This window comes from Narcine bancroftii, chromosome 3 (assembly GCF_036971445.1).
Source record: "Narcine bancroftii isolate sNarBan1 chromosome 3, sNarBan1.hap1, whole genome shotgun sequence".
NCBI lineage: Eukaryota > Metazoa > Chordata > Chondrichthyes > Torpediniformes > Narcinidae > Narcine > Narcine bancroftii.
The window spans coordinates 218,466,102-218,610,280 of NC_091471.1; the positions used below are offsets into that span (position 1 = coordinate 218,466,102).

Sequence of the window (144,179 nt, forward strand, 5' to 3'; positions counted from 1 at the left end):
CACCGAATTTCATGACTTGAACATGACAATAAATTCTGATTCTGATCTCCTGCGGTGACAGGGGTAGGTCCTAAGGGGAGGAGTGGACAAGGGAGTCATAGAGGGAGCGGTCCCTGCGGAAGGTGGTGAGGCAAGGAGAGGGGAATATGTGCCTAGTGGTGGGATCATGAAGGCTAGGTAGTATGGTGCGAAGACAGAATGAAGCCCTTCCCACACTATGGGCAGACAAACAGTCTGAATCTGCTGTGAATCTGCCGGTGGGTAGTCAAGTTTGTTCACTCACTGAAGCTCTTGCTGCACTCGGTGCAGGTGAATGGCCTCTTGCCTGTTGTCTCCTCAACTTGCTGCACTCACTGAACCTCACACCTCATTCAAAGCAGGCAAATGACCTCTCCCCCTTGTCCATCCATCGGTGAAGGTCTTCTCACACTCAGGGCAGGCGAACGGTTTTATTACACTGTGGCCCCGCTGGTGAGTCAGCTGGTTGGAGGTCTGGGAGAAGACTTTGCTGCTCTCGGGGCAGGTCAAGGGCCTCTTACTGGTGTAGACCTGCTGGTGTTTCATTAATTCATTTGACCTTTTAAAGTTCTTCCCGCAGTCAGAGCACTGAAATGGATTCATCACTGTGGGGATGAGAGGGTGACACTAGAGGATGATAAATCAATGCAGTCCTGCCCTGGGGCACACAGCGCAGGCTCAGCCCAATGGGAGGCAGTGGGTTAAACCAAAACAAAGGCTGGGATTAGGGTTGGGACCCTGGGAGAAGCGTCCTCTAGCCGGGCATTGTAAGCCTCTGGAAACACTGGAGTCCTCCATTCTGGGACGCAGTGCTGCGCTCTGCTCCTAGCGCTCGGCATCTGGTGCTGAAACACCTCAGTCCCCAACAAGTGCCTGACCTGAGATGCATGCCCCCAGAAGATCATAAGTGGGTTAGGCCATTCGGTCCATCAAACTCATCCTGCCATTCTATCATGGATGATTGACTATCCTTTTCAACCCCATTCTCCTGCTTTCTCCCCCCCAACCCTTGATTCCCTTCCTACTACCACCTTAAATATCCCCAGTGAATCAGCCTCCACAAAGAATTCCACAAATTCACCACTCTCTGTGTAAAGAAATCCCTCCTCTCAGTTCTAAAGGAATGTTTTGTATTCTGAGCTTGTGCCCTCTTGTCGCAGACTCCCCCACCAGAGGAAACATCCTCTCCATGTCCACTATATCCAGGCCTTTCAGTATTCCATGGGTTACAACAGCTGTTTTCACACCACAGGCGAGCGGTGACCTTACTTTGTTCCGGAGAAGTTCCCAGGAATTCAGGACCTCCCAGGCCTTTGGCTCTGTGGCCCAAATTCCTGCGAATTCACCCTCCCCACCAAGTCAGGGGGAGTCCTGCCCCAACCGATGATGCGTTACGCACTGCAGGAAGTCATACCAGAAGCCTGATCCCACTGCAAGGCTGGCCGAAATTATGTAACGACAGTGGCCCTGCAACTCTGTTCTGCTATAATGAGGCAGTCAAGTACCATGAGAATAATTTTGAATGGAGTATTGCAAGCTCTGGAGAAACAAGAATGCTTATTTGCTGAGCAAACATTGAAGGAGGAGGATAGGAAAGGCAAGTTGGCACGACGCAAACATTATGCATTTTTTTGAATGTCAATTTCAGACTGGAAGATTGAAATAACACAGGGGCAAATTCTCTGGGAAAACTGAGTCAAAATATGATAATGTGCAGTGGAATGCACATTTCAGAATGTTTAAGAGCACCTTCACCTTTAAATGTGAGTTACTGGAGCCAGAATTAAGGTGCCAGATAACAAAATTCAGAAGGCCTTTGGAACCTCGGGTCCAGCTGGCCATTGCCTTGTGGTGGTATGCAACTTCATGTGAACCTCAGTCCATCAGTGTTCATTTTGGTGTGGGTATATCCACTGTCTAGATGGTGGTAGCGCAGGTGACACACGCTTTGAAGGCGACCATCATGAAACGCTTCATCCTGCTGCCAAGTGGTGTGAGCCTGCAGGAGACAATGAATGATTTTGCAGAGGATGAATATCCAATGTATGCTAGTGCTATTGATAGGACACATATTCCCATAATTGCCCCACATAATGAAAAATCATACTATTACAACCACAAGGGATGGCATTCCATTATTTTTCAAGCTGTTGTTGACCATGAGTGCCAGTAAAGAGAATCTTCACCTTCATTAAATTAGTCTGTTTGCTCAAATGTGTGACCTCTGCATGACATTCAAGGCACTGTTCTGTTTTGCTTGCAGCTTCACAGATGTGTATGTCGGCTGGCCTAGCCTCGGGTTTTAGCCAACTTTCCCCTCTACAGGAAGGCTGAGGATGCCAGAGGGTTTCTGTTTCCACCAGATGTAAGTAGATGGAAGTCACGGGACGGGAAGTGCATGTGGTTTCAACATATGCAGTCCGTCAATTTGCGACGTGTTCAGGGAGTGGTCACATATGTGTGCAGGTATGGACCAACAGGTGAGTTGGATGAGATACTCATCCTTCCACTGTGGTCTGATTACAGGTATCCATGTGTGTTAATGACATGTAAATATCAGCACAGCTGTTGGGGGAGCCTGCCTACCCCACTCAGGAAATGACTGATGAAGGGGTTCACACATCATCAAACTCTCAATCTGCAGAAGCGCAAATTCAACATGCGTCAGAACTTGGTGCGAGTAGTGGTGGAAAATGCCTTTAGATGATCAAAGGCTGAAGGAGACGTTTGAGCAAAAGATTGGACATAAATACCACCTTTGTGACTGATGTTGTTATTGCCTGTTGTATCCTGCATAAGATATGTAAGACTAACAAGGAACACTAGCTGCCACAGTGGAGCATTACTGTGGAGCAGGTTTTCCTTCAGCCAGAGACAAATCCTTCTCGCTGCTATCCGTCATGCTATCATGTCCACAATGTAAACCTTAGGCAATCAAGATGGGTTTATAGGTGAACTCTATTGCAAATGGGAAATGTTCAAAAGGTACATCTTCTGACATGAAAAGGGCATTTTGCATTGTTACAAGATCAAACCAGCAACCACAAAGAAGGCATATCACACAGGGGTAAAGATGAACAATTACTTTATTAACAAAAATTCACCTTCAAACTTTAATTCAAAAATCCCCCCTTTTATAACAATGCCCACTGGTTAATATACAAATTTCTATAACAGTGTAAAACTAATAAATTCCCCAGCCTAAATATAATATATATAATTAAAGTCTAAGTTATATTTCCAACCAGCCCACAGAAAAACTTAGACACAAAACACACAAAATTTTGATTTCAACCGAAGCAAAGATCATAAACAAAATTCAGTTTGTTTGGGAAACTGAAGCCAAAAGATCTTTGAGAGAGAGCACAAAATTTGAAGTTGTCTTGTGTTGCTTGCAGAGAGAGGAACCACTGACTTGGTCCGGATCCTTCTGGCTGCCTTCGGAATGTTCATCCTTTTTGAAATCCCAATATTCTAAACTATCCACCAGACCATGACTCATGCTCTGGGCCTCCTTCCACTCCACAGCACCCCCAAGTGGTGGTTTATCATCCAAGTCCAGAAATTTGTAGATAATTTTTCTGTACATGCTCAGTCCGTCTCCCACTCTCTCAGCAGTCCACCTTCACCTTGGCTCTCTAAGACAAACTGTCACTTTTTAACATAAAACCACACAATACATAGGCCAATACACAACACAGAACTCTGGAACCACATCCTTGTGCAAGGTACAAGTTAACCAGCAAAAATTTTAGAATCTAAAGTGGCATCACAGCTATTATTTAATTGGGGACCCACTGGGCATAATAGGAGGGGTGGATGGGGCCCATCAAATGCCATTGTCACGCTTTTAAGGTGACACTGAAAATCAAGCCCCAACAGTAGCACAGAGCTGCAACATTACCATTGTCTAAAGTTGTCATATTCAGAAACCTAAAACGTCCGCTGTAAATGACTTGGATGCCAGAGAGACCTTCTGCTTTGCCAGTAGTACTGTGAGGGAGAGCTCCGCATTGTGTCCAGATGTATACAACTCTCCGTGCTCCCACTATAGAACAGGCAACTTTTCATGAGGCCATTTACCTTGATGTCCATCATTGACCTGGTGAGTTGGTGCAGACTGTCATAGTTTGGGAGATGGAGGCTAGGATCAGGTAGCTGCAGTAGAAGGTAGCCGAGTCCAAGATGACGTGGTGTTGCCAGATCTGGAAGATGGCAAACTCCACGGCCTGCACGTGGCATAGCTGGATCTTGAAGATGGTCCAAGATGGCAGCCCCCACAGTTCACACATGGCATTGCTGGCCCCGGGTGCTGGCGGCATTGCAGAAGACGGCCCCTATGATCGACATACGGCACTGCTAGGAAGGGGCTTGGACTTACACATTTTGGCATAGTGGCCCTTCTTTCTGCAGCTGGAGCAGATTGAATCCTTCACTGGGCTTTCCCAGGCAGCAGAGGTAGCACTTTGAAGGTTCCTGGAGCACAACAGCTGTGATCGGGTTGTTACCAAAGTGCGTCGGGAGGCTTTCGTGAGGAACTGATGTTGTAGTCTAATCTTTAGCTGGTGGGGGGTGGGGGGGGGAAGGAGAGATGGCCATGTTGTCAGTCGAGTAGGCCTCCATGTTCTGGAGAGCCACCTCCAGCATACCTGCCAGCTTGACTGCTCTCCACAGACTGAGCTCCCCTTGCTCCAAAAGTCTCTGTCGTATGTAATTCGACCTAATCCCCAGGATGTAAGCATCCTGGATACGGTCCTCTGTATACTCCATAGCAAACATGGCTTTGCATTCACAGGTCCTACCGAGTGCTCGCAGGGCTGGAGATATTTGGTGTTTGACTCACTGGGTTGTTGCTTTCTGGTCACTAGAAGGTGTCTGGCGTAGACAACATTGATTTTATGCAGGTATTGCCCTTTGAGGAGGTCCATGGCCTCCTGGTACATTGTGGCGTCGCTGATCATGGAGTACACCAGAGTGCCAACCCCAGAGTGCAGTACTTGTAGCTTGTTAGATTCTGATCTCACAATAGTAGAGGAGGCCTGCAGAAATGCCTCAAAGCAGCTCAGCCAGAGTTTGAAGCTGGTAGATACCTTAGGCGATTGAGGGTCTATTTTCAGCTTTTCTGGTTTGAGATCCGCTCCATTGTAGAAAACAAAGTGAATTAAATTGATGCACCATCAATTATTTGGGAGACTATTGTGGAGAAAGCAATAACCTTTAATTCACTTGAGAATATAGCATATCCCTACTGTTTGGTTGTCCTGCACTGAGTTACAGGAGGCTGTGGAACAGCCACCTTTATACAGGAGCTTGGGGGAGGGGCCACCGGTACAACCAGCCAATGGGGATGCTTGACCAGATAATTATACATAACAGTAGAGATGGGCAATCAAATGACTCCACGAGGCAGTAGATCAGAGTCAAAAGGCTTTTAATAGCTTAGATGTTAGCTGGGGCTCAGAGAGCATCTGTCCAGGATCTGAGCAGGAAGTGATCTGGGGTCAAGGTCTTGGGTCGGTAACTTTATTAACGAATCTCCTGGGAGGGTTCAGAGGGAAGGAAGGGGCAGTTCAGGCCAGTATTTACAGTTACTACAGTGGTATAATACCTCATCCCACCACATTCACCCCTTTTAAATGAAAGTCCCACGGGTGAACGTGGGTTCTACTTTTATTTATAATTGTTCTGAGAATCACACCAAAGTCCATGAACAATTAAAAAATTCAGCCTCTCAGATGGCTTTCTGCTCCTGGTGGAGTGCCGCAAGGCTTGTTGGCCTGCCGGAAGTCTGTTCACCTGTTGAGTGTCCCACCTTGGAGCATCTGGTGGCACTGTGGATGTTGCCGATGGAGCCACTGGTGCTGGTCCTGGTTGTTGCAGTCATGGTGCTAGTACAGGGAATAATATAGGTGATAGTTCATCGTCCATATCATTCAGGTCTGCTCTCTTACATCCATATGCAACTCTTTTATCAGGGAGGCAAATGCACTGATGTTTGACCCCAACGCACCATGCTGATCGGTGAGAAGACCTCTGAAATCTTCCACTCTCCTGGAAACGCAGCCCCATTTAAAATCCCCAGCTGACCCTTTCCTGGGAAATTTTTTAGCAAATCTCCATTTTACACTGCAGTGTGAAAATGCGTAATGAGAACCCCCCTCCACAAACCCTCACTGAGCCCGGATCCTGCCTACCTGCCCCTCAAGGAGCTTGGACCCCACCTGCTCCTCGCTGAGCCTAGTCCTTGCTCACCCTTTGCCAAGATTGGACTGCCTGCCTGCCCCTCGCCGAGCACGGATCCCCCTGACCCTCACCAAGCCTGGACCCTGCCCACCCCTCACTGAACCTGGACCTTGCCCGCCTGCCCCTCCCCGAAACTAGAACCTGCCCACCCCTCACCAAGCTCGGACCCTGCCCGCTCTCACTGAGTGAAGCTTCACTGCTCACCTCTGTAGTTTTTCTTTTAAACCCCTCAATGTGAACTCTGACCGTCTATTTTCCCCATTTCTGCTCAGTTTTATCCCACACTCCTGTTTCCCTTCTTTATTTATCCTCCTCACCTTTTGCTGCTTCATTCCCCCTTGTTCCTGGTCCCCCTCCCCCTTCACTCCTTTGTTCCCCCTTCTCCCCTGTCCCCCTCACCTTTCACTGCTTTATTCTCCCTTGTTCCTGGTTCACTATGGTGGCACTACAACTCCTAGAAGGCATCGAACTGGCCATGTGACCTCAATGTGTGATGATGTCAGCACCCGTCAAGCTCGTGATTCTGGCTTTTTAAAGGTTGCGTGGATGATGAAGAGAAAATCCATTTGATTCACTCTAGAGACACCTTGCATGGTTATTTCTTCATGTCTGCATGATTATTTCTTCATGTCCACTGCGATTCCAATGGCTACAATTAGTGACCCTGACATGGACAAACATGGACTCTGCAGCCGTCGCTGTGAATCTGCCACCTTTCTGGACAGCTGAGCCTGAACTGTGGTTCCAACAGGCTGAAGCTCAATTTCACTTTCACAAAGTCAAATTGGGCATCACTCCTTGTTACCATCTTGTCAGTGCCCTGGACCAAGCCGTCGCTAAGAGGGTCGGCGACTTCCTACAGGATCCTTCACGTACCAGCAAGTATGACACTTTAAAAACACTTTTATTATGTGTATATGGTATGTGGCATAGGAAAAGGGCAGCCAAACTACTAAACCTCAATGGGTTTGAAGACTGTGCCCCTTCGGAACGAATGGATGAAATGCTGTTCCTGGCATCTGACAAAAGGCCCAAAATGTTTATAGCGAATGCCAGATGATATTAGGCTCTTGTGATCCAAGTGTTCATTTTAAGACCCAAGGGCAAACATTCTATGGCTGGCTAAAAAGATCAGCAAGGAAAGACAAGTCTGCACAACCAACCCCTGCGATATTGACCCTCTGTCTCATTCTAGTGCTCTTAGCACATCACTCCCTAACAAGCACGCAACACCCCAAGACAAGCAAGCAGCCTGTGGACACCTTCTCTTGGTGTTATTATCACAGGTGATTGGGAGTAAATGCCCACAAGTGCCTTCCACCCTGCCCATTTGTGGGCAGGGTGACCCTGGCCAACTGTCAGTAAGGGCTTTGGCAGTTGCCGAGAAACCTGCAAACCAAGTTGTCCCAGCAAAATTTCTGGTGAACACAGGTTCAGAAGTTAGTGTATTTCCACCCACCGGTTTTGACACACGCCATCCTACCCCGGACCTGAAACTATGAGCAGTTAACAGTTCCAACATTCCAACCTTTGGCACCAGGAAGATGAATGTTAGGTTTGAGAATCATCTCTACACTTGGCCATTTATTATGGCAGCAGTATCCCAACCTTTGCTTGGTGCAGATTTCCTTTGGGTTCATTCATTCTCATCAACTTAAAAGGACTTTGGTTAATAGATGGAATACTTTTCAGACTATTCCTCTGGTAGATGCCTATACCACTGCTCTGCGCCTCCAAACACTAAGTAAACCAGAAGATGAATTCTCCAAGCTATTGGAAGATTTCCCTGAAATTACTACTCTACAATTTTCTGTCTCCACTGCAAAGCACGGTGCTACTCATCACATTTGTACTAAGGGTCCTCCTATCCATGCTAAAATGCATGGCTTGCCTCCAGAGAAGCTATATTTAGCTAAGAAAGAGTTTGACAAGATGGAGGAACTAGGTATAACTTGTAGGTCCAACAGTCCCTGGGCAACCCCATTACATATGGTCCAGAAACACAATGGAGGTTGGTGACCATGTCAAGATTACCGGCAGCTTAATGACGCCACCGATATCTCATATTCAGGATTTCTCGGCTAATTTGCATGGAGTGAAGATCTTCTCCAAAATAGACCTGGTGTGTGGCTATCACCAAGTACCAGTAGAGCCAGAGGACATGCCAAAGCAGTAATATTTACCCCGTTTGGGTCGTTCAAATTTTTACAAATGCCATTCAGGTTAATGAATGCCGCTCACTCATTTCGACGGGTGATGGATGCTTTAAGGCGTGCTATGAAAAATGTCTTCATTTTCCTCAAGAACATTTTAGTGGCCAGTGGGACTAAGAAATAACATTTGGAACATCTTCGTACACTTTTTATTCATCTTCAAAAGTTTGGACTGACCATCAATGTGGATAAATGTGTTTGTGGACAAGAAATTATTGATTTCTTGGAGTATAGGAAGGGATGACTCCACTGTCATCCAAAGTTCAGATCATTGCCAAGTACTCAAGACCTGCTACAGTTTAAAACCTGTAGGAATTCTTGGGAATGGTAAATTTTTACCATTGTTTTCTTTTGGAAGCAGCTCATATCATGAAGCCTCTTTTCAATTTACCGTCTGGAACTGCCAGAACCATCCATTGGACTGAAGAGGGAAACAATACCTTCTTGAAGAAAACAAAATGCTGACTCATGTCACTGTGCTCAGCTACCCAGTTTTAAATGCAGACACTGCCCTTTCTACAGACACTTTCAGTATGGCCGTAGGAGGTGCACTTCATCAATACGTCAATGGGCAATGGAAACAGTTTGCATTCTTCAAATACCATCTTCGTGAAGCAGAGAAGAACACAGAGCTTTTGATAAGGAGCTTTTGGCCATTTACTTGTCTATTCGACACTTCTGTTATTTTTTTGGAGGGTAGAGATTTTACTATGTACACTAACCACAAGCCTTTAACATTTGCGTTTTCCAAGGTCACAGAGCCCTGGTCAGTGCAACATGAATTCTCCACAAAAATACTACATATTTCCGGAAAAGGCAATGTAGTAGTTGATGCACTGTCCCACTCTGCTCCAGTCAAGGTTTCGTCTGTAGATCAGGGTATTGACTACAAAGCTTTGGCCATGGCCCAAGAACATGACCATGAGACGAATATTTATTGGACTGCCATCACGGACCTGCTTGAAAGATGTCCAGATGGAGTTAATGGCAAACTACTCCTCTGTGGTATATCAACAGGACACCCTCACCCAGTAGTTCCGGCATCATTGAAACATTGAGTATTTGACTCTGTGCATGTTCTCTCAGATCCATCAATTATATCAACTGTTCATATGGTTTTGGACAGGTTTGTGTAGCAGAAAGCAAAATGTCAGTGGCATACTAAGGCACCGCTGTAGTCCTTCCCAGCAGTTACTTGGCATTTTGCTCATGTCCACATGGACATTGTTGGTCCACTTCTTGTTTTAAGAGGATACTGTTATCATTTTACAGTAATAGACAAGTTTACTCAGTGGCCCAAGGCCATGTCTATCTTAGATGCTACTATAGACACTTGTGCTTGGGTCTTCCTCAGTTCCTAGGCGTCTCGTTTTGGTTTACCGGTGTACGTTATTTCAGATAGAGGACCACAATTTACTTCCTCGCTGTGGACGGCTTTGTCTCACTTACTCAGTACAACAATTCATACCCAGGCCAATGGAATGGTGAAAAGATTTCATTGACATCTCAAGTCAGCCTTGATGGCTCAGTTAGAGGCCTGAACTGGGCTGATGAGCTGCCCTGGTTATAACTGGGCATTAGAACAACTCCAAAGGAGGATCTCCAAGCTTCAACTGTGGAGTTCGTGTATGGCGCACCACTGGTGGTTCCAGAGGAGTTCATCCCCTACCATTCCAACTCCAGCGATCATCCTAAAAATCTGTTGAGCAGGCTAAGGGAGACCATATGAAACTCGGCCCCCATACCACCATCGTCACATGGAGAACACTCTTCTTTTGTACCTGAAGATCTCAAGACCTGTAAATATGTCTTCGTCTGAAGGGGAACACTAGATCAACCTTTACAGACTCCCTATGAAGGACCTTATAAGATACTTACTGTGGCATGAACATATGCTTTTATTAGCTTAAAACAAAGGGTAGGGTCTTACAATAGTCTTCAGTAGGATTTAAGTGGGAAACCTGGGTTATATATGGGTGGATGGGGGTGAAGCCTGGGGAGGAGCCAGCCATCAACACATCCCATCACCAGTGAATCTCATTTCACTGCATTCACCCCTTTCTGCAGAATTAGGGCCTGTGGATGAAGACAGAGAACACAGATGACTCCGTTAAAAAAAAATCAAATCAGAATATATTCAATTATTTACAGATTTAAACCATCCGGGAGTCTGGAAATCATGGAGTGCCTCAGCACTGGTGGGCCTTAGGTTCTTTTTTTTTTTTTAATTTTTTTATTTTTCACACCATAAATCACATTAGCCATGATATACACTATTTCTTTTTCACACATATACAGTGACTTTTTCTCCCCCCCACCTTTCCTCCCAAACCACCCCCCCACCCCCCCCTCATCCATTTTAGGTATACAATCTAGGTTGCATTAAGCCAGTCAGACAATGTTGTCATTCAACAAAATTACACCAGAAATTCTACTGAGTCCATTCTTTTCTTTCCTTCTCCTTCAATCAACTTAGGTAATGTTTGTCCCCGGTAGGTTTTCGCTATTGTATTTAATGTAAGGCTCCTATACTTGTTCGAATATTTCAATATTATTTCTTAACCAATATGTTATTTTTTCAAATGGAATACATTTATTCATTTAAATTTGGTAGTTTCTTCCTTTTAATTTGGTTATGTACTCCATTAATATTTAAAGACATATAGTTCAGCGTAGCCCTTTTATATTTTGTTTATCTTCTCTTTCCGTTTTTCCATCATTACCTTTCCTCCTTTTCCATTTCTGTTTTCTTATTTTCAACTCTTTATAAGACAACATTCCTACAACATCCAACATTTTCCTTATTCTCCTATTTCGATCTTATTTATCCCCAATCTCCCCTTCACCTCCTGAGTTGTCCTTTATCCCTTGTCGGACAACCACATCTCCCCTCTCCATTTGGATTTGCGAATCCACTCGCAAGCGTCAACTGATTTTGCAGTGACCGCTATTTCCCCCCACCCCGCCTCCCCCAGAAAAGATTTCACTTTTCATATGTCACAAAGGTCACTCTTTTAATTCCCTCCTTATTCTCTCTATTCCATTACCTTCCCTTATTAATTCTTGTCTATACTATCTATATTTTCCTCTAAGTACAGATACATTCATGTATGCTCATTGTCTCTATTCACTCTTATACCTCTTTACCCGCATACATATCAATCGTGATCATTTTAACTCTCATTACCCGTCTTCCTCCCTCAGTCTATTTTTGTAATTGTTCTGCAAATTTTCGTGCTTCTTCTGGATCCGAGAATAGTCTGTTTTGTTGTCCTGGAATAAATATTTTCAATACCGCTGGATGCTTTAGTATAAATTTATACCCTTTCTTCCATAAAATCGCCTTTGCTGTATTGAACTCTTTTCTCTTCTTTAGGAGTTCAAAACTTATATCTGGATAAATGAAGATTTTTTGCCCTTTATACTCCAGTGGTTTGTTGCCCTCTCTTACTTTTTCCATTGTCTTCTCCAGTACCTTTTCTCTTGTAGTATATCTTAGGAATTTTACTACAATAGATCTTGGTTTTTGTTGTGGTTGTGGTTTAGAGGCCAATACTCTATGTGCCCTTTCTATTTCCAATTCTTGCTGTAGTTCTGGACATCCTAGGGTCTTAGGGATCCACTCTTTTATAAACTCCCTCATATTCTTGCCTTCTTCATCTTCCTTAAGGCCCACTATCTTTATGTTATTTCTTCTGTTATGGTTTTCCATTGTATCTATTTTTTGAGCTAGTAGTTCTTGTGTCTCTTTAGTTTTTTTATTAGATTTCTCCAATTTCTTTTTTAAGTCTTCTACCTCCATTCTGCTGCTACTGCCCGCTCTTCCATCTTGTCCATTTTTTTTCCCATTTCTGTTAAGGTCATCTCCATTTTATTTATTTTCTCTTCTGTGTTGTTTATTCTTTTTCTTAAATCCTTAAATTCCTGTGTTTGCCATTCTTTAAATGACTCCATGTATCCTTTAATAAGAGCAAGTATATCCTTTACCTTGCCTTTCTTTTCTTCTTCTATTTCACCATACTCTTCCTCTTCTTCTTCCTCTGGGTTGGCAATCTGTTGTTTCTTTGGTGCCCTTTCCTCCTCTTCTTTCTTGTTTCTATTGTCTTCTGTGGTCTCTTCTTGATGCAGGTGTTCTGCAGCTGTCGTTGCCGGCTGTGGAGATCGACTCCCCAGCTGGTCCCCCCTCCCGTCGGTGTGTTTTTTTTCATGCGCGGTTGCGCACTTTTACTCGGCTCTGCGAGCCATTTTTGTAGTCCATTATTTACCGACCTGAGGGAGTGGGTTTCTCTCTCCGCAGCGGGCCTCTTCGGACAGGTAAGGCCTTCACCTTTTTCCTCCTTTGTCTTCTCTTCCTCTCTTCTTACCGTTGCTTTCGATTTTTCTTTTTTTGTCGCCATCTTCTTTCCACCTTTATACTCACTTTTCTGTAACTTTTATTTCTGTGCCTTTGTGTTTTCTCTTGTTTTTCCCGACTTTTCTGGAGAGGGCTGGAGTTCACCGTCCAGCCACTACTCCATCACGTGACTCCTCCCGGTGGGCCTTAGGTTCTTTGGGTCTCCTGGTCCACTCATAGAACCAGTAAGGTCTCCAGTTCTATGAGGGTGTTGGATGACTCTTCCTCCTGAATTGAATCTCCTGAGACCCTGATTGGAGGTGGTGAAAAAGAGTTCTGGAACTCTTGGGTCACCTGAGGCAACAGACTCTCTGTTCCAGAGGGTGCCAGGACCCTTTAAAGATGGTGTCTTCCAACCATCTGGGTACTCCACATAGGCATACATGGGACTGGCATGAAATAGTCTCATCCTCTCCACCAGGGCATTGATTTTGCTTCTCCTCATGTGCTTTCTTAGAAGGACTGGATCAGGTGTGGTGAGCCAGGTTGGGAATGTAGTTCCTGATGCTGATCTCCATTCAAAATTGAATAAAAACTCATGATGAGTCACAATGGTTGCTGTACAGAATAGCATCCGAATGGAGTGGAGCACCATAGATAGGACATCCTGCCTGTGTGAGTCTGGGAGGCCTCTTGACTTCAGGGCCAATTTGACAGCTTTCCAGACCATGGCATTTTCTTTTTCAACCTACCCATTCCCCCAGGGGTTGTAGCTACTATTCCTGCTGGATGCAGTGCCTCTTGCCAGCAGGTACTGACATAGCTCCTTGCTCATAAATGATGAGCCCCAGTCACTCTGGATATAGCCAGGATACCCGAACAGAACAAAAATAGAATCTAGGGCCTTAATTACTGATGAGGTGGAGGTGTCTGGACATGGGACAGTGAACGGGAAGTGTGAGTACTAATCAATGATGCAGAGAAAGAATGTGTTCTTGTTCATGGAGGGGAGAGGTCCCTTAAAATCGACACTGAGCTGTTCAAAGGGCCAGGATGACTTTATCATGTGTGCCTTTGCGGGACAGTAGAAGTGTGGGTTGCACTCCACGCAGACCTGGCAGGACATGGTCATTTCCTTGATATCTTCCGTGGAATAGGGCAGATTGCACGCCTTGACAAAGTGAAGGCACTGGATGGCAGAGCTCATTATGTAGAAACCGCAGTTGGCCGGTGTGTGCTGAGGCACAGCTTCCTCTGGATAAGGCATCTAGGGACTTATTAAGGGCACCTGACTGATAGGCAATGTCATAGTTGTAGGGGAAGAGTTCAATCCTCCACCTAGCAATTTAGTCATTTTTAATTTTTCCCCTCTTTACATTATTGAATATAAATGCATCAGAGCGTTGGTCAGTGAGGAGTGTAAATGCCTCCAGTGCCTGATGGCCTCTACAATGGCTTGAGCCTCTTTCTCCACAGAGGGATTCCAAAGCTCATGGCCTTGCACAATCCAGGAGAAAAATGCAACTGGCCTGCCCACCTATTTAAGGGTAACAGCCAGAGCCATGTCAGAAGCATCACTTTCTACTTGGAAAGGTACATTCTTGTCCAGTGCGTGGATGGTGGCTTTCGCATTGTGGGTTTGGACATAGGTAAAAGCTGTTTCTTCAGCTGAGAGGAGAAAAGTAGTGGATTTTAAGAGGGGGTGAACCTTATCGGCGTATTGAGGGATCCATTGGGTGTAATCTGTGAAAAACCCCAGGCATCTCCTTAAATCTTTCATGGTCCTTGGAATAGAGAGCTCTAAGAGGGGGGCCAATAATACCATTCTTCACCACACAGCCCAGGATAGCCAATTGCTCAGTCCTGAACACACACGCTAGAGTTATGAGGTTCAGGGCTTTTGCCGTGTGGAAAAAGTTCTGAAGGTTGACATTATGATCCTCCAAAGATATTGCCACAGATGGTGACATTATCAAGGTAACGGAAGGTAGCCTCTGTTGATCTGCCTCTGGAAGATAGAAACCCCATTGGTAATACCAAAAGGTACCCTCCGAAATTGATAGAGATGGCCGTTTGCCTCAAAAGCAATATAGGGACAGTCCTCGGATTGGATTGGCAGCTGGTGGTAGCCTCAATGGTCGAATAGACCCAATACTCCACAATATCATTTACCATGCCCAAAATTCAGGAAAGGGGATATGCATCCAGGAGTGAGAAATGGTTGTTTGGCTATAGTCAATTACAGGTACACAATCCTTTAAACAAAACCCTTGGGGGACAGTGTGTTCCAAATTTTGGACTTTTTCGGATTTCGGAAAGCCAGATTTAAGCCCACCAGAATTGTGCTGCCGTATCCACCCCACCCCCTTCCAGTCGCACTGCCATCTCCCCTCTCCACCCCCCCCCCCCCCCGCCGGCCAACCCGGCTCATGCTGCTGGTACCCCTCTCACCCACCCAACTCACGCTGCCAGTCTTGCCCCCTCACCCACCCAACTCGTGCTGCTGGTCTCTCTCCCCATTTGCCAGATTTTGGAGCTTTCCCGATTTTAGATGTCCAGATAAAGGATTGTGTACCTGTACTAGCCTGGACTTATTTTCCCCTTTTACTACCACCACTTGCGTTCTCCACAGGCCAGTGCTAGGTTCAATGATTTTCTCGTTGAGCAGGCATTGAGTCTTTGATTTTATGAATGTTCAATGAGCAGCACTGTACTTCCTGCTCTTGGTAGCAATTGGCTTGCAATCTAGAGACAGATTTTGGAAGAGGGGTGGGGGATCGATATTAAGTGTATGTGGGTTTGATTTTAATGGCCCTTCATTCCAAGCCATTATGGGAGGGAGGGGACCAGAATACTGCAAAGTCACACTTTTAATGATACACAAGAAGTCAAGACCCAACAGTACTGGACAATACACAATTCCCCCCCCTTTCAAAAGACAAATATACAGTACAATGTTCTTGAATATGAATAGAGTGTGAATGAGATGCTAGAAACATACAATAATTAGGATAACGTTTAATTTTGTATTCCCCAACAGTCTGAGAGTCTATGAAACTTTCTGTAGAGCCAGTGTCAATTAAGCATCTAGTTGAGTGTCTGTTTACCTTGACAGTCTCTATAGTTACTGAGTTGATGTGGTCTGTCTTGGTCCAGGACCATCAATGCTAGGACTCCAGAGGCTCAAGTAGCCCCCGTCCTTCCTGATGCAGCAGCAGGCAAGATGGCATTGACCTCGTGGCGTGGCAAGATGGCCACCCTTCTTCCTCCTCTGATGATGATGCTAAATTTGAATTGCGGAAAGATGGCCGCTGAGGCTTTTTGCGCTGCTTTCCACTACCACCCTCCTTCGGCGAGTAACGCAGCAGGTAGCTTCTGGTGAGTTCGGGGCTGAGGACGATGGCTTGGGGCTGGAGTCTGAGTTGGGAGTTGTGCAGGTTGTAGATTTCCAAGGGGTTCCCATCAGGAGTACCCTCTTACAGCAGCTGGAGCAGTCTTTAACTGGGCCTCGAGAATGGGGATTCTGACTTATACCGCAGAAGAAGCACTCCCTAGCAGGGGAGGCAGCTGCCATTAGAGCAGGGACAGCAGGAGCTGTCAGTCCTGGGAAGGGTTCACTGGGATCATTGACATTGGCTTCGAGGTCGTCGGACTCGAGCTGGGCCTGTTCAAGGGACTTGGCCAGTTCATCGTGGCTGGCCAAGTCTTTCTTACCTGACTTAAGTAGTCACTGCCTCACGTACCTCAAGCGGACCCCCGTGACTAGGGTGCCCCGATCTGCTCATCTTCATAAACATGGCCAGTAGCCGTTTCATACCAGCACTTCTTGGCAAGAGTCCAAAGGTTAAGCAGATAGTCATTGATGGTCTCCCCATGCCGCTGCCGATGTGGACAGACAATGCCTCACTAGGACCTCTTTTTGCAGCTTCAGGTACTGAGCATTCAAAGCCTCAATGGTCACATCACAGCTTGCACAGTCCCAAATGACTGCTTACCCTAAAGTGCCTACCCTGGAAATGAGGGCTGACCTCTTGAGTTTATCAGTGTTGAACATGTCCTTAATCGCATTCAGGTAGGCCTGGAAGCAGTCCAGCCAGTAAGCAAATTCTTTGGCGGCCTCTGGGGACAGAGGGTCAATCAGGAACATACTCGGCTTGAGCAGGGCTTCCTTCTTTAGTGAATAAGCAAATAAAATTGTGTCGCGAATAAAAGCTCTCACAACTGGGGGAGAACATGCTTTTTATTAGCTTATAATAAAGTATAGGGTCTAACAATGGTCTTCAGTTGGGCTCTGGGTTAAGGCGGGAAACCTGGGTTATATATGGGTAAATGGGGGTGGAGCAAGCCATCAGCACAACCCATTACCAGTGAATCTCAGTTCATTGCACTCAAACTAGCTCAACCTGTATTTTGGATATTGGAGAGAAGCCGGAGTCTTTCACTATTGACAAGATTAAACCAGCTCATGTGGACAGGTCTTGCCCACTGCTGCAACCAACAGTCAGTTGCAGAGGTGGACAACCTAAAACACAGACAAACCTGTCTCCCAGTTCTGGGGTGGGGGGTGTAACCTAGCATTGTTAAATGGCACTAAAACTCCCAGGAGGCTTCAAACTGACCATGCTTAATGCTTGATTCTGCCTTTGAAAAGACAACACCTGTGATGAAGGGTAAATTCATTTGATTCACTCTATAGCCTTGTGTGGCTATTTTGGCTTGTCCACTGTGGTTCCAGTGGTCTCCCACTTTGCTGCTTTATTCCCCCTTGTCCTCATCACCTTTCACTTCTTTGTTCCCGCTCCCCTCACCCTTCGCTGCTTTATTCCCCGTTCCAGTGAACTTTCGCTTCTCATGATGAAGATTCCACCTTGGAGGGAGCCCCTGTTCACAAGTGCAGTGACGCCTTCGGTGATGTCACTTTGTTGATTGACTGCTCCAGGGCTCAGGCCGCTTCGACACGTGACAACTAACCTCCTCTGAAATATGCGTGCTGACGTCACATGGCCCGTGTGCGCCGTTCCCGCAGCAACGGGTTGGTTCATGGAGGAGACCGTGGCCTGGGCCTCGTTGGAGCCGGTGATCCCAGGAGGTGAGTGCAGCCTTGGAAGGAGAGCGAGCGGCCGGAGCCTCGTTCCCCCACAGTCGGGCCTGGGGGTGGGGGCAAGGAACGCGTCTCCTGTCGCACGGGGGAGGGAAATCAGAGAGAAGGGTCCCTGAAAACGCTGTGGGCAGCGAGTGTGTCCGGCTGCAGCACCGGTTTCTTTCCCCCCCCCGCCGGCCGCACGGATAGGTGGGGGCAGCAATTGGACTGACAGGTGGTGGGGGGTGGAGAGACATGGGCAGGGGGCAGACAGGCTCCCACACAGGAGGGATAGGGACGGGACCCCACCACAACTGCGGGCCGGCAGTTGGGGGAGGGACAAGAGTCCCCTATCACCGTCAATGTCTCACTCTTGGGGGGGGGGGGGAGATCCCTTCTCAGGAGAAATAGCAGTATCAGCCAGGAACGTGGCTGCACCACTAGGGCTGCTGCGAAGCCGGGAGGCACTTAGTCCTGGCGACCAGTTACTGGGGGGGGGGAGGGAGGGAGGGAGGGAGGGGGGGGAGGGAGGGGGGGGGGGAGGGGGGGGGGGAGGGGGGGGGAGGGGGGGGGAGGGGGGGGAGGGAGGGGGGGGGAGGGGGGGGAGGGAGGGGGGGGGTTTCCTGTCGACGCACTTGGGTGAGGGACTAAAATCAAGCAGGGGGCCTAGTGCGCAGGCGTGTGACGTCAGTTGGGCGACAGGTTTATAAAGGGCAGGATAAGTTGCCTTGCTTTTCTGTTCATGAGGAGCCAGGAGAGTCGATGCAGTATCTGTGAGTAGCTGTGGTTTAACCATTGATTTATTTAGACATATAGAGGGACTGAGTGGGAGGAGCAAGAGCATTTTTAGTACTTATGAAAAAAGAGACAGCTGGGAGTTGATTTGTGGGAGACAGTAATTGGGTAATTAGATTAATTGGTTGAGGGTCAATAAAAGGAGGGTGAGGTAAAGTAGCAGCCCTGGGAGTGATTGGCACAGGGAAGGAGTGGGGCACTGAGGCTTTGGCTCAAGAGATTTCGGCAAACAGTGGCAGAGGAAGAGCTCCCTGTGAAGTAAGGTTTGGTAAGTCCTTTTTATCTTGAATTACTCTCATTTAAATTGAAGAGCAGGTGATGGAGGCAGGTAGGGTGGTTGAGTGCTCCAATTGCAGGTCCAGGACAGCACAGATGTTCCCTGATTAGGGAACTGGAGTTGCAGCTGGTTGAGTTGGAGATCATAAGGAGGCAGAGACAGTGATAGATTAGGAGGTTATAGGGAGGCAGTCACACCTAACATTCAGGAGTCAGGGAAATGGGTGATGTCACATTTGTGGTCCGAAATGTGGTTAATGAAACATTAAACACAAGTTTATCAGGTAAACTTCTCTGTGGCTTTATTCTCCCGTTTCCTTTGTTCTCCTGCTTGTGTTCTTATCTCTCTCTCATACCACGTGACTTCCGGTACATCTCATACATATTCATTATCATGACATCCCTCCTTTAATCAGAAATAAACTTTACCTTCACTTACCAATATCCCTCGTAAACATACAAACATCGTAACTAATGGTAATACTATAACTCAACTACATAAAATTTACTTCCTACAGCACTCATACATGCACTTTATGATATAAGATTAAAATACTGTCCCAAAGTTCTTATTAAAATTATGGCACAAAGTCTTCGTATCGTTTGGGCGGTTTCCGGTTTCGTTTCGGCCTGCCTGCGATATTGTCGTCGCTTCTCGGTTGTTCACTCTCGGCGTTGGAAATACTGCTCACCACGGCTCGGGTGTTTCTGGCGCTCTAGTCACTTCATCAGGAGTGCTGGTAACTGCCTCTGGAACATCATCAGGTCTCTCAGTTTCAGCATCTCGTATTGGCCTTTCAACCTCTTCACTCGATGTATCTCTGGACTGGTACCTTTTTACACTTGAGACATTTCTCTTATACAGGACTCCAGTCGGAGACTTGACTGTCACCATACTGCCACTTCTGGATACGACAGTATAGGGTTGATGGTAATAAGGTGTGTCTAGCTTACCACCAGTTTCATGCCTCACTAGAACATTATCTCCTGGCATGATGTCTGAGTACTTGGCTCCACGTTTCGAATCTGTGTACAGCTTTGCTGCACCTTTCTTTTCAGCATCGTGGTCGTCTCGGATTTCCTTTATTTCTGGCATTTTTGTGCGGATTTTTCTCCCAAAAAATGCTTCTGCAGAACTTTTTCCAGTGGTTGCATGAGGCGTTGCTCGATAGACAGCCACATAAGATAGCAATGCTTCTCGCCAATTTTGTCCTTCTGCGTGTGCAATCCTCAATCGTTTTTCAATGGACTGATTTTGTCTCTCTACTTCTCCATTGGCTTGCGGCCATTTCGGAGTTATTTTATGATGGTGGATACCTGTGGTTCTCATGTAATCCGTAAATGTCTCTGAAATGAATTGTGGACCATTGTCAGAGTATAATGTAACAGGTAATCCATATCTTGCGAATATCTCTGCTAACGCTTGTATTGTTTTTTCAGTGGTTGTGGACTTCAACACCACGTACTCATAGTATCTGCTGTAGTAATCTATCACTACCATAATTGATTCACCCGTCGGTAAAGGTCCAAGAAAATCAACAGCTACGTCGATCCATGGTCCTGTCGGGAGTTGCGTACTCCGGATCGGTTCTGGCGGATTACTCCTACTTGTGATTTGACATCCATGACAAGTTTTAACAAATTTCTCTGCGTCTTTATCACAACTTGGCCACCATACCTTGGTCTTGAGATTTTGCTTGGTACCAACAATACCTAGGTGTCCTTCATGCGCTAAGGATACGATCTTCGGTCTCAATCTTTGCGGTATCACCAATCTGCAACCTCTCAATACACACTGTCCGATGCAACAAAGTTCGTCTCTAATGGGAATGTAAGCCTTGTGAGTACACTTGTCCCATTGTCCACTCTGTATGCATTCTCTTACTTCCTTGAGTTCTGGATCACGTTCGGATTCTCTCTCGACTTCCTTCGTAGTCACAGCTTTCGGTGTCGCCTGAATAGCTACGAAGTGAACAAAGCTCTCTGTTTCTGTTCCCAATTCTGACTTGGATTGTGGACCACCATCCTTCACCAATCTGGACAGCGGATCAGCAATGTTTGCTTTCCCTGCAATGTGGATTACTTTATATTTGTAGGGTTGTAGTCTGAGTACCCATCTCTCTATTCTGGCACATGGTTTGGATCTAGGTGCATAGATCACCTCTAATGGCTTATGATCTGTGATGAGTTCAAATTCAATGCCGTATAAATATGCATGGAACCTCTCACAGGCCCATACAAGTCCGAGTGCTTCTTTCTCTGTCTGAGAGTATCTTCTTTCCACATCTGATAATGATCTGCTGGCATAGGCAATGATTCTTGGTCCTCCATCATGTATCTGGACCAACACGGCTCCTAAACCAACCGGGCTGGCATCCGCTATGACTTTGGTTGATGCCGCCAGATCGTAATATCCAAGAGTTTTTGCATCTGTCAGGCTTTGCTTCAGCGCTGTGAACGCTTTCTTCTGCTCAGATCCAAAATGAAATGGTACTCCTTTCCTGGTTAGTTTCCTTAGTGGTTCTGCCACTGTAGCGAAATTAGGAATGAACTTTGCACAAAAATTGACCAATCCCAGGAAACTCCTCACCTCTGTTGCGTTCTGAGGTGCACGTGCCTCTTCAATAGCTTTCACCTTGGCCTCTGCAGGGTTTAGTCCTTCCCGTGTAAGTCTGTGTCCCATGAAGTCCATTTCTGACACACCGAACTGGCACTTGTTTCCATTCACGGTAAGGCCTGCCTCCTGTAGTCTAGATAGTACACGCCTCAACCGTTTATCATGCTCTTCCTTCGTTGGTGCATGGACTATGATGTCGTCAGAAATGTTGGCAACTCCAGGAATGCCTTGAATCACTCGATGGATTTCATACTGGTAGATCTCCGAAGCTGCATTAATTCCAAATGATAGTCTCTTGTAACGATACAATCCACAGTGAGTCACAAATGTAGTTACATCTCGGGAACCTGGATCCAGCTCTAATTGATGATAGCCCCATTTCAGATCAATTTTTGAGAATACCTTGCTGGTAGTTAGTTCTTGAAGTATTTCCTCCACTGTTGGTATAGGGTGTCGTTCTCTAATTATAGCTTCATTGGCCATTCTCATGTCAACACATAGTCTTATGTCACCCTTTGGTTTGGGCACAATCACTACGGGACTGACCCATTGTGTCGAATGTTCCACCGGTTCAATAATGTCTTGTACGATCAATTCTTTAATTTTGGCTTCGACTTTCCCACGAAGTCCAAACGGAGTTCGGCGCATTGGTTGTGCCTTGGGTTTGACCGTTTCATCTACCGCTAGCTTCAATTGTCGACCTTTCAGCTTTCCTACTCCTTGGAAGACTGCGGGGAATTCTTGCTTCATATCCTCGTATGACTGAATTGAATTGACACAAGCTCCAATATGAAGTATTGCCAGGTCTTGCGCTGTGCTTCTCAGCAATGGTTCTCCCCTCTTCTATGACCATAAACTCTGCTTCGGTGTACTTATCTCCAGCTTCAACAGTTGCAGTAAAACATCCAATGGTCTGCAATGGCTTGGTTGCTGTGTATGGATACAGTTTCTTGGAACACTTCTTTGAGGTACAGATGATCTTTTTCCTTTTCAACTTCTCCCATAAATGTCGATCAATCACATTACTGTCACTGCCTGAGTCTACAATGATCACTTGGACCTTCTCATGATGTACTTCAGTCAACGTAAATTGGTAACAACTCTGTTCCTCCTGGGTATCATCATCGTCACTGTCTATCTGGCGAATGGTCTCTTTCTTTCCAGGATACTTTCCTTTCCCCCAGGCTTTGCCTTTGGAAGTTGTACTCTTCCTCTTCTGGTCTGCATTGGACTTGCTTTTGCACTTCTTTGCAAAGTGGTCCTTACCTCCACACTTTCTGCAAACTTTGCCTTTGGCCGGGCAATATGGGTCTTTTCCAAAGTGACCTCGGTTTCCACATCGATAACACTCCACGTCCTGTGTCGACGTATGTCTTGGCTGATTATGGCGATGTGAGAGCCTCTTAATTTGCTGGCTTGAGTTGTCTTTCAGGGTCATGGTATGAAATTGCCCCTCAACAGCCTCTAATGCAGCAGCAATGGTTAAAGCATCGGTGAGCTCCAACTCACTCCCTCTTTCCAGTAGACGTCTTCTGAGTTTATCTGATCTGCAGTGCTGTACGACTTGATCCAATAATTGGTTGTCCAAATCAGCTGGCATGTAATTGCATCCAACAGCTAGCTGGCGTAGTCTCGTCACGTACTGAGCAATTGTTTGGCCATCTTCTTGTCTCGTTCTCCGAAACAAATGGCGTTGAAATGTAGCATTCGGTGTCACTACATAGTGTGCATTTAATGCATCTACCGCTTTCCGGTACTCATCCTTTCTTCCAGTATTCAAAAGTGTCTTAAATGTTGCCCGAACTGAGGGTCCCGCAGTGAAAAGAAGTAACGCCCTTCTCTGCGCTTTTTGTTCAACTGTACCGGTATCTAGAAATAGGCCACGACTGTCAGCGTAGGATTCAAATTCTTCCAGCCATGCCTTCCACTTCACACTTACAGTACTTGCCTCACCCGTTGGGTCAAAATAAGCAATTCCACTATGTGTAATAAAGTCACTGTCTGCACCAGCCATGAGGAAATATTTCAGCCCAAAAGTACTGAGACACAGAAAATTCTTATCACCTTGAAGTTGTCTGTAATCCTCTGTAATCTTGTTTAGTCTTTAATTTTCTTCAAGCTTCTTTCATCCTCGTCGCCAATGTCACATTTGTGGCCCGAAATGTGAAGTTAATGAAACATTAAACACAAGTTTATCAGGTAAACTTCTCTGTGGCTTTATTCTCCCGTTTCCTTTGTTCTCCTGCTTGTGTTCTTATCTCTCTCTCTCATACCACGTGACTTCCGGTACATCTCATACATATTCATTATCATGACAGGTGACTGAGAGGAAGAGGGGGGGACTGGTAGTGCTGTGTACTCCTGTGGGTGTTTCCCTCAACAAGTGTGCTGATTTGGATATTGTTGGGGGTAGACGATCTACAGGGGACAAGTCATGGAGATCGGGTCTTTGGCACAGGTGCTGGACCCTTTGCTCAGAAAGGAAGGGGTAAAGAAAAGGGCTCTTGTAGTTGGGGACTCGCTGGTTAAGGGAGATTTGCTGGATGAGATCAGGGCTCTCGGTTGGTATGTTGCCTCCCGGGTGCCAGGGTCAGGGATGTCTCTGATTGAGTCCACAGCATTCTGGAGGGGGAGGGCGAGGGCGAGCAGCCAGAAGTCGTAGTCCACCAATGACATAGAAGTGGGGATGAGCTCCTGAGGAAGGATTACATAGAGTTAGGGAAGAAGTTAAAAAGCAGGACCTCAAGGGTGGCAATCTCTGATTGCTGCCTGTGCCATGTGCTAGTGAAGGTAGAAATAGGAAATTATGGAGGATGAATGTGTGGCTCAGAAGCTGAGGCAGGGGCTTAGATTTCTGGATCATTGGGATCTCTTCTGAGAAATGTCTGACCTGTACAAAAGGGATAGGCTGCACTTGAACTGGAGCGGGACCAATATCCTGGTGCGCAGGTTTGCTCGAGCTGTTGGGGAGGGTTTAAACGAGTTTGGTGGTGGGGTGGGAATCAGAATGAGAGTACAGAGATGAGGGAGGAAGAACACCTAGATTGGAAGGAATTGAAGGGAAAAGAGTGTAAAAATAAATGAAGAAGGTAAAGGTAGATGGTAACAAAAGGAGTATATGTTGAGGACATTCTCTCAAGTGCATATATTTTAATACAAGGAGCATTGTAAATAAGGAAGATGAGCTTAAGGTATAGATAGACACATGGAAATTCGATATTGTGGCCATCAGTGAAACTAGGTTGGCAGTTATATATTTCAGGATTCCATTGTTTTAGGCATGATAAAATGGGGATAAAAGATGGAGGAGTTGCACTGCTTATTAGAGAGAACATTATGGCAGTGATGGGGCAGGATGGTTTGGTGGGATCATCCAGCGAAGCTATTTGGATAGAATTGAAGAATGGCGGAGGAATGAATACATTAATGGGAGTGTATTATAGACCATCGAATGCGCTAAGGGAATTAGAGGAGCAAATTTGTAAAGAGATTGCATTTATGTGTAATACGTAGCAGTTATGGGAGATTTCAACTTTCCGAACATTTACTGGACATCCATACAGTAAGAGGGCTTGGATGGGGTAGAGTTTGTTAGGTGTGTTCAGGAAACTTTTCTTCATCAATATGTAGAAGAACTGACTCAAGAGGGGGCAGTATTGGATCTCTTATTATGGAACGAGATAGGACAGGTGACAGAGGTTTGTGTTGGGGACACCTTGGGTCAAGTGATCACAATACCATTTTAGGCTAGTAATGGAAAACAATAGAGGTGGACCTAAGGTTGAAATTCTTGATTGGAAGAATGCAAATTTCGAGGAGATGAGAAAAGATTTGGAGGGTGTAGATTGGGATGATATTTTCAGGGAAGAATGGAGGAAATTCTGAGAGCACAGAGTTGGTATGACCCCGTGAGGATTAAAGGAAAGGTTGGAAACTGGAGGGAGCCTTGGTTTTCAAGAGATATTGGGAACTTGGTTCGGAGGAAGAAGGATGTACACAATATGTAGAAACAGCAGGGAATAGGTGAATTGCTTGAGGAATATGAGTATGTTTAAAAAAAAAATCAATAAAAATTAGAAAGGTAAAAAGGAGATATGAAGCTGCTTTGGCAGGCAAGGTAAAAATAAATCTAGAGGGTTTCTATCAGTATATTAAAAATAAAAGAATAGTTGAGAATAAAACTGGACCCCTTGAAGATGAGGGGATAGGCTCCATGAGAAGCCTGAAGAGATTGGAGAAACTTTAAACAATTTTTTTTCTTCAGTATTCAGTAAGGAAAAGAATATTGAACCAGATGAAGTGAAGAAATATGGTAGGGGAGGTCATGGATAATATAAGGATTAATGAGGAGGTTAAAAAAAAAAATCAAGGTGGATAAATCAGGATCTGACAAAATATTCCCTAGGACCCTGAGGGAAGTTAGTGAACAAATAGTGGGGGCGTTGACACAAATATTTAAAATGTCACTGGCCACTGGGGAAGTGCCAGAGGACTGGAGGGTAGCTCATGTTGTTCCACTGTTTAAAAAAAGCATCCAAAAGTAAACCTGGTAATTATAGACCTGTAAGTCTGAGGTCGATGGTGGGTAAATTAATGGAAAATGTTTTTAGAGATCGTATATACAACTCTTTGATTCGTAGTAGTCAGCATGGCTTTGTATGTGGTAGATCATGTTTAACAAATCTTGTAGAGTTTTTCGAGGAGGTTACTAAAAAGGTTGATGAGGTGAAGTCAGTGTATATTGTCTCTTTGGACTTTAGTAAAGCTTTTGACAAGGTTCTCCATAAGAAGTTAATAAGGAAGGTATTAATGATGAAGTAGTGAAATGGATTCCACAATGGTTGGATGGGAGATGCCAGAGGGTAGTGGTGGAAAATTGTTTGTTGAATTGGAGGCCGTTGACGAGTGGAGTGCCTCAGGGATTGGTACTGGGTCCACTGCTGTTTGTCATATATATTAACGATCTAGATCACACATGTCAAACTCTGGCCCGTGATATAATTATATTTGGCCCGCAAGATCATATTAAATATATATTAGAGTTGGCCCGCTGGCCGCCGCGCCAGTATAGCACATGCACACTGAAGGTGAAAATGAAGACGCCGGAGGTGAGGAGGGATCTCAGAGTCCTGAATCCCGGGGATCGGAGCGCCGCACTCAGCCCGCCCGGCTCCCGGACACACAGATGCGGCTGGAGTTGGGGACCAACCTCGCTGGGTCTGCGCTTCAGCGGCGACGCTGGACCGAACGTCTCGTTGGCGATGCCTTCCCCCTCGCTCCGTGCGCAGCGGACCCTGCCTCCCGCTCCTTTTGTTGGAGATGAGCCCGGCGCCGTGAGATTGCAGTTTAATACCTCTCCAGCCATGGGAGGGGGGTGGGAGCAACGCGCTCTTCTCAGCCAATTCCTCCACCGCCCTGGACGTCGGCATTTCAACGGGGGGTTCGGGTGCCTTCGTCAGGCGACCGACCTGTTGGTCCAAGACAAGGGGAGAGCGTACAAACTCCACACAGACAGCACCTGAACTCGGGTGAACGTGGAGCTGTGACCCCACATTCCACATCAGGACTGTGTGTAAGATTGGGAGCAGTGAGACGGAAGCTTATTTTGTTCCTGTGATTTAAGCCTTTCTTGGGGTGGGGGGGGGGTCCTTCTCTGACCACTTGCCTAACAATTAACCTAATCAGATGTGGAGTTACCACAATACAACAGTTCTCAACCTTTTTCTTTCCACTCACGTCCCTGTGCCATTGGTGCTCTGTGATTGGTAAGGGATTGCTTAAGGTGGTCTGTGGGTGGAAAGAAAAAGTTTGAAGACCACTGCTTTAATCATCCCTCATTGACTCGTCATGTGCATGGTTTCAGAACGCTAAAGGAAATGGGCCAATGACAATGAAAGAGTTTATCCAAAACTATTATTAAACATTTATTTTAATAAGAAAAAGTTTAACATTACACATGTTGAAAGAAGAGAAAACATGCAGATGTTGTTGAAAATTTTCAATAAATATTTAGTTCGGCCCTCAACTTAGTCCAAGTTTTTAATTTTGGCCCTCCGTGAATTTGAGTTTGACACCCCTGATCTAGATGATAGGGTAGCAAATTGGATTAGTAAATTTGCAGATTTTACAAAGGCTGGTGGTGTTGTGGACAGTGAGGAAGATTATCAAAGCTTACAAGGTGATATAGGACAGTAGGCTGAAAGTTGGCAGATGGAGTTTAATACTGATAAATGTGAGGTACTACATTTTGGTAGGACTAATCAAAATAGATTATACATGTTAAATGGTAGACAATTGAGGAGTGCAGTGGAACAAAGGAGACAACAAGTCATGGCACATAATTTCCTGAAAGTTGAATCACATGTGGATAGGGTGGTGTATGTTTAGTATGTTGGCTTTCATAAATCACTGTATTGAGTACAGGAGTTGAGATGTTATATTGAGGCCAAATTTGGAATGTTGTGTGCAGTTTTGCTTGCTGAATTACAGGAAGCATATAAACAGTATAGAGAGAGTGCAGAGGAGGTTTATGGGTATGTTGCCGGGGTTTCAGGGTTTGAGTTACAGGGAAAGGTTGAGCAGGCTGGGACTTTATTCCTTGGCGCATAGAAGGTTGAGGGTGATTTGATAGAGGTATTCAAAATTATTACGGGGAAAGATAGTCTATGTGAATAGGCTTTTTCTATTGAGAGTGGGGGAGATTCAAACAAGAGAGCATGGATTGAGAGTAACGGAGAAAGTTTCGAGGAAACATGAGGGGGCATTTCTTCGTGCAAAGGGTGGTGGGGTATGGAATGAACTTCTGGCAGAGGTGGTATAAGCAAGATCTATGTTAATATTCAAAGAAAAGTTGGATAGGTATATCCGGGAGAGGTGTGGAGGGTTATGGGCTGAATGTGGGACAAGGTGGGAGATGTTTGGCACAGACTAGTAGGGCTGAACTGGCCTATGTGCTGTATATGGTTGTGTGTGTATGTGTGTGGTGGGGAGGGGGAAGGAAATCCAGGACAGACAGTTGCCTCCTTGGTGCCAGGGTCATGGAATTTTCACAGCAGGCTCAGGGTCTAGTATCCTGGATGGGGAGAAGGAGCAGCCAGAATTGGGGATTCATCATGGTACTGATTACATTGGCAGGAAGAGAGATGAGATACTGTAGATAGTTTTCAGCATATAAAATTAGAAATGCAGTGTTGTCATGTCAGCATGCTATGAACCACTGATTTAGTGAGGTAAGAAATTGGAAAACCTTCCAGTCAAACATGACTGGAAAAAAACAGGTGTGATGGACTACTAGGCTCTCTTTCACAGTAGTTGGGATGTAAACAATAAGGGCAGATCATTGTGGTCCTTCGTAACAATGATTTTGGCAACGTAAACAAGATGAGATTGTTCAAAGAAAAATTTGAGGCTTGGGTAGTAAGTTGAAAGACCTTGAGTCTTCTGATCTAAGGTTTACTCCATGTGTCACAGAGCAGCAAGTAATTGAAAGATGATGGTGGCTGAGGAACTGGTGCAGGGTGGGGGCAGTGGGCCTGAAGTGGAGGAGCACCCAGATTCCATCAAGGAGATGTGCTGGGGCTGGCCTGGCAGGTGGGTTTCACCCAAAGCAGTTGTCTTGCAAAGGGGAAGGTTGTGGCTGATAAATCGATTAAAGGACGCGGGTTGAGTGGACAAGAGAATTGGAGGCAAGTCAGGGTGGTGTTGGGCCTGCAACTGTTCACAGTATACATAAATGTTCTGGAGGAGAGGACAGAGTGTAGTGTATCAAAATTTGCTGATGACACAAAATTGAGTGGAAAAGCAAGTTGGAGAGGCTGCAGAGAGATACAGATTGGTTAAGTGAGGGACCAAGGGTCTGGCAGATGGTAAACGTGAGGTATGAGGTTATCCACTTTGGAAAGAAAAATAGAAAATCAAATAATTTAAATACAAGCAATTGCAGCATGCTGCCATGCAGAAGGACTTGGGAGTTACAGGTACATGATCCTTTATCTGGAATCTAAAATCCGGAAAGCTCCAAAATCCGACAAGTGGGGAGAGACCAGCAGCGCGTGGGGGGGGGGGAGGGAGAAAAAGAGCAATGGCAGCGTGACTGGAAGGGGGTGGGGGTGGATACGGTAGCACAATTCGTGTGGGTTTAAATCTGGCTTTCCGAAATTTGGAACACACTGTCCCCCAAGGGTTCCGATTAAAGGATTGTGTACCTGTAATTGTGCATGATAATTTAATCAACATGTATAGGATCATAATAATAAACAGTAGTAAATAACCATAATAAAATGTTAACAAATATATGCTGAAAATATATATATAAAAAAAAACCCTTCCCCCCCACCCCCCAAATGTAATCTAATCCCATAACTAAAATACATAATACCATTAATGCCTGATAATTAATTTAGATTGCATTAGATGACACTCAAAGATCCCAGAAATATCATAAAATTGTTATTCTTTCAGAGAAAGCTTCACTGGTCAGGTGAATTTTTAAAAAATTATAATTTTAACCTCACAATTCTAGCATACGGGCTCCAAACTTGTAGAAATATTTACCCCTCAAATTAATTTTTTTCTAAAGGAATACAATTTTGAATCTTAGCATGCCATCTATAATACTAAAGAAATATCAGATTTCTGTAGTACAATGATACATTTCCTTGCTTTTACTAAAGCTAACAACAAATTTTAATTGAGAATCTGACAGCAATAATTTAGAAGTAACACTTTCAAAATTTCCTAACAACAATAATTCGGGATTTAGCAGAAAAGTTACTCATTGCAAAAATTTACTAACAGAAACCCAAAGAGAATTAACCTTCAATCAAGACCATATGGAATGAAAAAAGTTCAAATTTCTTTTTCACGTCTAAAACATTGGTTCGATAAATTTGATTTCCATCTACTCAATTTCTGAGATGTAATATACAATTGATGTAAAGAAAAATTTATAGAGTAATCTATCTTTGATACTTTTCAGTTTCTAATATTTCTCAATCTCAAAGTATGTCATCTTTCAAGGGAAGTTAGCCTCGATATTCTGAATTGTATCTTATTCATCCAAATAAATCAAACTTCGTAATTGCAGCTGTAAATAGTTTTAATTTGTCGTTGATAAAAACGAATAAACATGTTCATAGCTTCGCACTTCATAACAGAGTAAACTAAAGCATGTTGTAAATGATAACAAATATCAACTTCAAACAAATATAAATGAATTAAAATGATAATAAATGAATAATAATAAATTCAAAGAAAAGTTTCTTAAGGGCTCGCGTCTCTTCCATGGTCATTCCAAGAATGAAAAGAGAACTCCCGGTCCACTCGGATATTATGACATCATAGCAATTACGGTAATTCTACGTAAACAATTAATCCTTTGTGGCGGCACACCACCAGGCAGGCGAATCGGCCCGGCTTGTAATCCACGCGACGAGGCAGCTGGCCAAAATGGCACCGTCGGGGATTTCCCCTTCTCAGCACAGGGCTCAGAAGCCCACGCTGAGGGACCACGTGACGCCTGGGTGACGTCAACGCCCCCCAACGCAGTTCTCAGCCAGGTCTGGGCTGGGAGAACAAGTCCAGCCCAGCAGCCTGCAATAAATTAGTTCTGCTCACTTAGATCAACCTGTCTGGTTGTGTGTTCTTTCAGTAGCAGTGTAGCTGCCACTACAATTGTTGATCCCGACTGGTTCAAACATCTTTGAACCCGTGATGAGCGAACCTGGGATCAGTGCTATAGCCGTCAAGCTGCCTGAATTCTGGGTTCAGGAGCCGGAGACCTGGTTCGGCCACGCGGAGGCTCAGTTTCACCTCCGCCAAATTTCATCCGACACGACCAAATTCTGCCATGTGGTCGCCGCCCTGGACCAGGCCACTGCCAAATGTGTGCTGCACCTCGTTCAGCACCCACCCGCCGAAGACAAATACGAGACCATCAAGCGAGTGCTCACCGGATCCCTCTGACTATCCAGGCGCCAACGTGCCACTCGGATGCTGCACCTCAACGCCCTGGGGGACAGGTCCCTGATGGACGAGATGCTCATGCATTTCACACCAACTGCCCACTCTTCAAGCGCATTTTCCTCGACCATCTGCCCAAGGACATCCGGCCGTTATTGGCCCAAGAGAGCTTTACCAACCCGAGGAAGGTCACTCAGAAGGCCCAAGAGCTATGGCTCGAGCATTTCCTGGAGGGGTCAGTGGTCCAGCAGGTTCCAAGGAATGGGCATGACCATGCCAAACCCGCCTCTAGCACTGCGGTAGAGCATCCGGCCCCTGCAGGGGCCACCAAGAGCATAACCAGGGGCACGGCATCCACTCCAGGCCTCCTGCTTCTACCACCAGCACTGGGGAGCCAAGGCTCGGAAGTGTCGTCAGCCCTGCTTGTTCCAGGGAAACGAGCAGGCCGGCCGCTGTTAATGGCAGCAGCGGCTGGCTAAGGACACAGCCTCCTCTACCTGTGGGACTCAGTCAGCGGCCAGCAGTTCCTCGTTGACACTGGGGCCCAGATCAGTGTCATCATGGCCATGGGCATCGAGTCCAGGAACCGACCTCGAGGACCTCCCCTCCGTGCGGCCAACGCAAGAGTTCCGGACGTATGGAGACAAGACAGTCCACTTCCAGATGGACCGACTAAAGTTCTCATGGAAGTTCACCGTCTCGTCCATTCCGATCGCCATCCTGGGTGCTGACTTCCTCCTCGCCCATAGGCTTCCTGTGGACATTCAGGTTAGGCACCTGGTGGAAGCCCGTACTTTCCAGGCCATTCGCCTGAACGCCTCCCGCACAGAGCAGCCTCAGATGGCCACGATCAGCATGCCCAGAGACGAGTTCTAGCGAATCCTGGATGAGTTTCTGACCCTCCTCAAGCCACAGTTTTCAGCTGCCTCACCATGCCACTGGATGTTCCACCACATCCCCACACAGGGCCCACCGGTTCACACCAAGGCACGCCAGCTTCCGCCTGACAAGCTCCAGGTGGCGAAGGAAAAGTTTTCGCATCTGTTGGAGCTGGGGAACATTCGGCTGTCCGACAGCCCGTGGGCCTCACCGCTCCACTTGGTCCCGAAAGCCTCCCACAGCTGGCGCCCCTATGGAGACTATCGATGGCTCAACAAGGCGACAGTTCCTGACCGTTATCTCATCCCTTGCGTCCAGGACTTTATGGCCAACCTGCATGATGCGAGGGTTTTCTCAAAGGTTGACCTGGTGCATGGGTATCACCAAATCCCAGTGCACCCTGAGGACATACCCAAGACAGCCATCATCACTCCCTTCGGCTTGTTCGAATTCCTTCGCATGCCGATCGGGCTCAAGAACGCCGCTCAGACCTTCCAGTGCCTCATGGACTCAGTGGGAGAGACCTGGATTTTGTCTTAATTTACTTGGACGGCATTCTCATTGCCAGCAGGGATCGGGAGCAACACAAAGCCCACCTGCATCTTCTCCCAGCTGGCCGACTTCAGCTCATCATTAACCCAGCTTGGGAAAGAGTCCATGCAGTTCCTGTGCCATACCATCACGGCCGAGGGAGCCACGCCCACCACTACGAAGGTTGCTGCTATCAAGGAGTTCCCACGTCCGGACAATCTCAAGGGGCTGAAGGAGTTCGCGGGTATGATCAACTTCTACAACCGATCCATCCCGGGAGCTATACGCATCATGCAGCTGCTATTTGCACTCATCGCAGCAAAGCACAAATCGCTCACCTGGACTTCAGAGGCCTGCAGTGCATTCGAGTCCACCAAGGACTCCCTCGCGAAGGCCATCATGCTCACACACCGACCTGCATATGGTGCTCTCCGTTGTTGCCTCTGCCACAGATGTCGGCGCCGTCCTGGAGCAGCAGGTGAACGGACAATGGAAGCCGCTGGCATTCTTCAGCCGGCTTCTTCACCCACCAGAATGCAAGTATAGTGCTTTTGACTGTGAGTTACTGAGCATGTACCTGGTGGTGCAGCATTTCCGCTATTTCTTGAGGGGAGGACTTTTACCATCTTCACTAACCACAAACCCCTCACCCACGCATTCATGATGGTGAAGGACCCCTGGTCGACCCGCCAGAAGCGTCACCTCTCCTTCATGTCGGAGTTTACCACTGACATTCGGCACAAAGCGGGGAAGGACAATGTGGTCACTGGTGCACTCTCGCGACCAGCCATCTGCGTGCTAACGTCCAGCTTCGACTTCCATTACAGGCATGCGGTTCCAAGACCTCCTATCTCTGAGCAGCGGAAGCACCGTCCTGTGCGATGTCTCCGCGGGCACCCCGTGGCCAGTGGTTCCCCAGCAGTGGCACAGGCAAGTCTTTCATCACATCCATGACCTTTTGCACCCGTCCATCAGGTCTACGGTCCAGATGTTGGCAGAGCGGTTCTTCCGGCACGAGCTGCGGAAGCAGATTGTGGGCTGGGCCAGAACATGCATCCATTGCCAAATGTCCAAGGTACACAGGGCGCCCATGCAAGATTTCGAGCACGTCCAGGAACGGTTCAACCGCATTCATGTGGTCATAGTCGGGCCCTTACCCGTTTCCTGGGGCAACAGTTACCTGTTCATGGGGGTGGACTGCACCACTCATTGGCCCGAGGAAATCTCGATGCTGTACCCCTCCACAGACTCCTGCTCCCGAACGCTGTTGCATGGTTGGGTCGCTCAGTTCGACATTCCGAATCACCTCGCCTGCGATCAGGGCGCCCAGTTCACCTTTGCACTCTGGGCACAGCTTGCCAACAAGTTGGGGATCGAGCTACATCGCACCATGGCCTATCACCCGCAGGCCAATGGGCTAGTCGAGCATCTACACCGCCACCTTAAGTTGGCACTTGTGGCCTGCCTCGCCGGTCCCGACTGGGTGGACGAACTGCCTTGGGTGCTCCTGGCCTCCACTCCACGCCCAAGGAGGATCTGCAGGCGTCATCAGCTGAGCTGGTCTACGGTGCACCGCTGGCACTTTCTGGTGAGTTCATCAATGCACCTCACAACCCCCAGTGGTCGCCGCACGAGCTACTTCCCCACCTCTGGACCCACTTGGACTCTTTCGCACCCCCACCGCCGCCCAGACACAGTACACGGTCATCTCACATCCCCACCGAGCTGCTTTCTGCAGAGTACGTTTTTATTCAGCGAGGCCTGCCCGCGGCACCTCTGCAGAGACCTTACGAGGGGCCATACAAGGTTGTTCAGGGTCTACATTCACACTGGACATTGGCAGCAGGCGGGAACTGTTTACTGTGGACAGGCTGAAGCGAACGCACCTCGACCCCACCGAACCAGTGATTGTGGTCCAGCCCAAGAAGCGAGGCCGCCCAGCTGAAAAGGACATTGGTGCTGGTTCTGGGGGGGTCTGTGTGGCGGCACACCACTAGGCAGGCAAGCTGGCCCCACTTGTAATCCACGCGGCAGGGCAGCCAGCCAAAATGGCGCCGTCGGGGGTTTTCCCATCTATTAGAATCCCATGCTGGGGGACCACGTGACGCCTGGGTGACGTCAGCATCCCCCAGTGCAGTTCTCAGCCAGGTCTGGGCTGGGAGTACAAGTCCAGCCCAGCAGCCTGCAATAAATCAGTTCTGTTCACTGAGCTCAACCTTTCTGGTTGTGTGTTCTTTCAGTAGCAGTGTAGCTGCTGCTACACCTTAAAGGAAAAGTACAAAAAACAAAACCATAAATTATAGACACGTTTTAAACTCTACAATATTATTAGACATAACTTCTTTACATAAATTTTTCCAGTCCTGCTGATCTATTATCGTGTGTAGATCTTGTTCCCACCTTTCTTTTGAATTAAACAGAACTACTTTAGGTATTCTTGTAACAAAATATACACAATTGAAATAAAAATATTTTTAGACATTCCATCAACTATAGTTTGCTCCATTTGAAAGATCTTTTGAAACCATTTCAGATCCTAATTTCTCTCAACTGAAAATAATGTATTGTGAGGAATATCATTTAATTATTAATTGATCAAAAGATATCAATCTATCATTATAACAATTTCCCAGTTTTAAAATTCTTTTATTATTCCACATTTTTTAAACTTTTGAAAAAATGAATAAAGGATTAATTAATGTCTTTTTTAATGAAAGATTTCCATCAATTTCTAACTTAACTTTATTCCAAATATTAAGAAAATGTTTTAATATCAGAGCATCTTTATCTGTTGTTATAGATTTTGGCTCCCATTTATAAATTAAACTCCTCTGGTATAGTTTCTCCTATCTTATTTAATTCAATATCCATTTTAATTTTAACAAACGTGGAAACTAGAAATCTTAATTGTGCTGCCTTAAAATATTTTTTTTAATTAGAATGTTGTAATCCCCCTTGTTCATATTTCTATGTTAACTTTTCTAATGACTTTCTTACCATGTTCCCAATTAGTAATTTCCTAATTTATTTAAATCTTGAAAAAAAATTGAGTTATAGATATAGGCAAAGTTCGAAACAAATATTAAATTCTTGGAAAAATATTCATTTTAATACAATTAACTCTCTCAATTAATAGATAAATTTACCCATCTCTTTAAATCTTCATCTATCTTTTTAAATATTGGAATATAATTTAATTTGTATAAATGTTTCAAATTACTATCAATATGTATACCTAAGTATTTAATCTTGTCTGTCCATTTAAATTGAACTTCTTGTTGACATTGTGAATAGTGTCATTTTACCAATTCCAATACTTCACTTTTATCCAGGAGATTTTCCTATATTTTAACAACTGACTATAAAGTCTTGGTAGTGATGATTGTCGTTGAGTTAAACAAACTAATGTGTCATCAGCAAATAAACTAATATTATGTTCAAACTGATTTATCTCAAACCCTTTCAACTGTCAGTCATCTCGCACTTTTGTGCAAGAGGCTCTATAGCTAAAGCAAACAAAGCTGATAATAAAGGACATCCCTGCCTACTAGATCTAGTTAAGTTAAAAGATTGAGATATTTGTCCATTTGTTATCACCTTAGTTTTAGGATTTCTATATAATGCCTTAATTCAATTTATAACATTTACACCAAAGCCAAATTTACTTAAAACCTTAAACTTAAAAGTTAAAAATCCCATTCTAACCTGTCAAAAGCTTTTTCTGCATCTAAAGCTTCTATAACACTTAAAATCTTTTTTTCTGCACTAAATTAATTATACTTAATAACCTTACTATATTTTCCAAAGTTTGTCAATTTTTAACAAAGCCTGTCTGGTCCATATTTATCAATTCAGGAAGATACTCATTAATCCTATTTGCTAATACTTTGCAATAATTTTGTAATAGACATTCAATAAAGATAAAGGTCTATATGAAACTGGTTTTAATGGATCTCTGTCTTTTTTAGGAATAACTAATTATTGCAGTGGACAAGTTTCTGGAAGATAGTGTTCAAAACTTGTTTTATGACTTTCATAAATAATGGAATCAATGTCTTTAATTTTTTAATAAAATTCAACTGGAAACCCATCTTCTCCTGGAGATTTATTGTTTTGTAAACTACTAAGTGCATCATAGACCTCTTGTTCAGTAAAAGGACGATCTAAATAATCTTTACCTTGATCAAAATTTGATAATCACCATTGTGACAAATATTCATCTATAGCCTCCTTATGTAATGATTCAAATGTATAATAACTTTTCTTAAAATTCCTTAAATACGTCATTAATATTTCCAGTAGTTTCTGTCTTTATTGGGATTTCCAGCATCTGCTGTTTTCTTTTTGCCTGATAATTGGAGCCTGAGGTCAAGGCCTAAACTGAAGTGGGGTCGGTTTGTACTTGGTGGAGTTGAGGAGGATGAGAGGTGATTTGATAGGCTTCTCTTGTGGTTTTCAGATTGATGTGGAGAGATGGAGAAGGTGCTGATTGCATCAAACGAGCTGGTCCTTGCCATCTGCCTTTCCCATGTGGGTCTGTGACCCGACTTGTGAGCCTGATAGTTCGTTAACTGTGAACCTTCGTGTCTTCTTGCCTGGCGGGCTAACAGTGAGTGTTTGTCAGAATCAGTTTTACTAACATGAGCATGTGTCATGAAATTTGTTGTTATGCTGAGCAGTATTGTGCATTATAGGTGTAAAATTCCTATAAATTGGGGTTCTCTAAATATAATACTAGAACCACAGAACATACAGCACAGAAAATAGGGCATTTGGCCCATCTAGTCTGTGCCATGGTATAATTAGCACCGTTTCACTGACCTGTACCCAATCCATGGCACTCCATTCCAGACCATAGCCCTCCATTCCACTCCCATCCATGCGCATGCCCACATTTTTTTCAAATAAGCCCATATTCATCACTTCAGCTGGCAGCTCATTTCAAACTTCCACTACTCTGTTTGAACATTCCCCCAAATGTTCTCCCTAAACTTTTCCCTTTTCACCCCTAACCTGTGTCCTCTGGCTTGAATCTCACCTCAGTGGAAACAGCATACTTGCATTTACTCTGTCTATACCTTTCATAATTTTGTATACCTCTATTAAATTTCTCTTTCTTCTACGCTCAAGGAATAGTCCATACCTGTGTAACCTTCCCTTTAACTCAGTTCCTAAAGTCCCAGCAACATTGATATTCCCAGATCCTTGTGTTCTACCTCACTTCTCAGTGCCCTACCATTTACCATCTATGTACTAACTTGGTTTGTTATTTCAAAATGCAATACCTCAGACTTGTCTGTATTAAATTCCATCTGCCATTTTTCAGCTCATTTTTCTAGCTGCTCCAGAACTCTTTGCAAGCTTTTAAAACCTTTGCTGTTCACAGCGTCTCTAATCTTAGTGTCATCTGCAAACTTGCTAATCCTATTTATCACGTTATCATCCCGATCACTGATCGAGATGACAAACAACAATGGTCCCAGCATTAATTCCTGAGGTACGCCAATAGTCGCAGGCCTCCAGTCTGAGGAGCAATCGTCCACTACCACTCTCTGGCTTCTCCTGTATTGCCAATGTCAAATGCAGTTTACAACCTCACTTTGAATACCAACCATATGAACCCTCCTGACTAACCTCCCATGTAGGATCTTGTTGAAGACCTTACTAATGTCCATGTAGACAACATCTACAGCCTTTCCTTCAACACTCTTGATAACCTCTTTGAAAAACTCTGATTGGTTTACTATGCAAAAAGCCATGTTGACTATCCCTAATCAGTACCTGGCAATCCACATACCTGTACATCTGATCTCTGAGAACATCTTCCAATAATTTACCTTCTGACATCAGGCTTACTGACCTATAATTTCCTGGGTTACTATTGGAGCCTTTTTTAAACAATAGGACACCTCATCTGTGGCTAAGGACAGGGCCATTGCAATTTCTACACTAATGTTCCTCAAGGTGTGAGGGAATTTCATCTTGCTGGGCCTTGGGGATTTGTCCACTCTCATTTTCTTTTGAGAATGCAAGCACTTCTTTAATCTGTATTGGTTCCATAACTTTACTGCTTGTTTTCCTTACATCCCAAGTCTCTGCTAGGTTCCTGAATAAATACATGCAACAAAAACCATTTCAGATCTCCCCCATCTCTTCTGGCTTCATGCATTACTGACCACTCTGATCCTCAAAGGCACCAATTTTACATAATTATATATTTGCTCTTAATACACCTCTAGAATCCTTCAGTATTTTCCTTCATATTGTCTGCCAAAATAACCTCGTGTCTTCTGTTAGCACTCCTGATTTTCCTCTTGTTTTGTATGCATTTTTATACCTCATTTGCTCCTGTTGCCTATTCCTGCGATATGCCTCTCATCCTCTTAACCAGATCCCCACTATCCCCTAGAAACCAAGGTTCCCTAAGCCTGTTGACTTGCCTTTAATCCTGACAGGAGCGTACAAACTGTACTTTCAAAATGTTGCCTTTGAAGGCCTTCCACTTACTGAACACATCTTTGCCAGAAAGCAACAACCCAATCCATGCTTTCTAGATCCTTTCTCATTTCCTCAAAATAATCCTTTCTTCAATTTAGAATCTTAATCCGTGGACTAATGAAAAATAAATAACCAGTGTAAAAGAGAGAAAAAAGTGAGGTACTGTCTTCAGGTTCATTGTCCGTTCAGAAATCTGATGGCGGAGGGAAGCCTTTTTTGTACTGTTGGGTGTGCGTCTTCAGGCTCCTGTACCTCTTTCCTAACCGTAGCAGTGAGAAAAGAGCATGGCCTGGGTAGTGAGGGTCCATGAAGTTTGAGGCTACTCTCTTGAGACACCGCCTCTTTAAGATGCCCTTAATGGAATTGACTAATGCCCATGGGCATTGGCTGAGTTCACAACTTTTTGCAGCCTTTTCTTGTCCTGTGCCTTGGCGGACAGTGATGCGACCTGACAGAATGCTGTCCGTGGAACACTTGTAGAAATTTTCAAGAGCCTTTGGTTACAGACCAAACTTTCACAATATATAGACACTAGTGAGCCATCTACATGATTGCATCCACTTGATGGCCCAGGATAGATCTTCAGAGATGTTGACAGCCAGGAATTTTTGAAGTTCTTTTACACGTTCCACTACTGACATTTGGATGAGGACTAGTTTGTGTTCTCCTGCCTTCCCTTTCCTGAAGCCCACAATCAATTCCTTAGTTTTGCGAACATTAAGCGGTTTTCCATCAAGAACATTGCACTCAACTAGCTGATCGATCTCACTCCTGTCAGTGCTTCACTCCCCTGCCCCTGCCTCAGAATTAACATTGCTGTGTTCAGACTCCTCCTTGGCCCTCGTCTCCTCATTCTCTATAACCTCACCCAGTCCTGTAATCCTCTAAAATTTCTTCTCTCCCCCCCCCCCCCCCACCAATCCGTGACCCTATTTTGCATCCCTGCATCTTTTCAGAATGAAGCCTGTGACCAGTGATGTGCTGCAGGGATTGATGCTGGAACCTCTCTTGCTTGTCAGATATATTAATGATTTCCATGAGAATGCAGGTGGCAGGATCAGTAAGTTTGCGGAGGACATCACAGTAGGTGATAGAGTGAATGGAGAAGAAGTTTGTTTCAGGTTACAACAGGAGAGCGATCAACTGGGAAAGTGGACAAAGGAATAGCAGATGCAATTTAACTTGGACCAATGCGATGTGATGCATTTTGGGAAGTGAAACCAGGGCATGAGTGTTGTGGAGCAGAGAGACTTTGGGGGAACAAGTACACAGTTCTCTGACAGTGATTAAGAAGGTAGATAGCATGCTTGCCTTCATTTGCCGAAGCATTGAGTACAGAAGTTGGTAAGTGATGTTCCTCTTGTCCAAAATGGTTGTTGGAACAAACCTGGAATGTGATGTGCAGTTCTGGTTGTTGCACTGCAGGAACGATGTGATTTAACTGGGCAGTGTACAGGAAATATTCACAAAGATGGTGCCAGGGATTGGAGGGTATGAGTTACAAGGAGAGATTAGACTGGCTGTCTCCTGGTTTCCCTCAAGAGAAAGAGGCAGAGGGGTGACAGAACATTAAATCAAACAGCGATATGGTTGATAGACAGGATCTGTCTCGCATGGTAGGAGTGTGTGAAACTGGAGGGAATGGGTTGAAGGTGAGAGGGAAGAGGTTTAAAGGGGACCTGAGGTGTAAATGTTTCACACATAGTAGTTGGTGTATGGAATGAGCTGGCAGATGAGGTGGTGGAGGAAGGAACAGTCACAAAATTTCAGAGGTATCAGGACAGGTGGAACCACAGAACCATAGAACATTGCAGCACAGAAACGGCCCCCTTCATCTGTGCCAAAAAAAAAATTTGCCTAGTCCCACTGACCTGCACCTAGTTCATAGCCCTCCATACCTCTCCCATCCATGTACATGTCCAAATTCTTCTTGAATGTTAAAATTGAGCCCACATTCACCACTTCACCTGGCCACTCGTTCCACATTGCCACCACTTTGTGAAGAAGTTTCCCCTCATGTTCCCCTCTGGTTTGCATCTCACTTATCCTAAGAGGAAAAAGCCTATCTTCATTTAATTTGTCTGTTCCCCCTCATAATTTTAAATACCTCTATCAAATTTCTCCTCATTCTTCTGTGCTCCAGGGAATGAAGTCCTAACCTGTTAAAGTCAGCCATTGCTGTGAATAAAGAATACAGCAGAGAACCACAGAACCAGTTTAAAAATACAGTTTATTATTTCAACTGCAGTGATGCTAGCAGGAGTGAGGAAGTACAAGAAAGAGTTCACTCAGCTTACACAAGTTTCAGACGTGATTTATATACTAAACTGGGACCAACATGTGGCTCTCTGAGCTTCTTGGCTCAAGATGCTCACTAATTGGCACAAATTGTTGAACTCAATATTTGGTTCTGTCAGCTTTTTTTTGATAGCTAAGTTCATGAGAAACTCTCTGTTCCTGTCTTTCTGTCACAATGAAATATTGTCAGCTGCAGTCTATTTCAAAGATACTTTTGAAGACTGTTATTGTTTAACTATATTTCTGTGTGTAATAAAATGTTACAGTTGAATAATGTCTTTTAATTGTGGTGTTGCAGCTTTGTGACTAATATGACATCTTTCCTTATCAACAGAAATATACTTTCAATTCATGTGAGGCATAACTTTCTAGTCAGCTATTTAGCTAAAGTCCTTATTAAGCTCTTTATTAAAACAGCAAGAGCCCCAGAATTCTCAATATTCCCTCCTTTTATCATTTTCATGATAACAACTGAAAGAACTGTGGAGGATACTTGGACAGTATAGAAACAGTATATCTATAAGCGTAGCTAGGAGCATAATAAAACTTTCTTTTCCAGCCACTGGTTCTATCCAGTGTCAAAGCATTGTGTAAACGGGTAAGCTTATTTTTTCAATTTCCCGTGACTCTAAGCCCGTTTCATGAGTGAATACTGATGGGGGAAAAAATGCATTTAAGATCTGCCCTATCTCTCTTGGCTCCAAACAAAGCCAACCATTCTGATTTTCAATGGGACTAATTTTGTCCCTTATTATCCTTTTGCTCTTATAGCTGCAGAAACCCTTAGGATTTTCCTTCACATTGCCTGCCAAAGCAACCTCATCTTCTTTTAATCTTGATTTCTTTCTTGTTTTTTTTAATGCTCCCCAAGTATCTCATTTGCTCCATATTGGCTATACCTGCTATACACTCCTCTTCCAAACCAGGTCCCCAATATCCCTCGGAAACCAAGGTTTCCTATGCCTGCTAACCTTGCTTTTAATCCAGACTGGAATATACAAATTCTGTACTCTCAAAATTTCACCTTTAAAACACTTCCACTTGCCAGAAAATCACATCCATGCATCCTAAATCCTTTCTCATTTCTTCAAAATTGGACTTTCTCCAATTTAAAATCTCAATCCTAGACCCATAACTATTCTTCCATTATGATCACTGAACCCAAAATGGTCCACTACACATACTTCTGTCACCTGTCCTGTCTCATTCCCTAATAGAAGATCCAGTATTGCACTCTCTCTAGTTGGTACCTCTATATATTGATTTAGAAAACTTTCCTGAACAAATTTCACAAACTATAAGCTATCCGGCTCTTATAATTTGGTGTCTCAGTCAATATTTAGAAAATTGAAATCTCCTGCAATCACAACTTTGTTTCCTGCAGCTGTCTGCGATCTCTCTCTCTACAGATTTTCCCCTCCAATTCTCACCTGACTATTGGGCATTCTATAATATGACTCCATGGGTGTAGTCATAGCTTTCTCATTCCTCGACTCCACCCATAGACCCTCCGTAGACGAGCCCTCTGGTCTGTTCTTTCTGAGCATAGCTTTGATATTTTTCCTGATGAGCAATGCAACTCATCCCCCTTATATCCACCCAACCGCGCCCCCCCCCCCCCAACCATTCTATCGTGTCTAAAGCAACGGAAGGCCAGAACATTGAGCTGCCTGTTGCATTGAAATAGATGCACCTGAGAACATTTTACCATGTGCAACCTGTTGATTTCAATCAATGCATGCAATTTTCACGTCATCTAATCCTTCCTTCTCTCCTCTATCTGCTCTGGCACTCTGGTTCCCAAAAAACCCACTGGAGTCACTCAAACAAACCTTCCCACAAGGATATCTATCCCCCTCCAGTTCAGATGCAAACCATTCTGTCAGAACAGATCTCACCTTCCCTGGAAGAGAGTCCAATGATCCAGAAACCTGAAGCCCTACTTCTTGGGCCATATCTTTAGCCATGTGTTAAGCTGCATTATCCTCCTATTTCTAACCTCACTAGCATGTGGCAGGGGTAACAGTCCTGAAATTGCAATCCTGGAGGTCCTTTCCTTCACTCCTAACACCCTGAACTCTCCTTCTAGGACCTTCTCATCTTCCTACCCACATCATTTATCCTTGAGTGGATCATGATATCTGGCTGCAGAACTTATCTTTTCCCCCAATTATGGAATCCTCTATCACTACAGCTCTCCTCTTCCTTCCCTTAGCCACAGGACCAGAGTCCTAATCGCCGTGGCTTGTCCCTGGTAGTTAACCCCCCCCCCCCAACCCCACAACTGTATCCAAAATGGTTTTCTTGTTATTGAGGGGAATGGCCCCAGCACTGTCTAACTGTTCCCTTTCCTTCTTCTGACTATCACTCATCTAACCTCCTGCCTCCTTGGTGTCCTTGTATTTCCTGTTTATTGCTCCCTCTGCCTCCCAAATAATGCAGAGTTCATCCAACTCCACTCCAGTTCCTTAAATCAGCTGGTCAGGAGCTGGATGCATTTTAGGAAGCAGAAGATAAGCACATGCTACAGGTACATGGAAGATCATGTCCGATCTTTTCAGCGTAAGTCGGAATAGGGAGTGGACATGGCAGCGACAGCAGTGGAATGCTTCAATTGAATGATATGGGAAATCTGGGGCAACAGTGTCCCTGATGACCATCTGTAAGGGGTGCATCCATCCGCAGCTCCTGACAGTGTGTTAGGAAACTGGACTTGGATGTACTCTAGATCATTCAGGAAGCAAAGTAGGTGATAGATAGAAACCATGAGGAGACCGAGCCAAGAGGCAGGTAACTGGGTTACTGTTAGGAGAGGGAAGGGGACTAGGCAGTCAGTGCAGTGCCCCATTGTGGCCGGTCTCCTCAACAATAAATATACTACTTTGGATACTGTTGGTGGGGCGCAGGGGGTGTGATCTACCAGGGACAAGTCGGAATGATCAGGTCTCTAGCACAATCTGGTCCTTCAGCTTGGAAGGGAGGGGGGATAAAAGGAGAGCTGTAGTGATGGGGGATTCGATAGTCAGGGGAATAGATTAGAGGTTCTGTGAACAAGATTGAGACTCCCAGCTGATATATTGCCTCCCAGGGGCCAGGATCATGGACATTCCAGATCGAGATCACAGCAGTGTCAAGCAAGAAGTCGAGCAGCCAGATGTCAATATTGATAGGAGTAAGGATGAGGTCCTGAAGAGGGAATATAGAGTGTTAGGAAGTTTAAAACAGGACCTCATTGGTGGTCTTCTCTGGATTGGATATGAATCTGTGGCATATAAATGTGCGGCTGGGGTTGGTGCAGGGAGCATGGGTTCTGATTTGTGAATCATTAGGATCACTTCTGGAGAAGGTATTACCTGTACAAAATGGACCAGTTACACCTGAACCAGAGGGTGTCCAATATCTGGGCAGGCAGTTTTGCAGGTGGTGTTGGGGAGGGTTTAAAATGATGGGAGCCAGAATGTGAGGGCACAGACTAGAACAGATGTTGAAAAGGTTGATGCAATATGTTGTGCGTTTGTGAGGAAGGACTGGCTGTGGGAGAAGCATGAAAAAGTCATGTGGAGGGGTTGAAGGTTTATTTCAATGCAAGGAGTATTAGGAATAAATAAGATGGACCGAGATCATGGGTCAGAATGTGGAATTACGATGTGGTCATTACAGAGACTCTGCTGGCAGAACAGGATTTGCTGATGCAGGCACTGGGGGTTTAGATGTTTTAAGGGATAGAATGGGAGGTAAAAGAGGGGGAGGAGTGGCATTACTAATCAGGAATAGTATCATAGCTGCAGAAAGGGGCGATGCTTTGGAGGGATTGTCCACTGAGTCAGTGTGGGTGGAAGTCAGAAATAGAAAGGGTGTGATCACTGATATGGCCCCCAAATAGCCCTTGGGACACCGAGGAGCAGATAAGAAGGGAGATTTTGGAATGGTGCAGAACTAACCGAAATGTTTTTGTTGAGACTTCAATTTCCCAAATATTGACTAGAACCTCCTTACTGCAAGAGGGAGAGATGAGGTAGAATTTGTCAGGTGTGTCCAAGATGAATTCCTGACTGTATGTGGACTGGCTGACAAGAGGAGAGGCCATATTAGATTGAGTACTAAGTTATGATCCCCCGGTCAGTAGGGAACCATGTTGGTGAAAGTGACCACACCTCCCAGATGTTTAGCACAGCTCTGGACAAGGAAAGGAGCAGACAAAATGGTAAAATGTTTAATTGGGGAAGGGATAATTATGACGGGATTAGCAAGCTCTCGGGAGAGTAAATTGGAAACATGTTGTCGGGGGAAAAGCACAGAAAGAATGTTTTGGGATCACTTGCATAGGGTTCCAGGATAGGTTTGTCCCACTGAGACAGGGAAAAGATGGTAGGATAAGGGACTGGTTGACAAAACATATGTGGCAGCTAGTTAAGAGGAAGAATGAAACATACATAATTAGAAGCAAAAGACAGGAAGGGCTCATGAGAATTGTGTGTTAAGTAGGAAGGGCGAGCAAGCGAGAAAGGAGACACAAGAAAGCCTTGCCAAGTAGCCTGATGGAAAACCCTAAGGAATTCCATGCACATGTGAAGAATCGAAGGATGACTAGAGTGAAAGTAGTTGCTTAAGGATAAAGGAGACAATATACGATTGAAGGTGGAGGAGTTAGGGGATGTCCTAAATGAATACTATGCTTTAGTGTTCACCAGAGAGAGGAACCTTGGTCAAGGGGTGAGGCCAAAATAGAACAAGTGTACGTGCTAGAGCATTTTTAGGTTAAGAAAGAGGAAGTGCTGGATCTTCTGAAAAATGAGGATTGATAAGTCCCCAGGACTGCATGAGATGTACACCAGGTTACCACAGGAATCAAGGAAGAGATTACAGGGGCATTACAATTTTCATTGCCCTATCACCAGGCCTCAAGGGAGATGCCAGAGGATTGGAGAATGGCAAATGTGGTCCCCTTGTTTAACAAAGGTCAGAGGGAGAATCCTGGAAAAATAGACCAGTGGGTCTTCTGTCAGTGGTGGGCAAACTATTGGAGAGGATTTATAAGGTTGGGATTTATGAGCATTTAAAATACAGAGATAATTAGAGATAGCATTTTTTTGTGAATTGAATTTCTTGAGGTAACAAGAAATTAAAATGGCGGTAGATGTGATGAAATGGATTTCACTAAGACACTTGACAAAGTTCCCCATGGTAGACTCATTCAGAAAGTCATGAGGCATGGGATCCATGGCTGTATGGAATCAGAATTGGCTTTCCTGTAAAAAGCAGAAGGGTGGTAGTGGAGTGAATGTATTCTGCTGGGAGTTAAGTCACAAATGGAGTTCTGCAGGGATCTGCTCTTGAACCCCTGTTCTTTGTGATTTTTATTAATGACCTGGACAAAGAAGTAGAGGGATGGGTCAGTAAGTTTGCAGATAACACAAAGGTTGGAGGTGCTGTGGATAATGCACAAGGTTGTCGTAGGTTACAACAGAATAGAGAGTTGGGTGGAAAAGAGGCAGATGGAGTTCAATCTGGATATGTGTGAAGATGTGTGTGTTAATGGCATGATTCTTAACAGTGTGGAAGAACAGAGGGACCTTGGGGTCAAAATCCATACACAGGTACACGAGACAGTATGTTCCGAAATTTGGATTTTTCCAGATTTATAACATAACATAACAATTACAGCACGGAAACAGGCCATTAGGCCCTTCTAGTCCGCACCGAACCAAACACCCCTTTCTAGTCCCACCTCCCTGCACAATGCCCATAACCCTCCATCTTCTTCTCATCCATATACCTGTCCAACCTTTTCTTAAATAATACAATTGACTCCGCCGCCACTATTTCTCCCGGAAGATCATTCCACACAGCTACCACTCTCTGAGTAAAGAAGTTCCCCCTCATGTTACCTCTAAACCTCTGCCCCTTAATTCTTAACTCATGTCCTCTTGTTTTAATCTTTCCTCCTCTTAACGGAAATAGTCTATCCACATCCATTCTGTCTATCCCTTTCATAATCTTAAATACTTCTATCAAATCCCCTCTCAACCTTCTACGCTCCAAAGAATAAAGACCCAATCTGTCCAATCTCTCCCCATATTCCAGATGCTTAAACCCAGGCAACATTCTGGTAAACCTTCTCTGCACTCTCTCCACTCTGTTTATATCCTTCCTATAATTAGGCGACCAGAACTGCACACAGAACTCCAAATTAGGCCGCACCAACGTCTTATACAATCTCAACATCACCTCCCAACTCCTATATTCCATGCAATGATTGATAAAGGCCAGCTTCACCACCCTATTCACGTGAGTTTCTACCTTCAGGGAACGATGTACCGTTAGGAAAGCCAGATTTAAGCCCACCTGAATTGTGCTGCCGTATCCACATCCACCCCCTTCCAGTCACTCTGCCGTCTCTCTCTTCCCCCACACCCCCCCCCCCCCCCCCCCACCCACCGCCTGACTTGCGCTGCCGTCTCTCTCCCTCCTTGCCGGATTTTGGAGCTTTCTGGATTTTAAATGTCCAGATAAAGGATCGTGTACCTGTACAGTACAACTCTGATTATCTGATTGGATTCTCCAAAATACTCTATATATAAAAAAAAAATTTAAATTTCAGATAAATGAGGATATCAGAAACAAATCAGAAATCCTCATCTACGGAAATTTTTTTGGAGCTGAACTCAGCAGGGACTCGGAAGGGAGGTGTCAGTGATCGGTGGTGGCCAGCATTTTTTGGTGAGATTTAAACATTATTTTAATGCTTTAAAAGCATTCCCTTGTTTGTGTACAGTATTTTAAGCACTGCTGCAAGTGATTTGCTGTTGCTTTGGCTATTTTTTTTGAAAAAGACCAGTTCTCCGAAAAAAACTTTATACGACATAGGCCCAGTCCAGAACATTTTGGATAATCGGAGTTGTACTATATCTCCCACACAGGTTGATAGGATACCATATATTTTGGTGTATAAGGCCACGTCATAAAACCCACAAAAAATAGGGGTTGTCTGTATGCCAAATATACTTCTGAGACAAATTCAGCTCAAAATCCACTCCACGCTGATCCAGTGTACACGTTGATCCTGGATGCGCCCATTTGGGTTAGTCAACCTTGGAAGCACCTCCCCAATGCTGGAGCTGCCATTCCCTGACACCTCCCCACTGCTGGATGCCGCCATAACTCACCCAGATATTCTACAGTTGTAGAGCCCAAGGTCCCTGCTCCTACCCAGGAGCCAAATGTTGCCGCTCCTGCCACATAGTCCGAGGTCACCACTCCTGCTCAGGAGAATGATGTCACTGCTTCTTCTACGTGGCGGAAGCGGTGACCTTGTTCTCTGGAGCAGGAGTAGCAAACTCGTTCTCCCAGCAGGAGGTTCCCGCTTCTGCAGGAGGCTCCTGCCAGGAGAATGAGGTTGCCGCTCCTGCCAAGTAGGCTGAGGTTTTTTTACTTGTTTAATTTACAACTTTGTAACCTGGTGATTGGGGTTTTTTTTAAATTTTGGGTTGTTGCTGGGAGGCCCATACAGCTTAAAAATGGGGGTGACTTGTGTGCCAGATACACCATAAAACCATTAAAATTAGGCTAAAAACAGCAGTTTCAACCTATCTGCTGGTCGACATGTACACTAAATTATATGGTAGTTAAGAAGGTATATAGTATTCTGGGCTTCATTAGTTGGGGATTAAGTTTTGGAGTTGTGTTCGGTTCACCTCAGGAAGAATGTAGAAGGTGCAGAGGAAATTTACAACAATGCTTCCTTGTTTGGGAATTGTGTCGTATGAGGCAAGGTTAGCAGAGCTAAGGTTTTTCTCTTGGGAGCTAAAAAGGATGAGAAGTGACTTAATAGGGGTCTACAAGATTGAGGTATAGATCAGATAGACCAGCAGTACCTTCTCTCCCCAGGGCGGGTGTTGCAAACACCATAGGACATAAAATGATCACATAAAATGCAGGGAGAAAAGTTGAGGGAGGTCATCACAGTTAAGTTGTTTTACACAGAGTTGTGGGTGGCAGGGAGGCTGATACAATAGGACATTTAAAAGACTTTGAGCAAGCATACAGATGAAAGAAAAATAGAGGGTTATAAGGTACGGAAGGTTTGTTTGAGAGTTGGTTTATATAGGTCGGCAGAACATCGCAGGCTGAAGGGCCTGTACTATGCTGTAATGTTCTATGCTCTATGTCCTAAAGGTCCATGCCCTTGCAGTACCTTGGCGGGTGGGGGGGGGGGGCCGCGCCCCTGGGCAACATGGTTAGCATAGCAATTACAGCACCATCAACCCGGATTGGAATCATGTGCGGTTTCTGAGACATTTGTACGCTCATTCTGTGTTTGCATGGATTTTCTCCCAATAATTAAGTTTCCTCCCACCCTTTAAATGTACAGTTTGCAGGTAATTGGGTATATATGGGCCCATGATTTCTTGGGGCAGAATGGCCTGTTACCATTACTGTATGTATGTCTAAATTTAAATTGTGATTGTTATAAATGTCAGTGCAGTTACAGTTCCAAGTATTAGTGTCTGTGCAGTAGTCTTGAAAAGGTCTGTGTCCTTGGTGTACAGAGCTTGTTGTGCACCATGACAGTACAGTGACTGTTGAATGGTCTGTCTTTAAAGTACAGTGAATTTTTCAAAGGTCTGTTTTACAGTTTTGTTACTGTTGTAAAAGTCTGTGTCCTTTCAATGCAAATACTTTTGCAGAGCTGTGCCCTTGCAGTTGAACTGTTGTAGAAAAAATGTTGTAGAAATGTGTGCCCTTACGGTCGAGCTGTTGTAGAAATGTTCTGCCGATTTTTCTGGGTCAGAGTTACAATACAATACTGGGATTGTCCATCTCTGGGCCATCAGTGTTGTGTTTGGTTCAGTCTCTGCCCGTGTACCAGAGAGTTGGGAGTTGGACCAGTCTGTGTCCTCACTGACCGGGATTGTGCTCTTAACACCTCCGTGTGCTGGGAATGCAATGCCAATGCATTTACTGTGTGCTTCTGAGCACAGGGTCGATCTCAGACAGAAGGCCATTTGATCCATCAGGTCTGTGGCAGATCCTTGTTTGGCCATCCAGCAGTTCCAGCACCACAGCTCTGCAGGTTATTTCCTCTGAAGGACCTAGGAAGATTACAAAATATAAAAGCAGAAGTATGCCAATTGACCTATCATGTCTACTTGTCATTTTATCATGAGCTGATCCATCTTCCCACTCACCGGACCTTTCCCCAAAACCCTTGATGCTCTGACTAATCAAATACCTGTCAATCTCTGCCATAAATGCACCCAACGAACTCAGTTCCACAAACTCATGACCCTGCAGCTAAAGAAATTTCTCTGCATCTGTTTTAAATTGACACCCTTTTATCCTGAAGTTGTGCCCTCTTGTCCAAGACTCCCCTACATGGTAAACAATCTTGCTATATCTACTCTCTCCAGGCCTTTCAGCATTTGAAATGTCTATCAGGTTCCCTCTCACCCTTCTGTACTCTGACGAGTACAGTCCAAGAGCCGACAAACATTCCTCATATGCTAAACCTTTCATTCTTGGTATCATTCTAGTAGGTACACAGGCTCTATTTTGTTAAACAACCTCTTGTGTGGCACCTTGTCGAAGCATTTGAAAGTCCAAATATTTCCAGAGAGAACCCAACTCTGTAGAAATTTTTTTTAAACCCTCCCCTCTGATCCTTTGCCTCAGGTTGTTACCTGACCACCGATGGGAACTGACTGCCTCTGTGAGCCAGTCAGGAACTTGTCCACGTGCATCAAATCTCCTCTCCAGTTCCTGTGTTTGAGGTGAAGAGGTCCCAGCTTCTCTGGTCTGATGTTGGAGCTGAAATCCCTCATCCCTGGAACCATTCGCAGGAATGCTCTCTTCCCCTCCCTCAGCAGCCTCGGATCCATCTGAGTTGGTGCCACATTGAATTACATCCCTCCCATCAACTCCCCTACCCACCATCTCCATTGTCTCCCCTTCTACTGTCACTTTGGCAGTATCCTCTTCCTTGGGCAAGTCTTTTCTGCATAAGGCATTGGTGATGTCAAATGTGGATTATTGTATGCAGTTTTTGTCACCCAACTCCAGAAAAGGTATCAGTTAAATTCACGGAGGAGTACCAAGAAGATTACAAGGATGTTTTCAGGACTTGAGGAAGTGAGTAACAGGGAAAGGTTAAATTGGTTAGGACGAGAATTGGAATTTCAGAGGAGTGGAGATTTGATAGAGGTGTACAAAATTATAAGGGGTACACAGAGAGCTCAACAGGCAAGCCAGATAAGAGGTGAGGAATAGTCAGAGTTCAAGTCAGAAAGGGCCACCCTTTTCAAGGAACAAAGAGTTTTCAGCGGGTAGGCACAGGTAAGGGCAGGTTTTCGATATTATATGTTTTCTTTCGCTAGTTATAAACTGTGGAAATGCCAGCCAAGGCAGGGGAATGCTCCTCTTGCAAAATGTGGGTCATCAGGGAAGCCAGCGGTATCCCTGAACTTCATTTGTGAGAAGTACATCCAGCTGCAGCTCCTGTCAAGCCAAGTTAAAGAATTGAAGATGGAGTTGGATGAACTCCAGATCATTTGGGAGATAAAGGAGGTGGTAGGCAGGAATTACAGGGACACCATTACACCTTGGGAAGAGGAGGGTAGATGAGTGATAGGTGAAGGAAAGGGAGCAGGCAGTGCAGGGCACCCATGTGGCTGACACCCTTAATAACAAGTAGACCCTTTTTGATACTGTTGTGGGGGATGACCTACCAGGATCTCTGGAGTCTGGTCCTGTGGCTAAGAAGGGAAGGGAAGAGGTGAGCTGTGGTGATAGGGGATTCCATCATTAGGGGAACAGATGAGAAGTTCTGTGAAAGTGATCGAGTATCCCTGATGGTATGCAGCCTCCCTGATGCCAGGGTCCAAGATAGCTCAAATCAAGTTCACGGCATTCTCAGGAGGGAAGGTGAGCAGCCAGATGTTGTGGTCCATGTAGGGACTGTTACGAGCCCAGAGGACTCCAAAACCCATCAGCAATAGAAATTCATCAAGACAATGGTTACTTAAACAAAAGTTGCTTTTAATTTTTTTTAAACATAAAAACAAGATCAAACTTTAACTTAACCTAACTAAACCCCCTCTAATTCTAAGCGCACATGTATGTAATGTGTATATGTTCAGTAAAGTTCTTTGTTTCACAGTCCAATCATTCACTTCTCATTTCTCCAAATTCACCAATATCAGGCAATTCTCATACTGTGCACAGAATTCAATATTTAAGAATCTCCACCAGGCTCTGGTGTTTAAAGTTAAATGGTTACTGCTCAGGAAAGTTCTTGTTGGTTTCAGAAAGATATTTGTTGTTCATTGGACACACACAAACTGATTTCCTCCAATCAGTCACTTCAGTGTCTTGCCAAAGAAACTTGCTTTATCATGAGTTTTCCAAACGATAACCACAGAGTTCCTCTTGTTTCCCTTATTTCAGGAGAAACACTCTAGCCAGCCATTTCCTCTTGTAAGGACTACAAGGGTTTTGAACAGGCTGAACTCAGAACTCACAACCTCTTCAAAATGGGGTCTTTCAACAAGCCTGCCAGCTTGCCATTTTGCAGCCTCAACTGCAACTGTAGATCTCTCTCTCTCTCTCCCTCTCCCATATTAATATAACCTGTAACAGGACCAATAACTTGGGGAGGAAAGGTGAGGAGGTCTTGCAAGGAGAGTTCAGGGAGATGGGCAATAGGTTGAAGAAAAAGACCCAGGGTATTAATCTCAGGATTGCTTCCCGTTCCATGTTGTGGAGAGGTTAGAAGTAGGAGTTTATTTATCTATATACCACATTTAAAACAACTTGTGTTAACCAAAGTGCTGTAAAAAAAATTTTAAAAATCACGAGGCAGCTATTTAACGAACAGAATAAAAAGAATACAAGAGGTTAGAATACAAGGTAACAATCAGGTACATGAGGAGGACTCAAAACATGAGTGAATAAAAGTAGATCTTCAATCTAGATATAAAATAGTTGATGGGACTAATTTGATAAAAGGAGGAATGTTGTTCCAAACTGGGGGCTGCAATAGTGAAGGTGGGATCTCCTCTGAGTTTACAATTTGAGCATGGAACAACCAAGCTCCCCAAGTAGAGCAGATCTAGCTGCATGGGTAATGAATTGGATATTGATCCTGCTGTGACCATTGGTTTATTTTTCTGTTACTCGGCAGACAGAGTCCGGGAAGGCGGACAGGTGAATTGTAGCTGTTTGGTTTCTGCAGACCTTGACAGATCCAAACCATGGAAGGTAATGGCTACAGTGGGAACTGACACAAAGCACAAATAAGAACTATATAATAAAGCATAAAACACTGGAACATTCAGGCAGCGTCTAAGGCAGTGGTTTTCAACCTTTTTCTTTTCACTAACATACCACTTCAAGTAATAGTTTACTAATTCCTTACATGGGATGCCATAGTTGCTCTGTGTTTAGTAAGGGATTAGTTCAAGTAGTTTGAGTGGGGAAAAAAGGACTCTGATTCCATATGTTGATAATTCTTTTCACTGCAGCCCCTTGAGCTATTGACTTTCTCCAGCAGATTTCATTTTGTTTCAGATTCTAGAATTTGCCATCTCTTGAACTCGAACCCTAATGTCTCCAGCATTTCAGGTCTGGTCCTTTTTGATTAATGGCAGAATTAAAATACAAACTCTTTCCTGCTTTTGTTCTGATTCTGTTTCCAGCATCTGCAGGATTTTACTTTCCAAAAATAAGAAGTCTAATTTAATTCTGAAAAAAATACACTCAAGATTCATTCAAATAACTGAATTAACTGTGCAAACAAGCTTTTCTTCTGCATTTCTCTCTATTTGGATAGCTCATCGCAACTTCTGTCCTAGGTGAGCTACACAGCTTTTCCACAAGCCAGATTACAGAAGGCCCTCATCCCGTGAAAATTTCCCAATTCATTTTTAAAATATCCAAAGACACATCACCCCTATTGGAGGCACAGTTAGCTGAGCAGCTAGCGTAGTGGTATTATAGTGCCAACAACAAAGGAACAAATCAACATTGTCTGTACGGAGTTTATACGTTCTCCCTGTGTCTGTCTGGGTATTCCTACCTTTCAAAAATGTACAGGGTTTGTAGGTTAAAAATTTTTTTAGACCTACAGCATGGTAACAAGCTCTTTCGGGCCATGAGCTTGTTCTGCTCAATTGACCTACAATCCCTGGTACGTTTTGAATGGTGGGAAGAAATCGGAGTCCCTAAGGAAAACCCACACAGACACGTAGAGAATGTACAAACTCCTTGCAGGTAACAGGTTTCGAGCCCAGTCCTGATTGCTAGCACTGTAACAGCGTTGTGGAGCCTCCCTAGTTTCTTCACCAAAATGAATCCAATACAGTCTTCACAATGTAGTCCCTCCAGACTCTTTGGTATTGTCTGATCTTAACAAACTCCATGACCAGTTCTTTCCCATTACTGTTCACATCAGTGTATAATAGGGGAAAACTGTTGATCAAGAATACATTCTCAATAACCAATGTACAAGCCTCTCTTCGAAGGGAGTTCGTGAGAATCCCTCTTACTGCTTTCCCCCCCCCCCCCCCGCCTGTAATCCTCTGCTCTCAATCAGCATCTACAGACTTTCCTGTTTAACTCCAATCAGCTGCTCCAATGCGAAGTCTCTGAGGAATGCCCACCTTGAAAAATTTTTCCTTTACAGATGATACGAAGATGGGAGATGTGTTGAGGAAGTCTGCAGAAGCGCTTAGATGGGTTGGAAGATTGGGCAAGGAAATGGCAGATGGAGAAAAGTGTATGATTATGCACTTGGGTGGAAGGAATAAAGGCGTAGACAGAGAAATTAGAGCGCAGAGGGACTTGGGAGTTCTCGTACAGACTCCCTAGAGACAGCGCGAGATTTGAACCCTCGTCTCGACTGCTGTCAGGAGCCAGCTAGGGGTAAGTGCTTCTTAAAAAAAAAAAGTTAAGGGTTAAACATTAAAGTGATTGATGGGAGGAGTAATTAAGATAAAGATGTTAGTGACAAATATCCCTGTATTGTCTATCTTTTATCCCCTTGATCTTCCCCTTCTTTATCTTCCTCCACCTCACTTTTCAACTCCAGGCTGCCCAGCCATGTGACCTTCCCGCCGTTTCTCTCTGTTACTAGAGAGCACCAGGCCCGATGCATCGAACGCCCTAGGACCAGACTTCTTCACACCTGGCCCACAGGGTCTTCTGTCACCACTAACGTCGCTGGCATCTAGGTGCTGGCCGGATTCCCCCGACCTCGGGCCTCTGCTCATGCCGCGCCCAACTGTGCTCTTGCCACCTCGGTCACGGGCCTTTCCTGATGGTGTCCTGGATCAATTTCTCCCGGGCTGTTGTTGTTCGCCTCTTCCAAGGAGCTTCTCTTCCCAATGGGGGCCCCTTCGTTTGGGTGCCAGTGTTGATGTTTTTGGCATTTGGACGGGCCTGGTGTTGGTCTCCTCTCTAAGGTGAATTTTTCTCTATTTTCCTTGATTTTTTTTCCCCCTTATTCTCTTTTTCTCTATTTTATTTAAACTTTCCTGTCTATACCCTAACGGTTTCTATGGGGTTCTATCTGTTTAATCCTTTATGATACTTGCTATGGGTAACTCTAGGAGGGCCATGTCTTAAACCTGCCAATTAACTTTGGAGTAGGTAACGGAGGCAGTGGTAAGGGCAGTCCAGTGCTCCGACTGTAGGGTATGGGAAGTCAGGGCCAGCATCACTATCCCTGCAAAAGGTGCATCCAGCTGCAGCTCCTGACAAACCGAGTTCAGGAACTGGAGCTGGATGAACTTCAGATCTTCAGGGAAGCAGAGGCAGTTATAGACAGGAGTTTCAGGGAAGCAGTCACTCCTAAAAGTCAGGAGACAGGAAACTGAGTGACTGTCAGGAGAGGGAAAAGGAAGAGGCAGAAAGAGCAGAGGACCACTGTGGCCACTCCCATCAGTAATAGGTAAACAGTTTTTGATACTCTTAGTTGACAACCTACCAGGGACAAAGGAAGGTGGTTATATCTCCAGCACAGAGGTTGGCCCCCTGGCTCAGAAGGGAAGGGGGAGAAGAGTGGAGCTGTGGTAATTGACTCATTGGTTAGGAGAGCAGATAGGAGGTTCTGTGAATGAGATTGAGACTCCCAGGTGGAATGCTGCCTCCCTGGTATCTCTGATTGAGTTCATAGCATTCTGAAGTGTTGGGGGGGGGGGTGCAGGCAACCAGGCAGATGTCATAGAGCATGTTGGGACCAATGATTCAGATAGGAGTAGGGATGAGGTCCTGAAGAGGGAATATAGGGAGTTGGGAAAGAAGTTGAAAAGCAGGACCTCAAGGGTGGTAATCTCAGGATGGCTGTCTGTGCCATGTGCCAGAGGGTAGAAACAGGAAATTGTGGCAGTTGAATGTGTGGCTGAAGACTTGGTGCAAGAGGCAGTGGTTCAGATTTGTGGATCATTGGGATCTCTTCTGGGGAAGGTCTAAGTTGTACGAAAAGGATGGCTGCACCTGAATTGGAGAGGGACCAATATCGTAATGGGAGGGTATAAACTAATTTGGCGGGGGGTGGGGGGGGGTGGGTGGGAATCAATATGAGGGCAGAGATTAGGGTAGAAGGTCAAAAGCATGATACTATGTGCTCTGAATCTGGGAGGAAGGGCAGGCAGGGGGAAAAACATAAAGGTGGCCAGTTAGAGGGTTTGAAATGTGTCTCTTTCAAGGCTAGTAGTATTAGGAATAAAGGGGATGAATGTAGAGCTTGGATCAGTACGTGGAACTACGATGTTGTAGCCATTACTAAAACTTGGCTGGAGGAAGGGCAGGACTGACTGATGCAAGTACTGGGATGTAGGTGTTTTAAAAAGAATAGGATGGGAAGTAGAAAAGTCGGGGGTGGTGGTGATAAGTAGCATTACTGGTCAGGGATAATATCACGGCTATAGAAAAGGGGGCCGCTGCAGAGGGAGTGTCTATTGAGTAGGTATGGGTGGAAGTCAGAAATAGAAAGGGATCTATCACTGCTGGGAGTAATCTATAGGCCCCCAAATAGCCCTTGGGACACCGAGGAGAAGATAAGCAGGCAGATTTTGGAATGGTGCGGGAAATACAGGGTTGTAGTTATGCATGATTTCAACTTCCCCCAACATTAACTGGCATCTACTGACCTCGAGGGATCGATGAGGCTGAATTTGTCAGCTGTGTACAAAAAGCATTCCTGACATTGTATGTGTACCAGCTGGCTGGAGGGGAGGCCATCCTGGATCTGGTTCTGGGGAATGAACCTGGTCAGGTGATGGACCTCTCAGTGGGAAAGCATTTTGGTGAGAGTGACCACAACTCCCTTAGCTTCAACATAGCTATGGAAAAGGTTAAACACAGTCAAAATAGGAAAGTTCATAACTAGGGAAGGGCTCATTATGAAGGCATAAGGCAGAAACTAGCCAGAACAAATGTGAAAGCACTAAAGGAATGTGAAGGGTTCATTCAAGAGATAAGGAAAAGATGGTAGGAAAAGGAAACTGTGACTGACGAAACATGTCAGGCAACTAGTCAAGAGGAAGAAGGAAGCTTACATTAGATACAGGAAGCAGGAAACAGCAAGGGCTCATGAGAAGTAAATGCTTGCCAGGAAAGAGCTTGAGAAAGGACAGGAGAGCTCAAAAGGAGCATGAGAAGGCTTTGGCCTGTAGAAATGAGGAGAACCCCAAGGCCTTCTATGTGTTTGTGAAGAACAGAAGGATGACGAGAATGAGGTGGGGCTGCTAAAGAATAAAGGAGGTTGGGGAGGTCCAAAATTAATACTTTGCCATATAACACACAGCATAGAAACAGGCCAACTTCACCCTTCTAATCCATGCAGAACATTTTCTCCCACCTAATCCCACTGACCAAATCAACTCATAACCCTCCATTCCTTTCCCATCCATATACATATCTAACCTTCTTAAATGCTAATATCGAGCCTGTCTCTACCACTTCATCTGGAAGCTTGTTCCACACGCCCGCCACTATGAGTAGTCTTCTCCCTCATGCTTACTCTAAACCTTTGCCCCCTAACTCTCGGCTCATTTCCTCATTTGTATCTGCCCCTTTCTTAAATGAAAAAGCCTCTCCACATCGACTCTATCTATATCCCTAATCATTTTAAATGCCACAACAAATCCCCAGTCAACCTTCTATCCTCCAAAGAATAAAGACCTAACTTATTTAACCTTTCCTTATAACTTAGACCCTGTAACCGTGGCAGCATTCTAGTAAATCTCTGCACTCTCCAATTTGTTGATATCTTTTCTATACTTTGGTGACCAAAACTGTACACAGTACTTCAAATTTGGCCTGTATAATTTTAACATAACATCCCACCTCCTATATTTAATGCTCTGGTTTATAAAGGCCAACATATCAAAAGTTTTCTTCACCACCCTATCCACATGTGACTTCGCCTTAAGGGAACTATGTACCATTATTCCCAGATCCCTCTGTTCTGCACTCTTCCATGTCCTACCATTCACCATATATGTCTTATTTTGATTATCCCTACCAAAATGTAACACCTCACTTTGTGTCAGTATTCACAAGAGAAAAGGACCTTGATCACGGTGAGGTTGAAATTGAACAGTCCTGTGCTGGACAATATAGAGATTAAGGAAGTGGAAGTGATGGGATCTTCTTAAAAACATTAAGATTGATAAGTCTCTCAATAACATTTAAATCATTTAAAAAATTGGTAAGTTACTGAGGCAGGAGGTGATATACCCAAGGCTGTTTGGGAAGTGAGAGAAGAGATGGTTGGGGCAGTAGCTATGATCTTTGAATCCTCTTTGGCCACAGGGAAGGTACAGGAGGATGGGATAAGGTCATGTCCCCTTGTTTAAAATTGGTAATAGGGATAATCCTAGGAATTAGCGACTGGCGAGTCTTAAGTCAGTGGTGTGCAAACTAATGAAGAGAGTTCTTAAAGATAGGATTTGGAGGAATACAGTATACTCAAGGATGGTCAGCATGGCTTTGTGAAGGGAAGGCCAGCCTTGCGAGTCTAATTGAGTTTTTGAGGGGTAATGAAAGAAATTAAGGGTAGGGCAGTAGAAGTGATCTATATGAAATTTTAGCAAGGCATATGACAAGGTCCCCCACAAGAGACTCGTACAAAAAGTCATGAGGCATGGGATCAGTGAAAACTTGGCTGTGTGGTTAAAAAATTAGCTTGTAGGAAGAGAGTAGTGGTGGAAGGAAAGTATTCTGCCTGGAGGTTGATGACTAGTAGAGTGTCATAAGGATCTTTTTTTGGGACCCTTACTCTTTGTGATTTTTATAAATGACCTGAATGAAGAGGTAGAAGGATGGGTCAGTAAGATGTGGATGACACAAAGGTTAGAGGAGTTGTGGATGGAGCTGAAGGTCGTTGAAGGTTATAAGAGGATATAGACAGGCTGCAGAGTTGGGCAGAAAAGTGGCAGATGGATATCAATCCAGATAAGAGTGAGGTGATGCATTTTGGAAGGACAAACTAAATGGTTGAATACAGGATTAATGGTCAATTGCTTAAGAGTGAACAGTGGGACCTTGGGGTTCAAATCCATACATCTCTCGAGTTTGCCACTCAGGTTGATAGGATACTGTAATTAAGAAGGTCTTTGGGATGCTGGGCTTCATTAGTAGGGGGATAAAATTCAGTAGAGAAGTCATGTTGCAACTCTACAAATCTATAGTAAGACCACACTTAAGAGTATTATGTTCAGTTCTGGTCACCTCATTATAGGAAGGATGTGGAAGCTACGAGGAGGGTGAAGAGGAGATTTACCAGGATGTTGCCTGGATTGGGGAAACCAGTCTTACGAGGCAAGGTTAGCGGAGCTGGGACTTTTCTCTTTGGAGCATAAAAGGATGAGAGGATGACCCACATTCTGCAAAAGGAGCATTCCCTTGCCCTGGCTGCCAATACCACTATTTATGACCAGAAGAAGAAAACCTTCCCTTACCTTTGCCAACCTGCTGAATCCTTTTTGATTCTTGAATAGAGTGGCTCTTCCTTACTTTAATTCCTACTGTCTCTTGCCTCTCTCCTGGTCTCACCAAAGCTTTACCACTCTGACTCAGTCCACTTTGATGATTTCTGCTCCACTACAGTCCCTCACTTTCTTCCTCCAATCAGCCTCTTGCTGCTGCCTTACCCCTTTTTAAATTCTTACTATGCCTCAGGTCACCTGACCTCTCACTCCAATCAGCTTCTTCCAATCAAGGCAAATGGAATGCTGGCATTTGAGAGGGATAGAATATTATCCCTCAATGAATATAATCCCATCCCAATATTCGATATAACATATACAATAGGAGGTGGCACGGTTAGCATAGCAGTTAGTGCAACGCTGTTACAGCACCAGTGGTCGGGACCGAGGTTTGAATCCCGCGCTGACTGTAAGGAGTTTGTACTTTCTCCCCGTGTCTGCATGTGTTTTCCTCTGGGTACTCTGGTTTCTTTCCAGCCTCTGAAACGAACCAGGGGTTGTAGGTTAATTGGGTGCAATTGGGTGCGCCGAAAGGGCCTGTTACCGTGCTGTATGCCTAAGTAAAAGCAGGGACGTAATGAAGCTTTATGAAGCATGGGTAAGCATTTGGCCTCCATATCAAAGGAAGGGTGTGTTGGCATTGGAGAAGGCTGAGAGGTGGTTTACAAAGATGATCCCTGGAGTAATAGGTTTTCATATAAGAATTCGAAGGCTCTGGGATTGTACTCGCTGTGGTTTAGAAAAATGAGGGCAGGGATCTCATTGAAACCCATGGGATACTGAAAGGCCTAGATATGGTGGACATGGAGAGGATGTTTCCTTTGGTAGGAGTGGCTACGACCACAGGAATACAAACGTCCCTTTAGAACAGAGAGGAAGGATTTCTTTACAGTGGTGCATTTGTGAAATTCGTTGCTGTGAGCGGCTTTGGAGGTTAATTCATTGGGGATATTTAAGGTGGCGGCAGAAAGGTTTGGGGGAGAAGGCAGATTAGTAAATCAGCCATGATGGAGTGGTAGGGCAAGTTTGATGGGCCAAATGGCCTAACCCATTTATGATCTTATTGTATTACAGTCAGGAACAGACATCTCATCCGTGAACTTCGCTGCATCAGGAGAGGTTTTCTGATTTGGATGTTAAATCAGCCCCTGCATGTCAGAGGCAACCCCAGCTCCTAGTGCCTGGCCATCACTCTCCCCACCTGCATTTTGAAGGCGGAGGTTTGCTTGTCGCCCATGAAGAGCCCGATCGGTGGAGGCTTCTCTGACCACAATGCCCCACACTAGGGAAAGGGCTCCACAGCTGCCCTTCTGTGCACCACACTTGAACCTCCAGGGGAGTTGGCAGTGCATTCTGGGTAAGGCACTTGTTGGGAACTGAAGACGATTCAGCACTGGGTGCCAGGAGTAAAGGGCAGTACCACATCCCAGAACAGAGGGCTCTTATTATTCTGGGGCTTGCAACGCCTGGCTTGAGGATGTTTCTCCCCAGGTCCCAACCCAAGCCCCAGCCTCGGTGTTGATTTAACCCACTGCCCAGCAATCTGGGAGCTTCCGTTAGGCTGTGCCTGTGCTGTGTGCCGCGGACACTCTTCTCCTCATGACCATGAACCTTCTTCAGTGCTCCATCTGCAGAAAGAATTTTAATGAGTCAAATGAGTTAATGAAACATCAGCGGGTCCACACTGGGGAAAATTCGTTCGTCTGCCCCGAGTGTGATAAAGCTTTCACTAACAGGTCCAGCCTTGAGATACACTGGCGGAGGCACAAGGTGGAGGTGCCGTTCACCCACTTTGAATGCAGCAAGAGGTTCAGTGAATCTCGTAACTTGATGAGGCACCAGCGGGTCCACACTGGTGAGAGACCTTTCACCTGCCCTGATTGCAGAAAAGGCTTCTGCAAGCGATCAAACTTGCTGACCCACCAGAAGATTCACAGCAGCGACAGGCCATTTGTCTGCCCAGAGTGTGGGAAGGGGTTTGCCCAGTCCTCCATCCTGTTGGTCCATTTGCGGGTCCATTCTGGGGAGAGGCCGTTCGTCTGCCCCGAGTGCAGAAAGGGGTTTGCCCAGTTGTCCACCCTGAGGACCCACCAGCGGGTCCACACCGGGGAGAGGCCATTCATCTGCCCTGAGTGCGGAAAGGGGTTCATCCAGTCTTCCCACCTGTTGACCCACCAGCGGGTCCACTCTGGGGAGAGACCATTCGTCTGCTCCGAGTGTGGGAAGGGGTTCAGAAAACGAACAAACTTGTCTACCCACCAGAAGATTCACAGCAGTGACAGGCCGTTCATCTGCTCTGAGTGTGGGAAGGGCTTCATCCAGTCTTCCCACCTACTCACTCACCAGCGGGTCCACACCAGGGAGAGGCCATTTATCTGCTCCAATTGTGGAAACCGCTTCACCCATTCCTCCCACCTGTTGACCCACCAGCGGATGCACTCCGGGGAGAGGCCATTCGTCTGCCCTGAGTGCGGAAAGGGGTTCGCCCAGTCATCCCATCTGTTGACCCACCAGCGGGTTCACTCCGGGGAGAGGCCATTTGTCTGCACCGAGTGTGGGAAGGGGTTCGCCATGTCTTCCAACCTGCTGTCCCACCAGCGGGTCCACACTGGGGAGAGGCCGTTCACTTGCTCTGAGTGCAGGAAGGAGTTCACCCAGTCATCCCATCTGCTGATCCACCAACGGGTCCACACCGGGGAGAGGCCGTTTACCTGCTCTGAGTGCGGGAAGGGCTACACCCAGACCTCCCACCTGCTGATCCACCAGCGGGTCCACTCAGGGGAGAGGCCATTCACCTGTTCTGAGTGTGGGAAGCAGTTCACCCAGTCGAACAGCCTGGTGAGACACCAGCGAGTTCACACGTAAACTCAGAGTGTGGAATATTTAAACATCACTCACTCGTACACCAGGAGGGATTGGAGTCTTGTGGTTATTGAGGCAAGAAATCAGCTCTTGATATTGTGGTCAATTTGTTTTCAGGTTCAAATTTATTGTCACATATACAAAGGTGCAGTGAGAAAGTTTGCTTTGGAGCAGTCTAGCTAGGCATCCTGCACATAGTCCAGCAAATAGGTCACAGTACAGGAGTGCAGAGTTACAGGGACAGATCAGTTGGAGAAGGCAAAAGCAGCATTATTTGACAAGTGTGAGGATCATTCAAAAGTCTGATAACACAGAAAATGTCTACCCACCAGAAGTGTGATCTCACCTTGGTGAATCTTCTCCATGTAGAAGAGGGTAAAAAGTCTGTCTGGGAGGGTGAGTCTTTTAATATGTTGGTTGCTTTCCAAGACAATGGGAAGTGGAGGTGGAATGAATGCTCTCTGTCAATGTTAGTGACTCCGAATAAATTTTTTAACAATACAGTAAGGTTGAAGGCTCTCCAGCCCATGAGACTCGTCCTGCCCAATTAACCTACCAATCCTCTGACTCGTTACAGGCAGGACTGAATTTGAACCTAGTGGGTGCTATAATAATGTTTTGTAACCATGCTACCCAATTACAGGAATTGAATAAAGCAGCTGTGTTTAAAAACTGTCTCATCCCTTTGTGTCTCTGTAATGCACTCAATGTAGATACAAAGTCAAGGCCATTCAGTCCAGCTGAGGCTACACTGGGAGCATCCTGGTATCTCCCCTCCTGTCCATGTTTCCCTGCTCCACACCATCCCCCAACCTCCTCACCCTGCTGAAATTCTCTTCAGTTTCTTTCTCCTCTCTGTGTTCACTGAGCTTCCTCTTCTAGACAGCTACATCGTTCATCTCAAGGTAAGAAACAGGAGCAGAAGTTGGCCATCTGGCCCCTCGAGCCTCATCTGCCATTCAATAAGATCATGGGTGATCTGGCAGTGGACTCAGCTCCACTTATCTGTCCATTTCCCCATGACCCTTAATTCTCCAACCTGTTAAAACTTATCCACCTGTGTCTTAAATACTTTCAAAAAGACAACCTCCATTACTCTACTTCAGGAGAACATGATCACTAGTGGAGAGGGTCAAGAACTTCCTGGTTGTCAACATCTCTGAGGATCTGTTCTGGAGCCTCCATGTTGATGTAATCATGAAGGCTCACAGCAGCTATAGTTTGTGAGGTGTTTAAGAAGATTTGGTATGATAAGACTATAAAACTTTTACAGATGTACTGTGGAGAGCATTCTCACTGGTTGCATCACTATCTGGTGCAGGGGTGCCAATGCTCAGGATAAGAAAAAAAACTTCAGAGAGTTGTTAACTTTGCCTGCAACCTCATGGGAACCAGACTTAACTCTGTCGAGGACATCTATGAGAGGCGGTGTCTTTAGAAACCACCCTCTATCCTCCAGAACCCCCATCACCCAGGCCATGCCCTCTTCACTCTACTACCATTGGTGGGAAAAGGTACAGGAGCCTAAAGACGAGCACTCAGAGGCACAAGGTCAACCTCCTCTCTGCTGTCATCAAATTTCTGAATAATCAACCAAAGATGCTGCCTTACTTTTTGTGCACTATTTTTAAATTTATTATTGTAAGGTGATTTGTATAAATGTGTGGACTGTCACACTGCCACAAAGCAATTAATTTAGTGACTTGTTCATGACAATAAATATTGATTCTGCTTAATTGGCAGAGAATGCCACAGATTCACCATTCTGCGAAGAAGCCAATTTCTGGTCCACCCACCTGGTGAGACAAATGTGCTGGTGAAACTCATCAGGCCATAAGCATCGTAGGAAGGAAAGGGTAACCAATGTTCTGAGCCTCATGATATTTCTTATGGATGCTGTGTGACCTGCTGAGCTTCTCCAGGAAGTTTGTGTATTGCACTTGACCCCAGCGTCGGCAGAAGTTCTTGTTTAATTCTAAACAGGCGACGTCAATATCAACCAATTTTCCATAACCCCCCCCCCCCCAACCTTCCCTCTAGTTTCTGTCCTTTCCCCCATCCTCTGACTTCCTTCTTCCAGCTCCCTCCCCCATTCCCATGTCAGAGAACACTTTTCAGCCCACTAATCCCTCCCCCATAACCTCTTGGTCTTTTCAACTGTATCCATTGCTGATCTGTGCTTCTGTCCCACCCCCACATTATTTGCATGTTTTCCTGATATTTGGCATAATTAAGGATTCAGGCCCAGAACATAAACTGCCTATTGCTTTCCGTGGACCTATATGTCCTTCTGAGATCCTCCAGCACTTTGATGTCCTCAATATCCCTGTCTTGCATCTACTTCCCCATATCTTGAGGCTCTGTCCCCAGTTCTGGTCTCAGTTGCCAGTGGAAACCTCCCTGCTTCTATCTTATCTATTCCTTTCATGGAAAATATTTTCCATAGTAACACCTCTGTCCACAAGGCCATCAGGTAGTGGTCAGCATGGAACGTCCCACAGATACTGAGATGAGAACTTGATAGATTCAATGGAGTGGTTCACTGAGCAGACCGTTCAGGTTATTTGATGGAATGCCTCATTGCCAAGGTTCATAAACGAGCACCATGACTTTTCCTGGGTGGTGGTGAGAGGAGCCCTCCCAGTGAGATCCTTCTCATACAACTGGAACATCACCCTCCATGCACATTTGTGATACATGCTTATAAAAGGGATTAGAATTGGGTTAGCTGTTGGGTTGCATGGATTTCACAGACACAGCCTTGCAAAGTCTGAGGGCAAGTGCAAACAGAAGATCTGGGCTTTAGCAACATTTGCAAGCAAAGCCTGAAAAATAAAAGGCTTACAAACTGAAACAAAAAAAGTGTCTGGACCATCAGGAGGGGCAGAGAAGGGGTCAGCAGAAGGTAGTCTGAAGGTGCTTTCAGGTGGCCAGAATACCTGAATGTAAAGCTCCCTAAAATACCTGCATGCAGCTGTTGGGTGGCCACCTGAAAATGGAGAACCCGGCCCCAGGAGCACTTACCTAACCCTCCTCGGGGAGGTATATTCTCTGGCTCAGAGCAGCAGGCTAGCAGCTTTCAGGTGCCTAGCAGCGAGCGGGCTGTTAATAGCTACCCTCCCTGCTGCCTGACAGTCCCCTGGCGTGGGACTACAGAGCTGGAGTGGCCAGCGCAGGACTTTGGACCCCTGACATCCCATGCCAGCCGTGTAGAACTGCGCTGGCCACAATTTGGTGTCAGTTGTTAGAGAAAGAGGAAGGCTTGTTAGTTGCAGTTAATCTTTCACATTGATCTTTGCAGTCTGGAGAGAGTTCTACACAAGCATCTCTCAACCTTTGCGTCCTTAAACCTGATAAACCGAAACCCGCAGAAATTCTTTCATAAATTATCATTGATCAAGAGCAAAGGATACATCAATAGGGAGCGATGTGCAAAGATATGGTGGTCCTGAAAACAAACCAACAACTGATTTGTGGATGACAATTAAATTTTATTTATTTTCCATTATTTTCCTGTAGTGCTGCTACAAGATGCTCCATAAACAAGCCGTGACTAAGGCCGCAGTCCACAGAAGTCAGCGTTCGCTGGGACGTAAATAACTTAGTGTTGATCTTGTTCTATACTCAAGAGAATTAAATAAATTTTGTTTAAGGAGCCATTGCTTTGATTTATTTCTATTGCTGCTGGTATATGGGGTTCACTGAACTTGTAACAAACTAAGGACAGCTGCAGTGGAGTTGAGACAGTTGTCCACCTCTTTGCTGAAAGCAGATTTGCAAAGAGTGTGTGGAGAAGGATGCAAGGGTCATGGTTCATCCTCAACGACAGCCTGATGGGGGACTCGCTGATCTGCGGACTGTTCATGGGGACACTGAGTCCAACAACCAGAACTGCTGGAAAACCAACAACCCGGAGAAAGAAGCACTTGGTCAGCCTGAAACCTGTTGGTCTTTCAACACACGGAGATGTCAGTGAGGGAATGCTGCTGTCCAGGCTGAAAGATTACACTGAGGCTTGGAGCTGCCAATGCGAGGGTGCTGCAGGGAAGGGCCACAGTCTAGAGTCTGTCCATCACCAGGCGCTGAGACTGAGGGGAAGCCCCTCAACCAACAGAGTTGGGAGAAATGACAAAGTGCCAAAATGTTGGTAACCTGACATGGAGAGGAGAATGTTAAATGTACAATGATGCATGTAAAAAGCCTGGAACTGTGTTCTTATATTGCAAATAATTTATTCTGAATAAAGTATATTTTTTGGAAAATAAATACTTTCATGTTGTCCACATAAGATCCCTCCTCATCCCTCGAAACTCCAATGAGTACAGTCTGAGGCTACTCAATCAAACTCCCCTGCTCACTGGAATCAACCTGGTTAACCTTCTTGGGACTGTCTCCAAAGCCAGAATGACCATTCTCTGTGAGATCAGGTTTCATATTGTCACTACTCTCTGAGGGAAGAATTGCCCACTGGATTCAGTGGCATGGTTATTGCAACACTGTTAAGCACTGGTTCAAATTCAGCACAGTCCTTGTTTGTAGATTCTCCCATGTTTGTGTTGGTTTCCTCCCACCCTTCAAAACATATTGGGATTCGTTGGTCCATTGGGTGGCATGGGCGCGTGGGCTCAAATGGCCTAAGTGTGTCTTTTAAAAATATTTTTATTGATTTTGATTATAAAGAAATAAAAATGTACAAAAAGCAATTAAGGAGTGCTAAGTGTAAATTACAGATTAACTTATTAAAAAAACTACAGAAGTCACAATTCATAAACATATTAATAATTTTATCCCAATTAAAGAGAAATCCAAACCCATCCCTACTTTATCAATGTTGTATAATAATAAGCATACTTAATTCTTGAAATGAAAACAGAAAAAAAGTTCAAGTATTATATTAAAGACTAAGAAAATAACTCATAAATGACCTCCACAGTATTTGGAATCTTATATCTGAATCGTTCATTAAATAATGAATCATCAAAGTTTAAACATGACATAATGTCTCTCAGCTCATGACCATGAGTAGGCAGGACAGCATCTTTTCATTTAAATATCTTGTGTCCAGCCAAAAGAGAAACAAAGGATAGAGTTCAACATTTAATTGAATAAATTAAAAAAACATCCTTTCCTGTTGTATGAAAAAGAGCAGCCAAAGGATTAAAGGTAAACTATGGACGACATCTCTCCAGCATTTTTGTAGGCTAGGGCAAGTCCAGATTATGTGAATTAAAGAAGCATCTCCTCTCACATTTATCACAACAAGAATTTATATTCGATGTAAAGGAGATAATTTAGCTTTGGACATGTACACCCTAGGTATAACTTTAAACAATGATGAACACATAACAATGAGTTATTGATCAACAAAAATTAAATCCCAAACTTCATCTGATATTGAAAGTTTTAAATCCTGTTCCCAGGCATTTTTAATTTTAAATAATGGGGCCTCACTTAAACATAGTATGTTACCATGAATAATAGATATTAAACCTTTACAAGAAGGCTGCAAACTTTAAAAAATACCTCATTCACAAAGTTCACATCAGGACCTCCAGAGAAATCAGAAATCTGGGATTGTAGAAAATACCTAATTTGCAATATCTAAAAAAATGAGTATTGGGTAAATTACACTTTTCAGAGAGTTTTTTGAATGATACAAAGCTGTTGTCAATAAAGATCTTTAAAACCTTGAATACCGCTTTGTGCCATTCCTGAAAGACAAAGTCATGTAAAGAAGTTTGAAAAAATGATAAGATAAAATAGAACTTGAAAGAGAAAAACTGTGAAATCCAAAATGTTTTTTAAAATTATACCCATATTCTTAGAGAATGCTTAATAATAGGGTTATCAATAAACTGAGTTGAAAGAAGTGGAAGTGAAGATCCAAGAAGTGCTAAATTGGATTTTTTTTTAGCAGAATTTAACTCCATTGCTACCCATAATTAATAGTCAACACGGTTATAAAAATGTGACCAAAACAATTATTGATCATCCAATAATAAAATCTGAAATTCGGGAGTGGTGTGTTTTTGTAGATGTATTTTATTTAAATGAGGGTGTTTACCCTTCCATATATAAGACAATATAGTTGAATCAAAGAGCGATTTAGGGATAAAAATTGGTATTGATTGAAAAAGATAAGAAAATTTGGGGAAAAAAATAATCATTTTAATGGCATTGATACGGCCATTAAGGTGACCATTGCGTTAAAGACTCACTTGCTTTAACAAAGTAAAGAAATTTTCCTTAAAAAGATGTTTATGATTCTTTGTAATTGTAATACCAAGGTAAGTGAATTGATTTCTAACAATCTTAAAAGGAGAGCTATCATTCAGTAATGTAGGTGTGTTCAAAGGAAGGGCTTCACTTTTATGCAAATTTAACCTATTGCCTGAAAACTGACTAAATTGTGAAAGTAATTACATCAAGGGGGGGGGGGGGGGTAAGGAAATATCAGGGCTTAAAATGAAAAGTAAAAGATCATCTGTGTAAAGAGAAACTTGATGTTCAATTCCTTTTCTCTCTATCCCTGAAATATTCTTCCACACTCAAAATGCAATCGTGAGTGGCTCAATTCCCAAATCAAAAAGTAATGGATGTAAAGGGGATCCTTGATGAGTGTTTTGCTGAAGATTGAAGGGTTGTGGCTGTTATAAATTAGTAAGAATTGAAAGAGTAGGGCATGAATACAATAATTTAATCCACGTAATGAAATTAAGACCCAATTTTTTTAAAGATAGTGAACAAATACAACTATTCGATCCAATCAAACACTTTTTCTGCATTTAGTGAAAGAATACATTCAGGAACCTCACCAGAGGGCAAATACAAAATATTCAATAAGAGACGTTTTGTTGCGGTGCACATCTCTTTGAATGAACCGGCCCGCTTGTATCGCTGCGCTGGCAGGGCAGCTGCAGAAGATGATGCCATCAGGGCTTGCCCTTGCCTCATGGCTTAGGCCACAGCTCGTGCCCTGGCACCATGATGACGTCACCACTGTGTGGGGTGGAACTCCCGTTGGCCTTAAAGGGGTGCATGCGAAATTCAAATTAACAGTTCAACTGAAACCCCCATCGAGTTCAGTGGTGTGTTGATGCAGCCACTACATTGGTGACCCTGCAGAGCCTAGACGTTATCTGGTCTCCAAATATGGATTCATCGGCATTCAGGGTTGTCTCTGTAAAACCCCGCCCCCCCCCCCCCCCCCCCCTTTGGACCCATTGGCTCTGCACGTAGTGCACGCAGGCGGAGTCGCAGTTTCATTTTAGACAGATCACCTCAAACTCTACCATGTGGTGAGCGCCCTTGATGAAGAAACTGCGGTCAGAGTGGACGTCCTGATCCACGATCCTCCAGAGGAGGGTAAGTATGTCGCTTTCAAAGCCCTCCTCAGCACCTTCGGTCTCTCCCATCGGCAGCGCATAACCAAGCTGATGCACCTCGATGGCCTGGGGGACAGAACCCTGTCTGCCTTAATGGATGAAACACTCGCACTGGCAGAAGGCCACAAATGCTGCCTGATGTTTGAGCAAGCCTTCCTTGAACAAATGCCGGAAGACATACAGCTCCTACTAGTGGATGAGGACTTCTCAGACCCCTGGAAAGTCGCAGCCTACGCCAACACGTAGTGGTGAACTACATGAGAGAATGAGGCCACCATGAACCAGATTGCCCACTCTGGACCCAGCCAACCACAGCCCGCCCCAGGACAGAGGATGGAGGAGCACCAATCCACCTGGTGTTTCTACCACCAACGCTGGGGAGCCTAAGCCTGCAAGTGCCACAAACCCTGCTCATACCAGGGAAATTACCATGCCAGCCTCCGCTGATGGCCACGACGGCTGGCCACTCGAACAGCCTCTTACACATGGTGAGCAAGACCAACGGACAGCGTTTCCTGGTGGACACTGGAACAGAGTTGAGCATGCTGCCCCCGGCCATCCTCGAATCCTGCACGAGAGCACGAGGTCCCAACCTGCAGGCAGCAAATGGCACCGACATAAAGACCTTCGGCACATGGACCATTCAGGTACACCTCAGACCAGACAAATACCACTAGAAGTTCTTACTGGCCACCGTGAGAAATGCGCTGTTAGGAGCAGACATCCTCAGAGCGCACAGCCTGCTGGTCGACCTGAAGGCCAAGAGACTTGTGAATGCCCATACCTTCCAGTCCCTTCAACTCGAGCCATCCAACACACACAGCCCAGGAATAGCCACCATCTGCACACCCAGGAATGAGTACTCCTACATCCTAGACGAGTTCCCTGCCATTCTACAGCCACAATTCACCGCCACCATGCCCCAGCACGGCATCTGTCACCACATCGCCACACAGGGCCCCCACCACGCCATGGCCAGACACTGCCACTGGAAAAGCTGCAGCTCGTGAAAGAGTTCTCTCGCCTCCAGGAACTCAACATAGTCCGCAAGTCAGACAGTCCCTGGGCCTCTCCCTTTCATATGGTCCCAAAGGCCTCTGGGGGTTGGTGCCCACGTGGGGACTACCACTGGCTCAATGATGCAACCACACCTGACCAGTACCCCAACCCCCACATTCAGGACTTCACAGTCATCCTACATGGTGCCAAGGTTTTCGCTAAGGTCAACGGTGTGGGGCTATTTTCAAATCCCTGTACACCCAGATGATATTGGCAAAACCGCCATTATCGCCCTGTACGGCCTTTTCAAATTCCTGTGGATGCCCTTTGGCCTGAAGTACGCAGCCCAGACCTTCCAGCGGCTTATGGATGCAGTGGGTATATCCTCATCACCATTCAAGATCACATGAGCACAAGACCCATCCGCACACTGTTCACCCACCTGGTTGAATTCAGCCTCACCGTCAACGTGGCCAAATGTCAGTTTGGGAAAGAGTCACTACAGTTCCTGGGCCATACCATCACCACAGATGGGGCAGCACCATCACAGGACAAGCTCAAAGTCATACACAGTTTCCAAGCCAGACACCCTCAAGGGCCTACCAGAGTTCACTGGTATGGTTAACTTCTACCACCTTTTCATCCTGGGAGCCGCCCTCATAATGCGTCCATGGTTTGCCCTGATCTCAGCCAAGCAAAAGACACTCGAGTGGTCAAAAGAGACTGAAATAACCTTCACATGAACCAAGACTGCCCTCGCTAGCGCCACCCTACTGGCCCATCCACGGCCCGACATCCACACAGCACGCTCGGTGGACGCGTCCGCCCAGCACTCTTGGTGGACGCGTCTGCCACAGCCATTGGTGGCATCCTCGAGCAAGAAGTCAATGGCCAGTGGCACTCGCTAGTGTTTTTCAGCCAGCACCTTAGACCAACCAAGCTGAAGTACAGTGCATTCAACAGGGAGCTCCTGGCTTTGTACCTCTCTATCAGGCACTTCCGCTACTTCATGGAGGGCAGACCGTTCACCGCTTTCATGGACCACAAGCCGCTCACTCAGGCCCTTGCGATGGCTACGGTTCTTTGGTCGGCGCGCCAGCAGCAACACCTTTTCTGCATCTTGGGAGTTCACCACCGACATCCAACACCAGTCGGGTAAGGACAATATCATTGCCGACGCATTCTCCAGACCTACGACCCACAACTTGTCCCCCAGCCTGAACTACGCCCAATTAGCTCAGGCCCAGAGGGAGGACAAAGAGACACAGGCCTTCCGAACTGCTATCACTGCCGTGCACCTCGAGGACCTGAAGCTGCCAGGCAGCTGCGACGCGGTCCTGTGCGATGTCTCAACCGGCTCACCGTGACCGATGGTCCCAACCCTGCCCGCGAACCTCTGCAACAGACTTGCCTCGCTGGTACCCCCACCACCAACCCAACATGGCAAACACCCGGTGAACATCTGGAAAGAGCTGGCCTCAATGGAGTTCATGTTCGTCCAGTATGGCCCACACCCAACCCAATGCAGCACCCGTTCAAGGGCCCATATAATGTCCTCCACCGATTGGGAAAGACTTTCACTCTGGACATTGGAGGCAGGTAGGAACTATTCATGGTCAACCGACTGAAACCAGCACATATGGACTTAGACCAACCTGTACAGACGGCCCAACCTAAATGGAGGGGTCGGCCAGCCAAGCGGCAGGGCGATTGTGTGGCGGCGCACATCTCTGTCAGCCGCACTAGTAGGGCAGCTGCAGAAGATGGCGCTGTTGGGGGATACTCTTGCCTTGTAGCTGAGACCACAGCTTGCACCCCGGGCAATGTGATGACGTTACCACTGCGTGGGGCAGAACTCCAGTTGGCATTAAAGGGGCATGCATGAAATTCAAATAAACAGTTCTACTGAAACCCCCATCGAGTTCAGTGGTGTGTTTCTGTGTTGTAGCAGACGCTAAAGTATATTAAAATATTCTCCATCCTATTGACCAAAACGTAACTAGAATTTTGACATCAACATTCAATTTAAAAATTGGTCTATCAGAACAGCATTCAGTTGTATCTTTACCTTTCTTCACTATAATGGATATAGAGGTTTCATTAAATGATTCTGGAAGCTTACCCTTCTTGAATGTGTTTAATAACACCAAACCTAAGTGAGGCAAGAGTAAATGAGAAAATGATTTGAAAAACTCCACTGTAAACCCATCAGGTCCCAAAGACTTTCCAGATTGTAATAGCAGCAACTATTCCTTCTGTGATAATAGGCTCATCTAATCTCATTTGATTATACAGAGAAATCATGGGAATATTTAACCGATCTAGGAGATTTATCATCAAACTATCATTTGTAAATTAAGAAGTATAAAGTCGAGAGTAAAATTTTCTAAATCTATCATTTATCTCAGAATGATTTGCAGTAATGTTACCATTATCATTACAAATTTTTGTAATATGTTGTTTAGCTCCAAATGCTCTCAATTGGTTCACTAAAAACTTGCTAGATTTATCACTGAGGATATAAAACTGACTCTTAGTCTTCAGGTGAAGACATTCAATTAGATGTTTTGAAAGAAGATCAAATTTAGTTTTAAGATTAATTTGTTTTTTTTATATAATTCTGGATTTTTAACTTGAGCATATAAGATTATAAGATTAATTGCAGAATTAATTTACCTGACAGAACCAGAAGGTTCACTATGTAAATTATATTTAAGATTAAAAGAATATGGGATAGTATCCAGTTATAATGCAAATTGAGATAAAAATGAAATTATGCCACTTACTAGAGGTGATTATAGTTAGTGTCAGACATCCAATTTAAATGAAATATTTATGGATATTAACTTATTAAGGGATTAACTTCCCTTAAGAAAATTGATGAAGACTTGAAAAAAAATGGATGGAATTGCCAATACTGGAAAGAGTTAATTGTATTGTTACAAGCCCAGAGGACCCCAAAACCCAGCAGCAATAGATATTCACCAAGACAAATGGTTACTTAAACAAAAGTTGCTTTTAATTATCTTTAAACATGAAAACAGGATCAAACTTTAATTTATCACCATTAACTTAATTAACCTAACTTAACCCCCTTCTAATTCTAAGCACACCTGTATGTAATGTGTATGTAAGTTTAGAAAAGTTATTTAATTCACAATCCAATCTCACCAAGTTCACTGGTTGTAGGCAATTTTTATACTGTGCACATAATTTAATGTTTATGAAATTCACCAGGCTTTGGTGCTTGAAAGGTAAATGGTTACCACTCAGGAAGGTTCTTGTCAGTTTTCAGAGAGAGATATGTTGTTCGCTGGACGCAAACTGAACTCTTCTAATCAACCACTACAGTGTCTTGCAAAGAAACTTTCCCCATCAGGGTTTTCCAGATGATAACCTCTTTCTTTCAGGTCACCTCAGAGTTCCTTTTTGTTTCTCTTATATCAAGTGAAACATTAGGCATCCAGTCCTCTCCTCTTGTATGGACCACAAGAGCTTTGATCAGGCTTAACTATGTCACATTTGTGGCCCGAAATGTGAAGTTAATAAAACATCGAACACGAGTTTTATCAGGTAAACTTCTCAGTGTCTTTATTTTCCAGTTTCCTTTGTTCTCCTGCTTGTGCTCTTATCTCTCTCTCATACCACGTGACTTCCGGTACATCTCATACATATTCATTATCATGACATCCCTCCTTTAATCAGAAATAAACTTTACCTTCACTTACCAATATCCCCCAGTCTTTGCCTTTGGAAGTTGTACTCTTCCTCTTCTGGTCTGCATTGGACTTGCTTTTGAACTTCTTTGCAAAATGGTCCTTACCTCCGCACTTTCTGCAAACTTTGCCTTTGGCCAGGCAATATGGGTCTTTTCCAAAGTGACCTCGGTTTCCACATTGATAACACTCCACATCCTGTGTCGACGTATATCTTGGCTGATTATGGCGATGTGAGAGCCTCTTAATTTGCTGGCTTGAGTTGTCTTTCAGGGTCATGGTATGAAATTGCCCTTCAACAGCCTCTAATGCAGCAGCAATGGTTAAAGCATCGGTGAGTTCCAACTCACTCCCTCTTTCCAGTAGACGTCTTCTGAATTTATCTGATCTGCAGTGCTGTACGATTTGATCCAATAATTGGTTGTCCAAATCAGCTGGCATGTAATTGCATCCAACAGCTAGCTGGCGTAGTCTCGTCACGTACTGAGCAATTGTCTGGTCATCTTCTTGTCTCGTTCTCCGAAACAAATGGTGTTGAAATGTAGCATTCGGTGTCACTACATAGTGTGCATTTAATGCATCTACCGCTTTCCGGTACTCATCCTTTTTTCCAGTATTCAAAAGTGTCTTAAATGTTTCCCGAACTGCGGGACCAGCAGTGAAAAGAAGTAACGCCCTTCTCTGCGCTTCTTGTTCAACTGTACCGGTATCTAGAAATAGGCCACGACTATCGGCGTAGCATTCAAATTCTTCCAGCCATGCCTTCCACTTCACACTTAAAGTGCTTGCATCACCCGTTGGGTCAAAATGAGCAATTCCACTATGTGTTAGAAAGTCACCGTCTGCCCCAGCCATGAGGAAATATTCCAGCCCCAAAAGTACTGAGTCAAAGAGAAAATTCTTATCACCTTGAAGTTCTCTGTAATCCTCTGTAATCTTCTTTAGTCTTTAATTTTCTTCAAGCTTCTTTCATCCTCGTCGCCAATGTCACATTTGTGGCCCGAAATGTGAAGTTAATAAAACATCGAACACAAGTTTTATCAGGTAAACTTCTCAGTGTCTTTATTTTCCAGTTTCCTTTGTTCTCCTGCTTGTGCTCTTATCTCTCTCTCATACCACGTGACTTCCGGTACATCTCATACATATTCATTATCATAACAAACTAAGCTCTCACAACCCATCTTCAAAATGAGGTTTTTCCACAAGCTTTGTTTTAAGATGGTGGTTTATGTGACTAATATGATGATAGATGTGAAGTTAGTTGATATTTGGTGAAGGTTTATCTCTATAAAGTTTTTTTTTCATTTTTTTAATGCTACAATTTTTTTTAAGAATTGATTATTGTTTAAGAATTTTTGATAGATAATGTTACTAACTTTACTAATTTCTTATATTAAGTTTGAGTTAAATATGTTTCATCTTAACTCCATTTGTTAAATATATGCATTTAAGTTTGATTTAAATATGTTTTTTAAGTCTAATATCTTAGTATTAATTACTTTTCTTTTTGTTAGTATTTTAATCGGTTATGTTTTTGTTTCTTTTTGTAAGTGGGTTTTTTTTCTCATATATTAATTATTAACTTTATTAATTCTTCACTCTTTATTGTGGGGTGGGAAAGGGGGGTTGGACTAATTTGAGTTGGGTTATTAATGTGTAATAATTATTGGGGAGGGTATAGTTTATTTAGATTACTGATACTGTATTGTAATTTTATTATTTTATTCTTGATTTTTTTTAATGTAATCCTATATGTTATTCATGTTATAAAATCTTAAATAAAGTTTAAAAAAAAAGTGATAATGAAGTTGGAAGGGGCTATAGAGTAATTAAATGAAAGCATTAATATTGAAGAGAAATATGAACTAATAAACAAAGTAACTAGTTTGGACAAAGAGGTTAGCACTTGGGACCGGGAAAAAGGCAGAATTTGGGACATTGATGTTCTAGAAAATTTTAGCAGAGAAATAATGTCAAAATTGTAGGCCTTAAGGAAGATATTGAAGGTGTTGACCCTATCACATTCTTTCAAGACTGGCCACCTCAAACCTTGGGACAGGACAAAGTGGGTGACAACATTGAAATAGAAAGAACACACATATTACATGCCAACCCCCTCCCCGGCCAGAAACACTGCTCTGTGTTGATCAAATGTCTATAATTTCAGGGCTGTGAGAAAAATCTGAAGAGCAGCAGCCAAAGAGCAAAGGGGGGACAGGGACACACACACCATTCGAATCTGAAGGTGGGGGGGAAGATTTTTTTTGAAGGATACCATGTGGTGATGAGAATAGTTTGAAATGAATTACTGAGGGATGACTGAAGAGGTCAATTTTCTATTAAGCTATATCACGACTTGTACAATTTTTACTTGGTACAATTTTTTTTTAAATCATTTGTGTTTTTCCATGGTTGCTTTCTTGTCTCTGTTCAATTTGCGGATGTTTAGACTTGGGTTTGTGTTCAGCTGTTGGGAGTGACTGCAATTAAGTGAGTTTTCCACTTGAAAGAACCAATTTCATCCACCTTGGAAGTCAGGAATGTGGAATAAAATATGTCAATGTGTGTACTGGAGGGCTGAGTCCTTCATCTGATAGACACCTAGAAAAACTAGTTCAGGTAATTCCATGAAAATGGTAACACAGACAGATTGGGTTAATCAGTTATGACATTGAATGTAGAGGCAGGGATGTCATGTTACGTGCACAAGATGTTTACACTTGGAGTAAAAATACAATGCTGGAGAAACTCAGCAGGTCAAACAGTGTCCTTTTGTAAATAAAAGATAAAGATACATTTTGGGCTTGAGCCCTTCATCAAGATATGGAAAAATGTTGGCAGGTATCTGAACAAAAAGGTAAATGGGGGGGGGGGGTGGTAAGAGCCTGGTCCCAAAGGGAGGAGGTAATAAGTGGAGAAAAGAGGGAGGCCACAGCAGCAAGCCTGGAGGAGGGGTGGCTAGGTGAATAGAAAGGGTGTGGTGAGATGAGGGAAAGAAGATAGGGGGTAGGGAGGAAGAAAGGAGAGCACATTATCAAACTGGAGGTCAGTGTTAATGTCATCTGGCTGGAGAGTGCCCAAACAGGAAATCAGGTGTTCTTCCAATTTATGGGTGGTCTTGGTAGGATCGGACATGTAGCCATGGATGCACATGAGAATGGGTGTGGGGCACAAAACTGAAATGGTTGGCCACTGAGGTCCCTGTCACTGATGCAGACAGAGCAAAGGTGCAAAGCGATCTCCTAGTCTGCGCTCAGTCTTTCTGATGTAGAAAAGGCCACAAAGGGAGCACAGGAGGATACATAAGTGAAGTGTTGCTTCACTTCAAGGCCTATTTGGGGGCCTCTATTATGGAGAGGGAGAAGGTGGGACACAAGTGTGGTACCTTCTGCAGCCACAGGTGGGGGGGGGGTTTGCAATTGCAAGGGAGGGATGAGTGCATGAGGGAGTTACTGAGGGAGAAATCCCTACGAAGGGGTGAGAGGAAAGATGTGTCCCAAGTGGGATCCTGTTGTAAATGCTGGCAATTCTGGAGGTTAATGTGTTGGATGCAGAGGCTGGTGGAGTGGTAGGTAAGGACAAGGGGAATTTTGTGTTGGTCTAGGGGAAAAGGGCAGGGCAGATGAGTGGGAAATAGGTAAGGGGTGAATTGATGGTGAAGATGGAGGGGAAACCACATTTGTTTTTTTTTCGAAACTTTATTTATTAATTTTAACATATGAAGAAAAATTGGTGCACAATTCGCCAAACCTAAGTTTACGTACAGGAAGTAGTTAGGGAAACTAACAATATTTGGGTTTATTGCAAGGAGAATTGAAGACAGAGGTTATACTTCAGTACTCCAGAGGTCTCACCAAATTTTAAAAAATATTTTATTTATTCAACATATATAATATCAATTAATTAATAATAATATACAGTAGTACCATAATAGAATGTTAACAAATATATGTTGAACATATAACATATAAAGTAAAATCAAAGATCTAAAAAATAAAAACTGTCTACTACAATAAAAACTAAACCCACCCTCCCCCCCTAAACTAGTCTAATCCCAAATGTAAAATGTATATTTCATTATAAATCGCATCAGTTGACACTCTGCTACCTCAAAAACATCATTATATCTTCAGGGAAAACTTCACAGATCAGGAAAAATAAATTTAAAACATTATAATTTTAATTCATTATTTTAAAATACGCACCCCAAATTTTCAAAAATAAAGAATATTTATCCCTTAAATTATACGTTATTTTTCTAATGGAATACAACTTTGAATCTCAGCATTCCCTGTGTCCAATGTTAATGAAACATCAGATTTCCATGTAACAGCAACACATTTGCTTGCTATTTCAAGACCAACTTAATAAATTTTAACTGAAAATCTGACAGCAATAATTTAAGAGTGACACTTCCAAAATTTCCTAACACAAGTAATTCAGGGTTTAAATGAAAGTTCACCCCAATTATCCATTGTAAAAATTTACTAATAGAAACCCAAAAAGGGTTGACCTTTGAACAATGCCACGTAGAATGAAGAAAAGTTCCAATTTCTGTTCCACATCTAAAACAATAATCTGATAAATTCAATTTCCGTCTACTCAATTTCTGAGGAGTAATAAAGTTGGTGTAAAAATGTATAATGAAGTAATCTATATCTTACATTAACGGTATTTGTCATAAATGTTTACACAAATTTTGCCAATATTGTGTCTAAATCTCATTCTTATCTTTCTTTTGAATTGACAAGCCTACTTTAGTGTCTATTCTTGTAATAATATATATGCAATTGAAATAAATTTTTGAATTATTCTATCAACCATAATTTGTTCCAAATTTGACAGATCTTTTAAAATAATTTCTGATCCTAATTTCTCTTTTAGATAAGTTCTAAACTGAAAAGAACAAAATAATGTATTACAAGGTATATCATATTTAATCATTAATTAATCAAAAGACATCAATCTATTATTCACAACAATCCCCATATTTAGAGATTCCCTTATAGTACCATATAAGGTATTATAAAGATATCTTTTGAAAAAAATCAATAAGGGATTAATTAATGGTGTTTTTAGTGACAGGGTATTTCCATCAATTTCTAATTTAACTTTATTCCAAATATTCAACAAATGTTTTACTATTGGAACTTCCTTATTTATTACATCAGATTTATAATCTCATTTATAAATAAACTTGTCTGGTCTAACTTTTCCTATCTTATTTAGTTCAATATAATTCAGTTCAGTCTTTAATTTTTAACATAAAAACTAAAATCCTTAATTGTGCTACTCTGTAATAATACTTAAAATTGGGAAGTTATAATCCTCCTTGTTCATATTTCCATGTTAATTTTTCTAATGACTTTAACATCTTCCCTTTCCAAAGAAATTTCCAAACTTTCTTATTAAAATCTTTAAAATTATTTTGAGATAAATGTATAGGTAAAGTTTGAAATAAATATTGAATTTGTGGAAAAACATTTATCTTAATAAAAGTTACTCTTCTAATTAACGTAATTGTTAAACTTACCCATTTCTTTAAATCTTCCTCTATATTTTAAAATATTGGAATATAATTTAATTTATATAAATTTTTAAAATTAGTATCAATACATATACCTAAATATTTAATCTTGTCTGTCAATTTAAAATGAACCACATATCTATATTGCTAATAATCTCCTTTTATGAGTTCCATTACTTCACTTTTATCCCAATTTATCTTATCATGAAATTTTTCCATAATCTAACAGTTGACTATAAAGTCTTGATAATGATGTATATGGACTCAAGTTAAATAAACTAATGAATCATCATCAAATAAACTAAATTTATGTTTAATCTGATTTGACTCAAATCCCTTTAATTGTTGGTCATCTCTGATCTTTAGTGCAAGTGGTTCCATAGAAAGAGCAAATGAAGCTGATGATAAAGGACACCCCAACCGACTAGATCTATTTAAATAAAAAGATTGAGATACCTGTCCATTTATTATCACTTTAGCTTTAGGTCTTCTATACAAGGCATTAACCAATTTATAAAATTTGCACCAAAACCAAATTTACTTAACACATTAGATAAAAAGTCCCATTCTAACCTATAGAAAGCTTTTTCTGCATCTAAAGCTACAATAAGACTCAAATCTTCTTTCTTCTGAGCCAAATGAATTATACTTAATAACCTTACTATATTTTCCTGAGTTTGTCTATTTTTAACAACACCAGTTTGATCTATGTTTATTAAATCAGGAAGGTATTCATTAGTCCTATTTACTAATACTTTTATTACAATTTTATCATCTACATTTAACAGCGGTATAGGTCTATAAAAAGTATGCTTTAATGGATCTCTATCTTTTTTAGGAATAATCATAATTATCTCCATGGAAAGGTTTCTAGAGGACAATGTTGTTTTGAAGCCTGTTCTATTACTTTCATAAATAATGGAATCAATAAATCTTTAAACTCTTAATAAAATTCAGCTGGAACCCCATCTTCAGCTGGAGATTTATTGTTTTGTAAACTAGTAAGTGTATCATAAACATCCTGCTCAGATGAAGGACTCTCCAATCGATCTAAATTTTCTTGAGTTAAACACAGTATTGACAATTGTGACAAATAATTATCTATAGCCTCTTCATCTTACAATAAGTCAGATGTATATAAATTTTTGTAAAATTCCTTAAATACATTATTAATTCTTTGTGGTTTATACATAATTTCATCATTATCCTGCTGTATTGCATTAATTGTTCTAGAAGATTGTCTGCTTTTAATTGCCCAGCCAGAACTTTATGTGATCATTCCCCTCATATTTCTGCTTAGAAAGTAATATAATTTTCTGTTTTATACATTAACATTGTATTATATTGCAATTTTGTATTAACTAAAGTTCTATATTTATCATCAGAGGATGATTTTAGAATTTCCTTTTCCAAAAAAGTTATTTCCTTTTCCAATTTATCAATATCCTTCATATATTCTTCTGGTTTTGAAGAATAACTTATAATTTGCCCTCATAGATAAGTTTTCAATGCATCCCAAATAACAAACATACTATCTACTGAATGTAAATTAGTTTTACAAAACAACTGAATATGTCATCTTATAAATAAACAAAAATCCAGTCTTTTCATTAATAAAGAATTCAATCTCCATCTATAGGGGTGACTACCATAGGATGAGGGAGGAATTGGGCAGAGTGGACTGGGAGCACAGGCTAATTGATGAAACAGTTGAAGAACATTGGAAGATTTTCAAAGAAATATTTTGTAATGCTCAACAAAAATATATTCTGGTCAGGAAAAAGGGCAGCAAGGGAGGGAAAAATCAACCGTGGTTAATAAAGGAAATAAAGGAGAGTATAAAATTGAAGGCACAGGTGTACAAAGCTGCAAAGAGCAGTGGGAAACTGGAAGATTGGGAAAACTTTAAGAGACAACAAGGGGCTACAAAGCTGTTAATAAGAAATGGGAAAAAGGATTATGAAAGTAAATTGGCACAAAATATAAAAACAGAAAGCAAAAAATTGTATAAATATATAAAACAGAAGAGGGTGGCCAGAGTTAACATAGGACCCTTGGAGGATGAGAAAGGAAAACTGGTAGCAAAAAATGAGGAAATGGCCGAGGCATTAAACAAGTATTCTGTGTCAGTCTTCATGGTGGAAGACATGTCCAGCATGCCCAAGTGCGGAGTTAAGGATGCGAATGTTAGGGAGGGCCTTGATAAAATAGTTGTTACAAAGGAAGTAGTGATGGAGAAACTAATGGGACTAAAGCCAGACAAATCACCTGGTCCTGATGATAAGCATCCAAGGGTTCTGAAGGAAATGGCAGAAGTTATAGTTGATGCATTGGTGGTCATATACCAAAATTCCTTGGATTCTGGGCGGGTCCCGGCAGACTGGAAAACAGCAAATGTCATGCCACTTTTTAAGAAGGGATGTAGGCAAAAGACTGGAAATTATCAGCCAATTAGCTTGACATCTGTGGTTGGAGAAATGCTTGAAGCCGTCATTAAAGATGAAATAGTGAAACTTTTGGAACGTAAGGGTTCAATCAGGCAGATGCAGCATGGTTTTAGAAAGGGAAGATCTTGTTTGACAAACTTGTTAGGATTCTTTGAGGATGTAATGGGTGCGGTGGATAGAGGGGAACAGGTTGATGTTGTATATTTGGATTTCCAGAAAGTGTTTGATAAGGAGCTGCACAAGAGACTTATCAGTAAGTTACAGGAAAGTGGAGTCTGGGGAAGTATATTGGCCTGGATTGAAAATTGGTTGTCTGACAAGAGGCAGAGAGTCGGGATAAATGGGAGTTTTTCAGGTTGACAGAGAGTGGTAAGTGGGGTGCCACAGGGGTCAGTGTTAGGCCAACAACTGTTCATCATTTACATTGATGACTTGGAGGAGGGGACAAAATGTGGTATAGCCAAGTTTTCGGATGACACCAAATTGAGTGGAAGAGCAAATTGTAATGAGGATGTGGAGAGTCTGCAGAGGGATATAGTTAAGCTGGATGAGTGGGCAAAGGTCTGGCAGATGGAGTACAATGTTAGTAAGTGTGAGGTTATCCACTTTGGCAAGAAAAGTAAAAGAGCTGAATATTATTTAAAGGGTGAAAAACTACAGGATGCTGTTGTGCAGAGGGACTTGGGAGTGCTTGTGCATGAATCACAAAAAGTTAGGTTGCAGGTGCAGCAGGTTATTAAGAAGGCAAATGGAATGTTGGCCTTCATTGCTAGAGGAATTGAATTCAGGAGTAGGGAGTAATGTTGCAACTGTATAAGGTACTGGTGAGACCGCACCTGGAGTACTGTGTCCAGTTCTGGTCTCCATAATGAGGAAGGCTTTGGAGATGGTCCAGAGGAGGTTTACTAGGTTGATCCCTGGGATGAAGGGGTTGACTTATGATGAAAGATTAAATCATCTAGGATTGTATTCGCTTGAGTTCAGAAGAATGAGAGGAGATCTTATAGAAACATATAGGATTATGAAGGGTATGGATAGGATAGATGTAGGAAGGTTTTTTGAGCTGGCCGGGGAAACTAAAATGAGAGGACACAGCCTCAAGATTCGGGGGAGTAGATTTAGGACAGAGATGAGGAAAAATAGTTTTTCCCAGAGAGTAGTGAATGTTTGGAATTCTCTATCCAGGGAAGTGGTTGAGGCTGCTTCATTAGACATATTTAAAATTCAGATAGATAAATTTTTACATGATAGAGGAATTAGGGGATATGGAGAGAAGGCAGGTAGATGGAGTTAGGTCATAAATTAGAACAGCCATGATCATATTGAATGGCGGAGCAGGCTCGATGGGCCATTTTTGGCCTACTCCTGTTCCTACTTCCTATGTTCCTATGCTGTTTTTCTGCAAATTCCAACTCAATCTGAAAATGAGAATGATCAGATAATAATGTAGGTTTATAATCAGATAATAATTGTAGTTACAACAATCACTCTTGATTGATTTTGAGCAGAGAGTAAGAAAAAAATCAATTCTTGAGTATGTATCAAATCTGCTAGATTAAAAAGAGTAATCCCTATCCTTAGGGTGCATTTATCTCCATATATCAATTAGATTAAAATCTTTCATTAAAGATAACAATGTTTTAGCTGCCTTTGATTTCACTATATTTTTTGAACATTTTTCCAATACAGGTTCTAGACAGAAGTTAAAATCACTACCCACTAAAACATTTTCATGTATATTTATTACATTTTTTAAAAGTATGCTGTATAAATTTTTGATCATCTAAATTCGGTGCATAAATAATCAATAAAGTCCATTCTTCAGAGAATATTTGACAGTTTACTATATGATACCTTCCCACCGGGTCTGTAATTACATTTTGAATTTTACCTGGTAATTTTTTTAAATTAAAATTACCACTCCACTAGCTTTAGAATTAAATGTAGAGAAAGCTAACTGGTCTACCCAATCTTTTTTCAATTTTAAATGTTCACTTTCAGTTAAGTGAGTCTCTTTGTAAAAAAGCAATATCTACTCTTAATTTCTTGATGTATGATAAATCTTTCTTTTTATGGATCCGTTAATCCCATTAATATTAAAACTCAATATCTTAACTGTTTTATCCATTATTTTCATCTGTAGATTTTGACAAGTTATTATCATACATTCCTGTCCAGGAAGAATTCCAATAAATTGAATTGGACTGAGGTGTCATGCAATCCAAAAACACTGAACTTATTCAAAATACAAACATTACAAAAAAGTGTTAAGCTAACTGTTAGAGTTCTGTGTTGTGTATTGACCAATGTGTTGTGTGATTTTTTTGTTAAAAAGTGAGTTTGCCTTTGAGAGCCAAGTTGAAGGTGGACTACTGAGAGAGAGAGAGAGAGAGAGAGAGAGAGAGAGAGAGAGAGAGAAAGAATGGGAGATGGACTATGCATGTGCAGAAGATCTAGAATTTTCTGGACAGAAGAAAAACCACCACTGGATGTGGCTGTGAAGTGGAAGGAGGCCCAAGCAGAGTCATTGTCTGGGAGGCAGTTTAGAATGTTGGGCATTCTAAAAGGTAGGAACATCCCGAAGGCAGCCAGAGGGATCCGGACCAAGCCCTTATTCCTCTCTTTGCAAGCAACGTGAGAAGACCATTTCGAATTTTGGGCTCTCTCTCTAAGAGATCTTTTGGTTTCAGTTTACCAAACTGTATTTTGTTTACGATCTTTACTTCGATTGTAATCGAAGTTTTGTGAGCCTTCTGTGATTTGTGTTTGTTTTGTGACTAAGTTTTTTTCTGTGGGCTGGTTGGGAATATAACTTAGACTTTGATTACGTATGTTATATTTAGGCTGGGGAATTTATTAGTTTTACACTGTTATCGAAATTTGTATATTAAATAATGGGAATTGTTATAAAAGGGTGGGGGGGGTTGAATTAAAGTTTGAAGGTGAAATTTTGTTAATAAATTATTCATCTTTACCCCTGTGTGATATGCCTTCTTTGTTATTACTGGTCTGCTCTTGTAACATAACAAAAAAAAATTCATAATAATAAATCTCTCCCTTCCCAAAATGCCAGAAGAACCTCCATTTTACAGGTCATGCTCAAACTACGAAAACACATGCAGTCATCAGAAACTAACAAACACAACCTCTGACTCCCAGGGGCAAAAGAAAAATTATTATAGAAAGAGGAGAACATACTCCCCATTTTTTAATAAATCATTTCAACAAGTCTTCTTGTAGTAATCAAGCCTTGGGCAAGTCTTTAACAAAATCTTCAGCCTGAATATAATTGGTGAAGAGATTCTGCTGATCAGGCATAAATACTTTCAATGTAGCTGGGTATCGCAGCACAAATCTGTAACCTTCATCATTTAAAGCCTTCTTAACCGGATTAAACTCTTTCCTTCTCTTCAAAAGAGCTTGACTCAAATCTGGGTACAAAAAGACCTCATGGCCCTCGTAGTTCAAAGGTTCACATTCTTAGCTCTTCTCATTGCCATACCAAGTATCTTCTCTCTATCTTGATAATTTAGAAATCTGATCAGTATGGACCAAGATCTCTGATTCATTTCTGGTTTTGGTAAGAGAGCTCTATGGGCTCTCTCAATCAAAATTCTCTCTTAACAATGTTCTCATCCAAATATTTCCAGTTTCCATCTTGGAAAAAATGAATTACATCTTGGCCTTTTTTACATTCAGATATTCCAACAATTTTAAGATTATTCCTTATACTATAATTTTTCAAATATATTTTTCAATCATAGAAACCAAGGCAGTCACAGAGTCCTCATTAACATTTATTCTTTCTGCAATAAGTTGAACTTCTTCATGGTCATCTTGAATTCTTTCTTTTAATTTATGAACCCTTTGTGAAACATTATTTATTGATTTGGTCAAGTATATTTTAGCTTGTTGCATTTCTCCAGTTAAAAATTTAAAATAATTTTCCATTGCGTTCTCAAGTTTATCAATTTTATTTTCAATTTTATCCATTTTTTCTTAAATAACTTCTTTGCCTTTAAATTCTTCTTCTTTTGTACTTCCTCTTCACTTGCAGAATCATTTGAATCATCTTCTATACCAGGTAGGTTTTCTTATTCTACAACTGGAGCGCTGGAGTGGCCCTTTAAAAGGGGTGAACATTTTTTTTCCTTTTATTTTTTCCTCCAAAGCTCGCATGCGTATTGTGGACATACCTTTCCCAACAGCGCCATCTCTGCTGAGAGCCGCAGTGATGGCTCCGTGGGATAGTCCCTCTCCAGGGCTATCTCCAGCAGCTACTCCAGCGGTTAGCTTCGTTGAGAAGGTAGGCCCAGGTTCTTTTTCTTTCCTTAGTTCATGCTTTTCTTTTGGAGTAGTTTTCAGTTTTTTTTAAATTTTCTCATTGGCATTTTATTCTCTTGTTCACACTTCAGATGAACTTTAAAATAATTTTAATAATAAAAACTTTACTTAATTAGTACTTTTTAAATTAAAATCCCCAGGAGTTGTAAGGGTGCACTACATGCCCTACTGCATCTCGTGACCTCCCCAGGTCTTACCAATAACCAACAACCCAATAGTTACACAATCATTTCTCTCACCAGAAATGGTTATTTGAAATTTCCAATTGCCTTTAAACCCTTTTTTTTTGGGGGGGGGGGGAATGCTCTTTATGTGAGAAGGTGAATAATATCCATAGACAAGGAACTATAGTTGGAACTGACAATCAAATGGAGTACTTCTCAAAGTAGATAAGAGAATGGATATTCTGTGACTGGTAGCTCACCCTTGGTTTGACAACACCTCTCGCTTCTTCAAGGTCCAAGGGTAGGAGGAAACATTTGTCAGAGTGGTTCCAGTTGCAGTAATGTGCAGGACTCTAGATGCATAATTGATCACAATCTTACACACACTTGACATCCAGTTATTTGACTTTGTCATCTTGTCCTGCTTCGTTTGAAACTACCTTCACATCAGGGACCATTTTCACCTGGAGCATGACCACTCACCCTTTCTTCGATAGAGGGTATTTGACTTTCCACGTTATTTCTCAGGGCTATTTGTGAAAACAATATTTGTGTGGTAACGACCCAGGATTGGATCTACTGCCGTCTGTAAAGAATATTAATAAATCTTATTTAATGAGCTGGAAGCAGGTCAAAGAAGGATTACAGAACTGGTAGATGCAATGAGGATGTTTGGCTTTTCACTGCTGGAGTTTAGAAGAGCAGAAGGTGAATTGATTTAAACATACTAAACCCTGAGGTTTTGACAATGTTTTTCTTGTGGGAAAATCTGAAATGAGGAGCTCTGTTTAAAAAGTGGTGATTCATTTTCATTAAAGATGCATATTTTTCTCTTTAAAGATTGTGAGCCTCAAAACTCCTTTTCTTTGGGGACAATAGCAGAACGTCGTTGAATGCTTTTAAGGAAGAAGTTAATCAATTCTTGATAAATACGAGCAGGTGGGGGAAGGAAAGATTTTGAGGGGTGTCCGGAAATGTGCAGCTGAGCTTACAATCAAGATCGTAGTGAATGGTGGAATGGGCTAAACAAACTATTCCTAGTTCGTATCTTTCTAAAAGCCTGCTGAAAATTGTCACAGGTGTGGCCATTGCCGAGCACTAGGTTCTGGTGCCCCATCACTGGATTGGGGCCCATTAACATAAGACCCACGTGTTATGTTTAATACATATATTCCAGAATAGAAATGGCACCAACTAATCTCCTCCCATCCCAGGGATCTCTCACACATCATTTTGAGACACAACCTCCATCATAGTGTCATACAATGTGGAAACAGGCCCTTCACCACAACGTGCCCACACCAACGTGTCCCACCCACTCATCCCACCTGCTTGCGTCTGACCCATTAACCTCAAAACCATCCTATCCATCCATATTTTTCAATATAGCTGTAGTACCTGCCTTAATACTTAGGGCAGCACAGTTGGCGAAGCAGTTAGTACAACACCCATTTGAATCCCACGCTGACTAAGGAGCTTGTACGTTCTCCCCGTGGGTTTTCCCCAGGCGCTCTGGTTTCCTCCCACCATTCAAAATGTACAGGGGCTGTAAGTTAATGGGGTGGAAATTGGGTGGCACAGACTCATAAGGCTGAATCGGCCTTCCATTCCTCAGACATCCAACAATGCCCACCCACAATCACTGGACCCTATCCTAACCACTGAGCCCCATGCAAACCCATGCTCCTTGGGTACATCTGTAAACAGATTTCAAACTGAAGTACACCACAAAGAGGTCCTTTTCAGGAAGTTTGAGACTTTAACATTTTAATAATATGGCCCATAATACATTCACTGCCTAATCACACACAATTAACCTACCAACCCCCATCCAACTGACTCAGGTTTGAATCCAGTCCTATCTGTAAGGAGTCTGTACATTCCCTCTGTGAATAGTAAGTTAATTGGGCAACATAGATTTCATGGGCCGGAGCGCCTTCACCCGCTCTGCATTGTTAATTTTTTTTTAATTAATCGGTGTTAGCAATATTGACAGAGAGCATCCATTTCACCTCCATTTCCTGCTACCTTGGAAAAACAAGAAACATATTAAAAGACTCCCCTCTCGCCAGACACACTCTCTTTACCCTCCTCCCCATGGAAAAGAAGATTCATTAGGCTGAGATCACACACCACCACATTTAAGGACAGTTTTTTTTTCTGGGTTATCAGATTCTTGAATGATCCTCGCACTTGTAAAATAATGCTGCTTTTGCCATCTCCAACTGATCTGTCCCAGTAACTCTGCACTCCTGCACTATGACATACTTGGACTGTGTAAGGGATGTCTAGCTCGACTGCTCCAAATCAAACTTCCTCACTTCACCTTTGTATATTTGACAATAAAATTGAACCTGAAAACAAATTGCAAATTGACAACAGCATCAAGACCTGTTTGGATATGTTGCCTCAATATCCACAAGACTCCAGTCCCTCCTGTTGTTTAGGTGAGTGATGTTCTTTCTTCTTTTTAAAATATTTTTATTGATTTTAATAAAGAATTTATACAAACAAAAAGGGCTGAATTCAATATAATCGCATGAACAATTACATAAACTAAATAAAATATTCTGTACATTACTGACATATATTGTAAATCAGATCTATAATTCATATCTTAAATAGTATATACCTTTCTTTTTTTTTAAATTTTGTTAATGTTTACATTATAGATAATTGAACAGTACAATTATATATTGTAATATAAAATTCAAGACAAAACAGAAAACCCGACAATCCAGAACCGCTACCACAAAGCAACAACAACCTGGAGATGGACAGCACAGCACCAAAGCTTCAGAACAACCTGAATTATTTGTTGTAATAGTCCATAAATGGGCACCACGTCTTTTGAAAATTAATATATGAATTTTTATTTTTTTCTAAACTTAACACTGAACCATTGTGTGGGTAAATGGAATTTTTTTTCCATTTCATGAAATTGCACATCTAGCTATCAATGAATTAAAGATAAAATTCAGTTTTGAGTTGGAATCAGTAAAACATCAACATCTTGAAATAATTCAAACAGAGCAATTAAAGGGCAAGGTTCTAATCTGAATTTGAGAATCGCTGATGTTTGAAAGCTATCTTTCCAAAATTTTTCTAAACTAGAAAAAATTTTCTAATTCAGAACGTGATCCACAAGAGTCATCACCATTTTTACATTTGTCACAGAGGATTTATATCTGAATTAAAACGAGACAATTTAACTTTAGACTGAAGTAAATCACAAAATTCTGCAGACACTGTGGTTGAAGTAAAAACACAAAATGCTGGAGATGCTCCGCAGGTCAAACAGTGTCCTTTATGTAGCAAAATCAAAGATACATAACCAACCATTCGGACTTGAGCCCTTCATCAAAGAAAGAGAAAATGCTGGCAAGTGTTCAAACAGAAGAATAGGAGGGGGAAGGGGGTCGGCAAAGGCAGGAGATGATAGGTGGAGAAAGGAGGGAGGGGACAGCAGCAATGAGCGGGAGGGGGGATGGCTGGACTGGGTAGATAAAAGAACTGGTAAGACAGGGGGTGGGGGTAAGAAAAGGCAGGCAAGTTTAATGGAACAGTAAATGCCATGTGGCTGGAGAGGGCCCAGATGGAAAATAAGGTCTTGTTCTTCCAATCTGCGGGTGGTCAGGGTGGGACAGTACATAAGGCCATTGACAGACATGTGAGCACAGGAGTATGACCCAGAATGGAAGTGGTTGGCCACTGGGAGATTGCTGTGGTTTCAAATGGAGTGGATGTGCTGAACGAAGTGATCTCCCAGTGTCTCTGATGTAGAGAATGCCACAAGGGTGCACAAGATGCAGTAAATATGTCCTTTGCATGTACAAGTATTGTAGGTGCAGAGGAAGGTGTTAGGGGTGCGAAGGGTGGGGAGGGATGAGCGCATGAGGGAATTGCAGAGGGAGTGGTCCCTGCAGAAGGCCGAGAGGGAAGGAAAAGGAAAAATGTATCTGATGCTGAGGTCCTGCAAAAATGCCAGAAATTCTAGTGGACGATGTGTTGGATGTGGAGGCTGGTGGTGTGGTAGGTGATAGACATATGTACCCTAAGGATCACTTTAAATTGCAACAACCAGCACCATGTACAAAACTAAGTCATATTAGTCAGATTCCAAATAGAGTCCCACACCTTATCCGAGAATGAAAGATTCAAATCCAGTTCCCAATCATTCTTAAATCAAGCAAATTATTACAAGAGATATTCAATCTTTATGAGAAAGTTCTAAATGTAAAAATGTATCAAGGATATTTACCTCAGGGAATTGCAAAAAGTCAGAGATCTGAGATTGGACAAAATGTCTAACTTGCAAATATCTATGAAAATGAGTTAAATTTCACCACCAATTGTTCAACGGAAGCAAAATTGTTTTGAATAAAAATCTTTAAAACTTTTAATACCCAATCTGTGCCAGTCATTAAAGACAGTATCTTGCAAAGAAGGTTGAAAAAGATGATTAGATATAATAGGGCTGGCAAGAAAAAAGCTCTGCAATCCAAAAAACCTTCTAAATTGTGCCCATATTCTGAAACATTGTCTGATTACTGGATTATTGGTTCATTTATAGAAAGAGGATGATAAAAATTACCCTAGATTTTTTTATTCCATGTCTACCCATGAAAGACAGTCAATTAGATTATCAAAATGTAACAAAAGAAGCAAATTATGTAAATTTAGCACCCAATAATAAAATCTAAAATTTGGAAATACCAAATCCCCATTCCTTTTAGTCTTTTGAAGATGAGCTTTATTTAAACAGGGGTGTTTTCTTTGTCATATGTAGGAAGATATAAGTGAATCAGAAAAAGAATTTGGGAATGAAAATTGCAAGAGATTGGAAAAGATAAAAAACTTAGGTAAGATGTTATTTCCACAAGACTTAGTATAATTATTTTCCCATCTAGATTATACTTAATTTTATTTCTTTTCTCTTTGTTGGTGAAGACCAGATGATTAAGTTTTATTAATAAATTCTCATGATAGGTGGCCCAGTCATTTTCAGGTTTTTTTTGTTTTTTTTTCCTTAATTAGATGGGGTTTAATATCATTTTTTCTTTTTTTGAAGACTTCAGTTTGAGATGAGAACATATTCAATCATTGTGGTGTAATGCAATATGTTACATCATATGATGTCAAATAGTGATATATATTTTTCCCCTTTTTGATTATTTACTCCTGTTCTCGTATTATTTACCTATAATATGATTAATAAAAAGATTGAAAAAGAGAAAACAAAGCTAATATGCTTGGTAAAGAAACATCTGGAAGAAAAGATCATATGCATATTAAGAAACCTTATGTTCAATGCCATTCCAATGAATCTGTATAAAATCTCTACTTTTATGAAGAGCAATTGCTAAAAGTTCTAATACCAATTCAAAAAGTAATGGACAACCTTGACCAGTACCCTGTTGAAGATTAAAAGGTTTTGACTGCTGTAAATTAGTAAGAATTAAGGCAGAAGTACATAAATATAATAATTTAATCTATTTAATAAAACATGGTCCAAAATGGCAAATAGATAACCTCATTCCACCCGATCAAAAGCCTTCTCTGTATCTCAAGAAAGGACACATTCAGGGGCATGAGTGGAAGGTAAATATAAAATGTTCAATAAAAAATGTATACTAAAGTAAGAAAAATTATTTTTTAATAAAACTAGTTTGATCCTCAGAAATTATTAATGGTAAATATTCTCCAATTTATGGGGAATATATTTTAGACAAAATCTTCATATCTATGTTAAGTAAAGAAATATGAAATATATTCAAGTGGATCCTTCCCCTTTTTCAGAATAAGAGAAATACAAGATTCATTAAGATGATGGAATATTTCCTAGTTTAAATGAGTTATTAAGCAGAGAATTTAATTGGGGTAGAACCAATTTGGGAAAGGATTTATAACATTCCACAGGGTACTCAACAGGTCCTGGAGATTTACCAGATTGTAAAGAGGAAATTGCAAAAAGTGTTTCCTCTTGAGAAATAGGTGCTTCCAGACTCGTACAATTATTCTGAGAAAGTGTAAGCAAATTAAGGCCAGAATATCCAACACTGAAGTACTATTATAATTAGATTCAGAAGTATACAATCTGGATTAAAATTCTCTAAACGTATCATTTATTTTAGAATGGTCAGTAGTGTCCACAGCATCTTCCATCTGAATCTTGTAAATTTGTGTCTTAGCAGCCATTGCTTTCAATTGGCTAGCCAAAAGCTTGCCAGAATTTTTGCCATGGATGTGGAACTGACTCTTCTTAAGCAATTGCTCTTTGTGAATGTAGAGATTTCATAGGGATTCAATGGGATAAGTAGAAAGAAGATCAAATATAGTTTTTTCAACTCTCCCTTTATATAAATCAGGATTTTTAACTTCTGCATACTGTACATCAATTTGTTTAATCCAATTGATTAAATCTAACCTTTCCTTATTAGTCTTCTTTATATTAGCTGCATAAGAAATAATTTATCCTCTCACATATGCTTTCATAGTGTCACAATCAGAAATTGTTGGAGATGAATTTGTGGTGGAAAAAAAATGGATTTGCTCTTCCATAAAATTTAAAAAAAAATCATATCTGAGAGTAAGTTAGAATTAAAATGCCATTGCCTCTTTATAAAAGGAATATCAAGAAAATTCAAAGACAAGCTAACAGAAGCATGATCAGATATCACTATACCTTAATAGTTACATGATTTTGTCAATGAAATAATGATTATATATTAACAAATAAGCAATCCAAGTATAGATATATTGCACATTTGGAAAAAAATATTCTCTTTTGTTAGGATATAACAAAATAAGCTAAACAAAGTAAAATAAAAAAACCTCATAATTATTAAATCAATTAACCCTTCAATTGACACAAGAGTGATCAGACTTTATCCACTCAAAAAAAAAACCCTTCAAGGTTAAAAACAACTTGCCATTGGAACTGAATTAACTAAAACTTTCCAAGCTTCATCTACCGAATTTTAAAATTTCTTGTGGCTGACGTCCAAGGTGATCCACAGACCAGCTGGATACAACAAAGCAGGTCTAAAACCTTTCTTGTTTAGCTCAGTCATAACCTCATTGTATTCTTTCCATATCTCCATAACTTCATAGTAAAAGTCTTTCATAAATCTAATTTGTCGCCCCTAATCATTCAAATTTCTGATCCAACGAGTTTCATAAATAACACGATCCTTTTCTTGGTAATAATGAAAGCGAAGAATTACCAAACGTGAACAAGTTCCGATGTTGACAAGGGAACCAGAGACTGACGTGCTCTGTCGAGCCTGGGCTTAGTAGCCAAAATCTTTTGTCCAAACTCCTCCATGAGTAGATTTCAGAAATCACAAGTGTCTTCTTTTCAACCCAGGATCCGAATGTTTTGACCTCTGTTCCTGCTCTCCAAATCAACCACCTTTCAGGTAAACTTGGGAGATGGTGGCAGACATTACTTCACATCGAGTTTCAAATTTATTTATACCAGGAATCCACAAACGTTTTAGACCGTCAACCCTTTCAGGGACTACGTGGTCCCTCATTGACCCCCAGACATAGAATCTAGATGGTTTGTGGGGGGGCTGGTCAGGGAGCACTGGGTAGGGTAGCCAGACAGTCCAGCTTTTGCGTCCTATATCCTCCATCTGGTGCTTCAAGGCAGATGTTAATTTGTCTCAAGGGTGGACCACCTGATGAAGAACAATTAAGGGGCAGAAAGGTACTTACCTGTTAAATGCAGCATGCTGAGGTCCACAGACCATGCGCAGATGACTGGCGCATGCCACAAAGAGGGGGAAATGTGATGGCAACGCAGCCGGATGGCACTTGCAGGATGAGTTGGAAGCAATACGGCAACACATGAAAGTTTATAGCAGGTAAGCCACCATACCCTCCACCCCGTGCTAGATGGGATGGGGGGGGGGGGGTGATGTGGGGGGCTATTTTAAATTGACACCAACCCCCACATATAGAACCCCTTTTAACCCTCCCTCAGGCATTTATCAAACTGTTGGATGGTCCCATTGTCCCTGGGAATCAATATTGACCACATTGGAGACACTTAATCTATGTTCATAAACAGACTTCAAACCATCCTCCACAGTTTCCAAACACTCAATTGCTGAAATCGTTTATAAAACCTTTTCAAGTCTAGAATTAATCTCATGTTGACCTTCTTTCACCGTTGTGGTTATTTCTTGTGTTATTTCCTGTAATTGCTTTTTCAACATGTCTGAAACAGTCTGCAGTCAGAGGGGTCGTATTTTGTTTACCATTTTTTGCTGCTTTAGCTCCTCTGGTATTCAATATCTCCAAAACCAATAGCATTAAATATCGAAGGGGATACATTTAAGCCACTTTGATTAAAGATGATTAAGTGAGAAATGTCTGGAAGTTGGCAGGAGCACTTACTACTAACTACTGCCACCTACCCCATGAAGTCGACAGCAGGTAGTCTGAGAAATGTTTCAATATTCCACACTTTGTGTGTGAACTTGCTGGTGTTTCATCAAGTTGTCCGACTGGGTGAAACACTTCTCGCACTCGAGGCAAATGAACGACTTCTCCCGCATGTATCTGCTGCTGGGTCAGCAACCGAGAGGAATGGATGTAGCCCTTTCTGCAATAGGGACAGATGAATTGTCTCTCCCAGAGTGGACCCGCTGGTGAACCAACAGCTCATAGGACTGGATAAAGCCCTTCCCGCACTTGGGGCAGGTGAAGGGCCTCTTGCCGGTGTGGACCCGCTGGTGTCTTCTCAACTTGCTGGACTCACTGAACCTCTCGCCACATTCAAAGCAGGCAAAGGGCATCTCCCCCTTGTGCATCCGTCGGTGTGTCTCAAGGGTGGACAACCTGGTGAAGGCCTTCTCGCACTCGAGGCAGGCGAACGGCTTTTCCCCGGTGTGGCTCCGCTCATGCCTCTGCAGGTTGGAGATCTGGGTGAAACCCTCCCCGCACTCAAGGCAGACAAATGGCTTCTCCCCTGTGTGAACCCGCAGATGCATCCGCAGGTAGGAGGACCGGGCAAACCCTTTACTGCACTCGGGGCAAGTGAATGGCTTTTCCCCAGTGTGGACCTGCTGGTGTTTCTGCAGGCTGGAGGGGAGGGTGAAGCCTTTGCCGCACTTAGGGCAGGTGAAGGGGCTCTCCCCGGTGTGGCCCTGCCGGTGTACCGCAAGGTTGGAACTGTTGGTGAAGGTCTTGTCACAATCTGGGCAAGAGAATGGCTTTTCCCCGGTGTGAACCCGTTGATGCATCCGCAGACGAGAGATCTGGCTGAAGCCCTTGCCGCACTCAAGGCAGGTGAAGGGCCTCTCCCCGGTGTGGACCCGCCGGTGTATCTCAAGGCTGTATAATGTGGTGAAGGCCTTCTCACACTCAGGGCAAGTGAATGGCTTTTCCCCGGTGTGGACCCGCTGGTGGGTAAGCAGGTTGGGAATCTGTGCAAAATCCTTGCTGCACTTGGGGCAGGTGAAGGGCCTCTCCCCAGTGTGGACCCGCCGGTGTGTCTCAAGGCTGGACAACCTGGTGAAAGACTTGTTGCACTCGGGACAAGTAAATGGCCTCTCCCCAGTGTGGACACGTTGGTGGGTCAGCAGGTTGGTGATCTGGGCGAACCTCTTGTCGCACTCAGGGCAGGTGAAGGGCCTCTCCCCGGTGTGGACACGCTGGTGGGTTAGGAGGCTGGAGGACTGGGTAAAGCTCTTGCTGCATTTGGGGCAAGTGAAAGGCCTCTCCCCAGTGTGGACCCGCTGGTGCATCTCAAGGCTGGACAACCTGGTGAAGCCCTTCTCGCACTCGGGGCAGGTGAAGGGCTTCTCCCCGGTGTGGACCCGCTGGTGTCTTGTTAACTCACTCGACCACTTAAAGTTCTTCCCGCAGTCGGAGCACTGTAATGCGTTCATTGCTGTGGGGACGAGAGGATGTGATCAGGGGATAAATCAATGTAGTTCTGTTTGCCCCGGGCCGCACAGCGCAGGCTCAGCCCGATGGATGGTCCCGGAGAGCTGGTAAGCTGGTTAAATCAACACCAAGAACTCGGAGAGAAGCGTCCTCTAGCTGGGTGTTGCAAGCACCGGATCCAGGGGAGCCCTCTGTTCCGAGACCCAGTGTTGCGCTCTGCTCTCTCTGTCCTTGGACCTGGTGCTAAATCACCTTTGGTCCCCGACAAGTGCCTGACCCAGGAACACCTGCCACCCGTAGGGGAAACACACACTGCGCATTCCTGTGCATGACTTCATGATCTGCAGCACCACATCATCAGGCTGTCAAATGTGATGGCATTGACATCACTCGACATTCCTGTCCCGCGCTCCATAAAGGTGCAGAGCTCCGTCATCTGCCTGGACTTGGTTAACATGTGCTTCCTCAATGCAAAGAATTCAAACAATGCGAGTAAAAATCAGTAATTGTTCTGAGGTCATCGAATGTGGACTGAGGACTGTTGGAAAGTTCTTATTTATTGTTTCCACACTGAATATTAATGCTCCCCTCTGGCCCAGGCATAGACTTTTGTCATCTTTCCCACATGTCATTGTTTAGCCTGGAACACATGTCTCATGTGTCCATGTTTCCCACGTCACTGATTGGCAGTGATGAATCTAGGGAAAATAACTCTGAATTGCCCCCATTCCAGTTTAAAAAAATCTCAAATAAAGTTGGCAGCTGGGAAATTGCCAGGCATAACTGGGCTAATTTTGAAGATCGGCCATGAGAATTGCTGAACACTTGTGAATTGTGGGTTTTGGGCGACTGGGGGTGTGCGTTTTTTGGTGATACTCCATGATGAAAGTATGACATCATTGAACAGAACCATGAGCCTGTCAATTTAAAAGGGATCCTTTATTCTGGATGGGGTTTTATTCCAGGAGGGAGTGAGGAGCACCCCACATGGTGTGTGGGAGACAGAAAAGTGAGATGGGTGGTGGGCTGATGGTATCGTGGCAAAATCATCAGCCCGCACCCGGCCAGCCACTTGCAGCGGCAATGCACTCCGCCGCTGATCTAGGTTGGAGAACGATTGGAGTCGGCGCCTTGGAGCCTGTTGGGGAGCATTTATGAAGTTAGACTTTCCAAGGTGAGGGTGGAGAATGTCAGCTTCTTTGTTTGGATTTTTTTGCTGTATGGAAGGGTCTTCTGTGCTGGAACAATTCTGAAGTGCAGGGTTCCCAGGGGCCGAGGAAATGAGTTTGACACAATATGACATGCTTCCGACAGTCAGTGATACAAGACATGGAGTGGGAGGTGGGGGGGGGGGGGGGGGAGGTAGAGGAGAGGGGAGCGAGAGAGGTAGTGGGTGATTATTTCTGACTAGAGGCCTGTGGTTAGCTGTGTGACTCAGGGATCAGAGCTGGGACCATTGTCCTTTGTCTTCTCTATCACTGATCTGGATGATAATGTCATAAATAGGATCAGAAGTTTGCAGATGATACAAAGATTGGAGGCCTTGTGGAGAGCAACTCATGTTCTCAAAGTTTGGAGGGGGAACTGGACAAGCTGGAAAAATGGGATGAAAAATGGCAGATGCAATTTATTTCAGACAAGAGGAAATGACTAACCAACTTAGTACATGGTAAATGGTAGGACCCTGAGGAGTATGGTGAGGAAGGTTAAACAGGTATGGACTATTCCCTGTAGCGTAGAAGAATGAGGGGAGATTTGATAGAGGAAAACAAATTTATGAAAGGAATAAACAGAGTAAATGCAAGTATGCTTTATCCACTGAGGTGAGGTTAGATACAAACCAGAAGACACAGGTTAGGGGTGAAAAGGGAAAAGTTTAGGGGGAACTTGTTCACACAGAGAGCAGTGGAAGTTTGGAACAAGCTGCCAGCTGAAGTGATGAATGTGGGCTTATTTTAACATTTAAGAAAAATTTGGACATGTGCGTGAATGGGAATGGAATGGAGGGCTATGGACTGGGTAGAGGTCAGCGAAACTGGGCTGATTATAGTTTGGCACAGACTAGACAGGCGAAACACCCTATTTTCTTCATTGTATGTTCTATGTTTCTAATATTATATTTACAGAACCCTAATGTATAGGAATTTTACACCTGTAACGAACAACACTGCTCCGCATAACAACAAATTTCATGACGTGCTTATGACAATGAACCTGATTCTGACAGACACTCACTGTTCTCTGCCCACCAAGCAGGAAGAGAAGAGACAGAGGTCCACAGTGAACGAACAGTCAGGCCCAAAAGTCAGGTCACGGACCCACATGGGAATGGCAGAGAGCAATGACCAGCTCGTTTGATGCAATTACTGCCTTCTTCATCTCTCCACATCAATCTGAAAACCACAAAAGAAGCCAATCAGATCATCTCTCATCCTCAACTCCACTTCAGTTCAGGGCTTGACCTCAATCTCCAATTATCAGACAGAAAGAAAACACTGCAGAAGCTGGAACTCCCAATAAACATAGAAACTGCTGGAAATCTTCAGTAGCTCAGGCAGTGACTGTGGAGAGAGAAGCATGAGAAGGTAAGAAATAGGAGGAAGAGTAGGCTATGTGGCCGGTCAAGCCTCCTCTGCCGTTCGACAAGATCATGGCTGATCTGCTACCAGCTGGCCTCTTTCCCCATATCCCTTAATTCCACTAATCCAGTCAAAATGCAAAAATTCAGACTTCTAGGAAACTCTTGGCTGAAATCCGGACCATTCGAGAATCTGGACTTCTCGAAAACACTTGGGTTTTGTGTGCATGCATGAACCACAAAAGCATAGCAGCAACAAGTGACCATGCAGAAGTCACGGAAACGCAAGGCTAAATATTGATTTTTTTGGGTACTTTGCATATGAAAATTGTTTCGTGAATAAACTATTAAAATTTACCTGTTTCTCCTCATATTTGAGTTTTACAAGGACTGACCTGATCACCAACTGTCCGGATTTTAGGACTTTTACTGTATGTTAACATCAATTCAATCTCGTCTTAAATATATTTACTGAGGTCACCTCCACCACTTTTGGGAAGAGAATTCCATAGATTCACCACCCTCTGAGAAAACCAGTTCCTCCTCATCTCCATCCAAAATCTACTACCCTGAATACTGAGGCTATTTCACCTAGTTCTAGTTGCCCCCACCAATGGAAATAACTTACCCACTTCAATCTTATCTATGCCTTTCATGATTTATACGTTTCTAGAAGATTCCCTCTCGTTCTTCTAAATCCCAGCAATCTCTCCTCATAGGCTAATCCACTCGTCTCTAGAATCAACTGGTGAACCTCCTCTGCAACACCTCCAAAGCCAGTACATCCTTCTTCAAGACAGGAGACCAGAACTGCATGGGGTACTCCAGATGCTGCTTCACCAGTACCTTGTACAGTTGCAGCAAAACCTCCCACCTCCCCAAGGCCGCATTCACCACGCCTCCCGGATGACAGGAGTCCCGTTCCCTGCCCTCACCACCCCTCTCCCCTTCCCCAGCGGCCCGAACTGTGGGGGGACGAGGCCACGGCACGACCTTGGCGCCGCTCCTCCCCAAGGCCGCACTCACCCCCCGGCAGCACCGGCTCCATCTAACGGCAATGCGGCTCCAACAAGGGCCGGGTCGTCGCGGTGAGCACTGCGAACCACACGGCTGTTCCGTCCGTGGACCGGGCCGTTGCTGAGGAAACGGCGCTCAGGGATGCTTCTGGCCGTGTGACGTCAGCGCGCACAAGTCAGGGAAAGGCATGCCGGGAGGAGGTGCTCATCGTCCGGGTCGTCACTGATACAAACGGGATTCCCCGCCCTCCCGTCAGGGGGATAGATAGAGGTGGAGCAGGAGGAATGAGAAGAGGGATAGGGAAGAGAGGAAAGCTCCGAGGCGGTTCTAATCCACCCCCTGTCCCTTCAGTCTGCAGACGGGAAAAGAGCCGATCCCAGCTCTTATCCCCGACCCCCACCTGCTGGATGTGAAGAAAGTGGGCGCCCATTGACACAACATTTTCGTCCCAGTTTGAACGATTTTCTTTGGGCGTTGTGTCTGTCCAATCGCATTTCTCTTGTGGGCGAGGACCAGGCTTTTAGCGTTTGATGAACGTCGATCCAAGGCGTCCCAGGGATTATTTTTGTGTTTTCGTTTTTTATATTATTTTATAGTTTGATATGAGCTACTTCTCGCTGGGCAGAAAGCAGATCCTACATTCGACTCAATTGGCCGGCCGCCCACCTCCTGCCTGATTCCGTGGCACGCATGCGCGGGGCGGCACCTGACTCCGATGCACGCATGCGCGGGGAAAGTTGTCTCTCCCCTTCATCTTCTTTCGACGTTGCTTGTGGGGACCGAAGGTAATTTAGCGCCGGGTTCCGAGAGCGGAGCGCGGCACCGGGACCCAGAACGGAGGGTTCCCGTGGATACGGGGCTTGCAACGCCGGCTAGAGAACGCTTCTCCCCGGTTCGCAGGCCTTCGTCCCAGCCTCGGTGTTGATTTAACCTGCTGCCCCGCTCTGCGGGAGTCTCCCATCGGGCTGAGCCCGCGCTGTGACCCCGGGGCAGGACTGCATTGATTTATCCCCGGCCACACTTCTCGTCCCCACAGCGATGAACCCGTTTCAGTGCTCCGACTGCGGGAAGAAATTTAAATGGTTGAGTAAGTTAACAAAACATCAGCGGGTCCACACCGGGGAGAGACCCTTCACCTGCCCCAAGTGCGGGAAGGGGTTCACCCAGACCTCCCACCTGAGGACCCACCAGCGGGTCCACACCGGGGAGAGACCCTTCACCTGCCCCGAGTGCGGCAAGGGCTTCAGCTGGCGATCAAACTTGACGACCCACCAGAAGATTCACAACAGCGACAGGCCATTTATCTGCCTTGAGTGCGGCAAGGGCTTTACCCAGAACTCCAACCTGCTGAGACACCAGCGAGTCCACACCAGGGAAGAGCCTTTCACCTGCTCCAAGTACAGGAATTGTTTCACCAATAGGTCCAACTTTGAGAGACACCAGCGGTTCCTCACCAGGGAGAGTCCATTCTCCTGCCCTGAGTGTGGCAAGGGCTTCAACTGTCCATCAAACTTGCTGAGCCACCAGAAGATTCAAAGGAGCGACAGGCCATTCATTTGCCTTGAGTGTGGGAAGGGCTTCACTGAGTCCTCCCACCTGTTGACCCATCAGCTATTCCACAGTGGGGAGAGGCCATTTGTGTGCTCTGAGTGTGGGAAAGGCTTCACCCAGACCTATGACCTGCGGAGGCACCAGCGGATCCACACCGGGGAGAGACCGTTCACCTGCCCCGAGTGCGAGAAGACCTTCGCCAGTTTGTTCAGCCTTAAGATACACCGACGGTTCCACACTGGGGAGAGGCCTTTCACCTGCCCCGAGTGTGGCAAAGGCTTCACCCAGTCCTCCCATCTGAGGACCCACCAGCGGCTCCACACTGGGGAGAGGCCCTTCACCTGTCCCGAGTGTGGCAAGGGCTTCATCCAGTCCTCCCATCTGAGGACCCACCAGCGGGTCCACACTACTGAGAGAACCTTCAGTAGCAGCAAGGCTTCACCCAGTCAGCTGGCCTGTTGAAACACCAGTGAGTCCACGCGTTTCTGATCAGGCCCCATAGCCCCATCATTCTAACCAGGGTTGGACTGTGTCCACCATCCTGTCCAGTTGATCTTAACAGCCCCTGTAACTGTCCTGCAGCTTAATGTACTTGGCACATATCAAATAAATGACCCAGACCTTGAACATCCGGTGTGTTGTCTGTTGACCAGCGAGGGCTGTACCTGGGCTTTAATTAGGATTATGTGACTGGTCCCCTTGGCACTAGTGTAAATCTTTCCCCTCTTGCCTTAAATCTCCACCTTCCAGTTTTAGATTCTCCTAATCTTGGGGAAAATACCTTTTTTTTAATACCATTTTAATTTTGTTGGTAAACATGTATCAAGAAATAACCGTTACTCCAGTGGTTCTCAACCTTTTTCTTTCCACTCCCAAAGCCATCGTCCTCTGTGATTAGTAAAGATTGCTTAAGGTGGCATGTGGGAAGGGAAGGATGAGAACCACTGCTCTAGACCCAATTGCTATTGAAATATTTTGTTTGAGAAAAATTGTCATTGGCCTATTTTCTTTGGAGTTATGAAACTGAGTGAATTAGGCATGATTGAAACAGTGGTTTTCAAACTTTTTCTTCCACCCACATACCACCTTAAACAATCCCTGACTATTCACAGAGCACCTATAGGATAGGCAATACTTAAAATGGGGAGTGGAAAGAAAGAGGTTGAGAACCAATGTATTACACTGATACATCTTTGGGTATGCCAAGGTGACGTGTAGAAATTCAAAGTTGGATTCCTTTGGTAAAATATACTCTATTTTTGCAAATTTGGTGCCCATCCACCCAAATAATCGGATTAAATTTGTAATGATGTCCTTTCTGTGCCTCTGGACCTGCAAGATTCTCCTCTAAATGATGATGAAGGATTTTTAGATATTTATGCTAGACAATACCTCTGTATTCCAAAAAACATTCTCTTTTTCTGCCTTTATCGCTGTTGTAACTTTCAACTTCAAATTGTTTTTTGGAATTTGTATTCTGATTACTGCATATATGGAAAAATTTACATAAAAAAATCAAAAACAAAGAAATAACTGTGACCTAAATACATAAATTGAAATGAGGAAATCCCTCCCAAACAAAAGAACCCTGAAATAGAAAAATAGGAAAGAAAGAAGGAGAAAATTGATCAGAAGCAGGAAAAGAGGAGGAATGGTCAGGATCTAATTCCTTTTTTTGCCTAAACTTCAAATAAGGGAAAGAACAAGGATGTAGAACTCAGGAACAGACTATTCAATGCAGCATTTTGCAAGTATGGCTACCATAACTGCCTTTTCACAGGGTTGTTTAAACCATTAAGATTGATACTAACAGACTTTACCACATTTGTCATTATCACAGATGATCTTTGTATCGATTTCTGTTACCTTTCGTCCCATCTATCCACACCCCTTCACCCAGAGATCAAAATTTCTTTTTCCTCCACTGCTGGATCTAAATCCGCTGACAATTCCCACAGAAAAGGATTGAATAGAAGAGTATATAGACAGAAAGAGATGTAGATACTTTCATATGCATAAAAAAGATCAAACAAAACACTGCCCAACTTACTATAATGGGTTGTGACAAAGGAAAACCCTTGCCCCAACCCCCCTGAGATTAACATTGTACATATATTCATTTTGGAATGTTTACAACTATAAAGATTACAAATATAAAGATAACATATTACAATTGTCTAAGTTCTGTTGGCCCTCAAGTCCGGAAGTTGATTAATAAAGTCTGTAGTGTGCTTTATATCTGTTAAGAATCTGATTTGGCCATATGGTATCATGATCTTCAGGGTGGCAGGATGGCATAAAACAAACTCAACCCTTTTTCCATAAACAAGTCTTTAAAAGGTTGAACTCCCACCTACATCGCAAGAGTTACACACTGATGTCTGGGTTAAAGAAAATCTCTTTCTCCCCCCCCCACCTTCAGATTTGAGTGGTGTGTGTCTTCTCCACCACCCCCCCCCTCCCCCTCCTACCCTTTGCTCTTTGGCTGCTGCTCTTAAGATTTTTTGTCTCCTGAAATTGTAGACATTTGATCAACACAGAGCAGTGTTTCTGGCCAGGGTGGGGTTGGCATGTAATCTGTGTGTTCTTTCTATTTCAATGTTGTCACCCACTTTGTCCTGTCCCAAGGTTTGAGGTGGCCAGTCTTGAAAGAATGTGATAGGATCAGCACCTTCAATACCTTCCTTAAGGCCAACAATTTTAACATTATTTCTCCTGCTAAAATTTTCTAGAACATCAATGTCCCAAATTCTGCCTTTTGCCCGGTCCCAAGTGCTAACCTCTTTGTCCAAACTGGTTACTTTGTTTATTATGTAACAATATTAATATTTGGGGAGAATTTATAAGATTTAGAGTAGGTCACATACATACACACATTTTAAAATAGATCTTATTTGAAAGACTGAAGAATTCACATTGCAGGATCTCTGGAGAATATAAGCACCTTTCACAAGTAGGTGTTAATTGAATTTAATAAAATGTTAATAAAATGCTTGAGCATTGTCTTGCTGGAGTCATGCTGTCTATCAGTACCCTTTCTGCAAAGTGCTCACAGAAAGGAGGTCAATTCTGGATTTTATTTGCCTAAGATAACAACTTGAGAAGGAGAAAGAACTGTTGTTTGCTGGAGAAGGTGGGAGTTTTGCAAGACATGAGTCACATGCTCTCTTTGGAGTTTCAGTTGGAAAAGAGAGAGAGTTAACAGCTCAGTCAGTCAGTTTGTGGGACACTGACAAGTAAATGAAAATTGCAATCCAGGGAAAACTTTGAAACTGATGAAAGCATGTTCCAGAGCAGTAGATGAGTGGAAGTGCTATCTGTCTGAAGTTTCTCTTGAAATAGAGGAAGGAATGGAACTCTGTGGTAGTTTGAAGAAAGGTTACCATCTAGAAGACCCTGATGGGGCAGGTTTCATCAGTGAGACCCTGAGGTGACTAGTAGTGGTACCACTGTTGTGGAAATCCTGGAGCAACAAATATCTCTCTGCAAACCGTACAAGAACCTTCCTGAGTGGTAAACATTTATCTTTCAAGCACCAAGCCTGGTGAACTTTGTACATGTTAAATGTTGTGCACAGTATGGTGATTGCCTGCAACCAGAGAACTTGGAAGAAGGAGAAGTGAGATTGAACCGTGAACCAAAGAACTTTTCTTGAATTTACACACACATTACATACACTTGTGCTTAGAATTAGAAGTGGGTAATTTGGGTTAGTATAGAGTATAGTATAAGAAAAGAGTTAAAGTTTGTTTCTATTTTCAAGTTTGAAGTTGATTAAAAAAAACTTTTGTTTTGAAAGCCACTTGTCTTGGTGAATGTCTATTGCTGCTGGGTTTTGGGGTCCTTTGGGCTCATGACAATTACTTCTTCACATTTCTCTTCAATATTAATGCTTTCATTGAATGGCTCTATAGCCACTTCCAACTTCATTATAATCATATAACCACTTACAGCACAGAACAGGCCAGTTCGGCCCTACTAGTCCATGCCGTAACAAATTCCCACCCTCCTAGTCCCACTGACCAGCACCCGGTCCATACCCCTCCAGTCCTCTCCTCTCCATGTAACTATCCAGTCTATCCTTAAATGTAACCAATGATCCCGCCTCGATCATGTCTGCTGGAAGCTCATTCCACATCCCCACCACCCTTTGCGTAAAGAAATTTCCCCTCATGTTCCCCTTATAATTTCCCCCCTTCAATCTTAAACCATGTCCTCTAGTTTGAATCTCCTCCACTATTAATTGAAAAAGCCTATCCACATTTACTCTGTCCCTTTTAAAATCTTAAAACACCTCTATCAAGTCCCCCCCTCGATCTTCTACGCTCCAGAGAAAAAAGCCCTAGTCTGCACAACCTTTCCCTGTAACTCAAACCTTGAAATCCTGTCAACATTCTTGTGAACCTTCTCTGTACTCTCTATTTTGTTTATATCCTTCCTATAATTTGGTGACCAAAACTGTATACAGTACTCCAAATTTGGCCTCACCAATGCCTTGTACAATTTCATCATAACCTCCCTACTCTTGAATTCAATATTCCGATTTATGAAGGCCAACATTCCAAATGCCTTCTTCACCACACCATCTACCTGAGTATCAGCCTTGAGGATACTATTTACCATCACTCCTAAATCCCTTTGTTGCTCTGCACATCTCAATAGCCTACCATTTAACGCATATGACCTATTTAGATTTGCCTTTCCAAAATGTAACACCTCACACTTATCTATTAAATTCCATCACCCATTTCTGAGCACACACCTCCAGCCTTCCTAAATCACCTTTTAATCTACGGTAATCTTCCTCACTGTCCACAACGCCACCAATCTTTGTATCATCCGCAAACTTGCTTATCCAATTCTCCACCCCTACTTCCAGATCGTTATATATAACAAACAATAGTGGACCCAGGACCGATCCCTGAGGAACTCCACTAGTCACCGGCCTCCAATTGGACAAACAATTTTCTACCACTACTCTCTGACACCTCCATCCAACCATTTCTGAATCCATTTCACTACCTCCTTATTTATACCTAATGCCTCCACCTTTTTTTCCTAACCTCCTGTGGGGAACTTTGTCAAAAGCTTTACTAAAGTCTAAATAGACAACATCCACAGCTTTCCCTTCATCAACCTTTTTTGTAACCCCCTCGAAAAACTCAATCAGGTTTGTCAGGCATGATCTACCCCTGACAAAACCATGCTGATTACTCCCTATCAATCCCTGTACCTCCAAATATTTGTAAATATCATCCCTCAGAACACTTTCCATCAACTTACCCACCACAGATGTCAGACTCACGGGCCTATAATTCCCAGGTTTACATTTGGACCCTTTCTTAAACAGCAGAACCACATGCGCCACCCTCCAATCATTTGGCACTACCCCCATAACCAGTGACATCCTAAATATCTCTGTTAATGGCCCCACTATCTGTCCACAAGCCTCCCTGAGTGTCCTTGGGAATATTTTGTCCGGTCCCGGAGATTTATCCTCCTTTATCTTTTTCAACACAGCCATCACTACCTCCTTGGTTATCCTTATATGCTTCATGACCTCCCCACTATTTTTCTTTACTTCAACTGGTTCAATATTTTTTTCCCTAGTGAATACCGAGGCAAAGAAATCATTCAAAGTTTCCCCCATTTCCTCTGACTTCTCACTCAGCCTACCCTTGCTATCTACAAGGGGTCCAATTTTATCCCTCACTAATCTTTTACTTTTAATATACCTATAGAAACCCTTTAGATTTATTTTTACTCTGTCTGCCAAAGCCTCTTCATGCCTTTTTTTGGCCTTTCTAATTTCTTTCTTAAGATTCCTTCTACACTCCTTGTAGTCTTCCTTCAAACTCTCAGCTCCCTGCTCTTTATACCTCTTGTACACCTCCCTTTTTCTCCTAACCAAATTTCCAATATTCCTCGAAAACCAAGTCTTCCTATGCCTTCCAGCCTTTCCTTTGATCCTCACTGGGACATATCTACTCTGTACCCGCAAAATTTCTTTTTTGAATATCCTCCATTTTTCATTTACATCCTTACCTGAAAATATCCTGTCCCACTCAATACTCCCCATATCCCTTCTTATTCCTTCAAAATTTGCTCTTCTCCAATCCAGAACCTCAACTTTAGACCCCTCCTTGCTCTTCCCTAAAACTACCCAAAAACTAACAGAGTTAGGATCACTAGACCCAATTTGTTCTCCAACATTAATGTCTGATACCTGACCTAGCTCATTCCCTAACAGGAGATCTAGTATTACACCGTCCAGAGTCGGTTCTTCTACTAATTGATTTAGAAAACAATCTTGAACACATTTAACGAACTCTAGCCCATCCAGCCCTCTAACTGTATGGGTATCCCAATCAATATGAGGGAAGTTAAAATCTCCCATGATCACTACCTTATGATTGTCACACATATACGTTATCTCCCTACAAATTTGTTCCTCTAATTTTATTGGACCATTTGGTGGTCTGTAATACACCCCTATTAGCACCCTCATGCCTCCTTCACCCCTCAATTCCACCCAAACAGCCTCACTGGACGATCCCTCCAGACCATCCTGCCACCTCACGGCAGTAATGTCCTCCTTAACAAGCAGAGCAACTCCTCCCCCTTTTTTACCCCCTGCTCTATCACATCTAAAACAAATGTATCCTGGAATATTAAGTTGCCAGTCCTGCCCCTCCTGTAGCCAGGTCTCACTAATTGCCACAATATCATGACCCCAAGTATTTGTCCATGCTCTAAGCCACACATGTCAAACTCTGGTCCGTGGGCCAAATTTGGCACGCGATATAATTATATTTTGCCCAGAAGATCATTTCAAAAATGTATTAGAGGTGGCCCGCTGGCCGCCACACCAGTATAGCGCATGCACAGTAATACAACAAATCCCAGAATGCATTGGCGTCAGCCCGCTAATCGCCCCCACCTCCTCTGTTTACGTTGCAGGGTCTCACCGTGGACTCTGGTTTTGGGGCCTGGCCGGTGTCAGGGGAAGCCAAGGCCGCTTCCCAGCGCCCGGAACCGGAGGCCTCGGGCTTGACCTCGCCAGGACCATTGCCCACTCCCCCTCCCTGCCGCAGGCCGACCCGCGACTCACGGCGACGGGGCCGCTGATCCCCCAAGATGCCGCCCTGCAGCGAGAGCCGATGCCCCCGCACTGTCGTGTCCCCCTGCCCGCCCCCCCACCGCAGCGCAGCCTGGCCGGTGTCAGGGGAAGCCAAGGCCACTTCCCAGCGCCCGGAACCGGAGGCCTCGGGCCTGACCTCGCCAGAACCGTTGCCCACTCGCCCTCCCTGCCGCAGGCCGACCCACGACTCACGGTGACGGGGCCGCTATCCGCCGAGATGCCGCCCTGCAGCGAGAGCCGATGCCCCCGCACTGTTGTTGTCCAACCCGATCGCCCGCAAACCCCGCCCTCCCGCACACAGGCCTGAGTAAGTATTATGAACTTTAATCTCAGGATAAAACAATCTTCCAATAGTTTCATGTCACAGTGATAAATATATTCCTGGTTAAAAATGGTCCTGCACCTGGATACAAGCTCATTAGGCATAAAACTTGAAAAGTGTGTAAATCAAAGGATATCTATACCAATGGAAAAAGGGCATGGCAAATAACCCTGCTAGAGTTCATGCCCACAATCAGTCACCCATTTAATTGTTTCAGGAATCATGTTATTCTCCCACATTCTCAGATTTTACTATTCGACAGCACACTAGCAACATTTGACAAATCCTCTATAGAGAAATATTATTTATTGAATATTTTATTTCTCATTTGTTAATGCTTCTGGAAAGAGTTCATCAAAAACTATTAAACATTTATTTTAATAAGAAAAAGTTTAACATTACATATGTTGAAAGAAGAGAAAACATGCAGATGTTGTTGAAAATTTTCAATAAATATTTAGTTCGGCCCTCGACTTAGTCCAAGTTTTTAATTTTGGCCCTCCGTGAATTTGAGTTTGACACCCCTGCTCTAAGCTCATCTACCTTGTTCACTATGCTTCTTGCATTAAAATATATGCATTTCAGAGAATGACCCTCACCTATATTCTCTTTTCTACCTTTTACCCTAATCTCCATCCTACCTTTGTTATCGTTATTATTCCTATCTAGGTGGCCATGCTCCCTTGACAATACTCTCACACTCTGTTCCCCACCCCCCTGCCAAACTAGTTTAAACGTTCCCCCACAGCTCTAGCAAATCTGCTTGCCAGCACATTGGTCCCCCTCCAGTTCAAGTGGAGTCCGTCCCTTTTGTACAGGTCCGACCTTCCCCAGAAGAGATCCCAATGATCCAGAAATCTTATCCCTTGCCCCCTGCACTATCTCTTTAGCCACGCATTCATCCTCCACATCCTCCTATTTCTACCCTCACTAGCTCATGGCACGGGCAGCAATCCAGAGATTACTTCCTTGGAGGTCCTGTTTTTTAACTTCCTACCTAATTCTACATAATCCTGTTTCAGGACCTTATCCCCACTTCTAACTAAGTCATTGGTCCCCACATGGACAACGACTTCTGGCTGTTCTCCTTCCCCTTGCAGAATGCTATGTACTCGATCAGAGATATCCCTGACCCTGGCACCAGGGAGGCAACAGACCAACCTGGATCCCCGATCTCGTCCCACAAACCTTCTATCTGTCCCTCTGACTAACGAGTCCCCAACTACAAGTATCCTGTTCTTATCCCTCCTTCCCTTCTGAACCTCAGGGGCAGCCCCTGTGCCAGAGACCTGACCCCAACGACTCGCCCCCCCTTAGGCTGTTCCCCCCAGCAGTATCCAATGCTGAATACATGTTGCTGAGTGGCACTTCCACAGGGGTACTCTGCACAGGCACTCTCCCTCCTTTCCTCTCAGTCACCCAATTCCGACTCCTGCCTTCTAGGGGTTACTGTCTCCCTGTAACTCTTCTCTATCACTGCCTCTGCTTCCCTTATGATCCTCAGTTCATCCAACTGCAGCTCAAGCTCCCTAACATGGTCACTCATTATATGCAATTGGATGCACCTTTTGCAGGTGTAGTCGTCAGAAACAGCTGTGCTGTCTCTGATTTCCCACATCCCATAACTGGAGCACTTAACTACCCAACTGACTCCATTTCCTCCTTTCTTACTATAAATATGTTATTTCAAAGATACCTTTCCACACAAAGAGCTCTTGTCTCACTTTTAAAATATTCAAGTTTCTTTGTATTTTTCTCTTTTCTGCCCATAGCCTTTAAAACATGGTTTATTGTCTGTCTATAGTAAGATCCTGCCTCCCTCAGCCTCTTATGCTCCAGCCTCTCCTGACAATTCACAAGAATGTTGAATTTCTTTTGGCTCATTCATCCTCATTTGAGGCAATTTCTCCACAGTCCCGCAATTTTTCATTGCATTCCCTTTGGAAAGCAAAAGGGGTGGCATGGTTGGTGTAGCAGTTAGTTTCACAATGTTACAGCACCATCAATTGGACTGCAGTTCAAATCCCAGTGTATGTCGGTAAGGAGTTTGTACGTTCTCTCTGTGTCTGCTTGGGTTTTCCCTGGGGCTCCAATTTTCTCCCATCTTTTGAAACATGCAGGTGATGTAGGTCAATGAGGTGGTATAGGTAAATTGGGCTGCATGGACTTGGCCATGGTGTAAAACTACATTTTTTTCAGAATTAGATTTGAGTCTGTGTCCATCCCACTTTGCTGCAGCTTCTCCCAGACTAATGTCACTCACTACATGGAAGGGATTCTCCTCATGCCAGCCCCAATCATTTTTCAGCCAACTCCTTTGGTTCTTCTCCCAGCCCTCCATCCTCTTCCTGTACAATCAGAGAGCTGCCTTTCTGTTATATGGCTGCACTATAAAGCCCACCACATGGACCAACTTGATCTTTTATTCCCCAAAAGACAATCCCTTAACCTACTGATGTTGCTGAAAGACCATTTTTGAGGGGTCCACTCCAGGTTGTGGGCCATGGACAATGCAAAATGTATGTCGGTAACAGGAGGATGTTCCACTCCAGATTGTGGGCTGTGGGTGATGGATGGTGCATGTCAGTAGCAGGTGGTTATTCCACTTCAGGTTGTGTGCCGTGGGTGCTGTATGGTGTATGTCGGTAACGGGTGTATGTTCCACTCCAGGTTGTGGGCTGTGGGCAATGCATGGTGTATGTCAGTAACTGGTGGATATTCCACTCCAGGTAGTGAACCAAGCATGGGTGAATCATGGTGTATGTCGGTAGCAGGTGGATATTCCACTCCAGGTTGTGGGCCGTGGGTGATGCATGGTGTATGTTGGTAACGAGTGGATGTTCCACCTCTAGTTGTGGGCTGTTGGTGATGCATGGTGCATGTCGGTAACAGGTGGATATTCCACTCCAGGTTGTGGACCGTGGGTGCTGCATGGTGTATGTTGGAAAAGGGTGGAGGCTAGTGTGGTAATATGCCTGGGAGAAGCTATCTTGTCTCACCCATTGTAAATGGTAACTTGATGTGTTCCTTCACTAAAAACACACAATACTGCTGGAGGAACTCAACTGGTCTTGCAATGTCCATAGAAGGTAAGGATATATTACCAACATTTTGGGCCTGAGCCAAGTGCTTTTCTTCTACAATCACAGTGTCTGCACACAGTGCGCTGTGCCAGCTTGTGGCACAAGGGTGGCGGGTATTGTCTGCTTGCCCCTTGCTTCTCATGCAGGAATGGTAATTATCTGTGATTAACCAGTGCCCAATGTGTGTGATTTGTGCATTACTGCTTTGTATGTGTGTGTGAATATGTTCCCTGTATGTTCTATAGTTTAAACATGCCTAGGAATTGTTGCTTCTTGAACCCTTCTAAGATGTTCCCATCAATATACTTTCACAGTCCTCTGTCCTCTTTCCTATCACTTCCCAGCCTCTTTTTCTTCTGCCCTTCCACCTGTATCCACCTGTTCGCCTGTTCCCCCTCCCCCTCAGATTTCATTGCCCCACACACCCTCCTACTTGTTTTTCCATCTCTCTGGTTCCTTCCCTCCACTTTTCCTTCCCTCCACTTTTCCTTCCCCCAACACCTTCCCTTTCTGATACCCCCACCTTCCTTCCTCCAGCTCCTCACCCAATTCCCCCCAATCAGAATGCACCTTTCTCAGCCCTCTGTCCATTTACTCACTCCCCAATCACCCTGAGGCTCTTTTGCTTCTTCCTGCATCCACCTGTCAGCTGCCAGCCCAGGCACCTTCCCTGCTAGCCCAAATCTCAGATGAAGGGTTACTGCTCAAGATGTTGACTGTCAATTTCATTCTACAGATACTGCCCAACCCACGGAGTTCCTCCAGCACTCTGCGCACTGCTCCAGCTTTCCAGCGTCTACGGGTTTCTCATTTGACATCTTTCCTTACTGAACCCCTGTGTGATTTTAAACATCTTTGATCAGTGGGTGGTCCAAGATCACCCATGTGAGCTCATGGCACTTGCTGAAATCCTGTCCAAAGAAAGTTCCCCTATCCATCATGCTGGATTCCCATGTCTGAGTTTCAAGAATTGGAGAGAATGTCCAACCCTTGGGCCCCACAGGTGCGAGTGCAGGCACTGAATGGAATTAGACATTGGCTTTACGGGAGAAGGAGAAAAGTGACTAACTTGATGCCTGTGACAGTGGTTTGCCTCAGAGATCGGTGCTGGGCCTGTTGTTGTTCGTCATCGCTGTCAAAGTCCAGATGTATTGCTCAAGTACATATGTGACATCCAGTGGGGTAGCCAGGTTTTGACGTTGGGGGGAGCATAAGCCCATACAAAAGGTGCCACAGCCATAGCTGTGCACATGCACACAGGTTTTTTTCCCCCAGTGCGCAAAGGGAATTAATCTGCACACATCCATGAAGCACACCAAACGTGGTCCAAATCACTCCAAATGTGGACCAAATAACACCAAGCGCAGACCAAATAACACTAAATGCAGAACAAGACTCTAATAATGCAAAGATTTTGAACAGCTAAATCTCTTTTTTATCCATGTTCTCGGTATCCTTAAATGAAAAGAAATAATGTCCTTCTATTTTTGTATGTTCGCTTCTCTCTCTGCCATGACCATTGTATGAAACTGCCTTCATCAAGGCTTGCTTGGCAATCACTGCTTTAACCCAGACAAAGCAAGCTGTGAAGTCAAAAACAATTTGCAAACTTTTGTTGCAGATGCCGATCACCCTCATATTCCTTCAAAATAACTATGAATGTGTACGGAAGATGTGGTGTTAACTACAGAACTTCATGTGGCTATTGTTATGAGCCTAAAGGACCCCAAAATCCAGCAGTAATAGATATGCACCACAACACAGGGTTACTTAAACAAAAGTAGTTTTTAATTATAATTGAACAAGAAAACAGAATTAATCTTTAACTTATCACTTAACCTACCTAACCTACTTAATCCCCCTCTAATACTATGTGCAGGTGTGTGTAATGTATATTTAAGATTAAAAAAGTTCTTTGGATCACAGTCCAATCTCACTGGTTGCATGCAATTCTTGTACTGTGCACAGAAGTTAGCATTAACAAAATTCACCAGGCATTGGTGCTAAACAGGCAAATGGTTACCACTCAGGAGGGTTCTTGCTGGTTTTCAGAGAGAGATTCCTTTTGTTCCAGGACATCCGCACCTGATTCCTTTCCAGTCGGTCTTGCTGACGAAACTTTCCCCCATCAGTGTTCTCCAAATGATCCTCTTTCTTTCGGGTCACCTTAGACAATCAGTCTTCTCCTTTGACCAGCCTTCCAAACATTTCCCAGCTTTGTCCTTCTTGAACTGATTTCTGTGTCTCTCCTCCATGTTTCACTCCCTCGCTCTCTGAGAGCAAAACTGTTCTCCCCCTTGCCTGGAAAGATCACAGCTCTCCTGGGCCAGCTGGATTCTGCAAAAAACACTCTACCAAAGTCCTGCCAAAATTCTGTGTTTTGAAAGGTGTGTGTGCCAGCTGCTCTAGCAATTCCTCCCAAGCCACATCAAGATACTCTGTCACACTATTCCATATTTTGCACAAACTACCATTGAAATTTAAGAAAAATCAATTGCCATTTCCAGATGTTTTTAGAGAGGGAGGGGGTTGAGGTCACCTGATGTTAAATGTTTAACTTTTAATAACAAACCACTGAGTATAACAACAAGACCCAAGGGTGGATTAAATTGACTTGTACCCACACTAGGTAACACCAGCCTGCAGAGAACACCAGCCCTCAAATATAGAGATGTACCTTGATATGAAGAGTCTGGTGGATATGGGCAACTACTTGTCCTTTCCACCACTGATTGTCCAGCTCCATTGGATGCAACTAATGTTATCGAATAATTTATTCCTAGAAAAAACAAATACCTACCCAGACACTCACCATCCATTCAGCATTTAGACTGAACACCTCACAACACCCTTCAGTTCATATCAACCCAACAAATGAACACCAATCAATTGTTTCTACTCATCCAACAACCCTGCTATCCACTGATAAGAAATGCTGAACCTCCCTAATGGCCAGTTTCAAATGCGATTGCAGAAGCATTCTGCAAAGCACAGCACTTCCCCAACCCCCCTCTCTAACCTTGCTGCAAGCAGTGGCATATTACCCATTAGGCTGAGTAAGCTAAAGCCTAAGAGTATGGAACTTAAGGAGGCCCGTCCGTGAGTTGATTGATCACCCTACAGGCCAATGAAGTGCTGGAATCTGTGCGGAGGGCATGATGTAAGGCCAATGAAAGTAGATGTTGTGGGTGCAGCTGATGATGCAAATAGAGAGAAACACCAACTGTTGCCTTGAGAATAAACACCATTATCATGGGAACAGTGTAGACAGCAACCAATCAACAGCATGGACCCAGAGCAAGGTGAGTGCTGTTGAAATTGGCCACAGCCACATCCCAGAGTAGGTGCCTTCACTGTGGGCGTGGATGGTGGTGATCTCCACAGTACCTTGGGATCCATGTGCCGCCCTGCTCTTTGTTTACCATGTCAGCTCAGTGTGCTTGTGTAGCAGTAGGCTGATGGGAGGGTTCAGAGTCAGGCACCGGGAGCTCTGTTTACTGCACCTCCTCCTGAATCCGAACTCTCCCCTTGGCTAACACTGGAGCTCCTGATGCCTGACTCCAACCTCTCCCCTGTTGGATCCAAAGCTGAGGAGGGTGTGTGCTGAAGGATGTGCATTCGGCATCTTCCTGCTTCTCTCCAACCGGATGCTCGGTGCTGAGTCATCTTTCCAGCAAAGGTAAGAGAGGGCACCCATGGGGTCAATGACAGCCACTGAACAGCTTAACTTGGTCCACTCTGCTCCGGCCTGGGAACGCTGTTCATTTCTTTCATTTGAAGTAGGCAGAGGGCTTTTTAATTGAAATGACTGATGTTTTTTAAGGTGTAGATTATTTACCAATATCTCAATATATTCAAAACAATGTTGGATATGCTATTTTAGGGTTCCACAGTGGGATGGACAGGTAGGAATGGTGAACTGGATGGTGTGGCAGCGGAAAGGGATGGTTGCAGGGTGAAGGGTTGAAATAAGTAAGTTTTAATAAGTAAGGTGTAGTTTTAAGGCTTTTGAAGAATATAACGGTGGATAAGTCTCCGGGACCAGACGGGATCTTCCCCAGGACATTGAGAGAAGTGAAGGAGGAAATAGCAGAGGCTCTGGCGGTAATTTTTCAAATGTCATTAGATATGGGGATAGTGCCGGAGGATTGGCGCATTGCGCATGTGGTTCCGTTATTTAAAAAGGGTTCAAGGAGGAAGCCTGGCAACTATCGGCCTGTAAGTTTGACGTCTGTGGTAGGTAAATTAATGGAGAAAATTCTTAGAGATAGTACTTATAAACATCTGGATAGACAGGGTCTGATCAAGAGCACTCAACATGGATTTGTGGGAGGAAGGTCATGTTTGACCAATCTGATTGAATTTTTTGAAGAGGTGACTAGGAATGTGGATGAGGGTAGCGCAGTGGATGTTGTCTATATGGACTTCAGTAAGGCCTTCGATAAGGTACCACATGGAAGGTTAGTTAGGAAGGTGCAGTCTTTAGGTATAAATTTTGAGATAGTCAAATGGATTGAACATTGGCTGAAAGGGAGAGGCCAGAGAGTGGTAGTGGATAATTGTCTGTCAGGTTGGAGGCCGGTGACCAGTGGTGTGCCTCAAGGATCTGTATTGGGCCCATTGTTGTTCGTTATATACATTAATGATCTAGATGATGGGGTGGTGAATTGGATTAGTAAATATGCAGACGATACTAAGATAGGTGGAATAGTGGATAATGAAGAAGGTTTTCAAGGATTGCAGAGGGATTTGGGCTGCTTAGAAAAGTGGGCTGAAAAATGGCAGATGGAATTTAATGCTGATAAGTGTGAGGTGCTTCATTTTGGTAAGAAGAATCAGAATAGGACATATGTGGTAAATGGGAGAGCATTGAGGAATACAGAAGAGCAGAAAGATTTAGGAGTGACGGTACATCGTTCCCTGAAGGTAGAAACTCACGTGAATAGGGTGGTGAAGAAGGCTTTTAGTATGCTGGCCTTTATCAATCATTGCATGGAATATAGGAGTTGGGAGGTGATGTTGAGATTGTATAAGACGTTGGTGCGGCCTAATTTGGAGTTCCGTGTGCAGTTCTGGTCGCCTAATTATAGGAAGGATATAAACAGAGTGGAGAGAGTGCAGAGAAGGTTTACCAGAATGTTGCCTGGGTTTAAGCATCTGGAGTATGGGGAGAGATTGGACAGATTGGGTCTTTATTCTTTGGAGCGTAGAAGGTTGAGAGGGGATTTGATAGAAGTATTTAAGATTATGAAAGGGATAGACAGAATGGATGTGGATAGACTATTTCCGTTAAGAGGAGGAAAATTTAAAACAAGAGGACATGAGTTAAGAATTAAGGGGCAGAGGTTTAGAGGTAACATGAGGGGGAACTTCTTTACTCAGAGAGTGGTAGCTGTGTGGAATGATCTTCAGGGAGAAATAGTGGCGGTGGAGTCAATTGTATTATTTAAGAAAAGGTTGGACAGGTATATGGATGAGAAGAAGATGGAGGGTTATGGGCATTGTGCAGGGAGGTGGGATTAGAAAGGGGTGTTTGGTTCAGTGCGGACTAGAAGGGCCTAATGGCCTGTTTCCGTGCTGTAATTGTTATGTTATGTTATGTTAATGGGGGCAAAATTTCAGTGCTTTTCATAGGTGCTATTTTCCATAGATACACTGATTGTCTGAGTGAGGGAACCCCTTTATATGGATTACCACCCGTGCAATTCCATAATCCTTTCCTATGAGAGGTATTTCTTATAGGACTGCAATTTGTTCCATTCTGTGGGATCAGGAACCACCGCAGTCTCTGAGGAACTCACCAAGATTTTAACCCTTGTAGAACTCGAATCCCCCTTATAATGATTTCCTTGCCCTTTCCTGATACATTCTTCCCCCAATGGGTAATTCGCTAAGTGCCATGTCTGATGGGGGCGCGTCCCATTTGCAGATCCGTTAAAACCCATCAACTCCCACACCTCCAGGGGTTCCCCGCTCCATGGCCACGATCCATCTCTAGTGGGTCCACCACATACCCAACAGTTTTTTACTCCCAGGAGTTCTGCCGTAGTCTGGCTAAGGTTTACCCATTTATTATCGCCTACTCTATGAGTTGCTGCCTGGCGTCTAGCGTTGGCATAAATATCCCCCTTTTGACTGTCCCATACGTATGGTTGGGTTCCATTTTTCCCCATTGGTTCCCACTGGATCCTCTGAATTGGTACTGAGTCTCCTTCCTCCTTATCTCTGTCACCCTCCGGGGCACAAAACCAGGTTATCTCCTGTGGACAGCTGTCTCAATGTGGCATGAAACGTAACGACCCCTTATTAAACTTAACATCATAAACTTGGCCATTATGAACACACTTCAGTCCAGTGGGGGCCCCAACACAGTGTTCAGGAAAGTCAGTCCAATCCGCAAAGTACTGTTCTGGTTTGTTATGGGCCCCCCAGGCTGACCGCAACACTTTGTACAGTTGTTTCCTTCTCCAGACCCTCAAGGGCTAGGACCAACATCACCCATAGTCCCCACATAGTGTCCATCACAACCCCTAAATTCTGTTGACTTTGTTCGCTATAGTTTCTGATGTCCACAACCTTCTCTGTTGCTTGACGAATGTCTTCCAGGGTTCGACCAACCTCTTCCACTGGCGCACACAGACCCCAGTGATACCACGTCTCTCCTTTTCCCTGTAGTCGAACCGCGTGGGACATTCTTTCCACCACTCTGTAGGGCCCTGTCCACCTGGGCTCCGACCACTTTCTCTTGATCACCTTCAGTAGAACCCACTCAGCAACGGATGGTATCGGGGTTTCACCTTTTCATTTGGTACTTACAATCTGTTGTGAAAAAGCTGATACCAGAGCCGTTAGTTTATCATAATAAAGCTTACATCTCATTGGGCTTACCTCTTCCTTCGTGGTCTGAATCCCGGCTCCAGGTCCCGGAAACTGGTGCCCTGTTTGTAGTTCATAAGGAGTAAATCCTGTCACAGAACTTACCGAACTCCTTATTGACATCAAGGCCAGGGGCCGCGCATCCACCCAATTTAATTTGGTCCGTGCCTGCACTTTCCCAATCTTACCTTTTATTGTTTGGTTCATCCTCTCCACTTTCCCTTGGGATTGTGGATGATACACCATTCCAAAGGCATGTTTTAACCCCAACTTCGCTTCTACCTCCTGTAAATCTTTACTCTTAAAATGACTCCCATTATCTGACCTGATCTTCCTAGGAAATCTGTGTATAGGAATATACTGGTTGATTAGGAACTTAATTACAGTCACCTTGACATTATATGTCAAACATACCTACACTCTCTGATGTGATTCTCCACCATCGCCGGCAGGAAGGGGTGCCACCTATGTCTCAAATACCTTATCATCTGTTTCTTCCCACAGTTGGTTAACCCATGCGCCTCCTCCAGGAGGGGTTTCATGAGTCCAGATGGTAATACTGGCCTACCGTCCATTGATCACCACAGTCCCTGATCTTCGGTCGCCCCCCTTTCTTTCCATACCATCATTTCCTGGGGTGATGCCTTCGCTTGTTCCTGAATTATTACTTCTACCTCACAAGGTGGCAATAAGTCATGTGCCGTTCTCTCTGCCTGCATCATAATAAACTGAGGGCCGTATCCTGCTGCCCTTTTTGCAGCCATATCCGCTTCCTGATTTCCCCGAGCTACCATCATATCTGTTTTATCATGAACCTTACATTTAATAAACTGCTACTGTCCTTGGTTTCAGGAGGGCCTCGGCCAATTTCCTAACATCCTTCTCGTGTTTAATTGGGGTCCTTGCTGCTGTTAAAAACCCACTTCTAATCCATTGACTAAGCTCAACCTGTATTGCCCCTACCACATATACCGAATCTGTATATATATTTACCTCCTTTCCTTCTGCCCATTCTAATGCTGCTATCATTCCCTGTAATTCGGCCAGTTGTTCGGACTCCTTTCCTCTCACTGTCCCTGTAATAATTTCTTCAAATCCTTCTGTAGTTTTCCGTACTACTGCATAGGCGGCTTTTAATCCGTCTGTGGGGTGTCTGTAACAACAACCATCTGTAAATAGGGTTTCGTCTGGTTCTCTCAAGGGTGTAGCCTGTAAATCAGGTCTTATTTTAACATCCCTTAGTACCCTCTTTTCACAACAATGTGGTTCTCCCTCTCCCATATCGTCTGCCATGTTAATGCCTTCACGGGTAAATGTAACATTTGGAGCATTCAGGATCTTTTCCAGTCTTGTCTGGCTCAGTGACGTCATTGTAAACACCGTCGAATTCACAAATGGCACAATACTGTGTGTTGTTAATACCGTCAGGGAATGTCCCATCACTATGTGTGCCACCTTTTGTAAAATTTTTGCTACCCTCGCTGCATGTCTCGTACATGGTGGGTGTCTGTCTTCAGTCGGATCCAGTGTGATACTCACATACATGAGCACACATCTTCCACCCCCTTTTTTCTGAAAAAGGACACCATTAATTGTGTGTGCTTTTTCAAAAACATCCAAAAAGAAAGGGTCTCTATAATTTGGAATCACTAAATCTATAGCGGTTGTAAGAGCTTGCTTAAGTAGAATAAAACTCATCTCAGCCTGTGCAGTCCAATCAAATGTAGCCCACAGATTCTTCATCCCCTGCTCATTCACCAAAGTTCGCAGTGGATGTGTCAACTCACCATACGATGTGATAAATTGCCTACTATAACCCGTCAAGTCCAAAAATGAAAGCATTTCCTTAACTGTCTTTGGTTTTGGATGGTGTAATATCGCTGTTCAATGCACAGGGGATATTCCTGTACCTTTCGCTGAGACCATTCTTCCTAAAAAGGAGATCGCTTGTCTGCAACATTGCAACTTTAAACGAGAGACTTTAAAACCTGCCTTGAACAGCTGCATTAGCAGGAGCCTTGTGGCCTCCAAACAGGAGACATGATCAGGTGCTGCCAATAAGATGTCATCTACCTACTGGATCAGAACTACCCCACCTGGCAGTACTAGCCCCCCCAGCTGTTCTTTCAAAACCTGATTGAAAATCCCTGGGGATAAGATAAAGCCCTGCGGGAGTCGAGTATAACGTAACTTTATACCTCTATACGTAAAGGAAAACACATCTTTTAATTGTTCTGCCAGTGGCAAACAAAAGAAAGCATTTGCTAAATCTATACAAGAGAACCACTTGTGGTCAGGGGTTAAAGCAGTCATGGTGGTATATGGGTTTGGTACCGGAACTGTGGGTGTTCGCTCAATACCATTGATGCACCTTAAATCATGGGCCATCCGATATTGCCTGTGTCCTGTTTCGGAACAGGTAAGATGGGCGTATTCCAACTTGAACACGAATGCTCCAACACACCTGAATACATTAGGTCATCAATGGTATATGCCAAACCCACCTCAGCCTCGGGTTTATGGGGATACTGTGTCTGCCAAATAGGAGTATAATCTGAAAGTTCAAAGGTTATGGGATCAACCTGCTCGCAAAAACCCACGTCTGCCAGTCCCACTGACCAAAGGTCTTCAGGGAGAGAATCTAACATAGGGGCAGAGTCGGGATGATCCATCCTTTCTCTACCATGAAAGCCTTCAATCTGTCTATGCTCAAGGAGGACCCGATCATTTGAAGGGTACAAAATCCTGTACGCCTGACCAGATGGAGAAAACTGCACTGTCGGTATTTGAGTATTGGACTAGTCCCTCAAGGACATCAAGTTCTGACACATTGGTCCCAAATCTTTTGCCTGGTGATTAGTGCCAATTGCAAGAGTGACATGAGGAATGGCCTCACCGACCATCCCATACCACTCAAGCTGCTCAGAGGTCAGTGCAACCGTAGCGGCCACTCCCTCCTTTCCTAACACTATGTAGTCCGAATTAATTTCCCATTGCATGCCCTCTACCTCTTCATAAAAGGCATGCTGATAAATTTCATCCCCATCTCTATCGTAAAAGAGGGTAACACGAAGGGGGTCCAAGGAAAGGGTATACGGGTGTAACGTCTGGATCCATGGCTTCCATTGATTATAAAGTTTTAGCAGCCCTCCCTTCTATGGATCTCCCGGTTCCAGCAGTCCCCAGTAAATGTCGGCCCATAGTCCCTCAGACGAGGATCCTCCAGTGGCTGACAACAACATCTGAGAACCGGAACGAAGCGTAGTTAATGAACAGTTCACTGAATATCCATTTGGAAAGGTGACCTCTATTCCACTGGGTCCACAAAGGACTGATGCTCCACACCTGACCAGCAGATCTCTGCCCAAAAGATTAGTAGGGCACATTGCTGACAGAATATATTGATGTGCGAAAGTCTGTCCTGCCACAGAAGTGACTAGTGGTGTAGAAAATGGCAGATTTTCTGGTGTACCCGAGAACCCTATCAACTGGACGCTAAGGGATGATTTTTTAGATTGAAACTCAGCGCCAGTAAGTGTTGAAAATCTGGCACCGGTATCTACTAAAAAGGATACTTCTGTGTCCAGCACTTTTATTTGCAAGAAGGGGTCTGCCAACCCAGCCTGCTCTTGAGTGCTCAGGTCCCGTCACTGCTGGTACCATTGCTCCTCCTCCTTTAGCAATGGGAATTGTCCTGTCGGAGCTATAGCCACATGGGGTGCTTGATGTACCGGAGGTGGTACTGATGATTTCTGGGGCTGTACCCAAGGTTCATATTGTAGCGGTCCATATCCCCTTCCGCATATTAGGGGGCACTCTCTTTTCCAGTGTCCTGGCTGACCACATCCAAAACATACGGATGGCAGCATTCATGGAATACCTCGACCTCTTGGAATCCCCCCATTGGACCCCCAGTCCTGCTCCCATAGGTGGAACCCGGTGCCCAAATTGGGGCCGGGTGCCAATACGTATTATTCCCTTGTGGTGGCTGCTGAATCATCTGGTTTGCACCCTTTGAGGGTGCCCTTTTTCCTAGCCTCTTCCAATTGGAGCTTAAGTAGCTGCGCTTGTGCAGACCCCATACTTTGTTTGTCCTCCTCTTGCTTAGCCCTATAACGCCTCATATGATGGGTTAAATGCTTTTTTCATTGCTCAATCAAGCAACCAGGAATATCAGGGTCATTCTCTAATGCCTCCCTGACTACGGCTGGCAACCCGTTCATTACGGCAGACCTAAATAGTGTAGTTTGCATAGCCAAGCGAATGGAAAAAATGAACCCATCTCTTTACCACATCTAAAACCCTGATGATATTAAATTAAATCTTTTTAATTTTTGAGGCATTAAATATAATTGATGTAAAAAATTATATTGTACTAATCAATATCTTACATTAATAATTTTAGTTGTTAATAAAAAGATTTATAACAAATATGTATATTAAACTGCAAGAAAAGGAGAATGAGGAAACAAATGGTAAAACTAAACAAAAATGGGAACAAGATTTAAATATAAAGATAAAAAAAGGAAACATAGGAGAAATTATGTTCTGGAACGATGAGAAATACAATAAATACGAGGCTACGTATGATACAATATAACTGGTTACACAGACTATACATTACACCTCAAAAGTTAAATAAATGGGACCCAACAGTATCTGATAGATGTTTTCGATGTAAAAAAGAAATGGGAACAACAATTCATGCAATCTGGACATGTGAGAAAGTAGAAAAATTTTGGGAAGATCTCAATCAGATATTAAATAAAATAACAGAAAACAATATACCAAAGAATCCAGAGATCTTTCTCCTAAGTAACATAAAAAACAAAGAATTTGTAATTGATTTGGAGGATGCACAAAAAAGATTTGTTAAGATAGCTCTAGCCGTAGCAAAAAAATGTATTATGTCAACCTGGAAATTGGAAGATAATTTGAAAATACAACAATGGTATATAGAAATTAATAAATGTATTCCATTAGAAAAAATTACATATAGTTTAAGAAATAATATTGAAATATTCGAACAAATATGGGAGCCTTACATTAAATACAATAGTGAAAACCTACCGGGGACAATCATTACCTAAGTTGATGGAAAGAGAAGGAAAGAAAAGAATGGACTCAGTAGAATTTCTGGTGTATTTTTGTTGAATGACAACATTGTCTGACTGGTTTAATGTAACCTAGATTGTATACCTTAAATGGATGGGGGAGGTGGGGGGGGTGGCTTGGGAGGAGGGAGGGGGGGGGGAGAAAATGTCACTGTATATGTGTGAAAAGGAAAAAGTGTGTATCATGGCTAATGTGATTTATGGTGTGAAAAATAAAAAATTAAAAAAAAAAAAATAATAATTTTAGTTGCATCATCTTTACATAACATTCTCCAATCATTTTCATCTATTTTTCTATTTAAATCAGTTTCTCATCTCAATCTTGATTTATGGATATTTGGTTTAGACATTTTTCTTTGAAGTAGTTTATATATTTCTGATAAATTTATTTGTATTCTTTTTAATAATTAACATTTCTAATTCAGGCTGTCTAAGAATCTTAAATTTTGGCTTAACTTATCAGTTAGAAAAGCTTTAACTTGATAGTACCAAAAAAAGTATTATTTGGGACATTATATTTTTCCTTCTTTTGTTGAAAAGAAATAAAATAACCAGCTTCAAAACAATCCTCTCATGTTTTAATCCTCATTTGATTCCATATCTACACAAACTGATTATTAAGACTAAAATGAAAACATGTATTTTGATATAAAGGCGCTTTACAGTAAATCATACCTTTCCCACCTATCCCATAATCTATTTTATTCCTTGATTCAATTATATGTTTCAATATAGGTGGATCTTTAGTACATAGAAACATAGAAACATAGAAGTTAGGAGCAGGAGTAGGTCATTCGACCCTTCGAGCCTGCTCCGCCATTCAACATATTCATATTTATATTATATTAATAATTTCAAATTCCATTTATAAAAAAAATATTGAATATGTTTCATCTACTTTAGTTAATTCTATCTTAGCCCTCACTGAAAATTTATATAAATAAAGCATTCCACTAATAAATTTCCAATTGGACAGGTTGATAATAATTTTGAAAATTTGGAAGTTGTAAACTTCCTAATTCAAATTTCCAAGTTAATTTTCCCAAACAAACTCTAACAATTTCCCCTTTCTACAAAAAATGCTAATAATTAAATTTAAATACTGAAAAACAATTTTTAGATAATCGACAGGAAATAGATTGAAAAAAATATTGAATCCTTGAAAAGAAATATTCATTTTAATACAATTTACCTTTTAAAGTTATAGGTAAATTATTCCATTTATTTAATCATCTTTAATTTTATTGAGTAATGGTAACTGCAAAAAAAATAACTATTAAAGAGGTTAGTATAACTAAAGAAATGGGGCCTACCTTGCCGATGGAGCCTGCTGACTTGCTTCCTCTCCCTCCGAGATCAACCCGACAAGCGGCAGACTGAACTAAGCAAAAGGCTCAAAGACAAGTGAAACAGACATTAACATTAACTGAGGAATAAGAAGTAAGAACAGAAGTGGAGGAGGCTTTACAAGAATTGGAGGGAGCAGAATCAATATATCGTGGACACAGACCCCAACCTAAGCAAGGTATGGAAGAAATTTTTTAAACTACATCTCAAGCTGTAGATTCTTCAGTTCAACTCTATGCTTTTAGAACATATTAAAGCATGTCTACTCAAATGAATCTACAATTTCTTTCTGTAAGAACTGAATCTAATTCACAATTTGAATATCTTTAAGATGAAATCAGTTCTATTAAAGTTGATATGGCCAAATATGCTAAAACTGTGGATAAAGATAAAGTTAAAATTCAGAAGATTGAAGAAGATATTCAGGATTATCATCTTGATGTGGAAGAATGTAAAGATACAGTTAATAAAATGGAAGATTCTTTTACAGCCTGGGAAGTTCAAAAGAAAAGAGATGCACTGGAAAATCATACTCAAAGAAAAATGTTAAAATCATTGGGCTTCCTGAAGATTTTGAAGGTCCTAATCCAGTACAGTTTTTTCAAAGATGGATTTCTGAAATTTTGGGTCCTGAAAATTTTCCTAATAGACTGGAACTTGATAGCGCATATAAAGCCATCAGAAAGAAACCATTTCAGGTACAGTCTTTTTTGGAGAAAATCAATCACGGTTTTTTACTGATGAGGATGGAGCCTTGGAGTTTGTTAATTCATTGCCTGATAATAAACAAAATGTTACTCAAAGTTATCCTTTTAAACAACTCAAATGAAGTCAATACAAACTGTGAAATAATTCTCAGATGTTGGAGCACCAAGAATATATTGAGATAGATGATGATAAAGTAAACAAAGATCTCGAAGAAGCTGATTGAATGGAATGATTATATTCTGTCTGGGGGAGGAGGACTTTTTGTCCTCTCCATCCGCAGCGGCATGCCACTTAATGGTGAAAGCCACTTCCTGTATAATAGAGAGGAGTAATACTAGTTTTTTTTAAACAGTACTTTTTTGGGGGGAGTGAATATTTTTCTTTTTTATGGATTTCTTGATTTCTTTCTTTAGGAGATGTTACTTATTTTTATAAACTGCTGTGGAACTGGGGTCTGCCGGGACAAGAGGTGAGAGTTATTCATTTTTAGATTTATAATATTGTGGTAAATAAGTTGAATTTTGTAACTTATAATGAGAATGGGTTTAATAACCCAATTAAGAGAAAAAAGATTTTAAACATTAAAAAGTTGAAAGTAGATATTGCTTTTTAACAAGAAACTCATTTAACTGAGAAAGAACATCAAAAATTAAAAAGGGAATGGGTTGGTCAAGTTATAGCATCATCTTTTAATGCTAAGACAAAAGGAGCTGCTATTCTAATTAATAAAAAGTTACAATCTACTCTTATTGATTCTGTGGTAAGATTTGTTTTAATAAATTTCCAAATTTATTCAGAATCTTGGATACTTATGAATATCTGTGCACCTAATGTAGGTGATGAAAAATTTATTCTGTGTTCTTTTTTTATATACTTGCAGAAGCAAACGATAATGTGATAACTGATGGCAAATTTAATTGTTGTTTAGACACACTACTGGATAAGTCACAACAATCATCAACTAGAACAAAATTTGCAAAAGTATTTGATGAAAGATTTGAATTTGGTTGAGATTTGGAGGAAATTAAATCCAAAAGAAAAGGATTATTCATTTTATTCTTATAGATTTGATTCTTATTCTAGAATATATTATTTTTCTTAATTTCAGCTCATTTACAGGAATGAATTCTATATGCAGAATATAATGCTAGGATTTTATCAGATCATTCACCTGAATTGATTTCATGTTTAAGTTCTGAAAAAAATCAGTTCAATTTATAGATGGAGATTTAATTATTCATTATTGAGAAATATTGATTTTTGTAACTATATAAGATATAAAATTCAGATATGTTTAGATATTAATACTGATAATAAATTTATTTTATGGGATGCTTTGAAAGCCTATTTAAGAGGTCAAGTAATGTTATTCTACTAAAATTAAGAAAGACTATATTAAAGAAATAGATAAAATTAGAAAAAAGAAATAAAGACTTAAGAGAAAATTTTGCAGACTCATCTGAAAGGAAAAAGATTTAATAAATAAGAAAATGTATTATAATTCAATACAAACATATAGAACAGAGAAATTAGTTGAAAGAACTAGGCAGATGTATTATGAATTGGGGAAAGAACATAAGGTCTTGGCTAGGCAATTGAAGACAGAATAGATTTCAAGAATTATTAATGCTATTAAAAGAAATTTAAAAATTAATTATAAACCTCAAGATATAAATCATTCTTTTAGAGACTTTTATAGTAATTTATTTACATCTCAGTCTAATAATGATGAGGTAAAGATTGATAGTTTTTTAAAAAATCTGGTCCATCTTCTTTCTTATAATTGCCAAGATTGTAAAGATTTAGATTCCTCATTTAGAATTTTAAAAATTAATGCTCTTAGTTCTATGCAAAATGGTAAATCTCCAGGGAAATATGGTTTTCCATCTGAATTTTAAAAGAAATTTAAATATTTATTAGTACCTCCATTAATGAAGGTATTGAAACAAGCAGTGGAAACCCATTCTTTACCAGTCCTTTTCAAATATGATTATAACGTTATACCTAAGAAAGATAAAGATCTATTAAAACCTGAAACTTAAAGACAAATTTCATTATTAAATGTTGATTATAAAATTATAGCTAAAGTTTTAGCAAATAGGTTGACTAAATATTTACTGAACTTAATTCATGTGGATTAATCTGGATTTGTTAAACAACAATATTCTGCAGATAATATTACAAAATGAATTAGTTTAATTCATATATCTCTTAAGAAATTAGATTTAGCATTGGTTTTTATCATTTGATGCCAAAAAAGCTTTTAATAGATTAGAAAGGAATTATTTATTTAAGGTCATGGAAAATTTTGGATTTCGATAGATATTTATTAGTTGGAATAAAATTTATGTAAATATCGTTCTGCGAAATTGGTGACAAATGAACAAACTTTTGCTTTTTCGTTAACTAGACAAGGATGTCCTTTGCCTCCAGCATTATTAGTTTAGACAATTGAACCTTTAGCCCAATTAATAAGACAAAATATTAATATTAAAGGAATTAAAGTTAATAGTGAGGAATTTAAAGATTAGTATGTTTGCTGATGATGTTGTGATTTATATAGCAGATCCTGAAAATTCTTTGCCTTCATTATAGACGAGACTAAAAGAATATGGTGAAATATCAGGTTATAAATCTAACTGGGACAGAAGTGAAATTATGCCATTGGTTGAGGGGGATTATAATCAATGTAAACAACTTGTTCAATTTAGATGGGCAGATAATGCTATTAAATATTTTGTATTAAATTTGATAAAAGTTTGGATAATTTATATAAATTGAATTATTTACCATTACTCAATAAAATTGAGTAAATAAACTGATAAATTAAGTCAAAATTTAAGATGACCTGTCCTAGACAGTCTGAATTCGAAATGTTAATTATTAAAAAGGATACAAATAAATTTGTCAGAAATATATAAACTACTTCAAAGAAAAAGGTCTAAACCAAATATCCATAAATCAAGATAGAGATGGGATACTGATTTAAACAGTAAAATAGATGAAAATTATTGGAGAATGTTCTGTAAAGATAATATGACTAAAATTATTAATGTAAGATATTGATTAGTACAATATAATTTTTACATCAATTATATTTAATGCCTCAAAAATTAAAGATTTAATTTAATATCATCAGGTTTTTAGATGTGACAAAGAGATGGGTTCATTTTTTCATTCACTTGGCAATGTACAAGTGTAAATATCTTTTGGATCCAAATTAAAATATTTTGGAGAAGATATTAAAGGTAAAGCTCCCATTGGATCCTATGTTATATTTTTGGGAGACGTTAACATGATGAAGTCATGAATTAAGATTTAACCATGTATCATATTGAATTTTTATGAGTAGCTTTAGCTATTTCTTGTAAATCCAATATGGATTTGGGGATGCAAATAGCATATTGAAATGAGATCTTGTACTCTTCTTGAAAAAAATAACATAGTTTGCATGCTAAATATCAGTTTTTTTCCTGAAAATATGGAGTCATTATTTACAATATGTTGGTTTGAAGATTTAAACTCTCAATAACTCGTCCTGGTGGTGATTTTCAGTTTCACAGCAATTGATTTGAATTTGTGTATTTATTTTTGATAATCTTTTCTTATTAGGGAGGAGATGGGAGGGAGGAGGGTGGTGGAGAGGGATGGGGATTAGGATTATATTTACCACATGTATATTTTAAATATATATAATTCATTATTAGTTGAAAATGTAATTTTGGTTTAAAACTTTTAAAATAAAATATTTTTAAAAATCCTTGCGCACATTGCAGCCAGTGGTGGATTAACTACCACTGGGCCTCAAGGCTGAGTTTTAGTAAGCTTCCCCCCCCCCCCCCCCCCCCACCAGTGTATCTATGGATACCTATGGAAAGCACTGGAATTTTGTCCCTGTTAAAACTCACTTATTTCAACCCTTGACACTGCAACCATCCCTTGCTGCTGCCATACCGTCCAGTTCACCTTTCCTACCTGTCCTTCCTGCTGTGGGACCCTAAAATAGCATATCAAACATTGTGTTGAATATATTGAGATATTGTTAAATAACCTACACCTTAAAAAAATGACATTCATTTCAATTAAAAACCCCTCTGCCTACTTCAAATGAAAGAAATGAACGGCATTCCCAGGCTGGAGCAGAGTGACCCAAGTTAAGCTGTTGACTGGCTGTCACTGACCCCATGGGAGCCCTCTCTTACCTTTGCTGGAAAGATGACTCAACCCCAAGCACCTGGTGGGAGAGATGCAGGAAGATGCCAGACGCACATCCTTCAAGCACATCCTTCAGTACGCACCCTCCTCAGTTTTGGCTCCAACAGGGGAGAGGTTGGAGTCAGGCATCAGGAGCTCCAGTGTTAGCCAAGGGGAGGGTTCAGAGTTAGACATCAGGAGCTCTGGTGCTAGTCAAGAGGAGGATTCGGGGTCAGGCATCAGGAACTCCAGTGTTGAGCGAAGGGAGGTTTCAGCATTCAGGAGTCGGGAGGTGCAGTGAATGGAGCTCCCGGAACAGGACTGAACCCTCCCATCAGTTTACCACACACTGAAGCTCCCGACACCTGACTCCAAACTCTACCCTCAGCCTACTGCTACACACGCACACTGAGTGGACATGGTAAACAAAGAGCAGGGCGTCACATGGATCCCAAGGTACTGTGGAGATCACCACCATCCACGCCCACAGTGGAAGCACCCACTCTGGGATCTGGCTGTGGCCAATTTCAACAGCACTCACCTTGCTCTGGGTCCAAGCTGTTGATTAGTAACTGTCTCCATAGCTACCATGATAATGGTATTTATTCTCAAGGCAAAAGTTGGTATTTCTCTCTATTTGCATCATCAGATGCACCCACAACATCTACTTTCATTGGCCTTATATCATGCCCTCCACAGATTCCAGCGCTTCATTGGCCTGTAGGATGATCAATCAACTCACGGACGGGCCTCCTTAAGTTCCATACTCTTAGGCTTTAGCTTACTCAGCCTAATGGGTAATTCGCCACTGCTTGCAGCAAGGTTAGAGAGGGGGGTTGGGGAAGTGCTGTGCTTTGCAGAATGCTTCTGCAATCGCATTTGAAACTGGCCATTAGGGAGGTTCAGCATTTCTCATCAGTGGATAGCAGGGTTGTTGGATGAGTAGAAACAATTGATTGGTGTTCATTTGTTGGGTTGATATGAACTGAAGGGTGCTGTTCAGTCTAAATGCTGAATGGATGGTGAGTGTCTGGGTAGGTATTTGCTTTTTCTAGGAATAAATTATTCAATAACATTAGTTGCATCCAATGGAGCTGGACAATCAGTGGTGGAAAGGACAAGTAGTTGCCCATATCCACCAGACTCTTCATATCAAGGTACATCTCTATATTTGAGGGCTGGTGTTCTCTGCAGGCTGGCGTTACCTAGCGTGGGTACAAGTCAATTTAATCCACCCTTGGGTCTTGTTGTTATACCCAGTGGTTTGTTATTAAAAGTTAAACATTTAACATCAGGTGACCTCAACCCCCTCCCTCTCTAAAAACATCTGGAAATGGCAATTGATTTTTCTTAAATTTCATTAGTAGTTTGTGCAAAATATGGAATAGTGTGACAGAGTATTTTGATGTGGCTTGGGAGGAATTGCTAGAGCAGCTGGCACACACACCTTTCAAAACACAGAATTTTGGCAGGACTTTGGCAGAGTGTTTTTTGCAGAAAGAGCAAACAAGGTGCAGAATCCAGCTGGCACAGGAGAGCATGTGATCTTTGCAGGCAAGGGGGAGAACAGTTTTGCTCTCAGAGAGGGAGGGAGTGAAACAGGGAGGAGAGACACAGAAATCAGTTCCAGAAGGACAAATCTGGGAAGCTTTTGGAAGGCTTTCTGGTCAAAGGAGAAGACTGGTTGTCTGAGGTAACCCAAAAGAAAGAGGATCATCTGGAGAACCCTGAAGGGGGCAAGTTTCATCAGCGAGACTGATTGGAAAGGAATCAGATGGGGATGGCCTGGAACAAAAGAAATCTCTCTCTCTGAAAACCAGCAAGAACCCTCCTGAATGGTAACCATTTGTCTGTTAAGCACCAAAGCCTGGTGAGCTTTGTTAATGCTAACTTCTGTGCTCAGTACAAGAATTGCCTGCAACCAGTGAGATTGGACTGTGATCCAAAGAACTTTTCTAATCTTAAATATACATTGCACACACCTGCACTTAGTATTAGAGGGGGGATTAAGTAGGTTAGGTAGGTTAAGTGATAAGTTAAAGATTAATTCTGTTTTCTTGTTCAATTATAATTAAAAACTACTTTTGTTTAAGTCACCCTGTGTTGTGGTGCATATCTATTGCTGCTGGATTTTGGGGTCCTTTGGGCTCGTAACAATAGCCACATGAAGTTCTGTAGTTAACATCACATCTTCTATTCACGTTCATAAAGTTATTTTGAAGGAATTTGAGGGTGATCGGCATCTGCAACGAATGTTTGCAAAATGTTTTTTGACTTCACAGCTCGCTTTGTCTGGGTTAAAGTGGTGATTGCCAAGCAAGCCCTGATAAAGGCAGTTAGTTTCATACAATGGTTATGGCAGAGAGAAGCGAACATACAAAAATAGGACATTATTTCTTTTCATTTAAGGATACTGAGAACATGGATAAAAAAGAGAAGATTTAGCTGTTCAAAATCGTTGCATTATTAGGGACTTGGTCTACATTTGGTATTATTTGGTCTGCGTTTGGTGTTATTTGGTCTGCGTTTGGTGTTATTTGGTGCGCTTCATGGATGTGCGCACATTAATTCGCTTTGCGCACTGGGGGAAAAACCTGTGTGCATGCGTACAGCTATGGCTGTGGCACCTTTTGAATGGGCTCTCACTTCCCCCAACATCAAAACCTGCCTATCCACTGGATGTCACATATGTACTTGAACAATACATCTGGACTTTGACAGCGATGACGAACAACAACAGGCCCAGCACCAATCTCTGAGGCAAACCACTGTCGCAGGCATCAGGTTAGTCACTTCTCTCCTTCTTCCATAAAGTCAATGTCTAATTCAATTCAGTGCCTGCACCTGCACCCAAGGGGCCCAAGGTTTGGACATTCTCTCCAATTCCTGAAACTCGGACACGGGAATCCAGCATGATGGATGAGGGGAATTTTCTCTGGACAGGATTTCAGCAAGAGTTATGAGCTCACATGGGTGAACTTGGACCACCCACTGATCAAAGACATTCAAAATCACACGGGGGTTCAGTAGGGAAAGATGCCAAATGAGAAACCCGTAGACGCTGGAAAGCTGGAGCAGGGCGCAGAGTGCTGGTTGGGCAGCATCTGTGAAATGAAATTGACAGTCAACATCTTGAGCAGGAACCATTTACCTGAGATTTGGGTAGGGAGGAAGGTGCCTGGGCTGGCAGCTGACAGGTGGATGCAGATGGCAGGAGGGAGAAGCAAAAGAGCCTCAAGGTAATAGGGGAGGGAGTAAATGGACAGAGGGCTGAGAAAGATGTATTCTGTTTGGAGGAAGGGAATGGGGTGGGGAGCTGGAGGAAGGAAGGTGGGGGTGACAAAAAGGGAAGGTGTTGGGGAAAGGGAAAGTCAGGGAAGGAACCAGATAGATGGAAAAACAAGTAGGAGGGTGTGTGGGGCAATGAAAATTGAGGGGGGGGGGAGAGAACAGGCTAACAGGTGGAAGGGCAGAAGAAAAAGAGGCTGAGAAGTGATAGGGAAGAGGACAGAGGGCTGTGAAAGTATGATGGTGGGAACATGTTAGAAGGGTTCAAGAAGCAATAAGTCCTAGGCATGTGTAAACTATAGAACATACAGGGAACATTCACACACCGTAACGCACAAATCACACACATTGGGCACTGGTTAACAGATAATCACCACTCCCTCATGAGAAGCAAAGGGCAAGCAGACAATACCCGCCACCCTTGTGCCACAAGCTGGCACAGCGCACATCAGTGAAGGAACAGAAATGAAACATAAAAGTGTGCAGACACTGTGATTGTAGAAAAAAAGCACTTGGCTCAGGCCCAAAAAATTGGTAATATATCCTTACCTCCTATGGACATTGCAAGACCAGTTGAGTTCCTCCAGCAGTATTGTGTGTTTTTAGTGAAGGAACACATCAAGTTACCATTTACAATGGGTGAGACAAGATAGCTTCTCCCAGGCATATTACCACACTAGCCTTCACCCTTTACCGACATACACCATGCATCGCACACGACACACAACCTGGAGTGGACCCCTTCACCCGTTACCAACATTCACTATGCATCATCAACGATCCACAACCTGGAGTTGAATATCCACCTGTTACTGACATGCACAATGCAACGCCGACAGCCCACAACCTGGAATGGAATATCCACCAGTTACCGACATATACCATGAAGCACCCACAGTCCACAACCTGGAGTGGAATATCCACCTGCAAAGAGAATATACAAACTCCTTACCGATAGCATGGGATTTGAACTCCTGTCCAATTGATGGTGCTGTAACGTTGTGAGACTAACTGCTACACCAACCGTGCCACCCCTTTTGCTTTCCAAAGGGAATGCAATGGAAAATTGCGGGACTTTGGAGAAATTGCCTCGAACGAAGATGAATGAGCCAAAAAAAATTCAACATTCTTGTGAATTGTCAGGAGAGGCTGGAGCATAAAAGGCTGAGGAAGCAGGACCTTACTATAGACAGACAATAAACCATGTTTTAAAGGCTATGGGCAGAAAAGAGAAAAATACAAAGAAACTTGAATATTTCAAAAGTGATAATGAAGTTGGAAAGGGCTATAGAGTCATTAAATTAAAGCATTAATATTGAAGAGAAATGTGAAGAAGTAATTGTCATGAGCCCAAAGGACCCCAAAACCCAGCAGCAATAGACATTCACCAAGACAAGTGGCTTTCAAAACAAAAATTATTTTTAATCAACTTCAAACATGAAAATAGAAACAAATTTTAACTCTATTCTTATACTATACTCTATACTAACCCAAATTACCCATTTCTAATTCTAAGCACACGTGTATGTAATGTGTGTGTAAATTCAAGAAAAATTCTTTGGTTCATGGTTCAATCTCACTTCTCCTCTTCCAAGTTGTCTGGTTGCAGGCAATCACCATACTGTGCACATTTAACATGTACAAAGTTCACCAGGCTTGGTGCTTGAAAGGTAAATGTTTACCACTCAGGAAGGTTCTTGTACAGTTTGCAGAGAGAGATATTTGTTGCTCCAGGATTTCCACAACTGTGGTACCACCACTAGTCACCTCAGGGTCTCACTGATGAAACTTGCCCCATCAGGGTCTTCTAGATGGTAACCTCTTTCTTCAAGCTACCACAGAGTTCCATTCCTTCCTCTATTCCAAGAGAAACATCAGACAGATAGCACTTCCACCCATCTACTGCTCTGGAACTTGCTTTCATCAGTTTCAAACAGTTTTCCCTGGATTGCACTTTTCATTTACTTGTCAGTGTCCCACAAACTGACTGAATGAGCTGTTAACTCTCTCTCTTTTCCAACTGAAATTCCAAAGAGAGCATGTGACTCATGTCTTGCAAAACTCCCACCTTCTCCAGCAAACAACAGGAGTTCTTTCTCCTTCTCAAGTTGTTATCTTAGGCAAATAAAATCCTGAATTGACCTCCTTTCTGTGAGCACTTTGCAGAAAGGGTACTGATAGACAGCATGACTCCAGCAATACAATGCTCAAGCATTTTATTAACATTTTATTAAATTCAATTAACACCTACTTGTGAAAGGTGCTTACATTCTCCAGAGATCCTGCAATGTGAATTCTTCAGTCTTTCAAATAAGATCTATTTTAAAATGTGTGTATGTATGTGACCTACTCTAAATCTTATAAATTCTCCCCAAATATTAATATTGTTACATAATAAACAAAGTAACCAGTTTGGACAAAGAGGTTAGCACTTGGGACTGGGCAAAAGGCAGAATTTGGGACATTGATGTTCTAGAAAATTTTAGCAGGAGAAATAATGTTAAAATTGTAGGCCTTAAGGAAGGTATTGAAGGTGCTGATCCTATCACATTCTTTCAAGACTGGCCACCTCAAACCTTGGGACAGGACAAAGTGGGTGACAACATTGAAATAGAAAGAACACACAGATTACATACCAACCCCACCCTGGCCAGAAACACTGCTCTGTGTTGATCAAATGTCTACAATTTCAGGAGACAAAAAATCTTAAGAGCAGCAGCCAAAGAGCAAAGGGTAGGAGGGGGAGGGGGGGAGAAGACACACACCACTCAAATCTGAAGGGGGGGGGGAAAAGAGATTTTCTTTAACCCAGACATCAGTGTGTAACTCTTGCGATGTAGGTGGGAGTTCAACCTTTGAAAGAATTGTTTATGGAAAAAGGGTTATGAGTTTGTTTTATGCCATCCTGCCACCCTGAAGATCATGATATCATATGGCCAAATCAGATTCTTTACAGATATAAAGCATGCTACAGACTTTATTAATCAACTTCCGGACTTGAGGGCCAACAGAACTTAGACAATTGTAATATGTTATCTTTATATTTGTAATCTTTATAGTTGTAAACATTCCAAAATGAGTATATGTACAATGTTAATCTCAGGGGGGTTGGGGTGGGGCGAGGGTGTTCCTTTGTCACAGATATTTGTGGGTTTATCACAACCCATTATAGTAAGTTGGGTAGTGTTTTGTTTGATCTTTTTTATGGAAATAAAAGTATCTACATCTCTTTCTGTCTATATACTCTTCTATTCAATCTTTTTCTATGGTTTTGTCAGCAGATTTGGATCCAGCAGTGGAGGAAAAGGAAATTTTGATCTCTGGGTGAAGGGGTGTGGATAGATGGGACGAAAGGTAACAGAAATCGATACAAAGATCATCTGTGATAATGACAAATGTGGTAAAGTCTGTTAGTATCAATCTTAATGGTTTAAACAACCCTGTGAAAAGGCAGTTATGGTAGCCATACTTGCAAAATGCTGCATTGAATAGTCTGTTCCTGAGTTCTACATCCTTGTTCTTCCTCTTATTTGAAGTTTAGGCAAAAAAAGGAATTAGATCCTGACCATTCCTCCTCTTTTCCTGCTTCTGATCAATTTTCTCCTTCTTTCTTTCCTATTTTTCTATTTCAGGGTTCTTTTGTTTGGGAGGGATTTCCTCATTTCAATTTATGTATTTAGGTCACAGTTATTTCTTTGTTTTTGATTTTTTTATGTAAATTTTTCCATATATGCAGTAATCAGAATACAAATTCCAAAAAACAATTTGAAGTTGAAAGTTACAACAGCGATAAAGGCAGAAAAAGAGAATGTTTTTTGGAATGCAGAGGTATTGTCTAGCATAAATATCTAAAAATCCTTCATCATCATTTAGAGGAGAATCTTGCAGGTCCAGAGGCACAGAAAGGACATCATTACAAATTTAATCCAATTATTTGGGTGGATGGGCACCAAATTTGCAAAAATAGAGTATATTTTACCAAAGGAATCCAACTTTGAATTTCTACACGTCACCTTGGCATACCCAAAGATGTATCAGTGTAATACATTGGTTCTCAACCTCTTTCTTTCCACTCCCCATTTTAAGTATTGCCTATCCTATAGGTGCTCTGTGAATAGTCAGGGATTGTTTAAGGTGGTATGTGGGTAGAAGAAAAAGTTTGAAAACCACTGTTTCAATCATGCCTAATTCACTCAGTTTCATAACTCCAAAGAAAATAGGCCAATGACAATTTTTCTCAAACAAAATATTTCAATAGCAATTTGGTCTAGAGCAGTGGTTCTCATCCTTCCCTTCCCACATGCCACCTTAAGCAATCTTTACTAATCACAGAGGACGATGGCTTTGGGAGTGGAAAGAAAAAGGTTGAGAACCACTGGAGTAACGGTTATTTCTTGATACATGTTTACCAACAAAATTAAAATGGTATTAAAAAAAAGGTATTTTCCCCAAGATTAGGAGAATCTAAAACTGGAAGGTGGAGATTTAAGGCAAGAGGGGAAAGATTTACACTAGTGCCAAGGGGACCAGTCACATAATCCTAATTAAAGCCCAGGTACAGCCCTCGCTGGTCAACAGACAACACACCGGATGTTCAAGGTCTGGGTCATTTATTTGATATGTGCCAAGTACATTAAGCTGCAGGACAGTTACAGGGGCTGTTAAGATCAACTGGACAGGATGGTGGACACAGTCCAACCCTGGTTAGAATGATGGGGCTATGGGGCCTGATCAGAAACGCGTGGACTCACTGGTGTTTCAACAGGCCAGCTGACTGGGTGAAGCCTTGCTGCTACTGAAGGTTCTCTCAGTAGTGTGGACCCGCTGGTGGGTCCTCAGATGGGAGGACTGGATGAAGCCCTTGCCACACTCGGGACAGGTGAAGGGCCTCTCCCCAGTGTGGAGCCGCTGGTGGGTCCTCAGATGGGAGGACTGGGTGAAGCCTTTGCCACACTCGGGGCAGGTGAAAGGCCTCTCCCCAGTGTGGAACCGTCGGTGTATCTTAAGGCTGAACAAACTGGCGAAGGTCTTCTCGCACTCGGGGCAGGTGAACGGTCTCTCCCCGGTGTGGATCCGCTGGTGCCTCCGCAGGTCATAGGTCTGGGTGAAGCCTTTCCCACACTCAGAGCACACAAATGGCCTCTCCCCACTGTGGAATAGCTGATGGGTCAACAGGTGGGAGGACTCAGTGAAGCCCTTCCCACACTCAAGGCAAATGAATGGCCTGTCGCTCCTTTGAATCTTCTGGTGGCTCAGCAAGTTTGATGGACAGTTGAAGCCCTTGCCACACTCAGGGCAGGAGAATGGACTCTCCCTGGTGAGGAACCGCTGGTGTCTCTCAAAGTTGGACCTATTGGTGAAACAATTCCTGTACTTGGAGCAGGTGAAAGGCTCTTCCCTGGTGTGGACTCGCTGGTGTCTCAGCAGGTTGGAGTTCTGGGTAAAGCCCTTGCCGCACTCAAGGCAGATAAATGGCCTGTCGCTGTTGTGAATCTTCTGGTGGGTCGTCAAGTTTGATCGCCAGCTGAAGCCCTTGCCGCACTCGGGGCAGGTGAAGGGTCTCTCCCCGGTGTGGACCCGCTGGTGGGTCCTCAGGTGGGAGGTCTGGGTGAACCCCTTCCCGCACTTGGGGCAGGTGAAGGGTCTCTCCCCGGTGTGGACCCGCTGATGTTTTGTTAACTTACTCAACCATTTAAATTTCTTCCCGCAGTCGGAGCACTGAAACGGGTTCATCGCTGTGGGGACGAGAAGTGTGGCCGGGGATAAATCAATGCAGTCCTGCCCCGGGGTCACAGCGCGGGCTCAGCCCGATGGGAGACTCCCGCAGAGCGGGGCAGCAGGTTAAATCAACACCGAGGCTGGGACGAAGGCCTGCGAACCGGGGAGAAGCGTTCTCTAGCCGGCGTTGCAAGCCCCGTATCCACGGGAACCCTCCGTTCTGGGTCCCGGTGCCGCGCTCCGCTCTCGGAACCCGGCGCTAAATTACCTTCGGTCCCCACAAGCAACGTCGAAAGAAGATGAAGGGGAGAGACAACTTTCCCCGCGCATGCGTGCATCGGAGTCAGGTGCCGCCCCGCGCATGCGTGCCACGGAATCAGGCAGGAGGTGGGCGGCCGGCCAATTGAGTCGAATGTAGGATCTGCTTTCTGCCCAGCGAGAAGTAGCTCATATCAAACTATAAAATAATATAAAAAACGAAAACACAAAAATAATCCCTGGGACGCCTTGGATCGACGTTCATCAAACGCTAAAAGCCTGGTCCTCGCCCACAAGAGAAATGCGATTGGACAGACACAACGCCCAAAGAAAATCGTTCAAACTGGGACGAAAATGTTGTGTCAATGGGCGCCCACTTTCTTCACATCCAGCAGGTGGGGGTCGGGGATAAGAGCTGGGATCGGCTCTTTTCCCGTCTGCAGACTGAAGGGACAGGGGGTGGATTAGAACCGCCTCGGAGCTTTCCTCTCTTCCCTATCCCTCTTCTCATTCCTCCTGCTCCACCTCTATCTATCCCCCTGACGGGAGGGCGGGGAATCCCGTTTGTATCAGTGACGACCCGGACGATGAGCACCTCCTCCCGGCATGCCTTTCCCTGACTTGTGCGCGCTGACGTCACACGGCCAGAAGCATCCCTGAGCGCCGTTTCCTCAGCAACGGCCCGGTCCACGGACGGAACAGCCGTGTGGTTCGCAGTGCTCACCGCGACGACCCGGCCCTTGTTGGAGCCGCATTGCCGTTAGATGGAGCCGGTGCTGCCGGGGGGTGAGTGCGGCCTTGGGGAGGAGCGGCGCCAAGGTCGTGCCGTGGCCTCGTCCCCCCACAGTTCGGGCCGCTGGGGAAGGGGAGAGGGGTGGTGAGGGCAGGGAACGGGACTCCTGTCATCCGGGAGGCGTGGTGAATGCGGCCTTGGGGAGGTGGGAGGTTTTGCTGCAACTGTACAAGGTACTGGTGAAGCAGCATCTGGAGTACCCCATGCAGTTCTGGTCTCCTGTCTTGAAGAAGGATGTACTGGCTTTGGAGGTGTTGCAGAGGAGGTTCACCAGTTGATTCTAGAGACGAGTGGATTAGCCTATGAGGAGAGATTGCTGGGATTTAGAAGAACGAGAGGGAATCTTCTAGAAACGTATAAATCATGAAAGGCATAGATAAGATTGAAGTGGGTAAGTTATTTCCATTGGTGGGGGCAACTAGAACTAGGTGAAATAGCCTCAGTATTCAGGGTAGTAGATTTTGGATGGAGATGAGGAGGAACTGGTTTTCTCAGAGGGTGGTGAATCTATGGAATTCTCTTCCCAAAAGTGGTGGAGGTGACCTCAGTAAATATATTTAAGACGAGATTGAATTGATGTTAACATACAGTAAAAGTCCTAAAATCCGGACAGTTGGTGATCAGGTCAGTCCTTGTAAAACTCAAATATGAGGAGAAACAGGTAAATTTTAATAGTTTATTCACGAAACAATTTTCATATGCAAAGTACCCAAAAAAATCAATATTTAGCCTTGCGTTTCCGTGACTTCTGCATGGTCACTTGTTGCTGCTATGCTTTTGTGGTTCATGCATGCACACAAAACCCAAGTGTTTTCGAGAAGTCCAGATTCTCGAATGGTCCGGATTTCAGCCAAGAGTTTCCTAGAAGTCTGAATTTTTGCATTTTGACTGGATTAGTGGAATTAAGGGATATGGGGAAAGAGGCCAGCTGGTAGCAGATCAGCCATGATCTTGTCGAACGGCAGAGGAGGCTTGACCGGCCACATAGCCTACTCTTCCTCCTATTTCTTACCTTCTCATGCTTCTCTCTCCACAGTCACTGCCTGAGCTACTGAAGATTTCCAGCAGTTTCTATGTTTATTGGGAGTTCCAGCTTCTGCAGTGTTTTCTTTCTGTCTGATAATTGGAGATTGAGGTCAAGCCCTGAACTGAAGTGGAGTTGAGGATGAGAGATGATCTGATTGGCTTCTTTTGTGGTTTTCAGATTGATGTGGAGAGATGAAGAAGGCAGTAATTGCATCAAACGAGCTGGTCATTGCTCTCTGCCATTCCCATGTGGGTCCGTGACCTGACTTTTGGGCCTGACTGTTCGTTCACTGTGGACCTCTGTCTCTTCTCTTCCTGCTTGGTGGGCAGAGAACAGTGAGTGTCTGTCAGAATCAGGTTCATTGTCATAAGCACGTCATGAAATTTGTTGTTATGCGGAGCAGTGTTGTGCGTTACAGGTGTAAAATTCCTATACATTAGGGTTCTGTAAATATAATATTAGAAACATAGAACATACAATGAAGAAAATAGGGTGTTTCGCCTGTCTAGTCTGTGCCAAACTATAATCAGCCCAGTTTCGCTGACCTCTACCCAGTCCATAGCCCTCCATTCCATTCCCATTCACGCACATGTCCAAATTTTTCTTAAATGTTAAAATAAGCCCACATTCATCACTTCAGCTGGCAGCTTGTTCCAAACTTCCACTGCTCTCTGTGTGAACAAGTTCCCCCTAAACTTTTCCCTTTTCACCCCTAACCTGTGTCTTCTGGTTTGTATCTAACCTCACCTCAGTGGATAAAGCATACTTGCATTTACTCTGTTTATTCCTTTCATAAATTTGTTTTCCTCTATCAAATCTCCCCTCATTCTTCTACGCTACAGGGAATAGTCCATACCTGTTTAACCTTCCTCACCATACTCCTCAGGGTCCTACCATTTACCATGTACTAAGTTGGTTAGTCATTTCCTCTTGTCTGAAATAAATTGCATCTGCCATTTTTCATCCCATTTTTCCAGCTTGTCCAGTTCCCCCTCCAAACTTTGAGAACATGAGTTGCTCTCCACAAGGCCTCCAATCTTTGTATCATCTGCAAACTTCTGATCCTATTTATGACATTATCATCCAGATCAGT

General features: G+C 43.2%; 2 protein-coding genes and 1 pseudogene across 10 annotated transcripts in view; 2 read left to right on the forward strand and 1 right to left on the reverse strand.

Moving 5' to 3' along the window:
• Window positions 1-17,742: 17,742 nt before the first annotated feature.
• LOC138758133 (zinc finger protein 850-like) lies at window positions 17,743-103,844 on the forward strand. 4 transcript variants are annotated; one of them, XM_069926629.1, is made up of 8 exons: window positions 17,776-17,896; window positions 37,405-37,554; window positions 48,343-48,461; window positions 53,920-53,996; window positions 55,420-55,658; window positions 61,802-63,588; window positions 64,713-64,720; window positions 102,703-103,844. In XM_069926629.1, the coding sequence occupies exons 6-8, from the start codon at window positions 62,327-62,329 to the stop codon at window positions 103,677-103,679; spliced, it is 2,247 nt and encodes a 748-aa protein (XP_069782730.1). In that variant the 5' UTR covers window positions 17,776-17,896; window positions 37,405-37,554; window positions 48,343-48,461; window positions 53,920-53,996; window positions 55,420-55,658; window positions 61,802-62,326; the 3' UTR covers window positions 103,680-103,844. The 4 variants fall into 4 exon arrangements, 1 of the variants encoding a protein (XP_069782730.1); XR_011354164.1 differs by lacking the exons at window positions 61,802-63,588; window positions 64,713-64,720; window positions 102,703-103,844 and adding an exon at window positions 67,109-67,244 and having other exon boundaries at window positions 17,743-17,896; XR_011354165.1 differs by lacking the exons at window positions 53,920-53,996; window positions 55,420-55,658; window positions 61,802-63,588; window positions 64,713-64,720; window positions 102,703-103,844 and adding an exon at window positions 67,109-67,244 and having other exon boundaries at window positions 17,770-17,896.
• On the reverse strand, window positions 95,014-102,342 carry LOC138758127 (zinc finger protein 420-like; annotated as a pseudogene).
• A 37,541-nt stretch (window positions 103,845-141,385) lies between the features above and the next one.
• The window catches only part of LOC138758130 (zinc finger protein 664-like), a 19,597-nt gene continuing 16,803 nt past the window's right edge, over window positions 141,386-144,179 (forward strand). For 4 of the 6 annotated variants that reach the window (XR_011354159.1, XR_011354160.1, XR_011354161.1 and 1 more), the window contains exon 1: window positions 141,386-142,052. Coding sequence is in view for 1 of the 6 variants with exons in the window: in XM_069926627.1 (XP_069782728.1) it covers window positions 142,031-142,052 (22 nt within the window). In the remaining 5 variants the exon portion in view is untranslated. Of the gene's footprint in view, window positions 142,053-143,095 lie in introns of all 6 variants that reach the window. The other 2 variants (XR_011354162.1, XR_011354158.1) reach the window with 2 other exon arrangements.

Excerpts from the sequence above, each read along its gene's own strand:
- LOC138758133 (XM_069926629.1), top strand. The coding sequence starts at position 62,327 with ATGACCATGAACCTTCTTCAGTGCTCCATCTGCAGAAAGAATTTTAAT.